General features: G+C 48.5%; 2 protein-coding genes across 9 annotated transcripts in view; one reads left to right on the top strand and one right to left on the bottom strand.

The window, feature by feature from the left end:
• Positions 1-2,098: 2,098 nt before the first annotated feature.
• Positions 2,099-76,751, top strand: mahj (LisH and WD40 domain-containing protein mahjong). Of its 8 annotated transcripts, none has more exons than XM_077640817.1 (34): positions 2,099-2,479; positions 8,530-8,718; positions 12,282-12,358; positions 17,027-17,100; positions 18,559-18,666; positions 20,347-20,535; positions 25,756-25,989; positions 27,946-28,122; positions 28,646-28,804; positions 29,195-29,235; positions 32,079-32,492; positions 33,265-33,651; positions 36,592-36,694; positions 37,667-37,786; positions 38,925-38,996; positions 40,125-40,206; positions 41,098-41,237; positions 42,444-42,525; positions 42,678-42,793; positions 47,908-48,000; positions 50,153-50,484; positions 53,043-53,180; positions 53,336-53,402; positions 54,731-54,802; positions 54,891-54,947; positions 55,607-55,689; positions 57,850-58,147; positions 59,211-59,412; positions 62,608-62,681; positions 64,978-65,073; positions 68,387-68,450; positions 68,592-68,615; positions 75,724-75,854; positions 76,646-76,751. In XM_077640817.1, the coding sequence occupies exons 2-34, from the start codon at positions 8,564-8,566 to the stop codon at positions 76,655-76,657; spliced, it is 4,473 nt and encodes a 1,490-aa protein (XP_077496943.1). In that variant the 5' UTR covers positions 2,099-2,479; positions 8,530-8,563; the 3' UTR covers positions 76,658-76,751. The 8 variants fall into 8 exon arrangements, with proteins under 8 accessions (XP_077496943.1, XP_077496947.1, XP_077496946.1 ...); XM_077640821.1 differs by lacking the exon at positions 76,646-76,751 and adding an exon at positions 72,203-72,272 and having other exon boundaries at positions 68,592-68,616; positions 75,724-75,858; XM_077640820.1 differs by lacking the exon at positions 68,592-68,615 and having other exon boundaries at positions 64,981-65,073.
• A 7,072-nt stretch (positions 76,752-83,823) lies between these two features.
• Positions 83,824-121,896, bottom strand: part of Nuak (Nuak family kinase 1) — a 65,186-nt gene continuing 27,113 nt past the window's right edge. Inside the window, 5 exon segments of the mRNA XM_077640823.1 lie at positions 83,824-86,502; positions 86,504-87,566; positions 89,046-89,364; positions 89,777-89,928; positions 100,897-101,017. Of these exon segments, the coding sequence (XP_077496949.1) occupies positions 83,967-86,502; positions 86,504-87,566; positions 89,046-89,364; positions 89,777-89,928; positions 100,897-101,017 (4,191 nt within the window). The 3' untranslated portion in view covers positions 83,824-83,966.

Below are 121,896 nucleotides of genomic sequence, written 5' to 3'. Positions count from 1 at the left end.
TATAGCGCTAGTTCTCTCTGACAGAGTATTGATGTCTGCCCTGAGTTTGGTAGGCGCTTTCGACGGCTGCGGGGTGTCGGCTTCCGAAGCCTCGGCCTTTCTTTTGGATTCCTCGCCTTCTTTTGTAGGATGCGGTCTTTTAGTTGCTATTCTGGCGTCTGTGTCCGTCGCGTTATGGGCTGAAGACTGGGACGCGTTGGAGGGAGTGTGGCAAATAGCGTCTGTTTCCATCGCATTATTGGTCGAATCCTGGGACGCGGTGGGTGGCATTCTAGCCGCAGTGGCATTCTGTACCTGATGCGCTTGTAGCAGGCGTTTAATGTCAGCCAACTCTTTTTTAAGGCTGGCAATTTCTCTGTCTCGGGATTGTAGTTGGATCTGAAACTCCTTCTCTCGAGCGTCAATAGATTGGGAGGCCTCTGCTGGCCAGCTCACCTTTTTATTGGAGCGGCTATCGCTGCGTCCGCGGCTTGAGCTTCTCTTGTCGTTCCCTGCAGGGTTCCCCAGGGGCGGGAAGGAGCTGGAGTTGTTCCGGCTGTGGCTTCCTCCTTTTCCGGTAGCACCGTGTTCCTTCTTCCTGGGCCTAGACTGGTGTCCGTGTAGTGATGAGTCGTTGTCCCCTTGCTTGGGTGTCTGGTTGCCATGGGGCGTTCCTTGTTTGTTCTTGTTGATCAGCCGGAATTTGCAGTTCCGGCTGCCTGTGTTGTGGCCCCCGTTGCAGACGATGCATACGGGTTGGCAGGTTGGCTGTTCTCCCTCAGGTGGAGGCGAGTGATTTTCTCCGCAGCGGCGGCAAAGGTTCGTTGTAGGTTTGTAGCAGACATCGGCCCGGTGTCCTACTCTCCTGCAGTTGTAGCATACCTCATGTTGCTCCCTGAAGGGGTGGACCCGAAAGACGCCGCACTGATAGATTACTTGGCTGGGTAGCTTCTTTCCAAAAAAGGTGATTTGTATTGTTCTGGATTTCCCGATCCTTCGGGCATCCACAACTTCTATTCCTTCGTTTCGGTTTCCGAAGCCTTGGCGAACCGCTTCGGGCGAGTCTCCCGCGTAGGCGTTGTAAATGACCCCTTTTACCGAGTCTTCGGGCGCCGCCACGTACGACGTTACGTTGTAGGTTTGATCTTGGATTTTCAGTTTTTCAATATTGGCGTATGCAGTCGCCCGTTGACGATCGGGCGTGCATAGCGTAAAGGTGTTGTTGGCCGTATTGACTCTGATAATGTCTTCATTCTTCACCGTATCATACGGCAGCCTGGCCACCTCGCAGGCGCAGAAGAGTAGTAGTCCGGGCGCAAAGTCCCTCAGATTCCAACCTTGTGGTCGGCAGACGATTTTGTAGTCGTCGGTCGGTAAGCGCGGGAGAAGGGCTTTCTTGCTGAGTGCAAGTAGCTTCTTCCCGTTCTTTCGCGATGGAAAATTGGAATTAGACTTGCCTTGGCCGTGCCCCTGCGCAGGCTCGTCGTCGGTTGATGCGGGCCCTTTATTCTTCAGGCCTCGTTGTCGGTCGCGGTAACGAAGAATGGTTTCCCATTTTCCGGCCTCGAGCTCCGACGGTGATATTTTCTCGCCTTCCACGGCGTACTCCATCTGTGCGGGTCCCTGGGCGCTCAGTTCCCGGCGGAGAGGTGACGACCTAGGTCGAGCTCGATGGCTAGGCCGGCAGTCAGCCGGCAATATGCCTAGGTGTCCGTAGATTGGCAAAATCCGGCTGCAGCAGGCACTGGACAATGGCCCGGATGTCGTCCAAAATATTCGAGCCCGAAGGCTGACTCTTTCTGCCGAAAAGTGGCTTCGAGGCGGGAGCCCATGCGAGACACGTCAGCACAGCTCCGTGGATTGGATTCAGGGGTCCGTGCAATTTCACGCAATTAGGATGATTTGAACATTCCCGCTTTCTCCCACAGCCTTTCACAGCGCGCCATCTTTACGATTTTAACAGAAGCTCCAAGTACTCTAACAGGTATTGTCCTAATAATCAGCTATTATGAAGCTACTGAAGCACTATTATGCAATGAAAATAAGAGATTTCTAAATAACAGAAAACAGAAAAGTGGTTCAGTGAACTGCGCTCCAAAAATACGGAGCGCGAGCATGCGCAAACCAGTCATCATGGCGGCGGCTCGTTTTTGCGACGCAAATAAGCAAAAGCAAGGAGTCCGGCGAGGACCGAAGCCGGTCGGGTGTCAGTCTCGTGTCAAGGATACGCATCAGGTGCGCGTACAGGACTACTTCGTTACGTGCGACGACACTTCGAGAAGGTTCGCTTGACGCACGGGAGACCGGCGTTTTTCCTCGGCCGTCAGGCCAAGGCACGATTGTCGCGCCTCCCTCTGGCTCGCATCTGAAGCCAAGCACGTGGCAGCCGCGGTGGTTGGTGTGCGACCGCGCTCGCGGTGCGTGCTCGTTTACCCGTCGGTTCTTCGTCGTCGACCGGCGCCGCGGAAGCAGCAGCGGATTCCATCTTCCATCAGCCCGGGTGAGTAGCCAACGTGTACTGGCCGTACAGCGCGTACTGCCAGCGCACCGTCTGCTCACAAGGCGAACGTTGCAGACGTGCATGTCCGGACAGCGTAGACTAGCAGATCATTTAGTCCCAGTCGCAAACGCCGAGCCGACAATGCGCTAGGGTTAAGCGTCGGTCCGTTAAACTTGTTTATTGCTGCCGCTTCCGCACAGTTTGGTGTCGTCTCGATGCGTTCGATAGCGTGTCGTCGCGGCGGACGTCCTCGGAAGCCATGTAAGAGAAGCAGTGCCTGTCGTTCAGAGTACTCCCAAACTCGTTCAAACTTCCCTGCCGTCAGCTGATTTGCCCCATTCATTGCTGTAAGTCCCCCTCCGCACCCTCCCAAGTTTTCGTTGATGCTTGGCCCTTGCTTCAAACTTGACCGCTTCAAAATCATCCTTGGGAAGTGCTTTGAACTGCCTCTCGGCCAGTTTCACGAAACGGGCTGTTTGTGGAATTAGTAAACAAGCTTCTATAGCATCCTCATTCCAATCCTTAAATCTGATCGAGTAATCTGTGAGCTTGTAAAGTGGTCATGTTTGCTGATTTAGGAACATTTCGTGTTGACAAACTGGTTTCGTACAGTTTCGTAAGCGTTTACCGGCTGTTCTGAAGTTTGTCGTCTGCCACCTTTTTTCATATTTTCCCACCTTCGTACCAAGAACTGGTCTAAAACTTGTCTGCACTATCGTTCTAGTGAATGTCGTCTGATCATTGATTCGACGTTTGACGGAGCGATTGCTAATTACTTGTTTACCCGTGGAAGGGACTTGGAAAAGATCTTCGGTGCCGTCAAGGACAGGCGCGAGCGGCGACGACCTGATCGTTTCGGCGGTTCGTCTGAAGTGCCCCAACAAAGCGAGAATTTATAGCTATTCGCGCTCAATCGCTTCTTACCCCAAATTCTTATTTTTCGTTTCTTTCTCGCTTGTCTTTATTTGGTGAACACTCGCAGAGCCTCGAACTTTGTTTACGTACCGGGCTTCCCGCGCTAAGGCGGGCATTCGGTGGAAGCCAAGTTCAGCTCATTTCTATGACGCAGTTTGCTACTACACATTCGAATCGAGCCTTTTGCGAACGATTTGAGACATAAATGAAGCACTTTCGTTGACCAAATGCTGAAAATGCTTTCTCTTACGTTTCTGCATTTCATAATGGACCGTGCAGGCTCTGATTTCTCACGGGCATAAAGTGATGTTCGCGGTCCATAACGTCGGTTTAAAAAAAACTCCCATTTCGTGAGTAAGGCTTGTACCTAAATGCCAGTATTTCAAGAAAACAAGCCTCTCGGAAGTATTGCAGCAAAGGGAAGAGGGTAGTGAACTACTGAGGAACTGCTATCTTATCAGTTACTTGCCATTGTTGTTTTGCAACAGCAAGGATTACAGTTTTTTGCTTCGACGAGTGCTTGATATGCTCTAAACGTGTCAGTTTCGATTCAGTTCGCGTCATTTGCTTGTGGATGTAAGGCGATCTGAGATGGAATGACATGCTGGTTTGCTAACTTGTGCCATCAAGCTGTGGGTTCAATTCATGCACCATTTCTAATGGTAGTAGGCAGTCCTGCTGCATTCTCATTGTAATCCACCATCTGAATGCACATGCGAGTATTCTTTGCTCTGTCAGGCACAATGTTTCTGTGAGGTGATCACCATTGAGTGCATGTTATAAAAAACTCATTTTGTCCAGGTTTTTTTTTCTACATTCGCTCAGCTACTTTGCGCAAGCACGCTATAGTATTTTACAGTACCGTTACAAGTATTACACTTAGTAGAGTATGTATGTATTATTAGTTTGACAGCAGTTACAACTGTTTCCCGGTGTTTTCTTTTCTCGGATTACTGTGCGAAACTTTTGGTGCGTGAGGTTTTATCACTGCATGCCACATGTTTTATGTTTGTGTGTCCTTCTGGCAACTCAGGTGGCGGTGGGGTACCACGACATTTTGACCCAAGGCTTCTGTCGATAACAAAAGAGGTCGTTCTTTGACCTGTATTTTGATAACAAGCATAGTATGTCGTCTCCTGTGTAATCACTTGTGTTTACTCAAAGGAAGTCGCGTAGCAGATAGAATAACAGCAGTTACGCAGATAAGGCTCGCTCATACACTGTGCTGAAAAATTTGCAAGGGCCAGCTTATCTCAGGGGCATAAGTGACAACAAATGAACAATGAGCTGTAATATTGCAGTTTTTTGTACGCTTCACTTGATTTGAAGTCAAGTTCTACATTGTAGCTACCTTTTCGTCTGCTGAAACCTAAACATAAGAAGTAGTAGTTCAATTAAAAAGTTCTTAGGGGTTTAACATAGTTAAACCATGTAGACGTGCGAAAGCAGGTGTTCATTCTTCAATTGGAGGGAATACTTAAGCTCCGCCTTTAGGATATGGCGCGTTATCTTTAGAGGGTTAATGCCCATACATGCAGAATTGGTCATTCTCTACTGAACATTCATAGATGGCAGAGAGTCCTCATACCACTACCAGCATAGTGGCAAAGCGGTTAAGTGATGCGCCATTGCACTGACAGATCACAGCCACCGGTAGGGATTGTGCAACCCATGTTGCTCTTGTCAAGCAACCTTTTGCACAGTTGGTGCGATCCTCCTCTGAACTTACCTGAGCTTACCCGAGTAACTTGGGTAAGCTCGGGCAGTAACTATTTGCTAGGCAATAGCACAAGATCGTATGTATGTACAGTGAAAGTACGTGCAATGACAAGGTTCTGGGTCCCTATTAATAAGAATGCATACTTTATAATATACGCGGACGACACAAGCATATTCTTCAGTGGTTACAACCACGATGACCTCATTATCCTTGCAAATAAGACGCTTTCAGCGCTTGACCACTGGGTAAACTCTAATGCTCTACAGATAAATGTTTCGAAAATGAAAGCAATGTTGTTTTGTCCGAAAGGAAAAATATTAAGTTTCTCCAGACAACTTTACTATGCTTCGAGTAGTATAGAAATTGTGAACAGCTTTAAAACATTATGAATTTGGTTTACAGAAAAACTGCTCTGGGATACACATATTGATAATATATGCCATAAGGTTGCTCGTGTAGTTGGTGTACTATCACAATATCGCCATTTTTTCTCTACCTCAATTAAACTGCCTCAGTTTTAAACTCTCTTCATGTCACATTTGCATTACTACAACCTAGTTTGGGGAACTGCTCCAAAGATCACTCTTCAAAATATTTACCTCCTTCAAAAGAAGGCCTTAAGAATAATTTTCAACCAACGATATGATTATCCTTCCGCAGCCCTTTTTTACAATAGTAACGTGCCGAGAATATTTAGTCTCTATGATATACGTCTGTCCTTGCGATACAAACAGGAAACGGGACAAAATTCCAACAATATCTCAAATCGCTAATCTTGAGCTCCTAGTGCCTACATACCCTCTGCGCCGTCCATGGCACTACACCCTTAACACTCCATGACCTAACTACGGTCTACAGAGGCTTAGATATTATCTTCCCGCATTACTCAACTGTCTATTTGATGCAGGCATTGACATTAATAAATACAGCAATGCTGACCGCCGGGCGTTCTTTCACTAAATAATTCTCTTTTTTTTATGGTTTGTGGTTGTTATGTATTTCTATACGGTCGAAATATGCAGGCTCGTTGAATGCTTAGCGTAACCCGCCAGCACGCCAATATCACGTTGTCTTCATTCATGTATGTTGAAAATTGTTCTTTTTTATGCGTTGTCAATGTGTTCACTGCAGTGAAATTAAGTGCTATAATCTCTGTATATAGAATGTTTAAATAATGCTTTCAGTGCATGCTTTGAATTTTGTATATTACTTGTCCTTTATGTTATATCGTGCACTTAGTTTGTATTTTCGCTGTTAATTCATAGATACCTTAGGTTTATGTATGCCTTTCTTGTTTGCATGTGACCATTGGCGCCACTGTTGCTGGATGTTGTGGGCCTCGGGAGCTTGTCAAGCTACGGCTTTTTTTCCCGGGGCCCACTGCTCTCTGTAGCAAGAAATAAATGAACTGAAACTGAAACTGTTGGTTAGTGTATGAGTGCTTTCACACTTATGTGCTGCGACACTGGTGGCATTGCAGCACGAAAATTCACATTTTTTGACTCCCTGAATATGCTTAGTGCGTAGGCTAGGTCATGCAAGTTTTTTTCCCCTTGATAGGTTTGCTTTTACAAGTGGTTTTCCTGAATTTACTATTCAGTGACTTAAGAAATTGCATCCAGCCTTGTACAGCGTTGCGTTATGCATATACTTTATTGTTGGTGAATCTCGTGTAGTATGCCCATCTTACAGATCTTATCTATGCAGGGTTACCCTCACAGCTAGAATATCAGGATGCGCTCATATTATGATCCAGGGCTTGAGGAATACTAGTACTTGGTGTCAGACTAATAGTGAAGTGCCATTGTTACAGGTAGCACTGAGAAAGGAAGGGCATGATATTGTTTATAATAGTCTAATTGGTAAAACAGATTGGCTCTTTGGCAGAGATTGTAAAATGTTCCTGTCTTAAAGTTATGGGGTATGAAAAGAAGCCACCTGTTGCCTAATTTAACGATAGATATTGTTATTCTGAATACTTGTCAATGCCTTAAGAAAGTTAGCAAATTGGCTGCAGAGGAAATGATTGAGGTTGTTCTGTACTGTTGAGGAGACAGGTCTGGCACACCTAGGCTGGTTTAGAAGCATTGCCTGGCACAGAGGGTTCAAAACAACCTACCTGTTACACGTATTGCACCACGCTTTGTTCACGTGAAATACAGAGCAATTTGTTATGTGAACCGTGCTCCATGTGTAGCTTTTTTTGAAGCTCTACTTCTCGGCATTTGAATTTTCCCATGCATTTGCTAGCATGTTAATTGTTCATTAAATGAGTTAATTACATCAGTACAAAGTGAGAAATGCGTATGAATACTCTATAATACAGTAACTGTACTTCTTCGGTTCAGGGCCAGATTTTAGCCCTGGTTTATGTTACATGGGATGACCTGTATATATTTGCTGTTTTTTTTTATCTTCTCTGTACAACTTTTCGAGTTGTATCGCCTACTATTGGCTACTTCATCGAACTGCATATGTGAGCGGCCTTGTGGCTACTTTCCTCTTATGCTGCGGGAGAGAATCTGTACCAGACAATAATATTGATGCGTCAGTGGTGCATCGCGGTACACAAACACTGAAGCTTGGACTGCATGTTATGACTCTAGGTTTGCGGGTGTAGTTACAAGAAATTTTTGTGTTTGTTGCAACTTTCACAAAGTTTTGGCGGCTAGCATATTTTGCAGTGCACTAGCAAATACCGAGAGGTGGTGGAAGGGAGAAGCATGGGAGGAGATGCGGACGGAAAAGAAAAGAAAGAACGGCATCAGATGCAAGAGGCAATGTGCTGAAATTTAGCTATACTCCGTTTCATACATAGCAGGCAACGCTGCGGAGGCTGCGGAAATAGTGCTTCCGCGAAACCATATTACTCCCCCGCATATCGTTTGTTCTCGAAACTTCGATGAGCGTTTAGTTTGGACGAAAGCAAAGAGCGGTGCAAAAGGTGTGCTAGCTTTGAAATTCATGGTTGGAGCTGAGAAGCGGTCGGGGTTCGGGCCCTCTGTTTATAATATCCAGTGAGTGGGAACTACATTTTCGCCGCTGATTGAGTAAGAGCAATTTGCCCTACCAACCGCGTATCATGTCGCCATGTATCATTCTTGCTTCTCGAAGCCTTAATGAGCCGCAAGACAAAATTGTGGCAAGAGGAAAAACAAATTCCAGAAGGTGCCAGCCATGGCACTTAAGGTTTATCGGAACGAATTATTCTTGTGTTTGCTTAGGTTGTATGGAGAACTACTTTTTGTGCACGGACTTGGCCTGCGCGAACAGGTGCGCTAGGTTTGGCAGCGTTGCCTGCTTTATATGAAATGGAGCATAGGCAGTTTTGCATCATGGTTTCAGGCTGCCTTTAACTCGAAAAATTTGTATCCCTAGGAAAATGTGTTTTATCCTCCTTTTTATTCGGGGGCAGTGTCCAGTGGCTTGGGTGTCGTCCCACCCTTGCCATGGAGCCGGTGCCAGCGGCGGCGGCCGGCGGAGGGGGAGCCGCCGCCACGGATCCCATCCGGACGCTGGATTCCGTGAGCGAGCTGTTCCGGTTGCTGGAGCAGTGGGAGTCCCAGAATGGGACCGGAGCTGACCCTATCCCCGTGCTCACCAGGTACCCACACTTCCCGGCCTGTGATCTTTATACTTTTCTTTGTGTCCCAGTCGTATACTGCAAAAGTGTCATCATCCATAGTGCAGCAACTTAGCTTGGTGAGTGTGCTGCATTAGCTCACTTTGGTCTCCCAGAGGCGGGTTGCCGAAACGAGGAGATGATGAATTCATTGGCAGGAGGGCTCAAAGCCTAGAAAAAGAAAGCGGAAAGTAAAAATAAGCAAAATCAGGATAAATGTAAATCTGGTTGCAAAATAACAAGGCAAATAAGTCAGGAAAGCGTAAGGAAGAAGGATCACTTGCAAACCTTTTTTTTTTTGTCTGCCATGTTCAAAGTTTAGCTAGCTATTGACATCACCAGGAATGAGCATATATCAAGGAATTGTATTTGTGGCTATATGTCATCAGAGTATGATGAAAGGAGAATGAAGCAGAAGAAGGCACTACAAATTTTTTTTTACCCACGGCGGTGACTCGTTGGGCTTTGGCGCTCGGCAGCTGATCCCAAGGTTGTGAGTTCAATCCCGGCTGCGGCAGCCACATTTTTATGGAGGGAGCATACAAAAACTTCCTTGTGCTGTGCAATGTCAGCGCACGTTAAAGAACCCCAGGTAGACTAAATTAATCCGGAACCCTTCACTGTGGCGCCTCTCATACCTAGCCCATGTGTCCACACAGGACGTTAAGCCCCATATGAAGCTTGCTACAACAAGGCTTTGTGTGAGACCCCCTGGTCTAGGGACATCAGCAGAAGGGAGGCACTATGTCAGGTGCTGCATCACATAAAGAGAACATTGTTCCTTTTGAATGAGTTACTATGCATATAGTTGATGAGCTGCTGTGAATCACATTACGTCAACCTTTTAAGCGATTCGCAAAAAAAGAGGCAGTTGGCTAAACGTGACCCAAAGCATGGCTTTCAACTTTTCCGCTACCACCAGGGCTTGCAAGTGGCCTCAGTTGCTTTGTTATTTTTTTAATACTCTGATGCCTGTGGATGTGCATTGTTTGGCGCCCATTGTGACCCGAACCAGGATGGGGAGTTCAGTCTTGTCTTGTCACCAGAGGAGCAGGGTGGGAGGGTGATGAAGGTAATGGAGAGCAGAGGAGGTTGGTATTAGAGAAATGAAAGCAAGGGGAGAGGGTTACAGCAGTGGGGGTCTCAAGGGTGGGGGGGTGGGGGGGGGGGAATGTTGGATTGAAGGAAAGGGAAGCAAGGCATAAGCAAAGAGATGAAAACTTACACTCACTGTTTCTGCTTTGCTGTTGCAGCATTTGAGGCCAGACTGTCGTGCAGTGTGCGCTCAGCAGCAGCAGAATTTGAAATGCTTTTCCCACATGGGTGTAGCTATGAGAGACCCGACAGATGGCGTCCCTCATAGCCTGAGTCGCTTTGGGACGTTAAACCCCCATAAACCAAACCAGACCCTGCAGATGCTAAAGTTCAGCATGCATATGGGTGATACCAGAGAGGCAGCCACTTTTTTTTTCTTTTCTTCGTTTTTTGCCCCCTTTTAAAATGCGGAATGTGTGGCTGTGTGTTTGTGTTGTTGCCATGTTTAAACGTGGTGAGGTGCAACCTGTGGCGCCTTTCCATCAGTTGCTAGTCCTGGGTAAACGCAGCTATGTGTTCCGCTTTATATAGGGAGCCAGAAGTATTAAATGACAACATCGCCTTTGCTTGAATAAAAGGTATGAGCATATTTATGCTCGGCCGGAAATATTTTTTTCAGTGAAAAAAGTGAGCCATTGGCCTTTCGCGTGTCGGGTTCCATGTGCTGGTAGTAACCAGTTCGAGTGAAAACATAATTGTTTCTTCACGTTCATTTTTCTTTTAATATAGTGAATGTTAATGGTGAGCAACTTCATTGATGCTTTCACGTGAGGTGACAGTCGACAAATTTTACTATCAGTGCTGGAAGCCGACTTTTCTCCTGTCTTAGCTTATACCCCTGTCACACGGGCACTTGTAAGGCCTTAGAAATTAAGGTCCTTTGCCCCAAAGGCGCGTGACGCGCATCTACACGGCAAAGCGTCGAGACCTTTGCGATAAAGTTCCGTAGCAATAAAGGCGGCCGTCAGCGGCTTTAAAGTTGCTTAAAGGAGCAACCCAGACGGCAGCGCCAGCTAGGGAGCTCAAAGAATAAAAAAATTGACGCAATTTTTAGTTTTGAAACCGTAAAAAATATCTAATTTATCTTATTCAATGGTTAATTTTGCGTTACAGTGCACTTAACCGTAGAGGAGGCTATGACTAAAGACATCCACACTGCTAAGAAAGGACTTGACGCTTTTCAGCAGCCGCATCGACACACCCGTGCTTGCGCATCTCGCTTTGCTGTTTTTTCTTCGTTTGCTCTTTGTTGAGTGCGTGTTCTGAGTTTGCTTGTGTGCACAAAGCACGCTTCTCGAACACAACGAGGAGCCGAACGGAAAAGTGCGCCTACCGTGCTCGGACCGAGAACGATGAAAAAAAAAAAGAAACTTTGTTTCAAAATATCCGTTTCTCACCGTCAGAACGCTCGTTTATTATCGTGATAGCTACTTTTTCCAACATAAACGAATGCACTCTTAGCTGAAGTGCTACCGTCTGCTTTAATTTCATAATGTTACTAGCGCCGCTTCACACACAGCGGTGACTTTTGGCATTCACGGAGGCCGCGTTCTAGCTCCTTTGGATTTGCCGTGTAGCTGCGTCGCTGCTCCTTTTCAGTTTTCCTCCTTTAGTGCAATAATACAACTTTACGGCAAAGGCCGAGAAGAAGTCCCGTGTGACAGGGGTATCACTCGAAATAGTTAAATATGAGTTCCAACACTGCTTCTGCCATGTTGCGCTCTTACCTCATTTTTTTCGGGCACTATTCTTGCTCACTGAGTCATTGAATTCACTCTGTACACTCAGTTTTGTGTGTTAGTTCAGATGGAAAGCATTTTAAAATTAATGCGGAAAGGTGGGCTTTTGTGGAAAACCCTTATTCTGGTCAGATTAAACTAGAATTAAAGCCTTAAGACGTGTCTAATTTGTGTACGTAGTCGTTTAATAAATTGTGATCCCCCTTTGGTACAGTACCCAAATTGTGAAGAAGAATTTGAAAAAGGAACATTAGAGCCCCAATAAATGAACGGAGCAAAAGCAAATTTTATTTCTGTCAACTTTAATTAATTGTGGTATTGGCAGTACTTTTTGTCTTCGAAATGGGATGATATTGCAGAACTCTTCGAGGCGGGCATTAGCTGGGGGCATTTGCTTGTTTGTACACTGAAGGATGAAACCACGTGGGGGCTTCTGCTCTATGTGCGTGCCCAGAAGCATCAAGGAGCTCAGCATTCCCGGCAGCAGCAGCTCGTTAGTCGTTTAAGGAGAGGAAGAAACGAAGTCGGTGTTCATTTGTGAACATGTGCTTGTTCAGCCGCACAAGTGGCCGCGTTGGGTCTAGCAGCTGGAAGGAGTAAGTGATGTGGGAAAATTGTCAAACGAATGACCTCGCCTCACCCCAAAACTTGATTGTGATGGCAAGCGTTTGTGCCGCTCCTTGCCACGTCTGAGATGAGTCTTGGGAACAGTATCGCAGAGCTCGTCGAGAAGGAGACGGAGGCGTACCTCAAGATGGACCCAGACCCCTTCGACGACCGGCATCCAAGTGAGTCACAGGGCTCATAGGCATTTCAGGGAACTAGTTGTTAAAAGGGGTAACTGCACTGTGCTCCCCCTCTTCAGAGTGCCCACAGGCTGCTCTGTATGGTTCTTGAAGTGTAGTCCCAGTGAGAGATCGTGTGGCTGTATTTTGTGTATTCTGGAAAATGCTTTCGTAGCCTCAGTGGCCCAAGCCACATGCCCATGTCCATAGTATTCCTAGATATTTTGTTACCGTATTTATGCGCAAAATTTGCGCACTTTTTATTCAGAAATTAGGGCTCCAAGAAGGGGGGTGCGCAAATTACGCGGGGATTTCACGAGCGCGACTTAAAAAACTCCAGTCATTACGCACAATATAGGTATAGTGTATGTTGCTGCGTATACGTTAGCACCCGGACCCGCACCCCACGCTGGCCGCCCCCTGAAAAGAAGTTCACTCCAAATAAAAGACTGCGCACCCCCCCCCCCCCCTCCCCCCCGCCCCCCTTGCGGGATGGCATGAAGGTGCATGCACGAAGCTGAATAAGACGCTAAAACAGCATCATTGCTTGCGGCCCAGCCAATTGTTCGGTAGTTCCGGATTCCGTAAGTTTGCTTTCGCAACTTCGTCCGGGATAGCAACCGCGAATCAATAAATCAATTATCACACCACACAATTCTTTAACAGTACCGCGCGAGCGTCGACCAAACTGCTTGTCAGCGCCTTATCACGGTACGGAGCTGAGAAGCCAGTGAGAACAGCCACGTGTGCACAAGTTTTCCGACACAACGATTGTCGTCTACAAGTTTTCCGACACAACGATTGTCGTCTATGAGCAAACTTGTGCGCATGCGGTTATTCTCGCTGGCTTTGCCGCTGCGCGCCGTTATAAAGCGCTGACGTGCAGTTTGAAACTTGCCGTATAGTCGTGATATCCCATCGCAAGACACGACCGAACAACCGAGCACAAGCCGTCAGAGCCATCAAGAAAAACATAGCCAGCAGTCGATTCACATGCATCAGCCAAACAAATAGCGATGTTGGCTCTTCTATCAGCTGCCAATCCTCCCCAGAAGCGCTGCTGGCCGTTCCGAGTGGCGATGCCGCTGGTGCCGCCGCGATTGTAACAGCGGCCCTGTTACCCACCGGTTTTCTAATGGGTACAAAAATTCCCCTGGCCTGGTGCTCAGCTTTTCTAGGGTGAGAAGCTTGGGAAAAAGGTCCTGGACCAAACCGTTACTATATAGACCGTTTACAGAGAGCAGTTCGCTCTGTCCATGACAGGTGGCGCCACTAGGATGGCTACCACTTCTGGCGTTAGCAGCATCGTCGCAGTGTGAAACGCTTGCGCGCAGCTTGTGTATGAACGTCAAGTGACTCTCAAACAACCCGGCTGTGATACGGATGTCATACATATTGTTGAATTAATATATAGAGCTAATATCCGTGTGGTCTAGTGTAAAAAAAATAGATGCGCTTGTTACATATGGGACACTTTGCGGCACATTGCCGCCGTTTTTCGAGGAGCTGTCTTGCGAGTTCATGCTGCTTTCAGGAGAACAGAATGTCAATTTGTTGTTCCACGAAAAAAAAATAAACATATCACTAACACCACGCGCCAGTTTATTTCAGCGCCAGCAGTAGCTGCGGGAATGCCAGAAGAGCATACAAGCCTGTAATCATTCTCACCTTCGACAAACACTGATGCAATATATCGAATAATCGGTGCATTTTTAGACCTTTGCAGTGTGTGCTTCCTGGGAATTGGCACAGTGCTCGCTAAACTTTCTTGCATACTTGGCACTAGCGCGGTGGGAGTGGTGATGCATGGGACAGCGGTGATATTTATCATGACAGGACTTTGTACATTACAGCTATTTCAGCTGGTTACATCTGCTGGTGCTGAACTCTGAGCACTCTTCAGTTTTATTAGGAAGAGAGCACAGCCATACGTTGCCGAGCTTCTGAAGGGGCCTTTGAAAAAGTATCGACATTCTTCCTTTGGAAGCCGGAATGTTAACGGATGATAAAGTAAATATCTGGGTAATCAGCCGGCGGTCAGATGCACGCATATGTTTGGTTGTGAGTCGCGTGCACAGTTCTGAGCAGTTCTTAATAGCTGTGAACACACATTACCCCATTCTGCAAAAATATGGAGCTCTTAAAAGCAAGCTTTTAGGCATTGTCCCACTTTTAATCTGTAGTTAAACAAGTTATGCGGTCCACAAATAGCGTTAGACGATCAATTGACTTAATAAATATGAACTCGCGGGTAGCTGACCGCGGTTTGTTGACACATTCGAGCCGATTCGGACAGTCTGAAGGAGAGGAGTAAATGAGCTGGTTGAGCCAAGCATTTTCCATTACCAAGGCCTTCTATGCGCGCTCACACGGAGTTTTTGCACTGTCCGATGGCTCGTTATCCACAGCAAGAGCCGGAGAAGCGTTTTGCAGCCAGGCACCAGTGTGCCGGTAGCCGTCTAAACGAGAAGGCCCAAAGGCCAGTGATGGAGGAATGGTCATGTGACCAACTATGGGGGCGGCCATGTTCCCGCACTGTAAAGTGTCTATATATAGACGAAGGCAGCAGGGCATTACACTCTAAACAGAAAAGGGTAAAAGGGGAGTAAGGTGTCCTCTAGAGCACTCCTTTTTTGAGTCCCATATAGGTGTGTTTGGGTTTAGGGTGTATTTGCCCCCTGGAAAGGGTACCCGTGCAGCTGCTGCCATAAAGACAGTGCACCAGACCTGGGAAAGGGATTGAGATGCAAACAAAAAAAAAGTGATGCCTGGGGGGTGTGATGAAATGGCTGCGCTATGAATGGAATCTTGGCCGCAACCTAGGCAAGATTTTGCGTAGCTGAATACTCGACAGCCAGGTGAAATGCACGTGCTACTTTCTTTGCTTGGAGTGCATATATTGCCGTAATTATTGTCAATTGTGAAAACACTTGCTGATGTTAACTTGTTGGCAAAGAGGCTTTTTTTTTTTAGTAGTCAAAATGACAAGTCTGCAGGCTGTTAGGTGCAAGCAAACCAACATCGGTTTTGTTGTTGTTGTTGTTGTTGTTAGCCTATCAAAAGATGGCACATACCCACACTGGGGGATCGGCCAAGAATCTGGTGGCTATTCACCTGAACGCAGTTAACAAAAAGGAAAAGCACGTGGGAGCATAACACCGGTGAATTTTTCGTCATGAACAGAAAAAGGATGAGTGTTTTGATTTTAAAATTTTAAGAATAATAATAAAGAGAGGGATTAAATATTAATGATTTAGTCAAAATGTAATAATTGATAGAAAAGAAAAGGTTGGAACACTTAGCAAGGCAGTCGGTGAGATTCTATCAGGAAATTTTGAACAGCGGTGCAAACAGATCTGTGGCTGAACCCAAATGTGGTGGCGCCAAATGATAGCAAGAGCGGGCTGCTCAAACTAAGGCCAAGATGCTGCAAGGGCTCCTCCAGCAACCTTTTTCTCAGTGAGTTGAATCGGTGACAATACAGCCAAAAATGTTCAATAGATTCTGGCTCACGGCAAAATGCACAAAGGGGAGAGAGCGCCAAACCCGACCTGTGTAAATAGAAATTTAGAGGGGGGATGCGGCAGCGTAGCCTCGTCAGTGATACTTCAAGCTGCCGAGAGCAACAAATTTTCCTGTTCCAATAATATTTAAGGTGCTCATAATCCGCTGATGTTAAAAGTGATGTGTCTTGCGTGCTTAAAAACGCACGTCGCCGAAATCTAGATGCTGTAATGTAGCAACTGAAAGAGAGAAGTGCCCCATGAACACTGGTTCAGTAGTAGCTGTGAAGAGGACAGAAACAGCCTCTGATTGGCCTCAGCTTCGCCAGCGAAAGACGAATGCTTCTGAAACAAAGTGTCTATCGTGGCCTGTCGTCACTCGCCGTCGCTGTCTGTGGATTGTGTCAAACTGTGAAGTATTTGGATAGTTTTTCCGAAACAGCTCTCAATTAAAACTTGCCATTAGCATTTTAACTTTTAGTTCATAACTGCTTCGCTTCGCGTTCTCACTAAAGTTTTGCTGCACCTGGCACCATACGCTGGATTGCGCGCTCACTACTCAATCACCAATAAAATTTGCCAGGTGGCAGCGGTGGGCTTCGATGTCCCTTGCTAATTTTTGGGTTGCCACTGACTTGGTGGGTATTGAGGTTGCCTGTGTGACTGGAATGAATTGCATCAAACGAAGCCAATGGGGGTTGTTGGCCTGCTTTCTTGCCCCTCGCTGTAATGCCTTGCGGGTGGTTTGGGCAATAAATGAATAGCATATAAATAGCTGGCATCTTCCTGTTCGTGTGCCAGTTATGGGCGTTGTGATGTGGATGTCGCACACATAGAACATCACTTCTTGGAATAATAACACCATTTATTACTTGCATAACGGATGCACTTGCTATTTTGGTTGTCAAAAGATAAATTTTTACTAATACATTGCTCTACATAATGCACCCTCCAGATTTTCACAAAAATCTGCGGGGTGAAAAGTGCCGATTATTATGAGTCTGTATGGTAATAGCTGCAGAGTAGGTCCTAATGGTACCCTAGTCATCAGCAAAGAGCTGAATGTTGTGACAGTGCTGGAGCTCGAAATATGTTTTGCTGTTTCCTGCCTCATGATTTTTTTTTTTGTGCAATGGCTGCTTTTGCATCTTGACCAATATTATTGTAGGCCGTGCCCACCCCGACTGCACCCTGGGCCACCTACTGAAGGCACTATTCAAGAATGACGAGTTTATGAACAAGGTAAGCTTGCTTGCATTTCCAAGGAAAACGAGGAACTTGAGACAGTGTAAAGGTGAATTGAAGGAAACCCTATTTTTAAGAAAGGAGTAGTGCATGTGCACGTGTTCATGAGAAAGGTTGTTTTTCACGGCATATATACTTATTGTGTACTCTGGCTTCAGTATGCTATATCAGGGTATGTGTTTCGTTTTTGTATATTTATTTTGTATTGACTGTATAATATGTGGCCACGGCAAGCACTTTTGCTTCCTGTTCTGCCATTTGAGTTATTCACAAATTGTTAATGTGTTCTGTTTGCATTGTTCGTTTTATTTTCATACCTCAACTAGCCCAAGGCATTTGGTCTGGAAAGCGCTTGTACATTTTTTTACAATAGTTCTGTGAAAAGAGTCAATCAGCCAATAAAACAATCATCCAATTAGTCAACCAACCAGTAATTAGTGGCTGTGATTGTGAATACTGTTATAAAAAAAAAATAAGCAAAAGGGAGAGGTCTCAAATCATCATTAATAGTGGTACATTCAGTCTTGACGTATGTGCTGCATTTGTTCATGAAGTGCACTGCGTCGGGCAAAAGACGCCTGCAATATAGCGAGAGCACATTTGGAGGCAGGAAGCTCTGAGCGTGGGAGAAGGGAAACGCGGCGTGGAGTAACATGATCTGTGGCGGGAAAGTCTCCGTGCCGGCGGAAACTTCCCAGACAACAGGAGCCGTAGCGGAGTGAGGCGGCATTTCCATGCGCAGCCAGTGTAGGTGTGTGCACGAGCGTGGCAGCAAGACGGGTTTTTGCACATTGCTGTATGGGCAGATGCTCTCCTCATTCATCGAAGCCATCGATTTGACGGAATAGGCAATGGCTTTTTTTGCTGATGTTTTTTACTTGCACCTGCTGCTTGTGAGCAGACGAAGGGAGGTAAGAAACATTGCACTTTTCTTGGGAAGTTTTGATTGTTCATCCGGTCTGCCTGGATTAAAAGGGTACAGTATTTGAGAAAGCTGCACTGATGTGACCTCTGTTAATTTTTGGGTGCCATAAAGTTTGTTAGATCAGTCTTAGACCACAGGCTCCTTCTGCGTGTGTTTCATGTGTGTGACGAGATTTTGTTCATGGGAAAGAACGCCCGGCAGTTGTAATCTTCGGAGTATTTCACTTCTGCAGCTTGGGCATCCCACAGTCGAGCTCTGTATTGCAAATGAATTGCTGTCAAACCGTGATTTAACAAAATCCCTTCCTCGTTACACTAAGAGAAGGGGTGGGGGGTGGGGGGGGGGGTTGGTGGCTTGATCAATCAATATCGATTTCTCTGCAATGACCTGAACAACGAACTTGACTGGATCAAATGTTTCAATTTCTCAAAATGATTACGTGCAGAGCTGAACCGTTGCTGTTGCTTTGCTGTTGCAGAACCTTCTTCGCTTTCATTTCTTCACCCTCACCTGTTTCTCCCCTGCTGCAGTTGGTGAACAACTATGTGCTGAGTCGTGAGGGTGGAAACCTGAGCACGGTTGCCTGCCGACTCCTGCTCGACATCCTGCCAGGGCTGGAGACCTCCGTTGTTTTCCAGGTGCATTCTTCTAGAACTGCCCGACTGTATTCCCATCTGGGTGGCAGGTCAACATGTGTAAAACATGGCCGTATAATTAGGGTGTGCCTTTTGGTTGCCTGTGAATTGCCCCTGCTTGCATGTAGCATGCCCAAACAAGTGTTGCATGCTAGTTAAATGTACTTCACATTTTTTCTTTGGTCTGGTCAAAGGAAAGATTGTTCGTGTAAACATCGACTGCCATAAATGTACAGTTAAACCAGGTGTAAAGAAATTGAGAGAAAGTTCAGGTCTTTCGTTGCGTGCAGGTTTTCGTTACAGGCAGTTTTCTCGTGGAGACTAGCGGATCTTGCAGAACAAAAACCAGGATGAGAAATAAATGTAGGTGAAATCATCTTGAAAATATTCGCATTATTTGAAGTCATAAATGCGGAGAAACTTTTCATGCAACTGCGGCAGCAGCCGCCACCACCTCCGCCATGGCTCACACAACGCCGCTACTAGTGTGGTGGGAGAGTGGATGAGACAGGGTGGTCGGGGGCACCGCGGCCGGCTAGATGAGAGCGCGCGTGGTCATGTCACCAACACTGCGTAGAGGCACCTGCCCCTTTCCTGTCTCGTTTTTTCCCGGCCATTGTTGCCCTAGGGAACGGACTCCACCTCCCGTCTCCAACGCCGTCTACCCCCTCTGCTCCCAATGCGCAACAGCTATCTTTGCCGAATCATGCGAGCAACTGAGTGGCGACAGTGTCTGTGCACTGCTTGTCCGATGGCTTCGTTGCTGTGTACTGTTGTGTTTCATTGCTTTTGAGCATGAATCATTGTAGTGCCATATGGTGTTGCATTGCAAAATCGAAAGCTGCATAGATTGCTGCATCTGCCTTGTAGAGGGACTGACAGCACTAAAGCACAGTGCGTTGTGTCAACTGCGGTCACTTCTTGTGATCTAGGCATTGCTTTCATGTCAGCTCATGTTTTATTGTCATAAAACATAGCTGTGGTTCAGTTAAATTTCAGGTAACGCAGTGCTAGCTAATGTATGGTCACGTAGTGAGTTTGTTATAAAAAGGTCAGCCACTGCAGCACCCTTACTACATGCAGTTCGCAAATACACGCGCTTCGATGGGGGCAGTGTTGGGGAATTGAGAAACTTCGTAATATGAAGCAACTCGCTACATGGAAGTTCATAACATCCAGGTTTAACAGTACCATACTACTTCTGGTACTCTCAAATGGTGTGCCAAATAGGATCTGTTTCAAATGTCGCACATGTTGAATTAATATTTAATGCATAAAAAGTGCGCGTGAAACTAGACACAGAGGAGAGGTAAACAGGATGAGTCTCGTCTCCTGCACAGTTTTTGTGTTTTAAATCACGTCGTGCCAAATGGCTCCTCATTATATGATCCTTGAGTTAGTGAGGTTTACCTTGAAATTTGCTAAAAAGTTAATAGGAATGGAGCAAGTAACGAAGTCGAACATTCATTTTACTGTCTTTGGTTCACCTTTATGTCTGTATGCCTGTGTCTGTTCCTGTGTCTGTGAGTCTGTGTCCGGTTTTTCCGTAATGGTGTACAAAAGGCAGTGCACCACCCAGCCCAATTCAGCGTACTTCTGGCGTTACAGTCACTCGCTAGTCAGTTGGAGCTTTGCAAAGTCCCCTTGCTTGTGCTCACCGGTGGGTTGCATTGTTCCTCGCAGGACACGGAGGGTCTGGTGGGCCGGCTGCTCCAGTGGGCCGAGTCAGAGAGCACCCCGCAACTGCTGCAAGCATACGCGACTGGCCTCCTGGCGGCGGCCATGGAGGTGCAGGACATCGCAGCCAATCACCGGGAAGCCAATGCCCGCCTGGTGCCAGCCATGCTTCGCCGCCTCTGGGACCTAGCGCAGGCAAGGGGAGATGTTGGCACCCTCAAACCTCGCCAATTTAGAACTCTGAAATAGGGAGCCAGAGAAGGAACAAGAAGATCATTGTATCCCCTACACTCTGCATGCCTTAGAGATTGATTATTTTGGTTGTTTCGATATTCAGGGTTGGTTGCAATTATTAGAAGCTCGAATCCGAGGATTTGTTCTGAACGTTTCCTTGAACGTAAGCGTACATTTGCCCAAAATGTGCGGCCACGGCAGCATGCGCACTTGCTTGAAAGAACGGCCTGTTTGTGCGGACCAAGAATGCAGCAGCAGTCCCCAGAGGCTGCCATCTCACCAACACCAAGACAGTGCAGCATTATGTAAGGTAGAGCTGGTGTCAGCTAAATTGGCAGGCTTGTTTCAAACAGCTGGCTACATATCAGGAAGGTACAGAGGGACTGTGCAAAGTAGCCAGCAGTGAGACAGACAAAATCTGAAACTGTTTCTGCGCACTTTCCTTGAAACAGGGTGTGTTGAAAACTTCCCTTGCCTTGAACTGTACTGGACTGAATTGCTGGACAGCTTAAGAGCTGTTGCTTAACCTTTTGCTAACGCAGTGCAAAAGAGAAAGTGAGATGAACTAGTGAACTCGTGCACTCGGGTTAAGATGAGCTCTGGCATTGTTGTGAGAGCATGATTCAGCAGGTTGGTGAACCAGCTGGCAAGGGCAGTGGTTAATCCTGGATGGCCTTGCATTTGCACGTGTCGTATTTACTCTATTCTGAAGCACTTTCAATTGTAACACTCCCGTTTTTTGAGGTCATAAAAAAAAAATGCAGTGACTTTTATTGTAATACGCACTAGATTTTCGTGCTTCGATAAAGAAATGAATCTTTTTACTTGGAGCAGCTGACCTTTATTTCAACCGCTGATGTCACAGTGAACGGAGTGAATGGAGTGAATCAGGCTTAGCTATTTGTTTTTCATCGTTGCGATCGAGATGGCCTACAAAGAGCGCGCGATTGTATTAACAGTACAACGGGACACCGGGACAGCTGTAGCATCCGCCGCGGCTTGGACGACGCCACCCGCTGTGCGAGGCAGCAAACGCGGTAGAGGTGGGAAGGGGAAGCGCATTCGGAGGCGCTCGCTTCTGCTCGCATCTTCCCATGGGTTACCTCTTGGTCTTCATGAGTATCGTTGCCCCATGCAAACTGACTGTTCTTGCTTTGCGTGGCGAGTGCATTCGTTCGGGGCATGACTTGCAGTCAAGTCGCACTGTCTGGTATCGTGGCATGAGAGGATACGGACATGATGAAAGCATGACTATGGCTCAGATACAGTCTAGTATTACCGCTTGTAGGTAATATTGTGATTGTGATTTTTAAAGCCTTTTTTTTTTTTTGCAGAAAAGTTTATTTTTTGAAGTTCACGGATTTTTCAGACTGTTTGATTATTCGGACCATTTTCTGGGTCTCGTCGAATCTAAAATGTCGGTCGGCGACTGTAGTTTTCATTTGGCTCATTTAGTGCGGAAAGAGTTTTCTCAAAGAGGCCGAACACTAAATTTTAAGCATCCAATTTTTTTCGGCACAACAGAAAGCTTACAGTCTAAGGTGCTCGATTCCGCAGCAGTTTGTTAGAAAGGCTGTAGAAGATTTTACCGAAGATTTTTCAATCAGTGCATGTACCTGTTTTTATGCATCCTGATGTTGTGGGACGCGATCAACAAGTGCAAAGGCGATTGCACGTCGGCAAAAGTGATGTGCCAAAAACTAACACACACACACACACACACGCACGCACGCACACATGTCAGACAGTAATAAGGTATATTTTTGTTATATAGAATGGTGTCCATTTTAGTTTCCTCACCCAAAGCTGTTACGGCATAGTGATGTACGCCTCGTTGACTGAAGTTCATTCAAAAATCAGAAAGCGCTGTGGCGCCATCTAGTGACGGAAGTTAAGCACATTGTCGATGATGTGAAGGGAGTGTTGCTTTTCATCGAAGGGTACACTGGAAAGAGCATAAACTCTAACAAAACATGGTGAAAATTCCTGAAAGAAAAAAAAAAAAAACGCTGTGGAGTTCAAACAAATCGAAAACAAATCAGCAATATTTTACCAACAGGTGGTCACGTGGTGGGATCCACCAAAATGGCAGTGTTTCACAGCAAAATGGCATTTCAATTTGTTTTATGTCATTTGCAATGGCAAATTCTATTTTTGAATCCTTGTTTCTTTGATATTGCACTACTAAATTGTTACAATACGAGGCACGATCTTTTCATTTTTGTCATAACCTCACAACACGTTTGGTCAGGGGTCGATCCCTTTAACTTATTGTAACACACAGTACCACATGGCACGCACCTAACAGTCTTTAGTGGTACAGCAGCACAGTGACAGAGTAAAGAACAGTCACCAAGAAACAACGAACTTGCCATTATGTCACTGTATTATTCACTGTGTTTGCTTCGTTTTGCTGTGGCACCTCCTTGTAGTGGCGCTACGTGTGGTCTGTTCCGTTGTAGCGGAAACATTTCATCAGTCGTTTTGGTCTCGCCATATGACCGTACTGGCTGCAGTTGTAGCACCTGCGTTCTCCTTTTTCATTTGACAGAGGGGGGCCGCCTGTCCTTGGCGCTTCCCTCGTCGACTGGCTTTCTTAGTAGAACCCCTCTCTAGTAAATTAGCTTGGACCAGAAAAATTATTTACTGTAACAGAGTCTTTACTACAGTCGCCGACCAATTTTTCGGGCTCGAAGGGACCCGAAAAATGGTCCGAATAACCGAACAGTCCGAAAAATCCGTGAAGTACAAAAAAATCACTTTATTGAGATGAAATCGTCCTAAAAATGTCACTGATTTTACCTTGCGGAAAATTTCTCTTGCTGGCGACAATTTGCACCTGCATTTGTGCCAAGGTTGTGCTTTCAACGTACACGCTAGACAGCAAGGTCACCGCATTTAGTTGGAATACTTCCCACGCTTCTTTGACGGACTCGGCGAGGCCATGTTGTCCACAATCCGAGTGTGCACCACACCACTCGTTAAACACACGCAAAGATAAGGCACTTTTCTTTAAAAGCGGCGGAACCGCCGGACGCAATCACAAAACAGTGAACAGATGTAACTTCATTAAGACTGAGCGCCACTCGGTCAACGCGGTCAGAGAAACCCAAGTGACGAAACGGCGAATTGCGAACGTACGAGACCCGCCGCGGTGGCTCAGTGGTTAGGGTGCTCAGCTACTGATCCGGAGTACCCGGGTTGGAACCCGACCGCGGTGGCCGCGTTTAAAGGCGCCCGTGTGCTGTGTGATGCCAGTGCACTTTAAAGATCCCCAGGTGGTCGAAATTATTCCGGAGCCCTCCATTACGGCACCTCTTTTTTTTCCTTTCTTCTCTCAGTCCCTCCTTTATCCTTTCGTACCGAAATGTGAGATAGCTGCTGCACAATTTCCTTCCCAACAACCAATTTTTAATGTATGGGACAAGCGATAACTGCCCGCGACAACGTCGGCGACAAAAGAAAGTTGGCGGCGATGACAATCCGGCTGCCACCTCGAAGTGTCAGAGATCGCAGAGACCTCTACTGGCAACAATGAGGTACCGAAAGTGTGTCAAGACAAGCCAACTTCAGCATAAATCCACCTCAATCCAAGATGGCCCCTTTTGCATCGGTGAAAAGCCGATAAGATGGCCGATTTTGGCCTTCCGGCGACTGAAATTAGTCCGAAAAATCGAACTTTTGGACTTTTTAAGTCCAAAATATCCATCGTGAATATATATGGGCTTCTATGGGAAGACTGACGGTGCCTCATCGAGGTCCGAAATATCCTACAAGTCCGAATTATTGGAGTCCGAATTACCCATCGGCTACTGTATATCAGTTGTTGATGGCATGGCTCTGACTATGCTCTCTGGTTACTGAGCTCAAACTGTTGGTTTATAAAACAAACAATCAGAAATATTTTACACCCTGCTCTCATCATCCCTATATGTGGTAATTATTTATTATCAGTTATCACATGTTATCTTGTTTTCGTTTACATCTTGTGGAAGTACTGCATTTGCATGAAACAACATGGCTACAGAAATAAAGAGAGTTTGATCCTGTGTCAAAAACCAAAGCTTTCCATGATCACGGCATCGTCTTCTGTGGCTTCAACATCATTTAAGAGGCAGTAAAGAATCACATGCGACATAGTCAAGTGTGGCAGAATCACCTACGCAGTTCTGCGGTGCCTCCACTTCTTGCCGCTGGTTCCCCTGGCGGTTTCCCGTGTTTCGCGCTGCCGTGCTTGAACACACTCCCTTTTCTTCCCTTTTCTACTCCTCACTGCTTTTCTGCTGGTTTTCCTTTCTTAGCGACCCGCGCCGCCTTCTTTCTACGTTCATAGCCAGCTTTACTTTTTCCATGCGTGCCGCGTGCTTTGCCTCACGGACTCAAGGTCTTTGAAAAGTTGGCTCCTCCTCGCGGCTCTAGACCTAGGCGGTGAAGCCACCTGAAAGAGCACATTCGGTATCTGTCTTGCGATCCTAGACTTCGCACTTGCGGCGATGTCATCAGTCCGCGGGAAGTACATCGCCACAGCCAGCCATTTCTTCGAAAAAAATATCTTTACTATGACCGAAAAAAAATTTACAGTCATTTATGGAAAGCGAAATGGGACTGCAGCTTCGCTTTATATATCCGAGTTTTTACGGTAACCGAGCTTACTCTAGCGGGGTTCTACAGTAATAGTAATTTGTGTCATTCTTGTCTCTTGGCCTAGTTTATCAGTGCAGTGACCTGCCGTGTGCCGTGGGGGCTCAGTGGCCTTGGCATTCGGCTGCTGATCCAAAGGTTATGGGTTCTGTCCCTGTCGCGGTGGCCGTGTTTCAGTAGAGGCAAAATACAAAGCTCATGTGCTGCGATAGGTCAATGCAGAAAAAACCCCAGGTAGTTGAAATTAATCCAGTGCCCTCCGCTATAGTGCCCCTCGTAGCCCATGTTTCGCTTAGGGACATTAAACATCGCAGTTTACAGTTTATTTGTGCAGTGGCTAATTCAAACAGCTGGTTTATCCAATTGGTGCTTTGTTTCAGTCAGTAAGTGTATTAAAAATAAAAAAGAGGCTTCCCTTATTCTGATGCTCTTCTTACATAGTTCCTGCATGCTTCCACTTTCTTGGATGGAGAAGTGAAATTGTTTTTGTCATGTTGTTCGTTTTTAATAAGCGAGGGGTTCCTCCTGCTGCATTTACAGGTGACCCCCGAAGAGGTGATGTGTCGACCACCGGAGCGCCCCTTCTGCCACCTGAATGGCGTGGCGACGGATGCGCTGGCCACATCCCAACAGCACGCGCAGCAGGCAGCGGCGGTGTCATCGTCACACCACTCTGGCGCGCCGCGCAAGAGCCCCTCAGAGACACCCTTCGTCAGTGAGTGCTCTAACAGCAGCTGGGCTGAGCTGGAGCCCCTAATGATTGGGTCGAACCAGGTGAGCATGCATGCAGCAGGGTGGCTCTGACGGGCGTTTTGCTTTTTCCGTAGCGTGCCCATTTGAACATGGGTCTCCGGCGTCCCATAGATATTGCACTCTGTTTGAATGCTACCAGTGCACTTCCAACTTGTTGCACTATCTGTTATGAAGTTTGAGAAGTCTGCGTTCAGTTTTGAAGTAACCTGTAACTCTGCTACAAAGCGGTGAATGTTGGTGCAGGACTGAAAAGCGTGGTTCGCAAATTATCTACGTGAGCATGGAAAACAACCTGATATCGGGACCATCTTGCAAACCAACTTAGTGTTGTCGTTGTCGTTTTTTTTACCTTCGCAATAATTTTTTTTAATGTTAGTATTAGCAAGAAGCCTCAGGGTGGTCCGTTTTCTTTGGTGGTGGTGCCTTTCATGGCAACGGAGAACTGGTTAGTTGTGACAGCGATGCCCACCTGTGTCTATATTAGGCCAAAAAAACGTTCTTTCGGCTGAAAGACAATTCCCACAGCATTGCTGGCGTCTCTTTATTCCGAAAAATAGAACTATTGGACTCGCAGAGTCCAAAATATCGGTTGTGGAAATGTATGTGTTCCTATGAAATCCGTGACGGTTTCTCAGTTACCATATTTACAAATTTGTAAGTCGACCTATTTTTCAAAATTTGAAAATCCGAAGGGGGGGGTCGACTTAAAATCGAAGCCAAAGCATCGCACCATAAATAAAGGCGAGACAAACGAGATATCAGGCACGCTACAGCGTGGTTGCATTTTTGCTGCTCGGCTCCATCGCATCGCTCTTGGTGCTGGCCTTGAGCAGTCGCTATGTCAATGCGCAGGAACGGCATCCCCCCCCACCGCGAAGCCACCGATGGTGGCTGTCGATAAGCAGCAAACCATCACCAGCCCACTCCCTATACATGGCCGCAGATTGCGTCTGCTGATAAGCGGCGGCAGCCTGATAACACATTCGCTTTCCACTCTTTCTTTTTACTTTCAACCATGCACTTGGCACCCAAGGGAGCGTCGGCAGTTGACAGAAGGACCGCTGTTCCAATCACGGCGGCACCCCCGCTCGGAACTGTAGTTGCGCCGGGGGGTGTCGGTAGCCGACGGAAGAGCCGACGCCGCTCAAGTGCAGTTTCTCTTTGGCTCTGACACATTTGACCACTGCCGGCTGCGTTTCACAAGCTATTAATGTAGTCGTGCTTCATCATTTGTGCGGGTCCGGTAAGAGACCGACGCTCGTTCACGGCTACATTCAAGATGGCTGTCGTTGTTTACACCGAAGAAACGAACTGCGCGCCAGGCCGCAAGTTCGACGTTCGCAACGGGTGATACAGGTGTGGCAGCTGCAGCGAGGCAAAATTTTCAACTGTTCCACTCGACGTCGTGATGTGGCTGTTTGCAAAATGTGGGATTTCGCTGCAGGGCAATGCTAGAACGACATGCTGTGAGACCCCAGCAGCGATCACGGCAGCAGTTCTAGTGACAATGGCGCAAGTGTGGACGAGTAGTCCAGTGACTAATACATTTTCATTTTGGAATGTGCCCACGGGGGCGCTCCCGCGCGCGGCAGCCGATAGCAGCTGGCGATAAGCGGAGACCGCAGAATAGTGCTATTGCACTCTATTATTAAAGGCCAAGCGTAAACAGTTTAACCTCCGTTTTTTTTTTTGTTTTTTTTTTGTTTTTTCAGAAATGTGGAGTGGGTTGACTTACAATCGAGTCGACTTACAATCGTGTAAATACGGTACGTCCGAAATATCACACAAGTCTGAATTATTGGAGTCCGAAAAGCCAGTCGGCCACTGTAATGCCGTACTGTGTTAACTTCAGGTGTCTCTCTTTCATGTGTGACTGTCTCCCGTTCTGAGGTGTCCCTCCCATGGTGGGATGTGTCCTTGCGTGTCACACTGCAATTCTATCCCGTTCCTGATCTGACTTCCTGTCTCTTCCTGCAGGTTTTTCCACTGACGGTGGAGATGCAGCAGCGGCTGATCCTGCAATACCTGACGCCACTGGGCGAGTACCAGGAGCTGCTGGGCGCCGTCCTCGAGGCCAAGACCCTGCACCTGCTCCTGCACTATTCCAACCTGCGGGAGAACCGGGACGTCCGGCTTGCCTTCGAGGCACTCAAGGTGCGATGGGGTGTTCTTCATGCTCTATGCTTGGTATGGTGCAGAAGGAAGAAAAAGAGAGGAGGAAAATGACGATGCACGTATTACGCTGCATGTTGAAAGGATTGACTCCTTGTGGTCAGAGCTCATTCAGTACTGCTGGTTGTCATAGGAGCACCACAGTTGGTGTCTCTACTGCAAATAGTACTGGTGACTGTTCAGTGCCATGGCCAACGAGATCTGGGGATTTGTGGATGCTGTGTGAGGGGTGCTTGTTGATGCTTGGGGTGTAACTGTGGAGTACTGCACAAGGGCAATGTGGACAGTGGTGCCTGAGCACACAGAAGCACACAGGCACACAAACACTACTAGAAAATCAAAAATCATGCGAGTTCTGGCAGAGCAGGCAAAGTGAGTACTGGGTCTGTGCTCTGGGGTCCACCTCAGCTCTGTGATTGGGGCATGCACGCATGTTCTTGCGAAATTGCTTGCTCCTTTCTGTTCACTCACCACCGTGTCAACCCACTTCCCCCCTTGCGCGCAGTACTTGGCTTCCCTGTTGTGCCACAAGAAGTTTGCCCTGGAGTTCATCGCCGTAGGCGGCCTGCAGCGGTTGCTGGAGGTGCACCGGCCCTCAGTGGCGGCCACGGGTGTCTCCATCTGCCTCTACTACTTGGCCTATTCGGAAGACGCCATGGAGCGGGTGAGCTTGCTATTCTCCTCACCGCTGGTGAAGGCTTTTCTCCTTATTGTGCCTTTGACATTTTGCAATGGAGGCTGGATTTAGGGTTCCACTGTAGTTGCAAAAGTCAAACCAAATGCACGTGTACCAAGGTATTCATGCTTGTTCAAGAATCCTAGAAGGTTAAAACGTGTCTGTCACCCTCCACTGTGGTGTGTGTCATAGCTCCTCCTTGGCTTTAGCCTTTAAAAAGTGCATTTATTCCATTAGACTAGATGTTCCGTGATGTGGCAGAATGAAAAAAATAATTAGAGCCGATTACTTGGGACCGAGATGTCACGGACAGGCGTACAGCACAAAAACTCTGTTCTCTTTCAGACCACACATACCATAGTTGTCTGTTTCTTGCAGGTTTGCATGCTCTCCCAGGCTGTCCTGTCCGACCTGGTGGCGTAAGTTGTTCTTTTTTGGTCTTAACCTGCGCTTTTACACGAGTTAAATCGAGAACAGTTCTAGTGTGCCTGTTGTCTTCGGTGCCTCTTGATTCTGTGGTCATACTCCTCGCAGTTTTGCCTGAGCGGCTGCTCTGGGTAGCAAAAGAGTTCGAGCACAGTTGGGCAGTGTTACTTGGGAAGGTCAGCTGCTGTTCAGTTCTCGGTCAGGGGAATGTAGTTTAACTGGGATCGGGATTGTCTGGCGAATGGGCCAGCTATTATCCTCACGGGGCTTTGGAGGCCTTCAGTGTTTGAGCCAGATGGCACTAAGGTTTCCAGCTGCATTTTTTTCTCTGCTAGAACAGAAAAATTACTGTTTTGGCTTGGGTAGGCTCAAATACGCAACTTTCACGAGGGGCCACTAACGGAATACAAAGTCAGGTTCCTTTGGTAGACATGTTCCGTGGACATTCAGCAACTAATGTCATCTATTGACCGCCAGTAGCAAACGCCACACAACGCAGTGGGGTTATTTTAAACCTGTAATCCCAAGATAACTATAGTCTCGAGAGGTTCTGTATGAACGTGATGATCGCTGCTGACTGGTCCTTATCGCTGCAAAATCTGACCTATAAAATGCATCCTGCGCTCACACCAGCTATTTCCAGCAACCATGGATCAACTGGATGTACCAAGTGTTGTAAATTCCTGCGGTTATTTTGAGTACACTGAAACCTCGTTGATACATTCTTTTTTTTTAATTCCAGAGGAAAACGTATGATCCAAACCTCCTGATTTTGCGAAACGTAACTGTTGAATGAGGTAAAAAGACATTTATTGACAATTTCACTTTATACAAATGTCGATTGGCATTTCTTTGCACAATTGGTTTATCACTTCTTACTTGGAACTATATGAACAAGCAAGTACTATTGAAATGAGATGAAAGACGAGTGACAAGAGGTGCGACAAGTGGTTGTGCCACCACGATTGTAACGGTGGCCCATCCATCAACTGTGGACACTCCCAAGAGCACCTAGTGCGCAGTTGAGAGTAAAAAAAAAGGTAAATTCTTCCAAAAGAGCACACAGAATAGCTGAATGCTTCTAGGTAGAGCCGTACAGCAAACATAAAATTGCAACCACACCCTGGCAACCCTGTTTCTCATTTGTCTCACCTTTATTGATGGTGCTATATTACTGGGGGTGTCGACTTACAATCGAAACCAAACTTTGAATTTTCAGATGTAAAAAAGCGGGTAGACTTAGAGTCTTGCAAATACGATACTTACTGCAAACGCAAGTACGTATTTACACAATTGTAAGTCGACCCCCCACATCACATTTAAGAAAAAAAAAAAAACTTTGGAGATCGTTTACGCTTAGCCTTTAATAAAAGAACGCGATAGCACTATCCTGCGGCCTTCGCTTATCGCCAGCCGCTATCAGCTGCCGCGCACGTGCGCCCGTGGGCGCATTCCAAAACGAAAATGTATTAATCACTGGACTATTCGTCCACACTTGCGCCATCATCCTCACTAGCACTGCTGTCGTGATAGCTGCTGCGGTACCACAGCTCGTCGTTTTAACATCGTCGTGGAATGCCACACTTCGCAAACAGCCACATCACTACATCGCGTGGAACAGGTGAAAATATTGCCTCGCTGCAGCTGCCACACCTGTATCACCCGTCGCGAACCAGTCACCCATTTTGGTTTCTGCTGGACAAAAAAAAAAAAGACAGTTGAAAAGAGCATTAATCTTGGCTACACAGGAAATAGGTGTTCCGTTGCTTCAGGCAACATTTGCTCATTAGTGTGTTCTAATTGAGCCATTCTTTCATCAATAAACAGTGATCATTAGGGCTTCGTTTTAGTCTTATCTGTAGGCCCAGATTTGCTTAGCAGGGATACAGTTCCCCTTGCCAGATTCTCATTGTTGTCCAAAACAAATTAATGATGATTTCTTGCAATTGCAGTTGATTTTTGATAACTTGAATTTGAAGGGGTTTAAAAATCCGTTTCAGTTACACCAGACTCTCATTAATGAAATTCAAACTTCAATGGACCAGAGATTTTTGTTTCAATTATCAATAATATGATCTAGGATCTAGGACTAACGTGATTTGCTTTATTTATATCTATGCATACAACAGTATTTTAGAACCTTTTCTCTTTGCAGACAGCTAAAGCGTTAGCACAACAGAAAAATTTGGGTGAGAGGCACTGATATAGCAGATAAAGTAGTCTCCAACTGGTTGTTTGCTTGAAAAAAGTAATCAGTACAGTAGAATCTCGCTGTTGCGTTTTTCACAGAACCGTGGAAAAATAAAATGCCAGCTGGGAAGCGTAGTGTCAGTGTACAGCCCATGAAAACAAAAATGTAGGTCGTTGCCTGCCTTTCTTTTTTTTAGAGTGCTAGACTTAGGGCCCCCGCTCACCAATTTTGCCGATGTTTATCTGAATGAAGCCTGATTGACTCTTGACAGGTGGTTTACCTGCCAACCGTGGCAGGGTGGAGCCTGCCTGAAAGCATTGAAGCAGGGCTGAAAGTTGGCATAAGTGAATTAAATGAAACCATGGTATGAATTAAGTGGCTTTAAATACACCCGGCCAACTAAGTTTTGACATTTGTTTGAATTAACTGAAATTGCGAATTATCAGTTTGGATTATTGCAAGTGTAATGTATGTGGAGTTCGAACTAGTAAGGGCCCTTTTAATACTCTTACGGAAGCAAAAGTGTCACTTTGAATAAACCGACAATTCAAATTATGCGAGTTCAGTTAATGAGAGCCCCCTGCATGGTAAGTAATTAACCAAGAGCAAACGCAGCAATGTGTGCGTGCTTACATGCAAATCCAGGTACGCCTTGTGGCTGTTGGAGCGGTCGCACGACTCCAGCCGTTGCCATGCCACCATGTTTTTCGGGCTGGCCTTTCCCTTTCGCTCGCTGCTGGAGCTGTTTGACCAGCAGGACGGCCTGCGCAAGCTGCTCAACGTCATGAGCACGCTCGACGTCTTTGTGCGCGGCAGCAGCAACGACTCGGCGACGCCCTCGGACGACCAGGTGTTTGCCAGCCGGCAGACGGCGCGCCACGTGTGCGTGGCACTCAAGCGCTACTTTGAGGCGCACCTGGCCCACCGGGCAGACCACCTGCGGCGATCACATGCCCGCAATGCCACCACGGTCAGCTGCAGTAGTATCAGCGCCAGCGGGTCGTCAACCTCCCCACCACCCTCGCAGTCAACCTCCACGACGACCCCATCTTTGTCGAGGTTAGTTCGAGCAACCTTACGTGGCTGCTGGGCAAAGCCTATTTTATTGACAAGCCGAGGCGCCTAGATGCATGAAAAATAAGACAAGAATATGTCAAGCCATTCCTAGCAGAAAAGCAGGGTTGTTGATTGGGTACAGATAGGGAGGGGTCTTTACCATGGAAACAGTTGTATGGTTTAAGCACGAAATGCTAGTTGCTCCCATTCTCAGCATTCTGGCAAACGTTGGCTTAAAATTGAAATTGAAACCAGCAGCAAACCAGTGCCAAAGGTATATTCTTTATATTTTGTTAACAAGCCTGAAGCTTTAGACTACTTGTTGAAACGGCCTGTAATTTTGTTTGTAACCGGGAAGTAGCACATGTTTCATGCGTCTCTTGACAGGAGGTGACAAGGGTGGTAATAGTGTAATAGTAATTTCTCAACAACTATACTAGCTAGCTTAAAATAAAATGCAGCTCTGAAATCAGCCTAAAAAGTTGTGTATATGTGCCATATTTGGCTGCATTTCAGTCATAAATAACGAAAACAGTACTAATTGCCATGTCTCCCTTGAATGGTTTTTCTAACGTCAAATCTTATGGGAAACCAACTAAATGTTTTCGCAATGTTCGTCTCATCCGAGTATTCACCTTAACCGAATTCATCTTAACAGGAATTTACTGTATTTGTGACCTGTCATAGAATATGCTTTGTTGGTCTGGCAAAGCAATTCATGCTGGCACTTTCCCTTGATGGCAAGAGAACTGCAATTCTTCGATGCGTGCCGCAGGAGTCACGAGCCATGGTCGTCTTCATCTGGTGCTGCGACGACCGCCATGACAATGGCAGCAGGGCCCACAACACCCATTGGATCCCGGTGCCGGGCTGCGCGCTTCACGGCCGAGGCAGTCACGGAGAACATGTGGACCTTGCTGGAGCTGCTGCCCGCGCGTGCCCGCTGGGCACCCGTTGACGAGCTGGTGCGGTTGGGCGGGGTCTCGCTGCTGCTGCAGACAGTGGCGCTCGCCTATGACTGGAACCACTCGGGCAAGGCGGACACAGTGCGCGCCGCCCTAGATGTGCTGGCCGTCTGCGCAGTGGTGCCCCGGGCCCAGGTGGCCCTCTGCCAGAATGTGGCGCTTCCCTCGGGGCAGGTCCGGTCGGCCGCTGGCATGAGGTGTGTGTGCTGGCTGTGTCTGCTTAGGTCTTGATAGCATTTATTTATTTACATTTTACATGTGAACAACTTCGTTTTACTCCAACATTGTTGCCTGGCCAGAATGTTCTAGTATAGCTTTGTTTTCATTTCTCTGTCCTTTTCCACTAATCTCAGTATTGCTGAATGAAGGAAAACTTTCACTGTGTGTGTGTGTGCACGTGCATAGTCTGCGCTTAAGGTATGGCTTGTTCAGAGGAGTAGTTTTTGATGCCTGTCTGGTCACTGGCAAAGATGGCAATAGTTTTGTTGTGTACAGTGTTCTGAACATGTATGCTGCTGTGCAGGTGAATTTGTGTTTGGTTCAGTGCATGAATTTGCTTATTCAGTCCAGTAGCTTTTTACGGGCATCAATGCTAGTGCAATGCTGAAGAAAAAGAGCTTTAAACGGCACTCCAAGCTGACACCAGCTTTGGCCTCCGTACCACTATACCAATGCCACACATGCTTTGTCAGTTCACGGACTGATTTTTGAGACTCCGAAAATTTGGACATGCTTGATTATTCGGACTGCTTCGCAGCAGCATCACCCTGCCCGTAGACCATAATGTATAACTACCGATATTTCGGACACCATGCAACTCCTTGAGCCAACTCATTCAACAGCACTTGCCCCCACCGATGCTGCCCGAAGCATGGTTCAACCTGCTGAGCGCCACTTTTGTTTTGGTCTGAGCCTCCTTGCTGCCCCACAAGGTGGCGCTTCAGCAGATGCCTGCTTCTCATCATTGTTTGTGTGTGTTCTGATAAAGTGGTGACTGCAACAGTTTCGGTCTCAGCTTAGCCTCCTAAGCCATAGTCTAGGCAATTCAGCAGCTAACGTTTCTTCCTTTCTTCGTGCACACTGCTGCGAGTAGACCATGTTTTTGGTTTGTGCGACTGGTGATGGTGTGCCATTGTGGTGGTTTGTGTTACGTACTGTGTGAAGGTTGCGGCAAGCCAATGAGGCATATGGAAACATTGTGTCAGGTGTCTAATAGTGCTGACAGTGCCCGTGCAGTGTGCACCAGGGAATGCCGGCAAGCGTGATAAATATGCCACAATGACAGTGGCAAAAAAGACTGTCATCATTCAGCAAGTGCAGAGCAGCTGGTCTTGGAACAGAGTTACTCGGCAATTTAATATTTTGAAGCAATCGGGGGTCTCTGATTATATGGAAAACAAGACCAAGAGTCTCAGCAAAGCAACCAAGTCTTACTCTATCTTGGGAAGAAAAAATTTTAAAGGCTGCAGCCACCTGAAGCTGGAAAAAGCCCTCCACATGTGTGGTTATGTGTTATGGTTGCAAAGCGGATTCCTTTGTTTGGAGACTTTCTGAAGCAGAAGGTGGAGACACTCGCACTGTGGGTGACCATCAAGGGCTTCATGTTCAGTCACGGGTGGCTCCGCAATTTCAAGAACAGATAAGCCCTCGCTTTCAAAAGGACGTGTGGCGAGAGTGGTGCCGTTGGCCGCACCCTTGTTGCAAATTGCCACTTCGACACTCCGTAGTCACGGTTGCACTAGTTTTCTCTAGATTATTTTTTTAGCTGCCGTGAAACAGCACTCTTTATAAGATGCTGCCCAAAAAGAGCCTTTCTGTGTCTGGTGATCCCTGCTGCGACAGCAAGCATAGTAAAATGCACGTCGTCTTGAGAAAGGGAAGGCAGTAAAAGAGCAGTCAAAAGCACAGGAGGGAAGAAAAGTGTGAACGGTCGCAGCACTGGGAAGCTCTAGGCACTGAGCTGCGCGGGCTAGGAGTGGAGGTGCAACAGCACTGCATTTGGGGTTTTGTCATGCCTGATTGTGTCGTGTGCGTTTCCCAACTATTGCCTTTTAAAAGGGGTCATGACAAGGTCTTCCAAGAAATCGTGCTTTTACATTGCAGCTACTAGCCATGACATTATCAGTAGGGCTCTATGCGCGCATTTGAGCTTGAAATTGCAATTTGAAGTTATCGGCTCTAAGCCTCTGCCCGTGGCAGCGACGGCCATATTGAAGCAGCCTGAGTGACTTCGTAACCAGAACGCGCCGTCATCTGCTGCAAAGCTGCCGCGCTCACGGTTAGTGCGGAGCAGAGCGTGTGCCTACTTGAGTCCGGCCATGGCACATTGTGGTGAAGTCTCCAAGATCGGGCAGAAGCTAGACAGAAAAGCTAAGGACACAGGCCTTTATCCCCCTGATGTGGGGTGTGGGCTCCTCAGCGCTTTAGCAACTCCGCATTGTATCTCCAACTTCCCCCCTTCACCCCTCCGCAACCCTAACCTGAACAACCAACAACCCTCTCCCCTATGCTCACTACTCGCAGTTTAGTCATTCAGTCACGAGCAAGCACGTGACCGTCGGCTTATGTCATCACGAAACGCTAGCGCACCAGTGTTCCCCAACTGGCAAACGGTTCAGGATAACTTTTAAAAATTCAATTACAAATTACTTGCTGCACCAAATGAGCCCATGTTTTGTCCACTTGTTCAGAGATACATAGCAAACAACATGCAATAAGCAGCTGAAGTCTGGAAAATGGTGTCATGACCCCTTTAAATGACATAGAGGCTGCGGAAGACTGACACCATGTTTTTTCAAAGCTTTCGTTCCAATGTGCACAACTCCCCCCTCGCGTTATATTTGTGGCCGGCGTATATTTGTGCGAATGGTACAGTGTTTCCTCAGGATTTGGATGAAATTAAGAACTGTATAACAAACAGTGATGACTCAAAATAAAATTGTTTGCACATAATAGGAAGCGCACCCTATTTGCAGCATGAAGGATGCTAAATTTGTCTCAAACAAATCACTGTTAGACATAGCACTTTCTCAGCAAAAGCTGCGCTCTGCAGAAAAAGCACTATGTACACGTTCGTGTATGAAGCACCGTGAAGGGTCAAGTGTAGTTTTGGGTAACAGTTGAGACTTCCTTTTCAGTGTCATTTTGGCGGCTGCTGATGGCGAGATTGTGGCCGATCCTGATGTTCAGCGGTCAGCCCTCAACGTCGTCATCAACTGTGTCTGTGGCCCCATGTCAAGGGTGAGGGAGAGATGCCAGCAGCTCCTTTCTTCAGCATCCTTGTTGTCGTTTTCTTTTTTTTTTGCTTGTTTTGCTTTTTTGTGTATGTGTGCACATGCATGTTTGGGCATGGGCAGTGCGATATACAGTAATATCTTGGTAATTCGGCCCCCATAATAGTACAGTATGCTTTACCACCGGTGTCATCAAAGTTCGCTGATGAAAGTTTGCAGAAATAATGCACAGTAGTGGTAGTTACAAAAAAAAAAAAACGAAATTTGTCAGGAAGGTGTTTACAATTTATTTTCTCTTTTATTTTCATTATTTATGTCTTTGTAACTTTTCCTCTTAAATGGCTGCTCATACGTAATTCGCTGAAACTAGGAGCGTGGAAAGGCACGTTTACATTACTGACTTAGAAATAACTGTAAGCCTACACGAACAACTGCGTATGCTGGAATTTTTTGGGGATTTTTTTTCTTTTTCACTTCAATTTGCTGAATGAAAACAAAGGAAAAACGAGCATATGTAGTTTTTCTTGTAGGCTTACATGTCTAATTCCGAGTCTCTTAACATAAATTCGCCTCTCCGTGCCCCTAATTTCAGCGCTCTGTGAACTGCCATTTCAGAGGAAAGGTTACAAAGAAAAGAATAAAAGTAAAAGAAAGTAATTATAAGCATTGTAGTGAGAAACTCCAAAGCTTTTTTTTTTAGCTACTGTTTCTGTGCATTATTTCTGCAAAATTTTGATCAGTGTAGCTTCGAACACATCATTGCTACAACATACTTATTATTGCTACTTTTAAAGTCTTCCCACCCAAAGTCGTCAGCTGTGTAGAGGATATTGGAAGAAGTGGGTTTTTCTGTTTCAAAACCGTTGCTACACCTGCAGAAGACTTGCTTGTCATGATGGCATGCTGGATGTGTTTGCTGTGTGTGTTTGTTTGTCGCATATTTTATTTTCTTTTGCCGGCATGGTACTGGTGGCGACAGCTGGGAGGCACCGTGGGCCGCGTGGTGTCGGGCAGCGTGCGGAAGCGGGCAGCCATCAAGAGCGGTGAAGACTTGCTGAGCAAGATGTGGAACTGCGTCCGGGCCAACAATGGCATCATGGTACGGAACAAGCAGTTTGCTGCCTGTTTTTGACATCCTAAAGTGCAGCCTGAACTTTGTGTTTGTGGTAGTTTAGATTGTCTATTCGTTTATTATCTCTCATCATCTCTGGTAGAGTGCATGTGGTGTCACTATATGACATCACGGTTCGGACTATTCAGCGTAGGAATTGCAGAGACATCTTGCATGGTGGGGCCGCATGCTGAACGTTCAGCGTAGTGTGGTGTTATAAAAACAGGCAATGTGCCCTTAACTGCTGTCATTCTAAAAGAAACGGTGGAAGGGCTGAAGAACACTAGGCTTAGTCAGACAACTATGCACTGCCTTCTTTCAAGAGGCAGCTGGGCTACTTGGTGTCGCATTGCTTTAGATCGCAAACCAGTGCACAGGAATAGAATAGAAAAGGAATAGAAAAATGCTGATGATGTCTTATTCTATCCCTGCCCTTGTCCGGGTGTGCTTGGCCGTAATCTAAAGCTGCTTTTCTCTTCTGTGCCCTGCATTCTTGTGCTGCATTGCATTGTTTTTTGTATTGTTTTTTGTTCGAATTTCAAGGCCACAGAGAAACCTGCCCCAATAGCCATGCTTGCACGTGGCTTCAGCTATCCAAAGGGCCTGCACTGTGCGCTTTCTCAGATGTAGTGATGAGAATGCTGATGGCTTGCATCATTGAGAGTAGGCATTAGCATGAAGAAGCTAGTAAAGAGGCAGCCTCGCTCAACCTGGCGCTGTGCGGAGAGATGCCAGTTTTTAGTGTCCTTGCTGTGCTTTGGGGCTTCAAAGTTATGAGTGTTTGTCTAGCTTGTGCTTCTCGGGCTGTTGCTTTGATGGCACCTCTTCGAGCCTTCTGTCACACTGTTTTCCGCTTTCTCGTGAAGTTCAGCACGCTTGTGTAAAAATATTCAGCCTGAAAACCCACTGCCTCTGAGCATTTGTACTGAAAATTTCTGCTCCAGTGTTTTCTCAGGTCTGTAATGTAAGCCTGGAATTTTGATTGATAACGTCAGAAATATGTCTGTGCAGTGTGTGGTTGCTGTTGAGGGGGGTAGGTGGCATCAAGCTGGAAATCGTGTGTTCATCGATGCTGTGTGACCAGCATGTTCAGCCGTGGTAAACATCTTCCTGCTTCTTGTTGCAGGTGCTGCTCAATTTGTTGACCGTGAAGAGCCCGATCACGGATGCAGATTCCATGCGTGCCCTTGCCTGCAAGGTGGGTCTGTCAATCTCTGTCATGGAGCCGTTGTCTCCTCCGAACAAAGTCTGCTTGATTGATTGTTGGTTTTTCTTTTTCTGTTGGTTTTTCTTTTTCTGCTTGTTCAGTAGTTAACAGGGAGCATTTGCCTTATGAAACTTAGCATTAGCGTATCATTATGTTCGAAATGTAAACTAAAGTCCTTTGTGCGTGAACCTAATTCCCTCAGTGCACTATCATCTAAAACTTCAACGGTTGTAATTCGAGAACATTGCCCATGCCCTCAGTAACATTGCTGGGCACACAGTGTGAAGTCCACAGATAAGAGTTAAAAGAGGTGACTGCCGTGAGGAATGGTTGTGAACTACTTTGACTAAGAGAATTTACTTAATCTGTATGATGTTGTGTCAGTGTGAGAGATGAAGCATCATAGACCTATCTTGCATATTAGGAGAGTGCTGATTGTTTCAAGGTCCAGCAAGTGCCTGAAATTTATCAGGTTTAGTTAGTCTGTCTTGGACCAGCAAAGGTTTTCATTTCCTTCTTAGGTCTCAGAATATTGTTCCATGCATTAGCTGTGCATTTCACTAGCCACTTGCTATTGAGCTCCTGTACGTATGGGATAATGGAATTTTTCTAGAATTTGTTGCATCCAAGAAAGCCCAAATGCCCTTTGTAGAGCCACTCGGCAACCCATTGACAGAAAATTTCGTGGTTGTTTCCTTGTTAATCAACAACTGATTACCGTCAGATTACAGAGAGAGAAAATTGCCTAGCGTCTTTGCAATTATGCTTTGTGTGTACGCTGATTTTTTTTTTTCCTGATGTGACGGCGCTCACACTAATTGTATTGAGAATGTGCAGCAATGCTTCGTGCACTGTCGCTGACTCTATGACAGTCAGGTGTGCTCAAACTTGCAGTGGCGAGTAACGTTAGGGAGTGGCTGCTAGCAGCGGCCATACTGATTCAGCGTCTAGCAGCAGTGTTTCTGCTGTTATCTGAATTGCTCATTTGTTTTGGCACATGTAAGTTCTCCCAAAAAGTTTGCTTTGATTGCCACCTGCACATGACTGCCCTTGTTAAAGAATGAAGGGTGCTCTGTGCATGCTCTCAGCTCTGCCTCTCCCATTTGTTCAACACTGCAGGCTCTGTGTGGCTTGGCTCGCTGCAGCACGGTGAAGCAGATCATCAGCAAGCTGCCGCTCTTCACCAACGGGCAGCTCCAAGGTGAAGAAGACACAGGGCCTCTTGTATACTTTACACGAATCGTGGATGTCGAGACTTGGGGTGCATGTCTAGCTTTGTAAAGATGTGCCTGTGCAATGCCAAGGAGGAAAAGCCTTGGGCCATATTCTTGAGCAGCTGTTTTTTTTTTTTTCTTGGATTCACTTTTGATTTCAAAACTAATCCAGTGGCTCACTGCATCAAAGGGCAGTAATGTATGTCCTTGGAAGTGCTGTGCTAGATGTGTTGCAGCAGGCTGGTGTAGCCTCTAGGCCATTGTCCTCATCCACTTCCACATCATGTTGCAGCATTAGTGGTTCACTTAGAGAGTGGGCTGTTTGTTCCACAGGTCTTTCCGGAGACTGTTCCTGTCTCTGAGTCATGCAGGTGCACTTGACGGTCATGCCTAGTCAGTGTCGACAGAAGGCATGCGTCCACTCATGCATGTCCAGCTCAGCATGTCCAGCTAAGCTGCTCCAGACAGCGGTCACGCACTGAGAATGACATCCTCAAGAGTCACTATGAGAATATGACCTTAGGCTTATTAGAATATGACCTTAGGCTGCAGTTGCATGCTAGAGATGTACAGTGAACTGGTCAGTGAGGTAGTCTTTTGCTGCCTGGTTAGCTCTAGTAGTACTGTGAGGTAATAGTAATGGTCAGTATCAATACCACCCCTTTAAAGGGGTGGTATTGAAAGTAAGCTTCACTGAAAGTATTGAAAGTAAGCTTCACTGAAAGTTAGCTTCAGTTGAGAAACCTCATTGGTATGAGTGCATGAATTTAATGATTGGAAGCTGCACATGTAGTGGCTTCTACCAACTGCTGCACCATTCTGGCAATGTTGTTTGCAAGCTTAGAACACCTTTGGGCGTTGCTTCCCTGTGGTCGCAGTGCTCATGCGGGAGCCCATCCTTCAGGACAAGCGTCAGGAGCACGCCAAGTTCTGCAACTCGTGCATCGAACTGGTGGAGAGGGTGACCGGCGCCCCCTTGAGTCCCGGGATGGAGTCGTCGCTTGCCAAGATCAACAAGGTATGCGTGCTGCTTTCCTTGTGTGCAACATCATGTGTGTGCATGCGGCCATATGCATATGCACATGCACACCTGTGTCTGTCCTTTTGGTTGGGGGCATACACACTGACCTAGCAGTTGCACAGTAGTGAGTTTAGAGTAAGTGACCCTATCCTTTTGCTTCAGATGGCATGTCAACACAGATGGGTCCAGTCGGTGCGGATTAGTTTTTGTTGGATTCATCATTTTTATGCAACTCTTTATGTAGTTCTTTTCTTCAGAAGTGGTTCAAGGTGTGACTTTTTTTCTTTCTCCTGAATGATACAAACTGAGTGCTGAAGTGGTGAACACCACTTTACAGTGTGCAGAATTTGAGGTGACAGGTGGACTGTGTCTTGACGAGTGAAGTACAGTAAAACCTCGTTGATACGTTCCCGGTTCATACGATTTCCCGGTTCGCATGCTGAAAATCGCGGGCATTAAAAATTTCCCATAGGGTTTCAATATATTTTTCCCGGCTACTACGTGTAAAATTTCGACGAATTGTGGTCGTATAACACGTTTATTGAGCAACCGCACATGTGCAAACATACAAGTGGTCCGAACAAGAGGGCATGCGACGTTTTTTCCGGCAGTCACCCGTCGTGGTGGCTTCTCTGCTGTTCCTTGACGCAACGAGACGAAGCACCACCACGACAACCAAGAACAAAAAAATAAAAACGAAGCGCTAGCATTCGTGATGGCCTTTTCTGTGGGGATGCCATGTGAAGAGGAGAAATGCTGGGGTTACTTCGCGGTGCATAAGGGAAAGGAGGCGAAGCTTCTGCGAACTACAGCGGTGTGCTTGTATACGAATGGGCCGGGTCTGTGAAACTCAGCTTAAAAAGCAAAAATGCTGCTACAATCAGCCGCCGCGATGGCTTTCCCACAGTACTTGGGAGCAAAGGCGCGAAGCATCCGAAAATGACAAGGAAAAGATTTTGGTTACTTTCGTCATTGCCGTCGACGGACCGGATACGTTAACGAATTCCCTTCCGCGCTGAAGATAGCGCGAATGCGGACTGAATTCAGCGAGCACTGGAATAGGATCTGTTCAGCTCTTGTGCCAAGAAATGCCAATCAACATTTTTCCATCTTGACAACACTGTTCATCTTGACTCTGGCTGAGAACACCTCTGTGCCATGCACTGAATTCATGCATCCCCTTTCTGTCTCGCGTGCTTTCAGTCTGAGGTGGTGGCACAGACCAAGATCAGCTACCGCGAGAAGGACCTTCTCCAGCTGATATACCAACACCTGCTAGCCAAAGGTAGGTAACCGTTTTCTTTTGTCTCCCGCGGTCGGCTGTTCTTATTTCTACCGCCATGTTCGCCCATATTTGAGCTGCCCCTCACTGTGCTGTTGTGAGGGCCTATTTGTGGACAAGTTGTCAGGAACTCCTTTCCCCCGCCTTCCTGGCAGGTCTGACGGACACGGCCACCCTGTTGCAAAAGGAGGCAGGACTTCCCTCAAGGCCCACCTGCGGGAGCTCGGCGCAGCCGCAATGGTCTGCGAACGCAATTTGCACGCCCCGAACGGTAAGCCGTTCTTTTTTGATTTTTCCTTGTGCGCTGTTTTGTACGGCTGGTAAAATAGGCCCTGACCTAAGGCAGGATGCTGCAGTTTGATTAGCCACCACTACCCCAAAGCTTGTGGGAAAGCTTCTGTAATTTTGGGCATGTTGTGGCCATAACTACTTGACGCTGAAGCAACACAGCCCTGCATTTATACGCTGTTTGAACAAAATCAAGAATATCAAAATGCATATTGGTTAAGGTTTCATATTATATATGGCCCGTAATTTAATGTCTCATGTGGTACCCTTGAGGTTCAGATAAACAAAAAAAATAAATGGTACCGTAAAATCCGGAATATAGGTCAAATTTTCTTTCAAAAATCATGGTGAAAAGTCGACTCCCGTCTTATATACCTGTCATTGGCGGAAAAACTATGGAAGTCTTCCAACAATGGGCGGCTGTAGTCAGCAGCCATTTTGCATTTTCGTTGTTGCAAAGCTGTTTTGTTAAAAGGCTGCTTTTTCACATTTCGTTTCAAAATGAGTGGAAGCCGACGGCAGTTCACCGTCGCCTTCAAGAAAAACGCGATTGAGTACGCGGAAGCTCACAGCAACCTGGCTGCAAGGCGCGAATTTGGAGTATCCGAAAAGAGCGTTCAGTACGGGTGGAGGCAGAAGCTACGTACTACAATTTGCAGCACCCAGAAGGAAACATCATTTCGTAGGCAGATCGCAGCGTATCCAGAATTGGAAGGAAAGGTTGCGCTGCGTGCAAGATCGCTGCCTGTGACTGCCGAATGCATCCGCGTGAATGCTGTAGAGATAGCGCTTGCCTCTAGACTCACGAGGGCGCAATTAAGGGCTCGCCATTCTGGGTGCGGCGATTCATGAAGAGGAAGGGCTTTGCTCTATGGCCCCATACTTCTGTGCGCCAGAAACAAACACGCGGGTGGATGGCCGCGCAATGCTGCTAAAAAATTGGCTGGGTGTACATACAAGCAGCATTTAAATGAAAATAAATACCATTGTATCAAATACCAAATAAAGTCTCCGGCGTGGTTTGCGAAGCAGACAACAGCGATCCGCTGTGGTTGCCAGCTTGCCCGCTGCCGCAGCAGCAACCAATGGGGAGGCACCTTTCAGACCGGCAGCCAATTGGAGGCCCGCTTTCATCTTAGGGCCCGTGTGACCACCCCTGGCATACCCGCGCCTCTTTTGTGTTTGTACAACTGTTAAAGATGGTGACGACTGAAGAATTCAGAAACTGAGCGGCGGAACTTTGAGCTTTCAAACGATACCAAAATGGCGGCGCTCGGTGGTGGGAAAGACTAGATATGGCACCGCGATCTACTGTGATTTGACGCGATTTAAAACTGTTTTCTCGCCCTGCGCATTGAAAAATTAATTTTTTCGGTCACTTTCAGTGCGTTTTCAACGAAACCATTTTGATACAAATTAGGCGTTGCAGATACCGAAACACATGGTTTTCAGGGATCGATTTTTTCCGCGATTTTCCGATTTTCGCGATCTAATCCCCATGTCCTCCCTTAAGTTTCTAACAGGGAAGTAATTACTCGTAAGTGTCCACCCAAGCTCAGCCGTACGGCTACAAAGGAAAGCTATACAGCTTCCACAGAAGCTTTGCAGTTGTAGAAAAATTCATCCTTGTCTAGGATTTGATCCAGAACACCAGACGGTTGAAATTTTCGGAGCCCTTCACTGCGGCGTCTCTCATAGCCGGAGTCACTTTGGGACGTTAAGCCTCCATAAACCATAAACCAAACCAGTACTAACAAGCTAACCAGGATGTCTAGCACGTACAGTCATCCGCAGACTTGTCTTGAGTGTTCTAATGACACGGGGGGAGTGTACCAGCGTCATTTACGAGTAGCCTAGGGCTCAAAACAAGACTGTATCACGCATGCGCTTATTTATTTCCTCATGTCCTTAAAGCCTATATCAGGTCCACCAGGGTGTGGCAACTTTCATAAATGCACAGCAGAGCGTGCTGCTTGAGTACTCTAGGCAGGCATGTATGGTAGGCTATATATGGTAGGGCGGGACCAAAATGATTGACAGTTTGAACTGAGAATGGTGATACAGTTAAAACTCGATTTAACGAAGTTGAGGGGAGCCGTGAATTATTTCGTTAAATTGAATGAGGCATTTCTTGGGCACATAATTCAGTACATTCGATTACAGTAAAACCTCGTTAAAACGTACCCGCTTAAACAGTACTTTCGTTTTAAAAGTAGTAAAGTCAAGTCCCCGACTGAGCACCCATTGAACATAATGCATTTTGCATCCGCATAAACCGTACCAGCTTATCGCGGTCGTATCGGTTAGCACGTACCATTTTCACTTTTCATTGCACTCGCGCGTGACGAATTCACGCCGGTAGCACCGACCCAAAGGACGGTTCGGCTAGCGGCGCAACAATCTTCCCTAAATACCGCCAACGGGACGGCAAGCCACACAGCTAATGACAAATTGGCGCCAAAGTTGGTAATCATACAACTAGCGCAATCTTTGGGGGTCCGTATGGTCATCGTCATGACCCCCCGCGCTACTTTCGAGTGGGTAGCGCCAACACCACGACCGGCGCCGCTAGCGCGTATGAAAAGAAACAACAAAAATTCTTACTCGACAAGAAAGGCCCTAGGGGACTACAAATTTATTTTCCGCCAAAGAAGTCGGTGATCTTTGCCTGCGTGCGCTTTGTGAGCAACGGCCGCACCGATTTCTCGTAGGTCTGAAGTGCGTCCAGCGCGTCTTCCGTCCCCTCGTGTGCGCCGGCAAAATGTCGCAGCAGATCGAGAGCATCCATCACCTGACCTGGTGTCGGCACGGGAGCTTCGGCACCTGCAGGGTCGTCGGCAGCGTCTTCAGCCGTCACTCCCTCCACGCTTCCTACAAGCCGCAACATATCGGCATCAGTCAAAACTTCCGTTGTGACTGCGTTTGCGTCGGCGTTCACGTAGTCTGAGAAACTTATGCCTGTGGGCACTTCATCCACTGAGCGAAGGTGTTCCCAGGCATCTTCATCCTCGTGCACGGCGCTCGCGCAGTCCGGACCAGCTTCGGCAGTTTCAGGGCCTAGTGTACCGAAACCGGCAGTCCTGAAGCAGTTGACAATTATCGACGGCCTCAATGCTCTCCAAGCCGCCGCCACCATCTCAACCGCCGTAAAAATATCTATTTTCGTCTCGCGCTTCAGCTCCAGGTTGAGGAGAACTCTGTCGACGACTCGACGCTTGTATGCGCACTTCACGCTATTAATTATCCCTTGATCCAAGGGCTGAACCACGGACGTTGCGTTTGGGGGGAAGTAGCGGAGCTCCACGCTGGTCAGCTCGATGCCGTGCAGTTATCCAGCAACAGGCACACTTTCCTTTTCTGGCGACACATGTTGCTGTCAAATTCCTTCAGCCATGTAGCGAAAATGGCACGCGACATCCACGCCTTTGAATTGGCAACGTACTTCACAGGAAGCTTTTTGGTGCCTTTAAAACAGCGCGGCCTCGCACTCTTTCCGATGACAAGCGGGTCTTGTTTGTCGGTGCCGTCCATGTTGACGCTCAGCAAAAGAGTCAGCCTTTGTTTGCTGTGTTTGCCGCCGTGGCACGCCTGCCCCTTCAGGGCGAGTGTTTTTTTAGGCAGCATTTGGTAGAATAGACTGCTCTCGTCGGCGTTGTAGACGTCGCTGGGGGCATATTTTCCCAGAATGTCGGGCACGTTTTCAGACTGCCAGTCGCCGACTACAGCCATGCTTACACTGCTCGCTTCACCGCTAAGCACTTTCCCGACGATGCCGTGTCGTTCTTTGAAGCGCGACAGCCAGCCGGGACTTGCCTTGAACTCGTTGTCGCGCAGCAAGCACGCGAAAGAGCGAGCTTTTTGTTGGAGCAGGTCTCCACTCACGGGAATACTATTCTTCGCCCGCAAATCCATAAACCAGGCGAAGAGGGCCTCTTCCATTTTGCTTTGAGGAGTGGTCTTCAGCGTTTTTTTGCGCGAGAGATTCCCCGACGAAGTGGCGCGGAGGATGTCATCTTTCCCTTTCAATATTGTGGAGAGAGTACTCGCTGGAATGCCATGTGATGCAGCCACGTCACATTTCTTCTGTCCACTTGTCACAGCACGAATTATGTCCGCTTTCTCGTCCAGGGTAAGCCTTTTTCGTTTCTTGCAGGGCTCCATCTGCTAGTCAGGAGGGTTAGCGGCGCGCTTGCTCGCACACACCACATCCGCGTTCACGATAGCAAGGCTAGACTGATGGAGGCCTAACAAGCTGAGCTTGACAAAGACGTGCGTTCAAAGGCACGGGGAAATCCGCACAAGAGCGAACACAGGGCACAACACACAAACACACACAAAAAAAAACACGCGAACTGCAACAGCGCCATCTATGAAAAGTGGCACGAAACTTTTTTACTGCTGGCGCCATCTCGTGAGCTCGACTCAAAATTAAAACTCGTTTTGCGCCGCGCAGTTTGAAAAAAGCGACGGGATGAAGATGCTCCGCGCTGTTACCGCTGACTCGCAATCAATAAATTTTGGGGTGCTGTCTACAAAATAGACCAAAAATTAACACTTTTTCACCTTTATTTCTCGAAAAAAGGTTCGTTAAATCGGGACAGATCACGGAATCGGTTTCGTTATTTTGGGTTAGTCAAAGCATTGAACCCTATGGGCGTCTGAGGGGGAATTAGGATACCTTCGTTAAATCGAGATTTTCGTTAAATCGGGTTTCATTAAATCGAGTTTTGACTGTAGTTCGCAGGTTCTCCGTTCTCGACAGTATGAGAGCACCTGTCCTGTCACTCCTTCCCCATGTCCTGTCCCTTTCCTAGTGCTATTCTATGAGCTTTAAACGATGGTTGTGCAAATCCACTGCTTGTGTTTTCATTTATCTGCCAGGTGGATGAACCTCGGTTCCGTTACTGTTGCCTCCCAACGGCCCTTCTGAGTTCTCAGATTCTGTGGCAGACGACATCTGCAGTAATGTGGTTGTCTATAGATGCAGTTGAACCAAGGTTATAGCAAGGATGTCCTGGCAGGCACTGAAACTTTGTGAAGGGATTTGGCTGTGTGTACACACCTTTCTCTATTTTTCAACTGCTTGAACCTTTCCAGGTGAGGCCATTGCGGTCGGGGTCGCTGGGGTCTGCCTCCCTGACGCCCAACTCGTCTGCGGAGAAGATTCCGTCCGTGGCCTGTCTAAACAGGGTGAGCAGCAGTGTGCGCATCGCACTAGGCGGCACGACTATAGAGATTTGCATTTGTTATACAAGCAGATTGCACTGTGTCGGCAAGTACGGGATGAAGGTTCTTAACAGGAATTCAGGGCTACAATAGAATTCAAGGAAAACCAGTGTAAGACAGGCAGTGGCACAAAATATGCAGATATTTCTCCTTTCTTTAGATGTGCATATGTGTCCTCCTCATTTTGCTACTACTACCTCATCTTTTTTACTTGGAACTAGTAAAAGTGCTCAGCATCCAGCAGCTTCACTCTTTGTTATCAGGTGTGCAAGATACCATTCAGACAGCAAAGATATATCAAGCTAAATGTTCATTTCACCAGCCTGTGTTCGTCTAAAAAGAAAGGAAGATTGCTGGAAAGATGGCTAAAAAGAACGAAAGATTGTAATTTTTAAATGTTACGATGAGAACTAAAGATAGTGGTGGTAATGGTGGTGGTGATGATGATAGTGCTGGTGACACAGCCTTGAAATATCAAAACTAAATGTGGCTGCCTAAAGTTTGTCCTCTTTTTGCATGGCATTGTACGTTCTAGTGAATGCGGCTGGCATCACAGTGGTTTGAGGGAGTGCTTGAACGTGTTTTTTTTCTGCAGTCTTGGTGACATAAGTGTTTTGTTGTACCGACCCATTTTCAGCATTTTCATGTTCAACCTTTCCTCTTGAGGGGATGCAGTTATGCGAAAGAAAACTTCATGTTTAACTTTGACATTAAGGTGACTTAAATTTAAAGGGACATTCAGGGCAATTCGAAATTTGCCAGTATCGATAGATTACTGCATTCTAATGACTGAGACAGTACCTTCACTGAGAACAGAACTTTTGGTAAAAAGGAATAAAAAAATAAATACAGGTGTCCCTACTGTTGAGCCAAGATATATCGAACCCAGGTGTTCCAAATTGTTTATATCGAACAGTTGGAACACTTCTTGAAAATTCCATCTAAAAGTCTAGTGCTGTTCGCATTTATCGAGCTCTTGTAGGGCACTCGTCAGTCACTTCGCGTGCAGAGATGAGTTGGCTACGCGGCCTTGAATATCTACTGGCAGCGCTTGCACTGTGGAAGCGTGTGACAGGGTGAGCATGGGGTGTGCTTGAAGGTGGCCTTTGGTCTCTTTGGTCTCATTTTCCATGCCACATAGCTGTCATGAGGTGAAGCCTACCTAACAAAGCCTAGCAGCGGCCTATCAATCGCTTCGCTGCCAGAGACATTGCGGAAATCAACTTTACTTCGATTTTAATCAGCAGTTATTCTGTGTATAGTGTGTTGGTAACAGGATTATTATATTCTGATAGGCAGTGGCTCGTTCTTAAGTAGCGACTGCTGCGGCTTCGATGCGAAACAGGTAGGCCTAGCAATGCCTAGCAAGTGGTGCGGTGCCAGCATGCTGACGGGTGGCACGTCGTTGCTAAAGGCATGTCATTAACATGAGCGCAATGTATTCTTGCTTCTAGGTTACAGATAAGGTTACCTACTGGCATTTTTTGTACATTCGAGCCCCCAGCTGCAGTTATAATGAACACTCGATTTTTACGAACGAGGGTGGCGCTGCCATCAAAATACCGTATTTACTCGCGTATAACCTGCACCGAAATTTGAAAAGCGCGTTTAAAAAGCGGAGGCTCGGGTTGTCTGTGAATTTTTTTCTTTGGTGGTGGGGGTCTGCTTTATGGCAATGCGCGGCGGCCTCCGCCGTGTAGTCCGCCATCCCCATCGTCATCGACACTTGTCAGGCCGATGAGGGGCCAACGAAAGGCGTAGCCAGATCCACATTCATAGTCTGTTTATTTTTCCCCACGCCATTGGCCACGTTTTCTTCAGCCAGCGTTGTTGAGCCTAGTGTCAGGCGCTGTTTCGTGTACTACATCCCAGTTTGCACTTTTTGCCTGCTACCCACAATTATAGGCTACCCACAATTATAGGTCCTTGTACTGAAACACTAGTCAGCCCCTTGCAGGGCACATCCTTTCAGTTTAGCCGTCCCCTGTATTGTTTACCTTACCTTCGATTTGCTTGTAGTCTTGTAGTCAGCACTAAACGTGTTGAAAGAAACCCTCTGTGGTGCCACCTACAACATCCTCAGCCAAGCCGTCCCTTCCTCTCTGCCTGCCCACAGAATGGAGCCGTGACACCCATGCGTGGCGGGGATGCGGGCATCGGCCCGCGCCAGCTGCTGGTGAACCACTCGGCGACAACTACCACCACGACCACAGCCGTAGCCAGCGCGAACGCCTCCCCCTCCATGCCGACGTTGCAGAAGCGCGGCGGCACGTACCAGGCATCGCCAGTGCTCAAGCGGCTGTCATACACCTCAACGGGCTCTGCGATGCCCGCCTCGCACCCACCTCACTCCCTGTCGCTGGACACCATCGTCAAGGAGTACCTGCGCAACCAGCACGCCCTCTGCAAGAACCCAGTTGTGGCGTGCCCACCCTTCGAGCTGTTCGTGTGAGTGCAGGCTTCTCTCTTTCCTGGGCTATTGCCTGGCTTGCTTGCTTGCTTGCTTGCTTGCTTGCTTGCTTGCTTGCTTGCTTGCTTGCTTGCTTGCTTGCATGCTTGCTAAGTGTGAGGATCTGTGTGGTTGGATAAATTGAGTGGACAACCCTTGTTAGGGCATTCCTTTTTCGTGAAAGAGGTGTTCTTTTTACCACTGTTTAAGAAAGGCTGGCGGCCTCTGTAACCTCGAAAAGTTTAAGTGTGTAAGCTGCTGAGCACCTTTCAGGTGGGGAAACACTAGAATTAATCTGCATCTGGAGAGGAATGGATTGTATTTAAGAAAATGTTGCCCATGAAGACATGAACGGCAAGAACCCATAGTTGACATATTGAAATATTATTTGGGGGTGGTGTTGAGGCTGGTCTAAAACCACTCATTAGTCTGAAAAACCTTGCCATTCTCATTTTTTTTTGCATTGATTTTTATTTCATGTCAGTAGTTATTGGTTAGTGTGTAAGTTCGTTCAGTTAAAACAGCCTTTCCTTGTTGTGCAAACAGTAGAAAGCTGCTGAACAAAAATGCCCGTGTGCCTGTGGAGAATTGCAGTGCTGAAGGTACTTCCCCCTTTTTTTTTTCTTAGGCAGATCTTAGATTCAAGCCTAATAAGTGATCCCAAGCATAATGTGCCACTTGTTCACAGTGCCTTGGAAGTCTTTAGCTAGTGCACTGGGAATAATGCAGTGGCTGTCTCATAACACTAACCTTCATGATGGGTGTTATGTGACCCCCTATGAGCCCATGACCTTCACCAATCTAGTCTGCTCAAAACCAGCATGGTGTTCTCTTGCGACAGAGGGTTGTCCGAAGCTGGCATGAGCATGGGGTACAAGGCAGTGTGCCTTAATAGAAATGGAATGACAGTGAAAAAGCACAACCCGCTGCTTATGTTGAAGAAAATTAGGGCACAAGATGGCTCTAACATGCACAGGCTCAAGGGCAATGCAGTGCCTAGCAAGCGGATGAACAGTTGAGTGCTCCACGAGCAACAAATTGCACTGCCTGCCGTTGATGCGTGAACATTCAATCACAGTAGCATTGAAAAACATGGTCTGAGTGTTATAGGCGACACATACACGCACAGTAATACACAGTGATAAACACACCTGAAAATATGTTAACCCTGCAGTTGCCAGTGCAAGCATTCGCAGGTATGGTGAGGAATCCTCGTACATCTTTTTATGTGAGATGCTGCATCGCTGTTCAGCACAGTAAAGTTCTGGCACAGATTGGCATGTTTTCTGTCGCTGATTGGGTCTGCCTCGGATTTTAGATCAGCTGGCTGGTTGACATCTTGAGGTGTGCATATCGAACTGTCCATCATACACGCATAGTCCATGTCTTACTTTGAGACATTAAACTCCACTTTCTACAACCTGTTTTTCCAAACCGTTGAAAAGGTCCGGCTACCATTGTATGATGCCTAGTGCCAGGCTCGTCTTGCGCAGTTGCTTCTGCAGGTGGAAAATGTCAGCTATACTCGCGGACAGCTTTTCGTGGCTATGCAGCGGGAAGCTACGAGGCCGAGGCGCAAGGCGCTGTTATCACTCTCCCACGAAAAAGAAAGAGAGGCGTTTAAGCTGATGAGTGCGCCCGTAGCTTCTGCAGCGTAGCCACTAAAAGGTGTACGCGAGTATAGCTGCGTAGTTTTTGTATGTAGAAGTGGTTACCTTGGTGCATGCAACATTTGGTTTTGTTGAGGCACCATGCCTGCTTGGCTGTATCCTTAGACACTGTGCGAAATTAAAAGTGATTGTTTGCCCAAAGTAACCAGAAGGCTTGCAGTGACAGTGTGCTGTAACAGCCTTAGTCATTGACTATGGCAGCATCAAACTGTGCAACCTGCCTTCAGCAGAAAACAAATTGCAACCGTTGAGAAGTAGCTGCAGCTATGCTGTTGTTCTGCTCTATGTGACACAGTACAGTAGGATCTCGGTGCTACGAACCCGGTTGATACGAATTCACGAAATTCGCCGCGATCGCACCTTCGAGCACTAAGCGCTGCTCGCACATCGCCGACGTCGCGGTCTCTAATCGCGCGGTACACACACCGCGCAGTGAGCGGCGGTGCGCGGCTCGCACATCGCCGAAGTCGCTATTACTAATCGCGCGGTACACACCGCAAGTAGCGAGCTGTGGCTGCACAGAAGTGAATAAATCCGATCAGCCGTTAACAGATCTGTGAATGCATTTTTCATGCTTCTGCATACGAATTTTGTTCGTTTGGATGATACAAAATTTCGGATGGTACGAATTTTATCGCAAGCCAGTAAGATTCATATCACCGAGATTCTACTGTACTTTGGTTCTTTGCCCATATTTGGGATGGGAAGCTAAATTCAGTAATATTGCGAAGCTGAGAGATGAAGACCAACGAGGGGAAAGATGCTTTCACTCAGTTTGGCCTCAAACAGACACTTGGGCTGCCCATAGCACTTTTCGCTGGCCATTAACGAAAAAGGAAAAAAAAAAGAACTTGTTTTGTGCGAACCACTACTGTGGCCCATCACAGACCGCACCGCTGCCCGGAGCCCCAGTACCGCAATGCAGCGCCCGCGAGCATGGCAGCAAGGCTGGAGCGCAGCCAAGTGTTTCCTCCAGCTGGTGGCTTCGATGGAGCCAAACTCCACCGGAAGTTTGTCTACAGCCGGTATGCCATTGCTCTTCACCATCATATCCTGCTGAGCGTTCAGATTTCAACCTGAGCAGCTCAAACCGAGGGCAGGGTCCTTCACAGGGACTGAAAGGCACATTTACTGAGCAAATTTATCAGTCCTGGCAAGGTGATATGTTTGTTCCTCGCAGGTTTCGTCCGGTGCGGACTTTCCGGGACCCTGATGGAACAAGTAGCTATTCGTGCTGTGCGTTCTCGGTGAGTTGTTGCTCTTGTTGGCCTGCTGTCCTCTCCTGAGCTGTCTGTGTGTGACAAACTGCAATCTATAGCCACTGGCTGTTGCAGTACTGGGATCAGAAAAAAATAAGGAATGGTAACCGCTTCAGAACACAAATGCAATAGAACCCTATTTATTCAGTGAAACATTTTTTTTTTACGGTTTTTGCGTGTTTCAGCTGTCCTAACTAGCTTTGGCTATTGGCCCCGCAGTTTTTCATGATGTAGTATCTATATTTGCAGGCAAATAAAACACTGGAAATTAATGGAATCATCTTGTGCACTGATGTTTAGTACGGTGTTTGTGGTGTGTGGTCTCGGAAAAACAAACTTTTTTTTTACTCTAACGGCTTTGTGTGCAGGCCGCCTTTTGTCATCTCGAGCATCGTGATTAGCAAATTGCAGTCCGCATATAAAAAGCATTCCGCATTGGGACATGCAGAAAGGGAAACATAATTTTGTCATATAATATGCTGGACAAAAAGCAAAACATTTTAGTATATGGGACTAAACTGGTCACCTAGAAACTGTTCTGCCAGTTGTCTCGTATTCGAGCTTGCCCTGGCATATGCTTGGTGCATTCAGATGCAAGTTTTTGGCACCTGGTGAAGGCGAGGTTTATTGCTTGCAGTCTGAACTTGAAAACATTCTTCAAATGCAGCTTTTCTTTTCTTTCTTTTTTGAAGCGAAAGCTTCACTGCACCAGGTTTTCAAGAGGATAGTGTAGTTCCGTTTATATGACCTTGAAAAGCTTTAGAGGTCAAACCGTGGAGCAAAGTCGCGTAGGCCATGGTGGCGCATATATGACAAACCAAGATGGTGGGCCACCCCCCCAAATTTTTCGAAGGTCAAGGTCAGAGGTTGAATAGTTGGGACAACTTGCGATGCTGTATGATGGTGGTGTCATATGAATGGAATTTGAGTAAACAAGCGCATCAGTCATGGAGATAGATACTCTGCTTGACAACGGGGCCGGAGCCACCGTCTGTGATGTCAGTGGAGAGCTGTGTACCGTATAAACACGTGTAACGGCCACACTTTTTTTCCAGATTTGTGGGTCAATATGCGGCCCATACACGCGATTTTAGGGAAAAAAAATTTTAAGTAAAAACACACCAATCAGGAAATTAGCGGCATTAATTCTACGTTCAAGCAGAAAGTACTTGAGGCGGTACATCTAACCAGCGACACAGAGTCGGAGGTTTATTTTGCTTCTCTCAAGGTTTAACCAAAGCTAAACCACAGCTAATTTTTTCACTCATTCGCACTCAACTTCTCATTTGTACTCAATGCAATCCATGCCATTGCAGGCTGGTTCCCAGTACCTTTTCCTTGGCACCCTGGTTGGGGAGCTGCATGTCTACAACCTCTTCACGGGCCTGGTGAGTTCACAGACCTCACTGTTGCCAGGTGCTTGCCATGTGCCTTGATGTGTATGGGTAGTGACGAATTCTTGTTTGCGGCCTGCAGGAAGAAGCAACCTACACTTGCCACGAGTCGGAGCTCACGCACTGCCAACCGTCAAAGGTGAGTTAGTTGAAGGCCATCCTGGGAGTTAAGCTTTCATTGTTATAACGGGGCCAGTGGTGATGTCATTTCATCTGGTCTTCTTGCTAATCTCTGATGAAGACAGTGCTGTTGGCTTAGTGAAGTGCATAAAGTAGAAGGGTGCGAGAACATGTAATCGTCTACCAACTGTCTGTGGTGACAGAGTTAATGAAAAAACCATGGGTAAATGTGCTTGCAGGATACTAGTGGGTGCATGCCTTGGCACTCAGTGGAACTGGAACATGTAGTGGTTGCGACATATGAAATTAGTGCTATCTTATTGAGAGCACGAAGCCTGTCTGAACATGAGCACTGCGCATGGAAATATGTCTCATCAGATTTCGTGTCGGAAGGTGTGCCACTGCCCTTCGTACGGCTTGCAGCTGAAGCTGATAGCATTGGCACACGTTTTATCGAATCAGCAATATGCCATTTAGTTCAGCCAAAGCCTTGGCAGGGCTTGACAGTTTCAGAAGGGACCATGCATAACTTCCGTGTAACGCAAATGTCAAATTGTTTTGTCATGTTATGCTCCACACAGCTTGTGGGCAACGTTTTATGCTCTGCACGTGACATCAAGATTTCTTGTAGGAGGCAGTGCTTTCCGCAGCTCTTAAACAACCTCTGTTCTTGTGCAGGATGGGAAGTTTCTGCTAACCTCGTCAGCGTGGCGAAGGCCGCTGTCGTCATTGTGGAGCTTCACGGATGTCTTCGACCAGAAGTGAGTTATTGAAGGCAGCAGCTTATTAGAAAGGGACACTGAAGAGAGAGACTAAGTTGCACTAGGCCGGTACATTACCCTTCAGGAACATGGCTAATGTACTTTCTGCACACGGAAATGACTAGGAAATGAGCTGCTGGGGTGTCAGCATGCCGTATTTACTCCCGTAATAGACCTACTTGCAAATGAACCCACCCACATTTCTGTCAGTGAAAATTTACTGTTTTTTATAGAAAACGCACATCTGTCTATCAGGGCCGGGGTCCAGCATACAGTCGAGCCCACATATAACGGCCCCACTTAAGACTTTCGCTTATAACGAGTGAGGCCTGCGCGACCGTCAAAATATACATTGCTTCAATGGCACAAACTCACACGTATAACGAATGTCATTAAGCCCTGCTCATCGGTTACAGCGAACACACGGCGTAAACCCGGTGCGGCGATGCGAGATAACCTGCCTCCTACCCCTTTGTGCGCCCGGCGCACGGTATGTTTTTCCCGAGCCTCATCACAGGCGAGCTGTCGGCCCCGATTTGTGCCGCTGTCAAGCGAGCTACCCTTCCCCACCGACGCACCTACCAAGATGGCCCTCCCGCCCTTCCCTGCAGCTGCGCTCCCATCTCCTCACTCTTTCGCAAATCCGTGCGTGGCGTCCGTGATCAACCGCGCCGCCGCCGGTGCCGATCGCGGAGGCCACGCTCCGTGATGCAGGCCTTCCATGGCAGCCAAGAGGTGGCTGCACTGACGCTCACGGACGCCCCTTATTGGTCTCTCCACTGGCGCTGTGCGTCTACCTTTAGCTTCATTGGCTTGATTGCCGCTTGTGCACATTGCACGTCCACCCCATCGCGTGCTTTTTTCACTCTTGTTGTGGTGCGGACGGTTTGTTGGCTTCGTTTAAATCTCGGGCCTTGGTTGTAATTCGGGATGGCGGACGGAAACACCGTGCCCATTTCCATTGTATTCAGCGGTAGAGATGATGAAAGTAGCCAGGGCAGTGGTGACGGCCACTGGCGTGCGGAACTGCTTCCGCAAGGCCGGCTTTGTCAACACAGTGTCTGATGCCGAGCCTGATGCTTTGGAAAATGACCAGCCCGGAGGCTATTTGTGGCAGCGTGTCATTGACTCCGACATGCGGGGTAATGGCATTGGTTGTAATGATTTTATTTCTGTCGATGCCGACACCGCGGAACCGTGCACGGACGAGCACATTGTTTCTGAAGTATGGGACGAGAGTGACGCGGTGGAATCAGATTAGGATGAAACTTCGAAGCCAGCACCCATAAGCGCACCTCTAGCAATGGGCTACGTAGAGAGCCTCAGACAACTTGTCTATGCTAAGGGCCTCAGCGAAGAGCACGCTTCTGCTTTAAATAAACTGGAAACCTCCCGCATCGGATCTGCGCTGCAAAAACAGTCCATCACAGACTTTTTCGCAAAGAAAAAATTTTGTGTTTTGCCAAGCAACTGTCTTTGAAGCTGTGGTCCACTTACTACGAACTTCGAGATATAACAAACAGACACCGCGTGATGCTCATGTTCGCTATAAGTGGGCTCGACTGTATTCGCTTTTTCTTGCCACAATTGGCCACCGGTGCTGATTATGTATTGCAAAAACTTTGGACCACGCTGTGATACAGTGGACACTTTTTAAGCTTCACAGCCTACATTATTAGCATGCAAAATGGTGACAGTGCACCAGACAAAGCGGGGCTCTAGGCTCCTTATTGGTGCTTGGCCAGCACCATGTTCAGTGGCTTCCAGCGTGTTGCACCCAAACTGCACTGAACACGCTTGTGGACAGCGTGAAACTCATTGTGGCTGTTGGTGTAGTTCCGTTGCCGTTACAGTGAGAGCATGTGTCACTGAAAGCATGAACACAAAACTGTGCTGTTGCAAACGCCGGGTGGCCAGCGCTGTGCGAGATACAGTTAGGTGGGTTAGCTCCGAGTCATGTGTCAGTCATCTGCATTTTCCTTCCCTTGCCACCTGCAGCTTAAAAACATTATATCTAGGTTCCAGTACACCAGGACTATTGAAATGAGCTGCTTCCTCCGTAGAAACTTTGACAAGCTATTTGACCTTCTCTTTTTGAGGCTCGCTGTATATCATACCTGTGCCTCTCTCATATCTTCCATGTGCCTGCTTTTGGTGCAGGCTGACTTTTGATGACGACTACTACGTGGAGTTTGGCAAGCAGTCCCTGGACCGGGTGCTGGGCACGCGGCATGAAACGGCGCACGTCTACGACACAACCACAGGGGCGCTCCTGTCAACGCTGCGTGATGCCGACCTGTCGAACCACTACACGCGCAATCGGGCTACGTTCAACCCAACGGACGAGCTGGTGTTGTCGGACGGCGTGCTGTGGGACGTGCGCTCCGTCTCGGCCCTGCACAAGTTCGACAAGTTCAACCCACACGTCAATGGCGTCTTCCACCCCAACGGCCTCGAGGTTAGCTCTGCACTCAGGTGGTGCCTTTGCGATTGTAGGAGCCTTGTGGTCTGTGGACACAGTGACGTGTGGTTGTATTGAAGTGAAATGGCCCAGAGCTTGCATCGAAATCGAGAGAGGATGTGGTCAGGGTACTTTTTAGCAACTCGAGAGTTGTTATTGGGAAGCAAAAGTATATTTCTCGTTTCATTGAGGAAGCATGACTGAGCTGAAGCAAGGAGATGGTTTTCGTCGGAGTAGGTGCCATCCTAAATGCACCCTTGGGGGGTTCTTGCACTGATATGTAGGGTACTGTCACCTCTCTACCTTAGAGTGCAGGATACAGCAAAAGCCTGCTTCAAATGCCATGCTTCAAATCACATGAATGTTCTCAAGAGGCCCAAATACAAATATTGGATTACTTATGCAGTAACCAGTTGAATGATGAAATAAAAACATATGTCCTTTGTCCTGTCCTGGAGCCCTGCTTCCACTCTCTGACTAGCAAGAAATAGTTAAAAAATGGAGCACATTTCGACAGTAGCACACGTTGCTTATCAATTACAGTTCATTGTTTTTCTGAGTTGGCTCTTCAGAAATGGTAAAGAGCTTTTTTTCCCTTTTTCTGAAGTGAGAGCTTCAAAACCTTTGACTGAGCTTCTGCGGTTGGCAGGATTATTTTGCCCTTGTTGCATTCCTTGATATTGGAAGAAACCATTTGCATGTATTTGAGAAAGTTCCCTGTGGCAGAAGTTCTTTAAAGCTCACGATGGTAACCTTACATAATGTGTAACTGAAGTGCACAAGGACTTGTTTTACTTTAAATTAAAGGGCATATTTGGAATCTGTATACAAAAATACATATTTCATAACCGTGACTTAATAATAAAAATTGTTGTTCTGCTGTTTAGTTTTTTTTATAGATTGATTCAATTATAACCATAATTTTCTTTTTAATTTTTGTTGTTGACGCTGTCAAGTACTGTGGAAGCAGTGTTTCACTGTCACTATTACTCTCGTGATTGGCATTGGATGTGCTGAGGCCTCTTCCAAAGCAGCATTTCTTTTTTGCCCCATTCCTCAGGTGATCTCCAACTCGGAGGTGTGGGACCTGCGGACTTTCCGGCTCCTGCACACGGTCCCAGCACTGGACCAGTGCCAGGTCACCTTCAATGGGGCCGGGGATGTGCTCTATGGTGCTGTGCTCACTGAGGACGACGACGACTCGGCGCGCCTCTTCAGCTCTTCCTTCCGCACCTTCCACGCATCGGACTACTCCTCCATCGGTGAGCCCCTGCTTTTCCTGTCTTGTACAAGTGGCAGGTCTCCTTAGGGTCAATTCATACCCCCGCAACACAGCTGTTCAACTAAACGACAGTGTAGCTTTTGTGGGCAAAACAGGCTTTTGGTATTCAATGTTCTGTTTTCTTTTTTTTATTCAACTGAATTTACATTTACCATATTTGCCTGAATGTAACATGGGGTTCACTTTTGCCGACGTGGAACAGGAAATTGCAACTCAATTGTTCAGTAATATTGGTAATTTACAGCAGGGGTTCACGAACTGGCTTCCGCAGTACCCGTGGGTTCCTTGAAGTTTATCTTGGGTTTCTTGAGCCCCTAAATCCATGCATGCCTCAACACCACCCTCCGCCCCCTCTGCTCTGCACAATTTATTCTGGGGCTAATTGCACGTTAGTTCTCATAGCCAGGGCAGGCTGGCTTCCTCAGCATTTCTTGAAAATTGTTGGCTGGAAACATTGAGGACCCCTGGTTCACAGCATGAAGGACGCAGTTTCTTTTATTATCAGTAAAAAAAAGAAAACTCCCTTTACATTCCAGTGAATACACTTTTCAACATCCACACGTACCTGTTCTAAATCTACAAATGTTTTGCAAACCTGCTCAGCTTTCTTTTAAAGTTGTGTGGCTCCGTTCTGGTGCATTTCAGGTTGTAGCAAATTCTTTTCGTGAAAAGTGAGTTCTAGCATGGAAGTGAGTCTGATCTCGCAATGAGGAGCTAAGCCCTGTAAGGCAATTTACTGGAACACACATGTTGCAAGGGTCATTGGAGTTCCAGTTTTGGACTTGCTACAAGTTTGAAAGGGAACTGATTACTGGTGCTCGCATTTTTTTTTTTTCGCGGCCTTGGTGAGCGACCCAAGTCATTTGCTCTAAGAAAATAAAAATAATCATGCGTGGCGCAAGTTAACGTTCCTTAATAAGGGTTACAAATGGGAATGTGGCATTGAATGGGAATGTGTGCTGAAGGTGAGCATAATTCTCTTTGTCATCCTGTTGTTCATGCGAAAAGGGCATCAAAACGCACCCACACTCGCAACATACCGTAAAAACCGGAATATAGGTCGAACTTTTTTTTTCAAAAAACCATGGTGAAAAGTCAACCCCCGTCTTATATACCGGTCATTGGCGGAAAAAATACGGAAGTCTTGCAACAATGGGTGGCTGAAGTCAACAGCCTCCATCACCATCAGCAGCAGTGCCGCCATTTTGCGTTTCAGTAGATGCAAAGCGGAAGCTAGCGGCAATTTACCGTCGCCTTCAAGAAAAACATGATTGAGTACGAGGAAGCTCACGGGAACCTGGCGGCACAGCGCGAATTTGGAGTATCCGAAAAGAGCATTCAGTACTGGCGGAGGCAGAAGCTGCGTAGTGTACCGAGAATAGGAAGGAAATGTTGTGCTGCGAGCAAGATCGCTGCCTGTGACTGCCGAATGCATCCGCGTGAAAGCGGCAGAGATCGTGCGTGCCTCTAGACTCACGAGGGCGCAATTCAAAGGCTCGCCATCCTGGTTGCGGCGATTCATGAAGAGGAGGGCTTTGCTCTACGGCGCCGTACTTGCCTGTGCCAGAAACAAACACGCGGGCCGATTGGTGCGCGATATTGTTAAAAAATTTGCCGGGTGTACATACCAGCAGCATTTAAATGAAATTAAATTCTGTCACCATTGTGCAACCTCTCGAGTCGCATTTGTTTCAAAGTAAGGATGTCTTTCGGTACTTTTCCCATTGAAAAAAGATCTTTTTCATTTTTAGAATTGGTTAGTTAGGGGGTCGACCTATATTCCGGTCCGACCTATAGTCCAGTTTTTACGGTAGGTACTATTTATTGACAACAGCAAACGCGGGAGAAGTATGTTGGTCGAAGAAACGAGTGGAAACAGAGGGGCAGTGAATAATCTGCCATTTCTTTTTGTGCCATTTCCTGTGCCGCCTTGTTCAGGAGGCATTGCTGCTTTTGGTTGGAATCATACCAGCGCTTGCCTGTTACTTACCTTAGTTCATCTTTGGAGCTGTGGAGCAACTTGAGATGGCACACCGCAGGCGGTGGTCAAGTGGCTTGAGCATCCGCCTCGCTTGCGGAAGGTGCGGGGTTCGATCCCCAGTGTTGCCAGGTACCCACCGGTGATACAGTGGCTACAAGCTTCCCCCTGCCCTGGTGTTCGGCTTATCTGGGGTGAAATGCTTGGGAAATGGGTCTTTGACCCGACCTTGAGTAGACTAAAACACCTTGTGCCATGGCGCTATTTGGCCACAGATGCCCTTGCGCCATAAAAATCCATCATGATCATCATCATCAACTTGAGATGGTGGCTTATGTCACCATGCGGCAAACGTAAACTGCCATGGGCAGTTAGCATATCACGCAGCCTCAAACTGGCTATTGCCTGTTGTAGCTGCATCTGCCTACTCTGTTTAGTTTACTTAGGTTACTCAATGTGCATAACAGCCTTTGTCAGGATTATGCAGGCCAGTTTGAATGCGGCAATCAAGGTCACAAAGGTATTGCATGCTTTCGTTGCTGGGCAGTTTTAAAAAGTGAAGACCCATTTGCACTGCTTATATATTCTGGCGAGTGGTCTGGTTAAGCAAGGGTTGTACTCTGTGGCGTGGTACTTGAGAGCGCGCGGACTCTATTTTGAGAGCAACACGGCAAGGTGGCATTCATTTGTGGCTTATTTCACGGTCACTGGAGACTGTTTCATTAGTTGGACCTGTGCAAGCTTCTATGGTGCAAAAACACTTTGTTTCAGAATGATTGGTAGTTGTGAGACACTGCTGCCCCTTAGGCTGCAGCAACAGCAGCAGTGCTGCTCACGCAATTTTATTATTTGTAAGGTTTTCGCATGTTCCGCTCTTAAAGGTATTTTTGTTCTGTAACTGCAAAGGTATTTAGCACGAGGTTGCGAGTTGTAGAGCGGCAAAAGAAAATGGTGCCAGCTTGAGAGAAACCAGCAGTCAGCCGTCACTGCTGCCTGCGAGCTTGAGGAGGCTTTCACATGCTGGTGAATCATCGAATTGAGACGTAAAGTGTGTTCAGGTACGGCTCCTGAGAAAGCAGACCAGCTAAGCACGACTGCTGAGCTCTTTCATTCCCACTGTTTTCTTCAGTTGCCAGGTTCATTTGTGAGCGCAGCTTCCCACTAGATGTGACTGCAGCACTGCTTGCTCTTTTCCAGCTACGATCGACATCAAGCGCAACATCTACGACCTCAAGCCGGACGAGTCTGACTACTTCCTAGCCGTTGTGGAGGTGAGCAGCTTTCCTGCACTTTGTTCCCTGTTCTGCAGTGGTTTTAAGTGTGCTCTTTGAGCATGCTCCTGTTGACAGCACTGGTGTTTCCATGTCTTTAGCCTTGCAGTCTCATGTATACCATGTTCATGTACATATACTCGTGTAAAGGCCGCACCCCCCCCCCGCCTTGGCAGCCTATAATTCGAGAAAAAAAAAAGTGTCTGCCAAAAGAGCTGTTTTATTTGTGCATAATTTTGCCCTTGCGCTATGTTTAACTGAGAGCTAATAGACGATAACTCCCTGCGGCACTCAGTATGAGCACGGATGCATTGTCCCACGCGCTGCACTCCTCCTGGAACTGCAAACACATGGTGCCTCAGCGCTGCTAACTTGTCTTATGCGCTTGTCATCCACACGAGGAAGAACAAATAGTTATCGGAACATCTGCTGTGCAAGAAACAGAACGGGGCGCACCCACCCTTGCTGAAACATGCTGCCTGTCTGGCCTGCGCACCGCTGGAATATGCGCCGTAGTAGTGCGTTGTTTGCCCTGATGTCGCTAGGCCTAGCGTGCTTCGCATCGAAGCAGCTGTGAAGTTACTTTGAATCTGGTCACAGTTTATCATAAAAGGTCTAACCTTGTTACCAGTTTACCATCACAATATAACCTTGCATTAAAAATGCTATACGATGTCAGTGCACGTTAAAGAACCCCAGGTGGTCACAATTTCCGGAGCCCTTCAACGACATCCCTCATAGCCCGGGACGTCGCTCGAGTTGCTTTGGGAAAACCGTAAAACTTAAATTTATGGTTTTGTGCGGTTTAACGACCCAAACAAACTCAGGCTATGATGGACGCCATAGTGAAAAGCTCTGGAAATCTTGTCCACCTTTGAAAAGAACGGTTGATTGATTTCCACAAGGCCTTCAGTGGCTAAGGATGCGGAAAATTGGACCAGCAAAGGCCGCTTCAGACAGACTCCTATGGGTTGTATGCGTGGAACACTGCTTCGAAACAACCAACGAAGCCGTCATTACTGTCAGTTGTGCGCCGGATCTTCAGAGGATCTTAACTTCAAGTGGTCAAGTGACGTCTGCTAGCAATGAGATCTAGCCACCCGTTTTACTCAAGGCAGGCAATTCTTGCTGGCATGCCAGTCGTATCGCTCATATTTTCAGTGCATCATGTATTGTGAATTCGCCAGGGCTGTGCTGATTCGTCATATAGATGAGGTCGCCACATGAAAGGGAGGCACGCAGTTGGGGCTGCGCTGTAAGGGTAAAAATTTTATGGAAAAATGACAGTTTCATGTAATAGCTGCACCCCATGAAAAGCTCGAAAAGAGTACACAGGTATATGTGGTAGCTATTTTTTGCATTTTTTCTTTTCCTCCATTCCTTTACTACCAATGCATTTAGTGCCTGCCTTCTTCAATCAGAGCTTGCGTGGTGCAGCAGTGAGCTATGGTGTAATTAGCTAGTTTGCTTTTACGGCCTTTTGAACGAAAGCTATCTCTTGAATGGGGGTTCCAGAATGCAAAAGGCCTATGTGCCCTCGTGCTTTGGTGCTATCAAAAGCACACTGCACATTGCCAGCTGCGCTTGATCTGTTCAGTTTTGGTCTCTGTTGCAATTTGCTTCGGAACGCCTTATTGGCTCAGCGGTGCATCATCTCTAACTTTTTTGATTGCCAGAGCTGAATAACGAAACTCTTCTTTTCATTTGCTTCTGCCGTAATATGCCATGAGGGCAGTACCAGCAAGAGGGGAGTATTGTTATTTTTGTGCTTGTGGAATTGTGGAAATGTTGTGCCCAAGTATGACTGCAGTGAAAAACAGGAACTGCAGTTAATGCTAGCTGGTTGGAGTCACTGCCTGACGAGAACGTTGTGGCTCGTGCATTTATTCTATGCATATTGTGGAGCGATATGGAGTGCACGCATTTTACTCCTAATCTTCAGCTGTGTGGTTCTTGTCAGAGCTAACATTGTCCGATAGGAACCTAGCCAACCAAAGCAAAAAAAAAAAAATGTATACAGAGCTGTTAAGAGACTCATTCTAAAGGGACATAGCTTACCAGCTGCCCTATTCTCACTGCCACATAGGCTGATCGCAGTCGGCCTTAGGAGCATGCTGGATTCCCACAAAGTGTGACAAAGACAGGGCGCATTTGACCTGTGTAGGCTTTGGCCATTGTACCATGAGTCTCGTTGTTGTTATTGTAACGTAAACTGTAACGCTTTGGATTTTGGGTAAAATGCATTACTGCCGGGCCATTGCTCTCAAACTCACCGTCACTGGCGCCATTTGCCCAGCAGAACCAGGGCGCCAGGGACGCCACCATGAGCAGCTCGGAGAGTGTCTGTCGTCTCTACGAAGTCGGTCGACAACGAGAGGAGGACGACGACGAGGTAAGGAAAGCCACACCGCATAGCTTTGAGACTCAGAACAGTGGCAGCAGTGCCAGCAGAACCATCGAAAGGGAAAAAAACAAGCCTCGCTTGCAGTGGGAGGAAGTCTCAGTGGCCTCCCAAAGCTTGGACTCATCTGTCACTCCCTTCTCCTCTTTCCCCTCTCGCTTCCAAATGCACTTCGAACAGGCAACCAGCCTTCTCCGATTCTGCGGTACTCAGTTAGGTATTCAGTCTGGACTTGTTTATGTGAACATCTGTCATTCCCTCTGTATCCCTCAGCGTGCCGTGGGCCGCGAAAGCTTGCAGAATGCGGCAGGTATCTAAACACAGGAATGGCAGGTTGTGTGGCCAGAGCCATAAAGAATTCAATTGAATTTCGTTCACTGCTGATGTTCTATGAGTTTTTGGGGTCTTCAGGTGTACTTGGTGTGAGACAATGACCGCGCTGGTTCGTCGTGGCAGGCATACGCCTACTTTCTTGGGTAGGCACACATTCTTGAACATTATTCTCTCGCTTATGTCGCTTATACAGTTGGAGCTCGGTCACACTAATCTCACGGGGTCGCGAAATGCCGTAAACACCGGAATATAGGTCGAACTCTTTTTTAAAAAACCGTGGCGAAAAGTCAACCCCCGTCTTATATGCCAGTCATTGGCGGAAAAACTACGGAAGTCTTGTAACAGTGGGCGGCTGAAGTCAAGAGCCTCCATCACCATTGCCATCAGCAGCAGCGCGGCGTGGCGCCGCTGTCGCACCGCCTTTTTCCGTTTCCGTTGTTGCAAAGCTGTTTTGTTAAAAGGCTGCTTTTTCACATTTTGTTTCAAATTGAGGGGAAGCCGACGGCAATTCACTGTCGCGTTCAAGAAAAACGCGGAAGCTCACAGCAACCTGGCAGCAAGGCACTCCAAAAAGAGCATTCAGTACTGGCGGAGGCAGAAGCTGCATACTACAACTTGCAGCAACCCGAAGAAAACATATTTTCGTGGGCAGAGCACAGCGTATCTGGAATTGAAAGGAAAGGTTGCGCTGCGTGCAAGATCGCTGCCTGTGACTGCCGAATGCATCCGCGTGAATGCGGTAGAGATCGCGCGTGCCTCTAGACTCAGGAGGGCGCAATTCAAAGGCTCGCCATCCTGGGTGCGGCGATTCATGAAGAGGAAGGGCTTTGCTCTACAGCGCCGTACTTGCGTGTGCCAGAAACAAACACTTGAATCGATGGGCGCACGATACTGTTAAAAATTGGCCAGGTGTACATACGAGCAGCATTTAAATGAAAATAAATACTGTCACCATTGTGCAACCTGTCGAGTCACATTTGTTTCATGGTAAGGGTGTCTTTCGGTACTTTTTTCATTGAAAGAGATTTTTTCATTTTTAGAATTGGTTAGTTGGGGGGGGTCGACCTATATTCTAGTCTGACCTATAGTCCGGTTTTTACGGTATATTCGTATCAGCCGAAATTTGTGTTATCCAAAACGAGCAAAATTCATATGCGGAATTTGCACAAATCTGTTTCTGGCTGACAGGGTTTACCTACAGCCGCACCCCACTGCTCGCTTCTCGGGGTGCGCACCGCTCAACTAGCAATTGCAGCGCCGGTGATGTACAGGCAGCAAGTACTTGGTGCTTGAGGATGCGGTCGCAGCCCGTTCGTATCAGGCGCAGTGAGGCGGGGGGTTGTTCATAGCATCCGGATTTCTGCCGGTTGCACACAATGCACTCTGGCGGAGGTATTTTACAAATTTGCACCAACCGAGATAGTATCATCAAGATTGTACTGTATTTGGTCTCAGTGTAGCCTGTAGGTGATCGGTCTGTACCTGGCACAGTGATGGTGCATTTCAGGTCTACCTCAGCAGGTGTCTTGGCCAAGAGCAAGAGTGCCACGTTTCTGTTTGCGTTAACTGCAACTTGGCGAGCGCATTAGGTCTGTGTGGAGAATCGGGCACGGTATGCATTCGCGTGTGCCTGAAGTTGTCAGGCAGGCAAGCTGCAGAATAAAAAAAGACAAGACTACCCCGTTTTGAAACATGTTGAAAGAACGCAAAAAATAATTCTTTATTTGTCGTGAAAGAACTCGTTTCTTCTTCGTCATCTGCACTCCCTGTTGCACCGCGGCCACTGCTGCTGCTGCTGCCGCTGCTGCTGCCATCGCATCTGCCGCAACTCCCTGCCGGCACCACTGGCTTTAGGAAAACCTGATGTTCATCACTATTTCGTTACTCCCTGCGCATGAAAAGAGAGAAGGGTGTTTACTGTCTCATTGAACAGACTGTCGTGCAGAACAGGGTACTCTCATTTTTTTCCCCCCCAACATTTCTCTCTCTCAGACGTGCTATGCACTTCCAATGGGTAGACATTCTGCATTTGTGACTTCTTATCTGGTTTTAGCCACTGCCATGCGGTTAGTGCAGTCAACAGAATGTGCTCCTAGGCTGTGGCAGAAGCAGTAGTGTCAGCAGTAGCAGCAGCAGCAGTAGTAGCACCACTGATGAATGTATTGTGGAGCACGACCATGCAAGCTTTTGTACGTTGGATATTAGCCACCAACAACTCATCTATTTGGCGTGGCATGAAAGCCGTCTGAGAGGAGCTGCGTTCGTTAGAACTACTAGGCAGCCCCACCCAGGTTCTAGGCGGTTGGTGTCCAAATGGTTGATGCGAATTATTAATACTTAGACTAAGTCTGCATGCTTGATCCCTGCCACAGCGGCCGGCCACATTCTAGCTGCGATGAAGTCTGCAGAAATACATTTAGTATCAATAGTTTGAACAAATACTGAGCTATTGCAGTAGCAAGTACTGGTTGTTTTCTTGTTGAGTTGGTTGCTGCTAGTGCCAACTTGAAGAACAAGAGCCTTGCCTCTCTAGGCAGCAAGAGAAACCCTTAGCACCAGCTTGCTGAACAATTATAGGGTGTTCCGGAATGTCCTTTATATCAGTCTGGACCATCACAGTTTGTTGTTGATGTTTGAGATGATTTAGTTGCATGGAAAAGCAGCTTGGAAAACCTTTAATTGGCAGTAAGTGTAACACCTGCTGTCTTTTTACTCTTGTAGCGATGCATCGTTTTCCTGAGGGTTTGGTTTCTGGGGTAGGCTGTTAGATATTTGGATAAACCCAAATTCTTTGCTGCTGTGACCGAGTTGTCTCACACTGAGCTGTTTTAAATTGTCGGTGCTGAACAGTAGTAATATGACTTCATAGAAGCACCAGAAACGTTGCTTCTTGACTGCACGAACAGTTTCTCTAGACTCGGCTCGTGTGTTTGCATTGTTTAAAGCTTGCTGCCCCGTTAACGACTTGCAGGATGCGGATGACGATGAGTCGGAGAACATGGGTGAGGAGGATACCGATGAAGACGACGATGACGGTAAGCCAGTGCTGCCAGAACCGGCAGCAACTCACACAGCCTCGTTTTGTTGTAGCCAGGGGAAAACAGTGCTTAATTGCATTGCATTGAGTGGAATTGAGTACATATGTGTGTCTGTTTCACTGCTTTGTAAATTGGCAGAGGACACGAGTGACGATGACGACGGTAAGTCAACGTTTAGTGGATTGCCCAGGATGATTCCTTCATCCATTTTGTTTCGGTCGAAATGGGGAAGAGGTGTTGTTCCCACGCAGTCGAAGCCCTGGGTTTGAGCTGCCAGGTGTCATTGCAGGACATTAAGCCTGCGCTCCTCGTAAACATTGCAGTAGTGGATTTGAGTGTCCCAACAACCATGGTATGGTGCTTCTAGGCGTGAGGTCACGTATTCAATGTCTGGCTGTGAAACCATGTTTCTTTGTCGGTTGAATTCAGAGACGCCAATGAACCAAGAATCTGTGCCCTTTAAGGGGGGACACTGGTCTTAAAGCTATTTTCATTATTTCTATGCCAATAATAATGAAATTTAACTATATTGCCCAGTTTTTTGTGCTGATTTCAAATATGCCTTTCTTTTTTTTCTAAGCTAGTTATTACCCAAGTCACATCACATTAATTAGTCATTAATTAGAACCTCACTACAATGAAAATGGCTTGGCAAAAATTAATTTTTTAAACATGGCTACATAGCCTAATGAATAGAGAATGCAATGTTCAAGGCAGTTTTTCCATTTTATCCATGTGTGTAATTTAATGAAACTTTGAACATCAACATTCAAAATGTGCTTGTCAAGCATTCAAAAGTTTGCAAAATCATTAATTTTTGAAGCCTGATAGGGGAATTCTGTCTTGAACATTGCAACCCCTGCACCTTAAGCTTCCTTTAGCAAAAAAAATTACATCTCTATCTGCTCTAGATGCAGAGATATCATTGTCCCAAAACAGCCGGGTGGCAAGAATTTGCAAATTGAGAAAAATGAGAAAAACCCAAATGGGCCACAATTTATTGAATATTCATGATGATATCTGCATATTTATATTTCCTGGGGGCTAATAAGCACCAGGCATGTAGTCTGACTGCTGCTTGTGGGTAGAGTGCCGCTTTTGCAGTGCCCGTTGCACACTTGCAGAAGAGGCCCGTTTGCGCATAGACTCGGTTGTTCGTCGCCTATCCTTCTCAGCCATCCTCTTCCTGTTACTTAGGCCAAGGTTAATGTCCAGCTCGCTGAGTATTTGGGAAGATGCTTGAAGACTGCCTGCATTGAAACGGACAACAGCCTCTGCAACAGCGGCTTGAACCGCAAATAATGATGCATGGCGCTCCTTTGGTGCCAGTGACCATATTAGCGAGTGCAAACTCTCGTTGCTGTTTTGAGTTTTTCCTCGCTGGCAACGCTCCAGCAGCTTTCGGTCTGCCAAGCGCTGATATATTGGCAATAGTGCCTTGCACACATGCAGTGGCAAGCTATATCTGTGCTTCGGAGTGGGCTCTCCCTTTGCTGCGGCAGCATTTTGGCGGCACCATGAGCTTGGGCCCATTGGGCACAGGCTGTGATTTGACACATTATCATTTGATGTAACGTGGTGATACGTGGCCATCACTGCCTGCTGCATTGCTTCGACATCTCCGGTGTGAGACTTGAGAGCCCAGCTGTAGTATGCAGTCAACTTGTTCACAAGGTCGCCCGTGAGCTTGCCTTTGCCACTGAGGCTCTCTGTTCCCTCGCCTTTGTGCTTAGCAATCACATTGCGCAGGGCCGTGCCCATGCGCTTTTGCACATGGTTTGTGCAGTCCTCTTTCTGCACTTTTATAAAACCATACACATCAGCCTCCTGCAGTGCCAGAAATGTGCGGCTATCTCCATCACACAAAACTGTCGTGTATCGAAGGCCATGTTTCTCTAATGACCTTTGAAACATGACAAGTGCAGCCTGCACTTCCATCTCGCCAGATTTTTTTTCCGTGTTTTTCTGACACCTGTGGCTGCTCTTCCATGCCTCATACGATGGGTCACTTTCCGTAGGCCCGCGCTTGCACCCCGCACAGAAGTTGCTGAACACAACATAGTCTAGTACAAGTCCAGTGAACAGCTCAATCACTGCGGCCACACCGATGTGCGATGAATGACCCCGGGTCATACACGAACCGTCGAACGAGACAGCGATATTTCCAGGGTTGTCCAAGTGCAACTCTGTGTAGAGCTCGCGAACGGAACGGGCGCTGTCCATCATCACTTTTTCGGCTGCGCGTGTTGTCGCGGGCGTCAGCTTGTTTTTCATGTAACCTTGCCAGGTTTTACTGTGAAGCCCTCTATGGGAGATATTCATTACTGCAAAGACATCGTTCAGTGCGGTTTGCCGATTTCCCGTACTTTGCATTGCCCGTGCAGCAAGAATATTAACAGTAAATGGACTTATTTTTTGGCTTCCTTGAGCGCGCGGCGAACTCCACGCAGATGAAATCTCGCCGCAGTTCACGCACAAGAGAGCGAGCCTCACGGCTAAACCGTATTCACGATCACCTTTAGAAACGTCCACGTTTCCACCACACACCTTGCACTTGACGGCACTCAGCAGTTCGGTGAAAGATTCCAGATTCACAACAGTGAACGCAGTATCGTGTACACTGCCGTTGGCGTCTCGAAGCGGGCGATCGTCGCAGTTGCCGATGAAATCCTGTTTCCTTTGCGTTGCTGAAGTCGAATCGAGAGCTTGTAGCTTTTCTTTAGCTTTCGCTTCAATTTCGAGCAATTCCGAACGCTGTAGCATCCTGGTGTCGCAGCGTATGCGGCCGCTGTGCGTAGCTGTCGCCGAGCTCGTTAGGCTTACTTCGTCGTCCGCTAACGCCGCTTCACCGGCCGCTGGCTCTTGCGCATTATCGGTGCTTTCCGATGATGCAGGACGTGAAGGAAGGTTGTTGACTCGCTTATTTCTTTTCCTCTGACCGAACTTGTGCCGCGAGTGGAATTTAATCGGCGACATCGTTGTGCGTCGGTCTCGCTTCTTTCAACAAAATGGCGCCGGGGACGCGTCTGCCAGCGACCAGCAGCAAGCCTAGCAGACGAAGCATGCGAGAATCCGCCAATGGGAGGGCTCGTTTCAGTCACGTGCTTATATCAGCGAATCGGACCTCGCGCATTTTTTGTTGTTTGTGCTTCTTTTTCTCCGCGGCCATTCAGGGCATGCAAGCACAAGCGGCGGGAAATTGAAGCGCAGAAAGTCTTCTTTCAAACGAGACCAAGATGGCTGCGATCGGCGCGCTGAGACGAGCGTTCCGCGGAGTAGAAAATGCACCGTTTTTATCGTCTGCTCATGCACAAAATCGGGTGACGCGGTGATTTACATTTCGTAATACGGCAAAAATATTGATTTCTGGGAGACAAAAATTTGTGAAACTGGAGATTAATAGTTGTAGATTCCGAAAATGCCAATTTCGAAAATTCGACCTTTTGGTCATTTTTTGGTCCCAAAGACCCGTGTCCCCCCTTAAACAGCCACTAATGATCAAAAGTAAGCCAGAGCCCTCATGTTCTTTAGTGTTCATTCAGGACACAGATAAACAGTTTTCCTTCGTGTGATTTAACGCATTTCGGTTTTAACTTCCTGTCCCCAAACTTGCATGACTTGTTCTCGTTATATCGCAGCCGCAGTGCCTGCTTCTCAGAGTTAACGACGACACGCTCCAGATGAAACTGATGGTTAGAACGGCTTTATTTCTCGTTTCACTTTTGCATGCTGGCGAACACCGCGACAAGAGACAGCTCACTGATTGAGCTGGTCGCGGAGGTGGCTTTGCTTTGAGTCAAGACACGGCATGCGTGGAAGGTGCGACTTCATTTTTTTCTTTCTTCTCTCGTCAAGCCTCCTTGGCTCACAATCATTGGGCTTCTCTGTCATTAGCAGTGGCAGAAGCAAGCATGTGTGCCAGCAGTTCACAACTTGAGATGGCAGATCTGCCAGTTCAACTTTTTCGTGTGCGCCATTGTTCCTTTAAGTTGCGACACGGTGATGTGCCAGAATCATTGAAACTGTGCAGGTCAAACTGATAACGGGACTTGGCATATGATATCATGATGAGGTGTCATCGTGAGGAGGGCCGTCATGCATTACTGCTGAATGTCATAGTTGCGCCATGTCTTTTATGCCCATCGAGAAGTGACGCTGTTTTTGGTTTAGCTGCATGTTTGCGCAATGGCATACCGGAAGGTTGTGCTTCTCAATTCAGTTTCTTAATGTGCTCATTTCGAAAGACACTTTTTTAATCATCTTGAGGAGCTAAATAAAATTAGAAGAAACAGGCAAGTTGTGACAATGTATGATGAGCTCTCAGATAAAATGATGTTAGGCAATAGTCTGGACCAATTCTATGGCATGCATTGATGACCACGTTTTTCATATATTGTTGCATCAAGAAAAACTGTTGCACTTTATTCAGGATACAGAACTGCCTGATGAGGTAATACAGTTCGGGGTGTGATTGTTTGATGTGTGTTATAAGTTTGGTCAGCATATCGTAACATGCAACTGAGGTAAGTAGAAAATCCTGGTCTTTTTTTTTTTCTTTTTCTTTGGTTGACGCAAGAGTTGGTAGGGACGCAGAGTAGGTAGGTTGCTAGGTATTTTCCTTTTGAGCCCATGAATCGCATCTCTGAAATGCTTTGCATTGCTTCCTGTTGCACATTGGAGAAAGCTTCGGCATGGCCTCGGTTCCGCTTTTTTTTTTTTTGCCGCTGAAATGCTTAAGAAATAAGAAGTCTGCTCAGCAGGCAGGCGCTGCACCAGCAATTGAAAGCTGTTATGTCTGGAAAGAAAATTTTAGCGTACAGGCTGTTGTGGGTAAATTTTTTACTCGTAAATGTGGATCGCTTAAAAGTTCCTGGAAAACTTGGAACTTCAATTTGGAACATTGCTTCAACTCTGAGGTAATGATGATACAAAAAATGAACAAATTTCAGTGCCTTCTCATCACATTTTTTTTACAATTTCACGCGAGGGGCCAAGCGTGCAAATTTAAATTCCGCCTCATTCGGTCTCCACAAGTTTTCTTTACAAGTGCAAGAGACTTTTCGTTGACACAGTGCTTTCGTAGTGAGAGGAGTTCATTGGCCTTCTTTTTGTTTGGATGAGGAAAAAAGAAAAGCAGAGTTGGAAGTTCCTGTGCATTGAAGATCTCTTGGTTTGTGTGTGGGTTTTATTTGCCAACTTGCTGCTTGCTCTGGCAGCAGCTCAAGTATATGTTTGGTCAAAAAGGTGGAGGACAGCACTCGCTCATCCTTGAGGCAGAACATGACGAAGCCAGGGTTCCCCTCTGTTCCCTGTCTTGAACGGCATATCCGGGCCCAATGCGCATGCAAACGAAAATGAAGGCTAGAGCAACTGGCTGTAGGGGAGGTGTTGAACTCTACCATCGTTACAGTAATTTTATTGTTAGAGCTGCAAGTAGCCGCAGATTTGAGTGAAAACAGGAATGTCCTGATGTAGGTGCTCATCGAAATAAGCAGCTAGACTGACATAGAGATGCCAGAATGTTGCAGAAACCCCCAGGCAGCAGCTTGGAATAGTTTTGTCCTTTAGACATGTGAAGGAAATCAATGCCACTGCCCATCTCCATGCGGTTAGTGCATCTCACCACGCAGCAACCTGACAAAGTTGAGAACAGCTCTGCAAACTGTCACACTGTAAGACCTAGCCTACTGCACCGCACTGCCGACGGCCCAGTGTTCTGCCCCACCAAGATGGGCCATTCTGATCACGTGTGCATGGATGCGTGGCATAGGCCAGAAGAGGTTTATGGTGGCTGTAGGTGGCGCATCGTGTGGGGGTGAATCAGTGGTCACACAGACGTTTTTGTCCTGCATGGGATGAGTACCGCAGCTGTGTGTCTCCGACCCTGTTTTTGTTTTTCGCAGGTTGACACTCTTGCACGGGATTATATTGAGTGTCTCGTTTGCGCCACTACCAAGCTGCTGCATCTGTTTTTGCTATTCGGGCCACACGTCGGTGTAACCTTGTAGCGCTTTAGATTTGCAAGTTCAAATTCTCGACGAATTTTTGTCAAATTAGCAGCTTAGAAGAGAGGAGTAGGCTTTGCAAGAAAAAAAAAAGGAATGAAGTTGATTGTTGGGTTGATTTCAGGTGATTGAGAAGCCTTTTGAAGCATTCTCAAAGTGTGTTGATCTTTGACGGGTAACAGTATAGGAGATGCAGTTGGCAGGCTGCTGTTGCAGAGAACAAACCCTTCGTTCAGGTGCATCGTAGGGACACAAGTAAGCTTGTTAGGAAATGCAATAGATCACGTGCCCCTGCCTGTCTTGTCGCACGAGCTGTCCTCTACATGCAGACGCTGCATATAATCATGCAGCATTGGGAACTAACCGGGTGCTGGTTTTGGTAGTGCTTCTTTCATTTCCGATGCCCATGGAGCCCCCGTTAAGAGTATAGAGGGGCATGAAATTGGTTAGCACTACAATAAACAAATTTAAGTAAACAATAATTGAGGCAGTTAATATGTTGCTAACAGTGCAGTTTCCCCCCTCCTCCCCCAACTTCTCCATTGCAGCACATGCCAATTGGAATTCAAAAGGGGGCTTAGACTTCTGACATAATGTTCAGAGCTAGCATGCAGTTATACTTCTGTAGTGCAGTAGCAAAACTAATACAAGTGACTTCAGGACTTGAAACAAGTTCCTTTTGTGATGTATGTTGGTTCTACAAGCATTGTTCATGTTCAGAAAAGCTATGTAAATCAGATTCAACGTGCTCCGAAGCATACTGCTCATGTACTCTAGGAAATATGTGGAGGACTCTTAGCAGGCTCTATGAGGGAGTTTGCACATCTGTTGTGCGGAGCAGGTGAACATCAATTGGCACGGCCCATATTCTCGGTGAAGCTAAAAAAAATGGTTTCTCAGCTGTGCTGTGGGGTGATAAAGCAGTCTATGTCATGTCTCTCGTTTAATGGAAACAAGGTATCCACCTTCTCATGGCTTTTCAATGACTGTAGCAACTTCACTTGCTTGAAAATTAGTACGATTAGTAAGGGCGCATGCACACCTGTGAGTCATGGATGTTGCGTGGCCAATTTTGATCGAATAGGTAGTCCTGAAATAGTGGGAAAGCACGGAAAAGGGCCACAATGAATTGGCCAGAACCAACTAATTGCGCGACATCTGTAACCCTCAGCTGTGAGTGCACCTTTGGACATGCACAGACTCCAGTAGCTTATTAATCTCATGCATGCTCATGTTTGTCCTCTCTTTTTGGTTGGCCACTGAAGTGGAAGACATGGAGGGTGAGGATCACGACAACGAAGACGATGAAGACGACGACGGTGACGATGTGGCATTCAGCCTCTCCGACGTGAGCGACGATGGGTCGGACGATTCGGACGATTCAGACGAGGATCAGGTACTTTTTGCACTGAACGAAATCTGAGCCGGAGAGTGCTGCCGACCCGTGGCCCTGTCCGGAGCAAACCGGTGTTGCGTGGAGTGTGAAGAGGAGGAACCCTGTTTCCTTAAAATTTGTTTTTTTTTAACTTATACACTGTAAGATATGGCCAGGTGGTGAGGAAGACGATGACCGACAGAGAGGACAGTCTCCTGTGCGCGTTTTCTCTTTTCACTTTTTGTAAAGAACGAGCTGCGGTGAAGGACCGTCAAGTGTGCGGAGCGCGCTCGGTTTGTCTCGACGACATGTCGACGGGACTCGTCGAAACCTATGCCGCAGCGAAGGTTGCGCAAGTACTGAAGACAAGATTCTGCGTTTCGTCCCCCTCCCCACCCCCACCTTCGCTGTTATATTTGGGGCCTCCTCTCCTCCCGCCTATTGTTTTATGCGCTTCCCCCTTCCTTATTGGTGGCGCGCACCATTTTCTGTGCTGCACTTAGACTCTAGCAGCATGAAAACCAAAAATTACCTCAAGGCCCCCCTGTTTGTACCCCTCCGCTGGCCTGCATGTTGTTTCGTTATTACATATCCGTTTTCAAATTAAGGCCAGCGTGCTTGACGATGGAATCCTCCCACTCCAGCCAGCCTGAACAAAGGCTGTGCAAGTGGTGGGTTGACAGGATTGTAGGTTGTTTTTTTTTTTGCCTTTATACTTTTGGTTCCTTTCCGTTTTGCTGTTTTTGTTCTGTTCTTGCCTTGGCCGTGCCCCTTTTTTTTATGTTGAGAAACAAAATCTTCCCCGACTGCAGCTGGCGAGGTGACGAAGCAAGTGAAGATGTGTGCCGGGGCTTGCCATGGATGGGTGGAGCAGTGGCGTCGTAGCGAATAAAATTTGCCCGGCATGTTTTTTTTTTTTTTCATGTCTTTTTTCATGTCAGGTGCCAGAGGAACTGATGAAATGTTGTCTGTGTTTTCTTCTCTGCAAAACGCAACGCACGGTGTCCAGAGTGCATTGTCAGACTTCACAAAGGCTTGCATTCATTGTGAAGTCTTCATGCAGACATTCATTCCACAAATGGCGTTGAACGCAGTTGAGTAGTAAAGAGCTGACAAACACTTGTGCTTTTATGGATGCTTAATCTGCTTTTGATTGTGGTATCTTGTACCTGTGGTAGATGGATGGGCTCTTCTTTTGCAAGGTTTCTCAAAAGTACCACTGAGCAAAAAATGGCACCACCATCTACGAGAGTCTCTCAAAGGGTCCTTCATCCTGCCCGGGAATGCTCGTCAGTGTGAACTCTATATTTTGGCTTTGGCCTTTGTTTGGCTGAAAATGGATTCAGTCGCAAAATCGCAGCTGCACCCGAGCTTAACGCATTGTATAGCCTAGGCACTGTTAAAATGCAAGGAAGCAGTATTCCAACAATCACAGAGCCACTGAAAAGCTCGTGTAGGCTGCAGAGTTTGGTAGAAGGGCAGAAAAATTCGGCAGAGACTTATGACTGCTTATGTGTGGGAATGCGAAAGCATTACTGTCCATGGGTGCACTGACACCCACCCACACACATGTGCACACGTGACACCACCCAGAACACTGTAGGACAATCACAATTTTGGTATGAAAATTGGTTTTTGAGGAAAAGAAATGGTGCAGTGTAGTAACCCCATGGACACCTCAATTGCGCTTAAAGGGAAGAGGTAGAGAGTCTGCGAAGGCATACAACTGAAGGGGTACATGTCATCTGCTAGAATCCCTATGGCAAGCTAGCCTCGAACTTGACCATTACGTGTAGCTATAAGCAATGACAAATCATGCGACTTTACCCAAACGCTGTACGACAAACTGCTGTGTAACAGTTTTCGTACGAATGTATTCGGGAAAACTCGTGCCATGTGGAGGTCAGCCATTGGGGAGTATATGCAGACGAACGAAATGTATATTATTGTCTGAAATGGTGGCGCTCGACTTGCTGTGTGCGTCCTACAGCCGCTTGATGACGTTGCCCTATTTTTCTTTCCATCGCTGGGATTTTCTGTACCATCGGCGAGTACACACACTAACACACAACCAGCTTTTCTCGTAATGGGAGTTGTAACGCTTTCGCATTAAAAGCTTTGCTCTCCCTCTGTGCAAGGCATACAGTTTTTCTGTCTTCAATGTGTTTTGTGCAACTAAACGAATTTTTTCGATGTTCCATGTTGGTTTTCCATGTTTTTGGTCAACTACAAGCCAAGCCAGATACAAAGTTTATACCTCCTGGCGTTATCGTGACGGGAAAAAAATCGCGGCACCAGTTTTCTTTCATTTGAATACTGCTTTCTTCCTTTCATTTCCAGTTTCATTTTTTTGGCCTCAGAGTGACCGCAGCAATGGCACAGTGGCTTGAGCATCCGCCTCACATTGTAGAGGCGCGGGATTTGATTTCCAGTGCCGCCAGGTGCCCACCAGTGGTACAGTGGGCACAAGCTTTCCCCTGGCCTGGTGCTCGACTTATCTGGGGCTAAATGCTTGGGAAATGGGTCTTTGGCCCCCCCCTTGTGCAAAGAAACATACTTAGTGCCATGGCACTCTTTTGCTAACGCTGCCTTTGTGCCATAAAAATTTATCATCGTGTACCACACAAATTGGTTGGTTTTTAGCACAAAATTGGTTGGTTTTTAGGGAAATGAAATGGGGCTGTATCTGTCTCACATATCCGGGGACTCCTGAACTAGGCTGTAGGGGAAGGGATAAAGGAAGGACTTAGAGAAGAAAGGAAGAAGGAGGTGCCGTAGTGGAGGGCTCTGGAATAATTCCAGTGATGCATGTTCGGTATGAACATTATGTGTATGTACATTATGTGTGTAGCCACATTTATACACATATTCTTTTAAGTGCCAAATTCCGATGAGAAAACGGGACTGGCTAGAGCTTGGAAATATATAGCTTTTTATGAGCTACCAGTTGTGTGCACACTACATGCAGGGAGCCACCCGAATGTTCAGTCTGCATGTGTTCAGGTGGTTTGGTATTACCAGAGTCCTTCAATATTTCACTCCCAACATTGCGGATATTTGCGATATACTGTACAGTGACAGAACAGCTTCTAAATACTACCCAGGAACAGATTTTGATGAGAAGCATACTTTGCATCCGAAACAGCAAATTAGTTCACGCACAACACCTGCTTGTCCTACCTCAGTGCCACGCCAAGGCACAGCTGCTCGTTGCAGGAGCAACATTGTAAACATCCCTGCAAGCTGCACGAGTTTTGGCCACCCGCTAAGCATTGACAAAAACGAAAACTGCACACTTCTGGCTCAGTGAAATTGCACCACAGTAGCAGGAGGGAATTTTCTGCAGCAGATGTGGTGTTGTACAACGTGGGTCTGAAAAGGACAAGTTTTCCTGGCAGTTCAGGCAGAAAGGCAGGCTAGTTCGTTTTCCAGAGCTTGCGAACAGGTTTCCAGCACACAAAAAAGTATAGACAAAATGTTCCTCCCAACTGTTGTTTTTGTCCTGGGAATGTCTATAAGCCTTTCTTGGGTGCGCTGGCTCTAACCACTGGCATTAAAGCACTAGCTTGCTACTTGCATAATAATGCGACAGCTTGTACATGGAATTCTCAGCAATAAGAATGCACAAAGTGTAGTGCGATCGATTCTCAACTTCGCTCCTTTCATGCGTGCAACTGCTCACAGGACACACTGCTGCAGAAATCTCATCGTGCATGCTACAACCGCCATTAGGAATTGGTTTTCGCTGACGTTGCCTGCGTAACTGCTGCAGCATTGCTGGGGTGTCATGTGCTCAAGCAAACAGGCAGAGAGCCTATCTTTTAGTTATTGCTAAGAAAGGGATGTTGTGTATTCCAAAAAGCTCAACACAACCTAAACATCACAACTGCAAAATGGCCTTCCCACACAAAGATTCCTACGGGATGTATTGCCTAAACAGGACATCCAGTCGGCCACCACGGTGGCTAAGTAGTTACGGCGCTCGGCTGCTGACCCGAAAAACGCGGGTTTGATCCCGGCCGCGGCAGTTGAATTTCGATGGAGGCTAAATTCTAGAGGCCCGTGTACTGTGCGATGTCGGTGCACGTTAAAAGGACCCAGGCAGTCGAAATTTTCAGAGCCCTCCACTACAGCGTCCCTCATAGCCTGTGTCGCTTTGGGACGTTAAACCCGCATAAACCAAACCAGGACATCCAGTCGTAATACCATCTGCCAGTGTGTATAGTTTTCGTACCTTGCACGTCGCACCATTAAAGAAGCCCAATGCAGTGCCTACAACTGCATCTTACCTGCAGCAGTATAAGTAAAAATGCCGGCTGGGTCACACACAATTCACCATTTTAAATGTCTGGCTGCTTCATAAGTCTGTTACGGAAGGGTACTCGGTGTGCATTTTTAGCAGCATGCAAAAACACCGCAAGCGATGTAGTGTGTCTTGCACACATATTTAGTGAAGCAGTCGCACGCATGCATGCCTGCTTTGTTAGGCATTCACTCCCAGTGATCAAGAACAGGTGCAAAAAAACTTCTACAATCTTTTTTATTTTCATGGGGAAACAACACTGCACCAACACCGCGTTCAGCAAGTGGCTGCACATTTGCGCGCTCACAAATAACTCCACCTCACCGCCAGTTCATGTAGCAGCCTTGGATTCAGCAACTGTCGTGAAACTTTCACCCACCCTTGCTTTCATACAAATTCTAAGCTTAACTTCGTCAGAAAAAAAAACATAAGCAACTCATAGCTTCAAGTAATGTGCTGCAGTAACTCACGCACTTAACAAGTTGCTCTTTGCATTGCAGCTCTGACTAGAACTATCGGTGTAGGAAGACTAAAACAGAGCGAAAACAACCGTAGATTGCTGAAACAAGGAGAGCGCGGACATTATTTCGGTCAGCAATTCATTTAGCAATGCGCGCTTTTCATGTCGCAACTCTGGCTTCCTAAAAGCAAAATCTTGGCGAGCAGTCAATGGAACAGTTTCTTAAGAAACTAGGGACACAAGCAACTTCCTTTACACAAAATAAATTAAACGCAAAAGTAAAACATGCAAAAAATGTGCTTAGCTTCTCAAAAGCCACTTGCCGCTGTCTGTATTCCAAGATATGGGAAGGGGACGGACATTGAAATGATTGCTTAAAAGGAGACTGCTATGATGCAAAAAGGCACCACAAATTCAGGCAATGTCATACTTACGCATGGTTTTTCACTCTCAAAATGAAAATATTGGCATGGACTGCAAGGCTCTATTGACGTTTTAGCAATTTGACAAGAACCTTATTCACAAATGCAGTCTTCTTTTATGAACCATTTCAGTATTACCCATTGACAGCACAGCAAGGCAGCGGAAACCACACAAGGACACACAGGACGGCACGTGTACGCAAAATGCCCTGTTTTAAACGGCTCATTCCAGTAACAACACTCTTTGCGTGCACAAATCTGAAGCAGTACAGCGCATTGCTCTCACATTGCACTTGGTGGACGGGTCTCGAGAATAGACATCACGTTCGAAGCTGGCTGTAACACATTTATGCTTCATATGTGAGCTGCCAAAACTTGGGCACAGATCTGCATTTGCAGTAACAATACGATTGTCGTGGGCCCACTAATGGCTCAGAATTTCGCATTTGGACGTCTAGGATAAACAACTTTAACCTTTGTAAATATTCGATATGTACATATCAGCCACGGATTATCTCATGCTGCAATTAGATAAATACTTCATTGCTGAGGTCTCCTATTGCATGAGCTTGTATTACTGCTAATCTTAGAGTTCTCACAATATTCATTATCAGTATAGGAGGAACAAAAATTAGTCATATATTTGCCTGCATATAATTACATTCATTATAAATTTGCTTACGTGCAGCAGGCAGAACTTCCTCTAGCGTTTAACACTTCAATCCAGCTGCAAGGAAGTTAATGTCAAATACTTTTTCATTGTAACACATCAATGTAGCCAATGCTACACAAAAGAGAACGTCATTTACAAACATACAGCACGCATTCACAAATAAGTGACAAATTCTCATGCACTTCTACTGCATTAGTCGTGCAGGCAGCTCATTTCTGATGAAAAATATTTGCACTGAGGGGGCGTCTGACGCTTGTTCCCAGGCTGTTGTAATTGTGCAGCTGCCTCTGTTGGATACCGCACAACTACTGCTGGTCGGTGCTTTGCTTGGCAAAAAATGACAACTTCACTAGGCTCTTACTATAGGTCTGCCAGTCACATGCACAAGTCTTCATGAAAGGTTAAGTTGGACAAGTACTTGCAACAAGTGCTTGAGTTCATGCTAATGAATGGGCAATGGACACTGCATGCTTACATGAAAAGTATTGTCTTCAACAGTTCAGGCTCACTCACGAGTCGTGATTACCTCAGTGATTCGAAATTAGCATGTATGACATCTTTACTTAGAAGCATGAACAGGTAACCTTAAATTTTGAACACTTGACAAATGGTGAATGTACCAGTACAATTTGCGCAGGTGCTCTGAATAACAGGTGAGCTGATGGCTATTGCATTCATAAAGGACAGACAATCTTAAGCACCCCTGTTTTCATCTTTTGTAGGCCATAACAATGCTCAATATGATAATTTGTTGTCTGTAGGCTGTTTCATAAAAGTGCAGCTCATGCTGGGAAAAACTAATGGCTGAGAGCGACTACAAGGTGGCAGAGGTCAGGAAATGATAACACAGCAGTTGCAGGAACACATTTCTTATGAAACAATGCAATAATTACCTACCAGATAAGCTGACATTATATATTGATGGCTGGGCTGTTTTATGCACTTAAACCTTTTCGAGGCAAAGTATATCAACAGAGGAGATATGTTCTGCCACGTTATACAGGCCACCTTTCAGTATATATGCCATGCTGCAGTTGAAAATCGTTTCTTTACATCAGAATAAGGTGCAAATGCTAATAAATAATAGCAAATGCTATTTAACAAAAGACAAACCATTTGACAGGCTAAATTATGTGCACCTATGAGTGATCAGGTATTCAGGGTACACTGTTGACAGCAAAGTTTTACTGGGGAATGGTCAGTTCCTCTAATTTCGCAGGCGAGTTTCAGCTAGTGTAAAACTCAACTTCTCATTCAGCCAAGAGCAGTGCGCTCAGTTATAAAAATGCTGTATGCAAAGACCTTCACATTATTTGATTACGCATTCTAGTTGTTTGTCTAATACAAAATCATATTTTTTTTCATAATGTATAACTATAAAACACTACACGCATTAATGATTTGGGTAGTGCTCACAAGTGAGCATGAGGATGACACACATTTGTAAAATTGTGCCAGAAAGAAAAAAAACAGGATTGCACAACAGGATTACAACTGTAAATTATCGGCATTAAAATAACTGGTTTTGCATACACGGGGAACAACAAAACATTTTTTAAATTTACACAACCATTTCAGTAGCTGTAAATCTGACAAAAGTGCATAACCGAGAAAAAAAGCTAGCAGGCATTAAGACAGCATTGCAGCCATGCATATCATCAGCAAAGAGCTCCATGATAGTTGTGCTTCCCAATGGCATAACTCGGTGGTAGTAAAAATGAATTTTGTACCAAAGTAGAAAAAAATATAAAGCTCCTCTGCTGTGCTGGGAGCCAGTGCAGAATGCCTTTTGAATTAAATATGTTTGATAAATGACCAGCATGCCTCAGACTGTAAAACAATGCCAACATACTGGCATGACGCACCACGTCGGCAAAGACGCAGCAGCCAAAGGCATGGCGTCACCCTGCAGAAAGAATTCAATGCAATAAGTTTGTAGTGCAAGCCTCCAATGCACTACCTTACACACACTCACATTCCTTTGGTACAAAAAGACGGCCATTTTGTTCTTCGTTCTCACTAAGAGCTAGGGGCTCTTCCTTTGGACTTTGTGCCTTGAGCTCTAGTCGCAGCAGCTAGTGGCCATTCAATGGTCCAACATTGGTTCTCAACCACAGCGTGCAGCAACTGTGTGCACTGACTCAATGAGTGCCCAAGAGGAAAAGCGAGGAGGAAAAAGACTAGCACTTCTCTGAGCAGCTGGCGTTGCCATATGGGCTGCACAACAGCACGCAGCATACCACACACCAGACGGCAACACACTGTGCTGAGGTCCCTAAGAAGGAGGCCCATCACTTTCAAGGCTATCATAGTCCTTGGACTCCGTCCTGTTGCAGCGGTGGTTGCTGCTACCAGACCCCGGAATGCCCGGGGAGGCATCAAAGCTGAGGTCCCACAGCTGGCCGTGCCGGATGGTGGGTTGAGGTGCCATGGACATGGCCGCCCCCATGGTTCTGGCGACGGACCGGCTCCTGGGCTCCCGGACATGGTTGTCCCAAAGGCTTCGGGACTTCCTCAGGAGAGCTGCATCGTCCCTGTCTCTCTGCTCCTGGCTCCAGAGCCCCGAGTACTCAGTGTCCCACAGCGCGGAGCGGCGCCTGGCGGCCGCCCTCGGGTCATCGTTGAAGCGCTGGTAGAAGCTCTTCCGGTGGATCCGCTCCTGCACGCTCTCTTCGCCCGGGCTGTGGACACTGCCGTCGCTGGTACGCCGCTCCTCGCTGATGGGGATGGTCTTGGGCCTTTGCGGCGGCGGCATCAGCGTCGCATAGTTGAGTTGCGGCGGCGCGACGGCCTCCTTAGGAGCGTTAGTGTCGTCCATGCAGCATGCAGTTGTCGCGGGCGGGGCAAGGCTCGATCCAGCGGCAGGCTTACCTCGCTCGGACTGCGGCGGGCGGTCCGGGGGTTCGCCGCCACTGCCCCGCCTTGGGCTGACTTCGCGGGCCAGGGAGCCGCTCCGCTGCGACAGCAGGCTTCGCAGGCCACGCGTCTGCAGAGCTTCCAGCAGCGAGGAGTCGTTGGTGCCCGGAGAGTCACCATCGTCCCGGCGCGCCGAGTCTTCCTGCGGCCAGAGCCCGCACTCGGTGCGCGCCGTGGACGGCGGTGTCGTGATGACGATGTGCGCATTCGGGTTGCTGTTGCCTCGGTTGTTGATGGACACTTGCATGCGGACCAGGGGTCGCCGGCCACCGCCGCGCTCGTTGACACTCAGGGAGCGGCTGCACGGCGCACCCGGAGGCGCCGTCCGGTTGCTCTCAACACTGATCTCACTCTGGTAGACAGGTCGGCTGTTCTCGCCCAGGTTAAACTTGTCGCTCTGCGAACGGTTGTACTTCTGCTGGCACCGCTGCGGACCTTCGTCACCTCGCGTCTCCTGGGGGTTGGTGGCGTCGTTGGACAGGTGCAGCCACTTCTCGACGCGGTGCCGCGTCCCTTCAGGGTCCTGGTGGACGCCCCAGAAGTCGGTGTTGCCAGCGCCGCGGTCCAGCGAGGTCCCGCGGTCGGCGTGGTGACGACCGGGCAAGTCCTGCAGCCTGTTGCGGCGCAGCGTACCGAAGAGGGACGCTCTGTCGATAGGGTCCCAGACACCCGAAGACCGCTTGGAAAACGGGTCTCCTCCGCCCATGGCGCGAGTGTGCGGTGTCCCCGGCTCGCTTCCGGTCGTCTTTGACGGCTTGTCGACCACGAACCGCAACAGCGTCTCCCTCTGGGGTCGGGAGGACGACGAGGGCGGCTCCTTGCTAGACCTCGAGAAGGGAGACGTCGAGGGCAGGAAACTCTTCCAGTGGTTGCGGAAGTCCCGGCTCATGTTGCGCATAAATTGGAACAACGCCTGTGGGTGCGAGCTGTCAAAGTGCAGGTCGAAGTCGTCTTCGTCCGAAGAGTCCCTGTCTGTGGATGCCGACACTTGACCGGCGCCGCGACGTCCCCACTCGCGAGCGCGCCTCTCGGGCGTTCGCTCCCGCCGGAACGTGTCCACACCGGCGAATGGGTCCGCGTTTCGGAACAGAGAACCTTTGTTGAGCTTCTTGATCGAACTCTTCATCCGCATGAGGTTGCCGAATGGACTCGATGTACGCCAGTCTGGGAACATGTCGTTGAAGATATCGTTAGACTCGGACGAACTGCCGCTGGCGGAGCGCGGAACGGTCAGCTCATCCTTGGGTGGTAAGCCTGGAGACCGGACGATCTCTTCGTCCACGCTGGTCGCGTTGCTCGGCCTCCGGGTGACCTTGGTCTTCTTCTCAACAGTCGTCCACGAGCCATCCGATTTTGGCTGGGCATAGACGCGGCCGCTCTCTGTAATGCACGTGCCGTCCTTGCCGAACGTGAACTTCTTGTAGCTGCGAACAGGCGAGTCCGTAGCCACTCTTGAGTGTTCATCCGCAGAACCTTCGGGAGATGGCCTGCGCAGCGGGGCCTCGGGTTCCGGAATCTCTTCCTCTGGCGTTCCAGGAACCGCGTTGTCCCAAAGTGTCGACGACTGCTGTTCTTCCTCGGCCTTCTTGCGGTTGCTGAGCGTAATCTCTGCCGTGCTCTGCAGCACGTTCTCCACTTCTGGTTCCTTGCCGCTTTCCTCTACAGACAACTCCCGCAGGGGTTTGGACGTACTTCGCAAGATGCCCTTGGAGGCCGTGTCTCGCCTCCTTTCCAAGGACGGCGACTTGTCGGACGGAGGGTGCACAGGACTAGCAGGGAACACGGTGTCTTCCCTCTCCCTGGGACTGGCGCTGAGCGGGCTTTTGCTCTTGGCCCGCTTGGGCACCGGAATGACTTTCTTGGGCTCGACCTTCTCCGGCGCGGCTGATTCCGCGGGGGGCGGACGGGGACTTGGTTGTCGCATCTTCCAGGACCAGATTTGGAGGTTCGACAGTGGCTGCCTTGGGTGTCTGTGGAAGCGGCGGCTTCTTGGTGTCCTTGAACTTGGGCGACGCTGAACTCGTCGCTGCCGACGCCTGCGAGTTGAGGCACTTTGGAATGACTATCTTTCCGGGACACCGCACTCCCGAACCACGTCGTGCCAGCATCGGCGCCGCCGACTTCTCTTCGCCGCCGGCGCTCTCTGTTGCCACTGTGGCGCCTTCCTTGTTTGCTTCCGGAGACGTCGGCTCTTTCGGCTTCTCGGCTTGGGCGGTGGGCTTCTCCGTCGCCTCAGGCTTAGGCGGCGTCTGCTGTTCCTCGGGCTTCCGAGCTTCCTCACTGTCAGCGACTGGTTCTCCCTGTTCCATCGGCTTCTCTGCAGTCACAGATGCCTCTGCGTCTTCCCGGACCTTGGTGACTTCGCCGTCGTCTTGGCGCGCCGGCGCTTCGCTTTCCTGTTCCACCGTGTCCCGAGCTTCGTTCTCGGACGGCTTCTTCTCCGGTCTGTCGTCGTCGTCGTCAAATTCCTGGTCGTGCACGAACGGCCCTCCCAGGAGACCCACGCTGGACCGCCTCGAAGAATTGGACGTGCGGACTTTCTTGTTCTTGTGCGAGACGCTCGACATCTTCATAAGGCTGCCGTCGTTGGAGCACTGGCGCTTGATGTTCTGGCTCTCCAGCTCGGCCGCCAGCGCCGCCGGGATGAAGTCGGCCGAGTCGCTGGCGTCGTTGATGGCCTTGTCCTGTTCGGCCGGCTGGAAGTCGAAGCTCTCGCTCTTCTCGGCGCCGTCGGGCGGGTTGGCGGCCTTGTCGAATGCTTCTTCGGGCGTGGGCGAGGCCGGCGCCAGGGCCAGCAGGAGGTCCAGGCGCACGGGCGTCAGGTTGGACATGTCTTCGGCCAGCTGCAGCAGCGAGTGGTCGAAGCCCTGGTTCACCCACCGGTCCTGGCATATGTCGATGACTGTTGCACGCTTGGCAGGGTCCACGGTCAGCAGGCGACGGATCAACGCCGACGCATCTGCGGAAAGAAAGGTCGAGAACCGTGAGTACGGCGACGACTGCTTGTGAGCGATAAAAACTCTTGTTTCAAAATTTTTTTGCAGTAAGACTTCTAGTCAGACCACTAAGCAAAGCGGGCGCGAGACGTTGTTGCCTGAAAAAATCAGTAAATAAGACCGAAGATGATACAAACAAAGCGCTGCACTTTTCTGTAAAAATTGATTAGTCCGTTGGAGTTGTTTCAGTGCAAGGCCACATCCCTGTTCACGTTGTTTTGTACCAGGCCTCGCATTTTATTGCGAAAGCTGTACCAGAGCCACAGCGCGAAAATGCCAGCGTCTGTAGCCTCGGAGAAGACCGTTGTTCCTCTGGAGGTGTGGTTCCGGCAATTTTCTTAATTAGTTCTTCCCGCCCATTCTACTATTTGCAGCCTGCACTCCCTAACCAGAGGGCTGCACACTCACCCACCGCCACTCGCCCACCTGCACCCTTCAGAAGAATTCTTTGTTGTGTGCGAAGCTTCGGCTAGAGTAAAATCACGAAACTAATCATCCAGTGCAAATGCAACTGCTTTCTCAGAACTGCCGCATCAGATGTCTGATGGTCCCCTACTTTTTCTCTCATCAATCACACCTTCTTTCCGGACCGCGAGCTTGCGGTGAACAGCACTAGGCTCGGCTTTTGCAATACTGCACAAGGTCAGGTCCACACCTCCGGCCTTTCGCGGAAGTGCAAGGCAGGCTGGGGAATTATCAGTTATGGGCTCTCTCTTTTACCGTTACTTCCGCTCTGCCTACAAAGATACAGGGCGACTGAGATTCAGCGCACAGATTTAAGAACAGGCCCCCAACGATGTCCTCTCTCGTGCCCGATCACAGCGCGCGTATATTATTTAGCCTCCATCCGCGAAGGTGCTCGTACTTTTTTTCTCTTCTCTCTCCGCGTTCACGTTGTCTCTTATGTTTTTCCGCTATCTCTCTTCGCGTTTATATACTGACCTACTCTCGATGTCCAGACGGAACGGCACTCGCGTGCTATTTTTTTTATCCCTTCAATAACTTTTTTTTTTTCCAACAGCGAGACCGTATAAGACAAAGCCCGTCACGTGTATCCGCGAACCGCCGCTCACGAATGACCGCTACCGAAGACCACGTTTATCCGCTCGTGCTCCCCGCCTTTACAAAGCGATCAACGGGCACCGGCGTGGCCAACGTGCTGCCCCGGCGATCAAGGCGGTGCTATAGCGTGCATATACCGCATTTAAGCGAGCTCCCTTCCAGACGGCAAGCGGCCGCCGACACCTCACGTGCGCGCCGCGACGGAAACAATAGCGTGAAAGTTACCCCTCCCCGGCCACCGCTCCCCTTTCTATTTTCTATTTTCTCGGTTGTCGGAAGCCCATCTAGACGGCGTCGCAAGAGGAACGAGGAGCTCGATCGAAAGTGCGGGAAGATCGCTTCCGCGGACAAACCGTGTAACAACCGGGTTCGCCACTCACCGGACTTCCTCTTGGGCTCGTAGTAGTCGGCCTCGGAGATCTGGCGCACGAGGCGCTTGAAGTTGCTGCCGTCGAAGGGCATGGCACCGTAGACGAGCGTGTAGAGGAGCACCCCGAGGCTCCAGCAGTCCACCTCGGGCCCGTAGTAGGGCGTGCCCTTGACGATCTCGGGCGAGGCGTACAGCGGCGAGCCGCAGAAGGTGCTCAGGAAGTGGCGCTCGTCGTAGACGTTGGACAGGCCGAAGTCGGCGATCTTGGCGTTGCCCTTCTCGTCCAGCAGGATGTTCTCCAGCTTCAGGTCCCGGTGGCAGATCTTGTTCTGCGCACGCCAAAGGAAATTAACCGGGGGGTGAACACGGGTAGCCTGGGGTTAGACTGCTCGGATAACCTCGTGGGCGGGAACCTTTAAAGAAAACAACCTATAGCTTGTTTTCGTTAAAGCTGTCACTGCGCACTGCGTGGTTCATATCTCTATATGCTATCAAACGCCTCGATTGGGTACATCCTGGTTCTTTGCATTGAAATCGCCAGAAGATAAGCCCCTTCCGACAGCCACGCACGCGCTGTATAGTCGTGCCATTCGTTTTCTTTCGCTGAAGAGCAGACCTTTCAGCTCAACGTAAAAAAGGGGACTCTGTTCAAAACAGACCCTCACTAACGGAGCTTAGTACAAGACCTCGGCACGAAAGAGCTCCCGGATGGCGAAGCAGCGCCCGCGGGGCGTCTCGTACCTTGTGGCAGTAGTAGACGGCCGAGGCCACCTGGCGGAAGATGCGCCGGGCCTCCTCGGAGCTGAGCTCCTTGCGCTCGCTGACGTAGTCGTACAGCTCGCCCCCGCTGGCGTACTGCATCACCAGCACGATCTTGTCCTTGTTCTCGAATACTGCGAGGGAGAGCAGGTCATCGGGTGAGCACAAGCACATATCCAATGTTCATGTCATTTTCGATTCTTTTTTGGTCCTGCCACCATATAGCATTCAGTGCGCGTTGATATCATCCATGACGCAAGTAAGAGGTATGCGCCGACGTCACAGTGGCGGCCATTTTTCGGTGCATGTAGCACGGCGAAAGGATGCAAGCATGTCTAATCAGCTTACTGCCACCTGCTCTGGTTTGTACTGCTGAAGCTGCGCGTTGCACCACAGAATGACACCCGTGACGTCACATGAATACCTCTGATAGGCTTAGCGGCACTGGCTACAGGCGCGTTCCTTGTACACTTCGCGGTGTTTTCAGTGACATGTAAAAGCTCAATTATTAATAATAATAATAATAATTGGTTTTGGGGGGAAAGGAAATGGCGCAGTATCTGTCTCATATATCGTTGGACACCTGAACCGCGCCGTAAGGGAAGAGATAAAGGAGGGAGTGAAAGGAAGAAAGAGGTGCCGTAGTGGAGGGCTCCGGAACAATTTCGACCACCTGGGAATGTTTAACGTGCACTGACATCGCACAGCACACGGGCGCCTTAGCGTTTTGCGTCCATAAAAACGCAGCCGCCGCGGTCGGGTTGGAACCCGGGTACTCCGGATCAGTAGCCGAGCGCCCTAACCGTTGAGGCACCGCGGCGGGTAAGTGCAATTATTATTAACCATTTCAATCAGCAATACCGTTACGAATACCGTCGAACTTCGCTATAACGAAACGGTTTATAACAAAATAATGGATATAACGTAGGAATGACGGCTCCCCTCGGAAGCTCGATCAACAAGGGCCATAACGAAGCTACGCCTATAACGAATTAATCGCCAGGCCCCTTCAACTTCGCTATAACGTGCTTCAACTGTATGTTCTGCCCTCAAACTGCATTGCTCTTACCACGTGACTGAGACCCTCCGGTTACAAAACACAAATGAAGTAGAAGGCACGAGGCAGCCGCGTAGAGACGCTCTTGGAACTACCTCCGCGGTGAGAGGGAGAAAGGAGGTGAGAAAAGTCTGTTTCGGTTCAGCGGGTGTGAAGAATTCGCAACAAAGGCGCGCGCCCTTGCCCTTGAAACACGCCTCGTGGTAAACTTCGGCGCGTTTCCCCCGGTTTCTTTGACGCCGCGCCCACCTCCACTCTCCCCCCATTGACGGAGCCCAGGTTGCCGACGAGAAGATGAACAGCTGGGGCAAGAAGAATAAAAGCATGCTGCCCCCCTCCGGCCAAGAATAACGGCCGCCCCTTTTCGCTGCCCCGGTGGGCAAAACAAAAAAGGGTTCGATCGACCCTTTCTGTTTCCTCGCTACCACGTTACGCCTTCGTCACACATGATAGTGCACGGTTGCTTTCCCCGCCGTTTCTAAACAAACGCACACCACGCCCTCCTCGTGCAGCCTAAGTCTGGCGGGAAACTGCTGAGTGCTCGCCGCGTGCTTGTCCACCTAGTTGCTCCCCCCCCCCCCCTCCTCCCCTGAAGAACTTAAAGGCGCTCAGAGATGACTTTTCAAGGATAGCTGCTTTGCCTGGGTGTGCCATGGGCTGTCAAGAAAGCGCAAATTTTTTTATACAGTCCAACCTCGTTATAACGAAACTGTTTATAACGAAATAATGGATATAACGGAGCAATGACGATTCCCCTAGGAAGCTCGGTCAACAACACGGGCTATAACGAACCTACGGCTGTAATGAATCAATTGCCGGGCGCCTTCAACTCCGCTATAACCAGGTTCGATTGTACTTTAATGCGAGGTCATTCAGTTTTTTTTTATTTAGGCATGTATTTCGCCCCGTATCTAAATTGAAAAAGCATACACCGCAGAAGATACCATATATATATATATATATATATATATATATATATATATATATATATATATATATATATATATATATATATATATATATATATATATATATATATATATATATATATATATATAATTTAAAGGTGCACTAAAGAGGATTCCGGGCCCTCCTTTTTACCGCGGGAACTCTATCTACACGTTCCAAGTGTTCTTATTGTCCTGTGCGGCCGATTTCCCTACTAAATCCGGTTCAACGTCCCAGCTCCCGCCTTTCCTTTCTTTTTTCTTTTTTTGAACTGACCTTCGAGAGTAGGAGGAGTCAACCAACGCGTGGAGGGCTTCTCAGCCAGTCGCGTGGCGGCTTGCCGGTCTACAATCGGCGGAGTTATACGTAGTAATACGCGGAGCGGTCTGCGAAAGCAAAGAGGCCACGGTTATTTTTGTGTCCGTGTGCCTGATTTGCTGCTATGTTGCCTGCGACTGAAACTACTCATTTGCGGAAACTTAAAAAAAAAAAGAGAGACGCCACGTGTAACGAAGGAATCTCGACCACCTGCTGTTACTGAGGGCACTCTGACATCGCACAGCACGCGGGAATGTTTTGAATTTCACCTCCATCGAAACGGGGCGGCCGCTGAGATTCGATCCCGCGACCTTGGTCTCCGCAGCCGAATGACGCAGCAACTGAACGACCGCACCGAGCTTCTCTCCGTGATCTATTCCGATCAGCACAGATTAGCGAAGAATTGTGGGGGAAAAAAAGTGACTGCATACGGCGCTTACCCCAGTGGTATAATGCGAATTCCATCGACAGCTGATGCCAATTGCTAGTGTTTAGGGATTCTGCGTAGGTGCGTGCGTGCGTGCGTGCGTGCGTGCGTGTGTGCGTGTGTGTGTGTGTGTGTGTGTGTGTGTGTGTGTGTGTGTGTGTGTGTGTGTGTGTGTGTGTGTGTGTGTGTGTGTGTGTGTGTGTGTGTGTGTGTGGTTGGAAGGGGGGGGGGTAGGGCCATGATGCTCAACGAGAGCTTGGCGGCCGCCTATTTTAATCGAGATATCGCGATACGCGCTGGCCTGAACGGGCGTTGAGCAGCCACAGCCCTGTTGCTACTTTGAGAACCCAGTTGAAACGAAAAAAAAAACAAAACAAAGAAATGCCGCACACTTAACAATGCCCAGCAAGGGCGCTCTCCCCGCAAACAACGCTGAGAAACGCCGTGCCTGAGAAGGGGGCGCTGCTGGGAGAAGATCTGATCGCACAGTGCATCGCGCTTATCTACAGTAGAGGCCCCCCCCCCCCCCCCCCCAAAAAAAAAAAATGGTGAGCGCACGCTGCTCGAAGATATCACGTGTTATTACACGGCGCGGACGCCGCACCGTGCACACGAGCTGTTATTTACAGGCGCCCGTATGTATATAGAATACGCAAGCACTGCAATGCGAGTATTAAGGAGAGGGCACTTCGGAGTGCACATACATATACACTCCCTGTGCCGCAGTCGTGACGGCATCCAAAGCCCACGATTCGAGACTGTTCCCCCAACGCTCCGAAGCGTTGCGGGAGAGGGGAGATTGGCCGCTCATCCAAGCAAGCCGACGTGCATACGCGAAGCGCAATCACGGCTGAAGCACCTGCGATCTTTAGATAGCAGGTGCTTTAGATGCGCTTATCTTTAGATCGTAGACGCTGCATAGCGGCGGCCTTGTGTAGGGCGTGGCTCCCGTCGAGACGGTGTCGTCGTTATCGCCGCGATCATTCCAATTCTCCGAAACTAAAGCACACCGCGGCGTTTGGAGGGACCAGCCACAATAACGACGTGTTCGAAACCGAAACAATGACACCAGATTCAAGGAAACGATATAGCCACACTGAGGGAACCAGTTTACATTCTTCGTATACTGTCTGGCCCTATCCTGTTCAGCGGCTGGCAAAAACGCATTTGTTACTCGGAAAATTGAATTTGAAATTACACCATTTTTTTTCCCCAAACGAACGCCCTCGTGAGCAGATTAAAGGCGAGTGCGGCCTAGCCTCCGAGATCAGCGCTGAGCAAAAAGAAAAAAGAAACCAGCAGTGCCATCACTAGCGTGTGGCGGCACTGAATAAATAACAACGAACTTATTAATCTACCAAGAATGGATACTATCTAAGCTAGGTGGCCTACTAGGGACGCCTTCGAGGTTATTTTAAAGTGGTATAACCTTCGACGACAACGCCGCGCGCGCGTCGCGTGCCATCCGGCTTTACACGGGGAGGCTTTCCCTCCCGCTCTATACATGCACCCACTCGCGCGGTATTCCACGCAACAACACCAAGGCCGTCCACGAACGTGAAAAGGGCCTCGATCTGCATTATTGTTCTTACACTTTTCTCGCCCCTTCCTCTTCTTTCCCCCCTCTCCTGGTGCTGTTCACGTGCTCTGACCTATGGTGACTTCCAATCGCAGAGTTCGAGCACTTCTGGAGCAACGATTTCTGCTCTTTTCGGAGCAACTGTATTCCAAACGCAGATCTGAGGCATGGATCGCGTCTTCCAATCGTAGACAAGGAGCGGTTGCCGAGCCGAGATTGCTCCGTGGCGCAGTCGGGACTGCTCCGCCGAAATCGGCGCATCCGACCGGAAGTTTGCGTGACGTTCTTTTTCAGCGGTGATAGCGGCGCCCTACATGCTCTGGCCAAAGCAAGTGTACTCCAATCGCAATTTCAGGTCGCGCGCTCTGCGCCGGATTCAGGCGCTCTGTCACAGAGCGTGCAGACCGCTCCGGGCCTGCGATTGGAATTCACCACTAGTGAGACCACAGGCAGAGCGATTCCCGTCAAAAGAACGTCCCCCGCCTACGAGAAGGCAGGGCGCTGGACATACTATACCAGACTCCCCCAAGACGCAATTGTGGCCGCAGGGCAGTGCGCGCACCCGTAAGCGAACCTTGGTGTGCCTCTGTGCATGCATTCCTCGAACAGGCGGACTTGGCGACCCGTCTGTTCTCCGTCAGGTAGTTACACGCAGTGACCGAACGCTCCGCGACTTCTGCCTTGGACGATTAACAACTGGACACCCCACTCCAGTTGTAACCGACACAGTGCTGTGCGCGTGTGTGATTTAATTCCTCTAAAATGAACTAATCACGAGCACAAACTGGACACATTTCTTCTTATGTAAATAGTTTGTACATATTACTTCTCCCCCTATCCTCTCTTCCTGTCCCCTCACCTCATTCATTTCATTTCTCCATTCTGCCTGCTATCCTTTATTTCCGCTGCCCCAGCTCAGGTGCTCCAGTATCGACGGCAGATGCCGGGGCTAGCAAAAACCTTTTGCTTCCTTTTTACTATTATTTTAATAAGGCCACTTCCTGCTACTACTACGAGAAGGCGTCTCCACCGGTGCAAGGGACATAACAGCATGCGTTCAAGATGAAAATCGGGGGGCTAGCTTATATGCCAACGGATCCTACAACATCCCTGTTCAGCAAGTATGCTGTATAGCTCTGTTGCTTACAATCTCTCGGCGTAATACATGTGCACACTTCGGCGTGACTGAAAATAAGGCGAAACTCCACTTCCGCATTTTTCCCCGCGAAATAGGGGGCGACAGCACGTTCCTGAGCGTATCGCCGGAGTATGATAATTATAGCAATAAATGAACTAATAAAGTTTTTTTTTTTAAGTGCCGAAGTCATGTGTATACCGTGGGCTATCACTGCAGGGACGCCGTATCGGAAGGCTCTGGAGTGATTTAGACCCCCTGGGGTGCTATAGAGTAAAGCCCGTGTAATGGCGGCTGCTTTCCACTTCGCGAACGCAGAGGAGGGGGGGGGGGGGGGGGGAGAGAGAGAGCAAGTACAGCAGGCGGGATCGAATTCAGTTGCGCTCTACGAGTCTGGTCTGCCCCTAGGAGGAGCTACAGGAAGCGCGCCGCGCGCGCCGACGAAGGGCGTCGCAGGATCCCCTAACTGTATCCGCAACTTGCTCAACCACTTTCAAATTAGCGACTAATTTCTCCTCCGCCAGAACCCCCTGTCCGCGTCAGAAGACTCCAGGCGCTTTCTCAGACATGAAGCGGAGCACTTTATGGCACCCCCTCGAACTTTAAACACTTCCACAACGGGAGACCAACTATATACGTAATCGCCATCTTTCAGGACCTTTTCCCACTACAAAAGGAAACGCAAACAACGCGGCCTCACGACTTTAGACCAAGGCTGTACAAAACAGCCAGTCCGAAAGCTGGGCAAAACGTTGTGAAACCATGAACGCTTATCATCTGGTTCCCGCATTTATTTATTTGTTTGTTTATTTATTTCGTTTTGCAAACAGGGCACACCGCGTACACATTCGTGGCTACTAAATTTTAGCACATTTTTTGCCCTCTTTCTCTTTATACGCTGGTCTGGAAGGGCATCGATCGCCTGAGCCGTCCTCCAAAAGGGCGACTGCTGACAATTCTTAGCTCAGAAGTTTCGCGAAAGCCGTTCATTTTCGATACGGCGCGAAAATCATTTGATGGGCTCGGAAATGTGAACAGCACTATGGGCACATTTCACGTTTCTCAAGCCGCCGCGGTTATGGTACCCGGCTGCTGACCCGAAGGACGCGGGTTCGATCCTCGCCGAGGTCGCATTTCGATGCCGGCGAAATGCGAGAGCACTGCGTACTGTGCGATGTCACTGCACGTTAACGAACCCTCCACCTAACGGAGCCCTCCACTACGGCGCCCCCCGTAGCCTGAGTCGCTTTGGGGCCTGAAACTCGACAAGCCTAAACCAAACCGATAAACTTCACGTTTCTAATCGAGGCATCTCCATTGCATCGAGTCGCTCCTTGCTTATGGTTGCAATTACAACTGCCTCTTCTACAGAAAGCTAAAGGGCAATGCAAGCTGACCACACCGTGCCAAAGTGTTACAAGTTTCATAACACCGTGCGTACCTAGCCACATTTCCAGGTTGGCCGTCAACAAGACAGCGAGTTCCGGCCTATGGACGCTATATTCTCCTCGCCGTTATTTTTCCGAGCGTCCCCGCAGAGTCGTAACAGCGTGCAGGAAGCTGCACACTGCCTCATTAAGCGCGAAGCTAATGTGAACGCGTGGCCGTTGTTTCCCCCGCCGCAGAGCCAGCCAGCGGCCCGACCGACCCTTGAAACTCAGCCAAGGCGCCGCGGACGCAACGGGGACGCGCTCCCTCAGGGCCAGGCGCATGTCGTAACCCGAACCGCGACACCACGCATGCGGGGAGGCCGCGAAGCGCATTCCATCACAGCAGCTAGCATGCAGTGTGCGACAAGTAAAAGGTCCGCGTGGCGCCCATCCGCTTTGTATCCGCCGAGGTGGCCCATGATCATGGGAACGAGCTCGGCGGTTCGAATCGCCGCTGCTGCGTCTTTTCGACGGGGGGGACAAAAAAAAACGAGAAAAGAATGTACAGCTACACACGCCAATCGTTCGGTATAGATGCTGGACAAATACACATTGCTAATGATTGTTCGTATAAGGCCTCCTGTATTCTATCGAGCCAGTCTTTCTCTTCTCGAAGTACCACTTCGTGACCTTCCAAGCTCAACATATAGGTAACATTGACTTTCCTCCACACCCGAGCGCCCGCTGAGATGTGCGAAGCTGAGTGAGCTGCTATACATTCATCAAAAGATATAAGAGCGCCAAATACGGGCCCGCGTACGAGAAAATAGGAACATGCGTATACAGTATATAGCGCATCGAGTCACGTGCGACCGTTAACCGTGATTAGAGAGCGCGTGTGATACGACAACGACATGTGCTTTGTACAACTCCTCGTCCGTGACGCCGACTGATTGACATCTAATTCGCTTATCTTTTCGATTACGAACGAGGCAGATATGCAGTGTATATAAGAATCTCATTTTGTTGCGCGTGCCCTGTATTTTTTTTTTTTTCCTCCGGTTGCTGCCATCCTGCGGAAGCGGTTTCGCGCTATTCGCCTTCGCTCTATAGAGAGAGCGCTTCAGGTCCTCTTTGTATTTATTGAGCGGCTTTATTTCTAGCGCCTTCCCAAATCGTCCCTCTACGAAACCATGCACCTCTGTGGCGTTGATACACGGGCGACACACGGCAGTAATGAGCGAGCCCGCTTATTAAGCTTTCTTCATTTGTCCGCCTCTCGCTCAACGTGCGTACCGCCTTTGCCAAAAATAACCAGGCTGCCAGGTTTGGTTTGGTTTGGTTTATGGGGGTTTAACGTCCCAAAGCGACTCAGGCTATGAGAGACGCCGTAGTGAAGGGCTTCGGAAATTTCGACCACCTGGGGTTCTTTAACGTGCACTGACATCGCACGGCACACGGGCCTCTAGAATTTCGCCTCCATCGAAATTCGACTGCCGCGGCCGGGATCGAACCCGCGTCTTTCGGGCCGGCAGCCGAGCGCCATAACCACTCGGCCACCGCGGCGACTGGCCAGGTTTGCTTCCTAGTTCTATAGCGAAATCGTTATCGCACCCATCAAGCTATAAATCACTGTGAGGTAAGCGGAACCCTTTTCCTCACCTTCAATTACCGTTTGGTGTTTAGGGAAGCCGCAAGGTCTCCACTATATGAGGCAGAAGCAAACGATGCAGCCTGGTTACTTGTGGCAAAGACCTGATCGGTATACCGACTCAGCGGATTATATAGTTACGACCACCTGGGGTTCTTGACGTTGCAAATTTTGGCTGCATTGAGGCAAAATACGTGCACTTTCGAGAAGCTTGCAGGCAAAGCAACCTCTCCAGCGCACGTAACTCTTCAGCCAAAATTTGTTGGGCCACAGCTAGCGTCGAGGGTTACCACGTTTTCGGAATTCTAAAAACTGATGTGAATATTACTTGCGGTGGGCCTCTCATTAAGTAAAGAGCCTAAGAGTAATAGTTAAAAAGGTAACTATTCAATATTAGTAAACCAGCCTGCATGCTAATTGGCATGTGTTATCTTGTTTCTGATGTACTACACCGCTGACAATGCTATGCCGGAAAAAAGCGCTTTTCTAACTCTATTTTTAAAAAGCCGTGTAAAGTCTTATAGGTGAAACACCCTGTATAGTTGCACACACAGTGTATAACTAATCTCCTTCTTTCTCCCACCGCCCTCTCTTGTCTCTCTTTCCTCCTTGCTTATCCATCCATCTTCGCTGGCCTTTTTATATATTCATCATGGTACCCCAGGGACGTATGTGGCTATATCCACCCATCCATCTTTGTTTCTCGTTTCTTTATTTTTAATAAAATCACACCATCATAATCTGACATCGCAAAGTACAGGGGCGTTTTCGCGTTTTGCCTCCATCTAAATGCGGCTGCCGCGGCCGTGATTCGAACCCGCAACTTCAGCCTTAACAGCCGGAACCGAATTATGGGCTATGAGCCAACAGCCTCCCTATCTCGATATGCCGTATCGACGAGGCAGGAGTGAAATTGTCGGGGCTTAATATATACGCCGAGAAAACAATAAGCGATATATGCACGGTATTTTATACGTACATCCAAGTGCTGCGGCATATATATTGCGCATATGGCCTCATCTCCATGTTTAGAAGCATTGCAGGCGTCACTATCCCCAACGATATCAAAACGAAGCCCGTAGGCTAGGCGGAGAGCTTCGATTCATTGTAATAACGCGAAACTGAGCACCCCCCTCTCCCCACTACCTTGTTTCCCAAGCGGCAAGCCTTTTAATGAAGGGCGGTGGTGAAACTCGAAACGGGCTTAGATTAGTACATTACAATATAATGATTTGTATGCTTGTTCGTTTGTTTGTGTTCTGAGAGACGACCGTAAGACGAAGCGGATGCTTAAACGCTGAAACCCGCGTCAATGCGGCAATTCAGCCCAGAGCTTTGCTTCCAATCCAATATACAAGCATGTGTCAAGACACGAAGCCAAAAATATTACACACGAGCACTATGGCTGATGCTCGTTTCATGCAATTCCAGTAAAATGCGTGAGCTCCGAAATGCGCAGTAATGTTCAATGCGATAACCGAAAATTCCCCCCAGTTAGACCCGAATAAAAAAATGGCAGTGGCTTAGCTTGGCTATGCCAGGATATACGTAGCGAAAGCTAAGGCGGCATGGCTTGGCTAGCCTTGATTAATCTTGACTGCAAGTCCAGGTTAGTCTGGTTGTCTGGCTAGTTGTTGCCACTTGGTTCGTCACGCGGTTGGTCACGTGGTTGATCACGTGGTGCGGTGGGAATGCGAGCACCGCGAAGCTGCGAGTCCGTGGCCAATGTATATAGCCTTCGCTACAAAACCTTCGCGCCGCGCTCAGTATCTGACACCGCTGGCGTCACAGACTCTGTTGATATGCGTGTATATATCACTCTAAACATGAATACGCCTATATGGGTGTAAAAAGGGAATAGGTGTCTTCTAGCACAGAGAGCTAGAGGTCAGCTTGCTCTTTTTTTAATATACTCATCAATTGCTTGCGCCTGCGACGTGCACACAAAACCGGCGCATTATACGGCAGTGGTGTTCCATTCGAGGAATTTTCCCATTTTTCAGGAAATTTGGCAAGTGAAATTTGGCGCAAAGGGCTTGTTGTATGCATTTTCGGGGAATCGCTATAAGAACCGAAATTCACTCTTTATTTTTTCGAATTGCCGGGGTTTTCAAGTTGCTGAAAAAAAAAAACAGTTCCTGAAATATTAATATTTGGATCTAATCGAGGTAATTTCCAGTCTGTCTTTCCCGCTCTACTCAGAGAGGAAATCGGGATTTTCTGGTCACGCGGACACTACCGGAAATCTGGCCTTCCCATATAGGCGCGACGAAGCACCACTGATGACTGCGGTCTACGCGATTTGCGTTCGTTGCTTGCATGCACTCTAAACACCAAGACACCTATGTGGGAGTAAATGGAGTGTAAGGTGTCCTGTAACTCATTCCCTCTGATAAAAGGTGTTAAGAGTATGGCTGACTCCATTTTTACTCATCTCGTGTTTAGACTGTGGAGACCCCGTGTTTCAGTTTATTATGTCGCCAACTGCACACATATTTCTTCACCAGTGTCCACACCCGCAGCACTGCTGACACGTCTGGCTTCGCCACTTCCGCCAATGCGACGGCAGTGAACAGTGTCCTGCCTGTGGCGCATGCGCAGAACCCACGGCGCTCACCTTCGTAGATGTGGATGATGTAGGGGTGTTGAATGGAGGACATGATCTGGATTTCCCTCCGGATGCGCAACGAATCTTGCTCCGTCTCGATTTTGGACTTTTTGATCGTCTTGATCGCCACCTGCAACGAGACGAGACGGAATTGCACGCCGCGTCAGCCACGTGTCTGTGCACGGCGGACACCTATAGCCATAACTGCACGCCACTGCCAAGCACCGCGCAGCTGCTGGACTGCTGTGCACACGCATGGCACGGCGCAAGCGTCCTGCACGTGTTCGCAGCGGTACAAATGACACGTGTTCCGAATCCCGAGTAAACGCATACCATACTATATGCCATACCATACCATCTCTGGAACGATCTTCCGGACTACACCGCCCTGCAGGGTAATCATGACACCTTTCGCAAACATCTACTCAAGCACTTCGTTGATGACGCTTAGCACGTCATTTATATAGTCACGGTGCACATAACTTCGTTTTCAGCTGCTTGAGACTATTCCCTCTTTCGTTCTGTTGATGCGCAGCTTTCCTCACGTATGCCCGATATACTCTTTTGCTTTTGTATAAGTTTTTGTGCATTTCCCCCTTTCTTGTTACATGACGCATAGTTGTTTTTTTTACTTTTATATCTTTTTGTGAATTGCGATATCGTATCTGAACTCACCTGTTTTTTTTTTGTCTTTTGCTGTTCTTTAATGTGTTTTTTTTATTTCTAACCTATTTTGCGCAAACTTCTGTATTTGACCCCCCTTACACAATGCCTCTCCGGAGGCCTGTAAGGTATCTGTAAATAAATAAATAAACAAGTAAATACCGTACTGTACCTTACCCCACCGCACCGTACGCTATACCGTAACGTACCGCACCGTACCAGACCAGATAATACCGTGCCGTTCCATACCATACCATACCGTATACCATGGACCATATACTTCCAAAAGCGAAACAGGGCTATGAGGAACACCGTAGGGGTATGCTCCGGATCAATTTAGGCCAACTGGGGATTTGTCAGGAAAAATTTCTCGCTGGAAAACCGAGCTGGGCCCAGTTTTTTTATATATCCGCTTCTGACGAGGAAAGTTTTATAAAATTGCAGGACGTACGCCCCCCCCCCCCCCCCCTTCCAAGAGTAGCCCACAAACTCGCCACTTCAGCGATCTACACTTTCAACAAAATTAAAAATTACACTACATTATTTTCCACCGATGAAGCAGCTATATAGGACTGAGGAGCGGCCAGTTTGCGCAAACGGAACACAAAACGTAGACACAGAGTTTCAACAAAACGCTCGCTATGTCTGCGGTCGTCATTTCGTCACGTACATATATTTCCACGTGGCATCACAAACCTGCCGCGCTCCATTTGGCTGGAACTTCTTTTCCTGGGCCATACCACGGCAAGACTGGCTCAACCAACACGACACAGAGAAACGTCACGACTCCGAAACTATAGCTTTATTCTTACAGATGGACGTCGCACGGGCACTGCAAACAGTGCACGTGCCGAGCCACGCCTGAAGCGACGACGCTCTTCTACACTGCATTCCTGGCTGTGTGACCGGACATATGTCCGTCCTGCGATTCGCTCGTCGCACGTCAAGTGAGCGTACAGTTTTACGGCACACGTGTGACAAGTTTTGTTTTCACAGCGCTCGATTAAAAGCAACCAAAAAGAGGCAGAGCGCCGACATTCCTGCATCGAACGACGCGTGCATGCCGCGTCTACTAAATCATAAGCAATCCCGCGGCATGCAGTCTGTACACGTGATGCGAACAAAGCTGGGCACTCGCGCGGGCAGCTGCGGATTGTTCGCACAATGACGTCACCGCGCTCAAAACGCGCGTTGGGTCCACGCAGCAGAGAACAAAGGACACCTGTGAGTTACTCAGGCACAACGGGGACTAACATTTCAAGAGCTTGGCGTCCAAGGGGACAACCTTTCACACCTTCGTGATGAATGGCCGCTGCCCGGCGAAGAATCAACAGGAGGCGTCCACAGAAAAAGCGATCACTTCCCAGGGGGGAATCGATCAAGAGTTGGAACAAGCAGCGATTGACCGCAGTAACATATCGGTATTGCGACTGGACTGTCCATACTGTTTTCTACACTGCGGTCCGTCCAGCTGCCTTCTTTCCAACTGTCCACCCAATGCCCGCCGCAGAGAGAGACACGGCCCGGTCGCGAAAGAAAAACAGCGCTTCCTTCCCTCGAGGAGCTGTTCGAGAAGCGCACGGCTAGCGCCAGTTGTTCGGGCCCAGCTTCAGAGAGAAACGGGCCCGCGCTCAAACCCGGTTTCCCGAAACCGGTTCGCGGCGGTTTGCCGGGGCGTCTCACCGTGTTGACTGAAAACGAGAAAGACACGCACACATATAACAAAAAAAAAAGCGACAGGCGCTCCCCACGGCGCGGCTCGTCGCAACCCGGCCGCAATTTGAACGACAGGCGCGGTTACGTCAGGCTGCCTCGCGAGTTGCCCGTGACGGGCCACAGGTTGCAACTGCCCCCCCCCCCCTCTCTCTCCCTTTATACTTCGCCTTCACCCTTGATTATCCTCCTTTCCACTCTGCCCTCTTACTTTCCGGGCACCCAACGCATTTAAAGAAGGCGTTTATTTTCAAGAGCAGGCGCCGCGTGTCAGTCTGGGTGCGCGCGTTTTTAGGAGAGGAGGAAAAGATGGTACCAGCGCGCGAGTAGCTCCCGGCCACGGAAAAGGAAAAAGAAAAGGCAAAAAGCGAAGCAAGCCGCGGCTCGACCTCTATCCGGGGCCGTAGGCACGCACGCTGGCTGTCTCTCCGGGAGCTCGTCGGCCCGTGCGTACCCCCCCCCGAAGAAGAGAAGGGGAGGACTGGCTGGCCAGCCAGAGGGAGAGGGGCTCGAAAATAGAACCCGGGCGCGACCCCCAGAATGCGCCGGCGACAGCTTTCCGCCGGGGCCGGCGCTGCAGACTGCGGCCGCCGCCATGCGAGGAGGCGCACACACAGACACACGTATACTTACACGCGCGCAGATGACGCTTTTTATGCAAGCGGCCCACGGGAGCAGAGGCCCCGACAAGCTGGCTGGCCGGCCCCATGTACACGCCACCCCACCCAAAACCAAAACCCAGCACAAGCACCTCTCCTTCCCTCTTCCGCTATATACACCCTCGCGACTAGATGCTGTTCTTGCAACTTTCGACTGCATTGTCGACCATCTCCCCATGTTATACATCACAGCAGTACGTCCCGCAGTTCCCATTCGACCGTCTCCGTCTTAAACCCTTTCCACCTCCATGCCTACTTGGCTGGACTGGACGCGACGGTGTCGCAAAGCTACGTCCGGACTGGACTTGGCCGCCGTCGCGTCTAGTCCGGTCGTGACGCATATTCCTCAGGCAGGTTAAGAGATAAACCGACTCGCCAGGATGCCATATGTTGCGGCAGCGATCCGTGCGGCATGTGTATGGGGGTCCAATTCTGTCCACCTTCGAGCCAATGTATTCCTCGCCAACACGCTGTCTCAGTGAGGCCTCTGCCTCCCCTACCGCGTCCTCATCTAATTCGCGCGCGCCTTTCGTAAAAACCCCTCCTCGCAGCCCGGACGCTTCTTTCCCCGCGACGTGTCGAAAGCGCGCTCTTCGCTTCCTGAGCCAGCAGGGAGGCATAAGGCCTCTGTCGCAACGGCGTCTGTCTCGCGCGTGCCCCATCATCCCCTTCCCCGCTGGCGTCGGCGATATCTCACGTGCCGCCCCTAGAACCGGGTCTCGCCCCGCTGTTGCCTAACTGGATCACGCCGTCCAACGGCTTCGCAGTGGCTCGCCTACGAGACTGATGCCTCTCCGCCCGTCCGCGGATAACTGGCCGAACTTGTGAAGTGCTCGAGGCGGTAACGCCACCCGCGCATTTTCGCCTGTTCGCTCGGGTAGCTGGCTCTGCGCGCAACTAAGGTCACCTGTCACGTAAAAACTGGAGGGGACATTCGAGATCCGCCTTAAGGTCACGTGACCTAGATGGACCGTCTTCTTCCTGGGTTGCTAAGACGTGCTAACTTGTAGGCTGGTTATAACTAAGATTGCGTCGTCAGGTTTTTAACTATTACTGTTAGTCTCCTAATTTACTGAGAGGCGCGTAGCCCACCGTAAGTAATATCAAAGCATTGAAGGGCTCTGGTAATATCCACATCAGTTTATAGAATTTCGAAAACGCAGTTACCGTCAGCGCTGTGGCCCAACAAATTCTGGCTATTTCGATTAGCTACGTGCCACTGGAGAGATTGTTTTGCCTGCAAGCTTCTCGAAAGCGCATGTATTTTGGCGCGATGTAGCCAAACTTTGTTTGGCCGCAGCGTCGAGAATAACTGCGTTTTCGAAATTCTAGAAACTGATATCGATATTACTTGCGGCCCCGCCGCGGTGGCTGCCTGAGTGGTTAGCGCGTTCGGCTGTACTGAGCGCTCCCTGGATAGAAGACGGCCGCGGCGGCCGCCATTTGCTGAAAAACCAACAATTTTCATTTTTACTTACGATGTGCTACGCGCCTCCCATTGAATAAGAGGACTAACAGTATCATTTAGTTAAAAAGTTACTCAGTATTAGTTAACCAGCCAACAAGCCAGCACTTCTTAGCTGTGTTCTGCGACGCTCGCTGCACAATGGCGGAAAAAAAAGCGCTCTTCTGACTGAAAGCCTATTTTTAAAAATTGCAGAACATCTCACGTTCACGCTGGAGAAGCACGGAGAGCTTCTCGTCTTAAAAGCTTCTGTTTCAGCACTTCCCTCGTGACGCAGGCTTCTCGCTGGCTGGCTGAAGTTTTCGAGACCACCCCATGGAGGCGTGCCAGCAAAGCGAACCATTCGCATCATAACGTCGAGACCGCAAAGAAAGAAAAGGAAAAAGAAACGAGGAAATAAAAGCGGAAGAGCCGCTGTACACGTCACGAAAGAACGTTAGGTCACGTTGCCACTCGTCCGAATGAAAAAGAAAAAAAAGCGAAGCAAAGCAAGAGGCATACGCAGCAGGAGACGCGTATAGAGAAACAGGGCGCACAGCACCGCGTACAACAGCCATCGAGTTCGCGTGCTTGGACCGGGAAAGCAAGCAAGGGAAGACGATTTTCGGACGTTCTCGGGAGGTCCCTTCGGTCCGGCCGGGTCAGCGTTCTCACGCGTTCGGCCACCCGTCGACGCGCTATTACAGCCAGGGGCAACGACTCTGACGTGCGTTCGGCGTTTTTTTCAGGCCGTCACGGCCGCGCAAGAAGACGTGCTTCGCCCGGCAGAACGCGAGTCATTTGTCCGCGCCGACGATCACGCGCCTGACCTTGGGAGTACTACATAGTTCAGAGTTTGGAAACACTGTGCAGCGCATGCGGACAGATGCGTGACGCCATTTCGCATATACGTCATTCATTTCCTTCCAAACGGACACAAAGCGGACAAGTCCACGCGATTACTGCTCTCAGTATAAAAATTGATTCTTCGTATCTTGAACAGGTTCGAACCCGACCGCGGCGGCTGCATTTTCACGGAGGCAAAACGCTAAGGCGCCCGTGTGCTGTGCGATGTCAGTGCACGTTAAAGATCCCCAGGTGGTCGAAATTATTCCGGAGCCCTCCACTACGGACCTATTTGTTCCTCTCTTCTTTCACTCCCTCCTTTATCCCTTCCCTTACGGCGCGGTTCAGGTGTCCAACGATATACGAGACAGATACTGCGCCATTTCCTTTCCACCAAAAACCAATTATTATTATTATTACTGTTATTATGTTGAACACGTTTGTCCGACAGCAAAATTTAAGCATTTATCGCAGAGAAAATTGCATTTAAATATCTTAGAAGCCGGTCGATTCAGACTCGTGACGTGATTACTGAAAAGGACGGGTTCCCACCGGTTTGAAGACAATGACGAACAGTGTAGCGTAGCCTCTGGGATCTGCACTCAAGAATTGGGGTGGATGCACACATATTAAACCTGCGAAATCGGCCGCTGGTGGCGACACCTGTATTTCTTTTTTTGCTCTTTTCTAGCTTATAAAAGCTCCGTTTGCGGCGAGAATTGCTTTTCTGTGATCAGATCGAGGTGCCCTCTCGATACAGGCCCACTTAAATTTGTCCTCAGTGTCCCTTCAAGTTCCAGGTCTCTAAGGGCCAACGTCAGACTCTCTTATCTGTTTTTTTTCTTTCCACGAGACAGGACCAATGGCCTCATTTGTGACGTAATGTGTGCTCCGATCGAAACCGCCTTCTTCTCTCGGCTTTTTCGCGTTGGTTCAGTTCACATCGCGCTCCATAGCTCTAGCTAGCTAGCTGAGCTTAAGCCAAACACAAAATGGTATGGCTGCTAATATAACATCGCACACAGTATATTTACGTATATTAAGTTGGGGCAACCTAAAAAGATTGAAAATAATAAGCCCCTGCCTGCACCACCTGCGTACAACAGGCTTAATCCAATTTGAACATAAGTGAAAATGTATATTTACAGCGGAATCGCAGATGAAGACCATGCGTGGTTTCTTTATTTTTTCCCATTTTATACAATACATTAATGAAAGCTTTGGTGAACCCGCCGCTGTGGTTTATGCAGTGGCACTGCCGTTCAGCTGTTGATCTGAAGGTCGCGGTGATCGAATTCCTGCAGCACCGGCTGCATTTCGATGGAGGCGAAACGTACACGTACCCGTATACTGTCGATCAGTCCAAAGCCCTCCACTACGACGTCCCTTCACAGTACACGTGTCGCATCGGGACGTTAAACCGCCGGTGCTAAAACGCCGCATTCGTGTCTGGTCACAGTGTGCTGCCGACAAGCATCGTGCAGACCTTATACTCGCCCGAAGCCCGACATAAACCCGTGGCACTCCCCAGGCGTAAATATACAGGAGGGGGTCTCGTCTGTCCCGGACGCAAGACGGCTATATACCACCGCAACAACGCTCGCTTGCATCTGGGGTAGTCATGTGAGCGGTCGCACGCATCGCATGCAGACCGCCCGCTGGCACGGCTTCCATGCCAGTTCAAAACCCGCGGCGCCGTGCGTTGGCAAAGACGTCGCACTTCTGATAAGACGGCGCAAATTACGACAGCGAAAAATGGGTAACAGACGGAGGGGGACTTAATCGGACAACTAGGTGTCCGAAAAAAAAAAAGAAGAGAACAAAACAGGCGAGACGGTACAGTAAACAAGGCTGAAGGGCGTATACGCAAATAGAAAAGCGAAACTATGCTGATATAACTGCTCGAGGCAGGGAATTACCTTTATCATTTTTTTTTTCTATTTTTCTCTCCACAGAGGACGAAACCAGCACTGCTCCTTCCGAACAAAGAGTCGGATGCACCTCGCAAAGGTCGCGTAACCGTGACGCATATTCCAAACAGCGAACACGCGAAGGCGCCTCCTCCCGTGCCGGCCAAGTGCAAGCGCAGGCCAGCCGGAGCCCTTAAATGGCGCAGCCAGGCATGACGCGGGCAGCGCCGTGCGAGCATTGTGCGCCAGGACAAGTCAGCTAGCGACGCCGGGGGACAACAGGATGATGGCGAGTCGCCGGCCCACATTACGGCCCCCGGTATAATAATGGACGCACTCTTTTAAGGGGAAGGGGGGGGGGGGGGGGGCCGCAAACTTCGCAGCGAGCGTGGGATAGTGAACCGCGGAGGTCTCGGAGGTCACGTGGCGCCAGGGAGCTGATTCGGTTGTCTCCGGTGTCCTTCCCGAGGTAGGTGAAGACTCACTGCGACAGCCTAATCTCAGCTTGCGATGAAGTAAATCCCTTACGCATACTGTACAGTGGCGGACAACTTAATCTGAAACAGCGGAGCGGCGTCCAAAAATTGCTGATGATTCCATGAAGTCGAAAACACGCTTGTATGCTTGCACCCCCTTGCCGGTATTTATCTTCCGAGGCCATCAACTAGATACATATGGGTGCTCCTCTTGTTGTCGACGTGACCTTGGACCTATATCGGTGCGGTGGGTTCCGGCTAGGTGCTCCGGACGTTGACCTGCTCCACGGCGTTCGGCGTCCGCGCACGGGTGCAGAGCAGGGGCAGATCGAGGGCGCACTGGTGCGCCCCAGTGGATGGACGGACAAGAACGGGTAGACACCGGGGGACCGGACAGGAGAATTAAAAAAATAATAATAAGCAGGGACATTTAAGACTACTCCCGTGTGGGAATGCGAGAGCATTAGCGTCCCTGAGTAACGCACGCACGCACACACGCACGCACACACGCACGCACGCACGCACGCACGCACGCACGCACACACACACACACACACACACACACACACACACACACACACACACACACACACACACACACACACACACACACACACACACACACACACACACACACACACACACACACACACACACACACACACACACACACACACACACAGGCGCGGTGGCTGAGTGGTTACGGCGCTCGTCTGCTGGCCCGAAAGACGCGGGTTCGATCCCGGCCGCGGCGGTCGAATTTCGATGGAGGCGAAATTCTATAGAGGCCCGTGTACTCTCCTATGTCAGTGCATGTTAAAGAACCCCAGGTGGTCGAAATTTCCGGAGTCGTTCACTACGGCGTCCCTCATAGCCTGAGTCGCTTTGGGACGTTAAACCCTCCATAAACACACACACACACACACACACACACACACACACACACACACACACACACACACACACACACACACACACACACACACACACACACACACACACACACACACACAAAGTAGTGAATTCGCATTAAAAACTCCAGGGTCACAACTCTGCAGCGTATACAAGGCAGATGGGCGTACTCGACCTTGGCCGCTGCCCTCGACGACTTACCTGCCACTGCCCCTGACATCCAATTACGGACGGCAGACACACAGCGAGCTGGGCAGTTTAATCAACGTCGATGAAATATTTATACACGGCCACCGACCCATTTCGCGACATCCAGACTGGGCGCCTTCCCCGCTATAGAAGCCACCGCCTTCTTCACGAGAGCCCCGCTAAGCGGCACTACTTTACCTGCGGGGCAAAGAGTAGGTGGCATATAAACCGCGAAGCCAATCAGCAGTCTATCTAGTTTGCTGGGATATTTTCAGAACGTTTCACGAATCTCGATTGGCCAGCCGCTTTATAAGGTGTCGTCCGGCCTGGCCTGGCTGTCGTAGATTCGGGATAGATGGACGGCGAAGCGATGCTCTGATAGTAAGCCGTGCTCTCATCTATACGTGTAGTGGCTTCTTTATTGACACAGTCACTGTCTCTCCTATCGATTCCACAATCCCGCACGTTATTGACGGGACAGAACGCACTATAGGCGAGGCTTCAAAATTAAAAAAAAAAAGCAAACGGCGCATCCAGCCTGACCGGCCGATGGCATAACGCGAACGACAGTACTGCGGGTGTCGCGAGGTCAGTGAATGGGTCTTAGGAAAAAAAAAAAAAACTGAGCTATATTTTTTCTTTGAAATAGTAATCATCATCACCAGCAGCTCGGATGCGCCCATTGGAAGCCACCAAATAAGTCTATTCCACAGCTGCCCACTTATCCCAACCCTGTGCCAGCTGCGAACCTCCCATCCCAGTAAATAGCCTAATCTCGCCTCCTCACCCGACCCACGGACGCTTCCACCGTCATCACAACAATCTCTTATTATGAAGCAGCCAGCCATCGTAATGACTGACATGGAACGAGAGATAACGTCCAGGCACGAACGATAAAGGAACGGACCTTGCAATAAAAACAGCTCGTTGCTAGCTGCGACCTCTATGTGCACGAGGATGTCCGCGGTATACCACGCCCCCGGCATTAGTGTAACTTCCACACGAGATTCCCACGCGGGCGAGGGGAAATACGTGCGTGGCTTCGTGTAACACCGGTTGCCTATTGTCGTGCGTGCTCGGGCGCCCAAACCTCGGTTTCGCCGCTGTTTCGATGTAGCCGCGAACACAGGTAGACCTTGACGCGAGTTTGGGAAGGAACAAAATAACAATAACACACACAAAAAAACCGCACGAGGCGTTCTTGTTTACAGAACGTGCCAAGTTTCCGCGCCCTGAGACTCCTCACTGCGGTTTAACAGCGACACGCAAAACCCGCCGTTTTCTTCAGGGGAAAGGGAGACTGAGACACTCTTTAGCTTTGCCGGAGATATGCCCGGCTATGCATGGGCACACTAGCAAAGTGCAAACTCCAGACTCCAAAGTCCAGACTAGCAAAGTGCAAGATAACATGCACACACGCAAAAACTCGTGTCTACATGTCCACGAGTCGAGTGTCGCCTGCGATGCATTTGTTTTTACTTTGACATTACCTTCATTTCTTCTTTTTTTTTCCGCCCGCCCTTATTGGGGGTACCAAAAGCACGTATAGGATCCTCTTTCCTTCTCTATTTGGCATTTTGTTTTTGTTTTCCTTGCTCCGCTTCGATCCCGCTCCCTTGTAAGTGCGGATCGGTCCCCACCCCGTTCCCATGCGCCCACTGAGCCGTGTCCTGTGAAGAAGAAAAAAGGACGCCCTGGCCTACATCCATCCAGTTCTAATTACAGTGCCTGCCCGGTGGACATCCCGGTGCACACACTCACGTACATACATACGCGCGCGCCGTCCCGTACCCGATACGCGCACAACAGGCAAGGTCGCACCGACGCTACGACACACAGTAGCACGGGCGAGCGAGAGCTCGGGGGGTCAGTGCCTCTTGGGACGCCCGCCGATCTAAGCACGGCGCGCAGGACCCGTTATCGGCGGACGGCGCCGTGCAAGAATGCGAGAGCGTACACTGTGTACGCGCGATAAAACGGAAGACAAGCACTCCCCCCCCCCCCCCCCCCCCCCTCGCTTTCTTAGGCCAGAGGAGAGCTAGAACTTCGACCCGCCCCGCGCGAACAAACGCAGCCGGGAACGTAAGCGACCGACGCACACAAACATCGCGGGCATGTCGGCCACTGGAGACGGTTTATCGTCCACCCGGAACCATGCAGGGCGAATCTTTCCTCAACTGGGAAGTTGTTGGCTTTGAAGTTGTTTTGAAAGCTGTTTTCTTTCGAAGCCGCACGGTTCCGCTTGGGTGGATGAGACGACTTCGAGCCTATATTATGAGACGTGGTTACCTTTTCCCACCTGTCAGCGCTGGTGGACTTGGTTTAGTCCATCTTTACGAGCGGCACGTTGTTTCTGTAGCTTCATGTTTTTCGCGGGGCAAGTCCAAACGCGATAGTTAGTTTACTCTTGCAGGCCAGTTTAGTTCATGCTTTGCCCAGCCTGATTGTTTTCTTTTGGTTTTGCGACAGTCCTTTTTTTTTAAGAGGATTTATGCATGAGGTGTATATCGCCGTATACGCATTCTATAGTCGGATACAGCTCAAGAAGGAAGCGGAAGACGCCCCAGGAACTTCGTTAAGAGAAGGCTTCATGGCCCAGCTCTCTCCATCCTGGCAAGAGCCAAACTATCCAAAGGACGGTTCCTGCTCATATGGGTGCCAACACACACCTCCCACCCGGGGAACACGGCAGCTCACGAATGGGCCTGAGGGTTCGTCAACCGGACACAGAGCGACCAGTGCTCCCGGTTCGGGAGGGAGCGCCTGGTGATCACCTACCGTGAAACCGCCCTCCACTATCGAAACGATCGACTCAAATACCTCTGTAGTCATTCTAAAGCAAACCTAAATCACAGCATATAGATCAGTGCCGACCGACCACCTCTGAGCATCCAAATCTCATTTCAAAGTCAGTGGGAGACTGCCTTGCTCAAGTGGGTTGGGACCTGGAGGTCGCAATGATGCGTGGACTTCAAGCCACCTAGCGCCGTCGAGAAGGCCCACACGCTGTCTAAACCTTATCCCTAACCCCTGCCATCTATGTCATATGACAAATAAAGGTTTGTTCCTCCTCCTCAAAGGAGCCCCTTCAGCCAATGGCGCCGACCGATTTGCGTGACGCCGCAGTTGATCCGATTAAACCGTATACAGTTAATCCCCTCTCATCTGCCACCCGTTGCAATGTTACGCTAGCAGGTCACAGAATCGGAAACTTTTGGGCCAGACTGTACAGCTGCCCGCATGGTGTCACACACAAGCAGCGACACCTTTTCGGTCCGTAGCCATGACCAAAGGTGTACACCCAGCGATGCGCAACGTCATACAGCACCTCCCTCCATCGACGATTTCGTAACACGGGGGAGCGTACGAGTTAACAGACACGGGCGTTGCTGTTTCGCGCGCCCCCTATATTCGTTTATTCTGTGATCAGCCCGTTGCAGCTCAGCTGGTGCAAGCTCATCTCAGGCCGCGTTTTCGTTCTTTATTTTGTTCTCCAGTGCAGAGGGGCGGGCGTACGTGCGTGAGCAGGGACGCGTACTCGGAAAAGCGTACACGGCCGGAGGAGGGGCGTACAGCGGCATCCGTCTACAAAATGGCCCTCGACGGAGGGCCCAGATGATCGCGCACGCAATGTGCTTTGCCTGCGTGCCGAGTGTTATACACGCACCGTTCAAGCTCGCGCCGCCGGAGTTCCCCGAAGTCGCGAGAACAAAGGAGACATTACCAGCCGCGTAACGGCCAGCGTATGTACAAGGTCGATGGGCGTCGGCAAACGTGTACGCGCGATCGGCGGAAGGGCGGAGAGAGAGAAAGTGTGACGTCAAAAAAAAAGTACGTCAGGGCGTACACAATGCGCTTGTTTTTTTTTTCTTTTGTTAATTTCACTCTCTGTTAGTTGTCGGTTCGCCCGGCACGCTCTAATGCTTCCCAATAGTTAACGAGCACCAGTAACGAATGAACGCGTACTCGGATCAGCCGCTTCGCTTCGTCGCTTCCGCAAGCCTCTGCAGGTGTACGGGACGGTGTACACGCGTGGGCGATCGAGACGCAGCCGCGTCGGCGACGCGCTCACCAGCGACCGAAATCGCCTCGCTGAAAGCGACCCGAGTGAAAGGGACTCGCAGACGCTGTCCCCCTCCTCCTCCACTTTCCATCATAGCTTTCTCCCCCTTGGCTGTGCCGCTAATTCGGCTGCTCAGAATGAGTTCGCACGCGCGTTCTCCTCGCGGGCGCTCCCACAGAATCCCACGCATCATTCTGTCAAGGGTTATCTTGTTCTACCGCCCATTCTTCATCTACTCTTTATTAACGCTTACAGTGATCGGTGGGTTAATTATTAACCAGAACGCATCGTCCCCTTGAGCGAGATTCACAAGACGAAGAATTCCCACCCCTCTCGAGCGGGGACTTGCGACCACGTGACTGAAACGTGAGGCTCTTGCGTGCCACGGGGCGGGTCTACAGCGTGGGAGCGGCAACCTCCCCGGGGGCTGAGGGAGCTTTTGCTTGGCCGGCACAACCGCTCCCTGCCTCCGCCGGCAAAGGCGATCAAAGCGATACCATTTACCAAGTAATGAATAATAATAATAATAATAATAATAATAATTGGTTTTCTGGGGAAAGGAAATGGCGCAGTATCTGTCATGTATCATTGGACACCTGAACGGCGCCCTAAGGGAAGGGATAAAGGAGGGAGTGAAAGAAGAAAGGAAGGAAGAGGTGCCGTAGTGGAGGGCTCCGGTATAATTTCGACCACCTGGGGATCTGTAACGTGCACTGACATCGCACAGCACACGGGCGCCTTAGCGTTTTGCCTTCATAAAAACGCATCCGCCGCAGTCGGGTTCGAACCCGGGAACTCGGGAGAGAGAGAGAGTAAACTTTATTGTTCCAACTGAGAGGTTTGGTTGCGTGACCGGAGACTGCCGATGTCTTCCAGGCTGAGCGTGGTTGGCGCCCCTAGTCCAAGGCACCACTGTCCCTGGCCATCCGGCATGCGTGGCTCACTAGGTCCCTTTGGACCTTAAGCTCGCTGCTGGTTAGCCGGTCCTCCCACTGCTCCGCATTTGGGTCTTTATTATTTCGGAACGCTACATTGTGTGTACATTCCCATGTGATATGATATAACGTGGGGGTTGCCCCGCACCAATGTATCCCTATACTGCTCTGGATACATCTTATGTAGGACATGAAGGTTGTAGAAGGTCCCTGTTTGGAGTCTTCTCCAGCATGTCGCCTCGTATTGTGTTAGCTGAGGGTGTGGCTGGGGGTATTTGCGCCTTCTGCCTTTAATGAGGTTGAGGATAGCTGCGTACGTGAGCTCCACCGTCATCCCCGGGCCGTCCGAGGCATTTGACGCACCAGCTCGGGTAGTGAGCTCGCGAGCTAGCTTGTCTACCTTCAGATTGCCTTTGATTCCGGCGTGTCCTGGTAGCCAGTAGATCCTATGTTGGATATTTGCGTTGGTTCGCTTCGTTTTCAAGAGTATCTTTAGTGCTTTCTTATTGATTCTTCCTGCCATGTAGCGTCTGCACGCTTCCTGGGAGTCAGTTAAGATTGTGAGAGATTTGTTGGTGCGATAGCCCTCGGCTGCCGCTAGGGCTACGGCTATCTCCTCTGCCTCAGCTATCGTTCCATCTCTCGTGGATGCACCGCTGATGAGGTCACCTTCCTTCGTTGTTACAACCGAAACTGTTTTCTTGATGCTTTGGCTGCGATTCCATGGATACAGTGTGACGTCAGTGTACACTACTCGATCTTGTGTGGCTATCTTCGTTTCTACATATTTAGCCCTTGCCTGTCTTCTTGCTGCGTGGAGGTTTGGATCCATATTCCTGGGTATGGGACTAACATGGAAGGTTCGACGTATTTCATCTGGGATGTTTTCCGACCTGTCCTCGATGTCCAAGGCTTCTTTATAGTTCAGCCTTCTTAACAGGGCCCTTCCTGTTGTCGAGTTCCTTAGCCTTTGTATTTGCGACATGAATTGTGCCTTACTAAGCTCATCAAAAGTGTTGTGCAGCCCCAGTTCTGCCAGCTTGTCGTTTGACGTGTTTCTTGGTAAGTTCAGAGCTGTTTTGTAGGCTGCTTTGATTAGAACCTCCGTCTGATTTTCCTCGCTTTTGAGCATGTTGTGGTATGGTAGTGAGTAGATTATTCTGCTGATGACTAGGCTGTTCACTAGTTTCAGCGTGTCGCACTCCTTCATGCCGTATCTTCTGGATGATACTCTGGTTATCATGCGGCAAACTTGTTCCGTTGATTTTTAAGGAGGTTTATCGTGTGGTTGCATTTGCCGTTGCTCTGTAGCCACATGCCGAATAGTCTCCTTTTCCGGGATGGTGTTGTCCTCGAGCTTTATTTCTAGTCTTGCATCCGTTGGTTTCTTTCCTGTCCTAAGGATTTCCGATTTTTCTGTTGAGCAGGTTAAACCCCTCGTTTTGGTGTATTGCTCGATGCAGGTTGCTGCCTCTTGCAGTTGCTGTTCCTTCTGCCCCAGTGATCCCTGGTTCGACCATATAGTTATATCGCCCGCATATATGGCGTGTCCTATGCCCGGGATGTTTTCAAGTATCCTTGCCAGACCGATCATGCTTAGGTTAAAAAGGATTGGCGATATAACCGATCCCTGCGGTGTGCCTTTATTTGGTGTGTCTATGGTACCGCTTCTTATATCTCCTAATCCTACTGTGGCCGTTCTTTCTGTCAGGAAAGATCTTACACAGTCGTGGATTCTCCTTCCGCACTTGGTATTGTTGATGCCTTCCATTATAGCCGCGTGGCTAACGTTGTCGAAGGCCCCTTTGATGTCAATTGCCATAATTATGTTTTCTCCTTGCTGCGGGGAATTGGCAATTACCTCATGTTTGAGTTGTAGCAGGATGTCTTGCGTTGACAGGTTTGCCCTGAACCCAAACATGCTACGGGGATACAACTCATTGTCCTCTAGGTAGTTTTAAATTCTTTTGGTTACAATTCTTTCATAGAGCTTGCCGAGGCAAGATGTGAGTGAAATGGGCCTCAGGTTTTCTATGTGTAGTTTCTTTCCGGGTTTGGGGATCATTACAACCATAGAGTGCTTCCATTCCTTGGGCACCAGTCCTGCCTCCCATTGTTTGTTTACGTAGGTAGTGAGCTGTTCGACTGCCTCGTCACCCAGGTTGCGGATTAGGGAATTCCTGATTTTGTCTTCTCCAGCTGCTGTGTTTCTTTTGATGGACCTAATTGCAGCGTAGACCTCATCTCTGGAGATCGGTTTGTCTAGCTCCGGGTTTTCTCTGCCTTTGTAGTTTTCTTGATAGGCCGTGGGTGTGTCCTGGCCGTAGCATTTGATGCTGACTGCTTTAAGTAGCCCCTCATCGGTTCCTTCATGCTGGTGGACAAGGCGGTGGATGGCCTTGTTGCATTCCGTCTTTGTTTTGGTAGGATCCATTAGACTCTTTAAAATCCTCCATGTTTTAGTCGTGCTCAGCGTGCCGTTAAGTGAGTTGCTGAACTGTTCCCAGTTTTGCCTTGCTAACTGCATCGCGTATTCCTCCGCCGTTGCCGTAATTTCGGCGATTCTTTTCTTTAACTTTCTGTTCCACTTTTGCTTTTTCCATCTTTTCACGGGGCCTCGTCTTGCCTCCCACATCCTGATTAGTCTCGAGTCTATCTCTGGTGTAGTCTCAGTTCTATCTATTTCCTTTGTATACAGCTCTTGTGCTTGACTTAGCTGCTGGGTCCACTCCTCGATTGAGATCTCCCCTTTTATCTGTTTACATTTCCTGCGGAAGTTATCCCAATCCGTAATTTTGGCCGCACCTATTTTTCTTTTGACGTATTTGGTCTCTATCGTGGTTCTGATTATGTAGTGGTCGCTTCCTAGGTTCTCTAATAGATTTGTCCACTCTGCCTGTGCTCCTTTTACGAAGGTTAGGTCTGGGCATGTATCTACGCTGACGCTATTGCCAATGCGGGTGGGTTGATTTTCATCTGTGAGGAGGGTGCATCCTGTGAGTTCCGCCGCTTCGTTTACTCTTGCGCCCTTCTTTTCCCCATTATGGTACCCCCATTTTGGGTCTCTCGCATTGAAATCTCCGGCTATAACGAGGATGTTGTCCTTAGCTTTCTTGCTTATTTTTTTAAAGAGTTTGTTGAAATCTCCGTCCTTCTGTCTTGGGGGGCTGTATAGGTTGACAATGAAGATGCTTTTTGCTTTCAGCTTACGTTTCGGTATGACTTCTGTTATTGTGTGTTCGATTTTTGTGTCCGGAATCTCTCCATGATCTATCGTATTTAGCCTTTTGTTGATGATCAGTAGCCGAGCGCTCCCACTACGGCAACTCTTTCTTCCTTTCTTCTTTCACTCTCTCCTTTATCCCTTCCCTTACGGCGCAGTCCATGTGTCCAACGATATATGAGACAGATACTGCGCCATTTCCTTTCCCGAAAAAACCATTATTATTATTATTATTATTATTATTATTATTATTATTATTATTATTATTATTATTATTATTATTAGCCGAACGCATAACCAGTAAGCCACCGCGGCGGGTAACCAGTAATGAATGAATTAACTTTCGTGCAAGCTAAGCTGGATAACACCAATTCTGTCATGCCCCAGGTCCCTTTTTCGACCTAGAAACTTTATTTGCGCTCTGGCAGAAAACCGCGGAACTGTCCGGAACCTATAGTCCAGCGAATTTAGACGTAAAGTGCGTTCCTGCATTAAAAAATAAAATAAAAAAAAAACGAAAGCGTGGACCGTCTTTTATTCAGCACGCCACTTTGTGGAGCTTTGCTATTTGCCACCCTTCGAAAAGCCCGCAGTGAAGGGGCAAAGGCGAACCACTGAATCCCCCCCCCCCCTCGGTGTATTTTATCGCCCAATGAGCAAAATTACCGCATGTATTATTTTCCTATGCTAGCCTGCAGGTGCTGCCCAGGCCTTTAGTTTCGCCAGCCATACCGACGAAGCATCCTAGAAAGCACAAAAAAAAATGCGGGGTATACCTACCTATATTATACGTTATTTTACTCACGGCTACTTTACGCAATATTAGTGTGGGGCACTACGACTAAAGGAAATTACGACAGGCTGCTCGTACTGCAAAAACGCGTTCTACGTCTATTTGAGAATTATAGAGGTGGAATACGTGACCTACCAACCCAGCCACTCTTAAGACATGATATATTACCGGCCAACAAAGCGTATTACTCTAAACTGATGCAATTAATCCATAAAAAAAACACCTTTACACTAGATTTACAGATATATCGCCACACTATAGCTTTCGAACCCATACACATAAAACAAGAAAAGTGAGAACAAATTATGGGAGACAGGATGTTGATTATCAAATTACAAAGTTATTTAAACATCATGAGTCCTACATTGATATTACGCTACCATTTAAGCCCTTCAAATTACAGTACAAAGCATTACTTATGATCACTGATGATATCTTATGTATATAGCTGCACTCATATGCCCATGCAAATCACCACTCCTGCGAAAAAGTTTTTTTTTTCCATGTTTCTGTCAAAATGTTATCCAGCGGTTTCTTTTTCTCGCGTGTGTTGTCGCGGATCCTCTGATGTGCTTTCGAACGTTGCGTTAATCGACAGCCAGCATTATATGTTCATATGAACATTATATTTTATGTCTATGTGTACACCGTTTCATCAGGAGAAATCCCTGCACATGTAATGAAGTTTTGCCTGCTCCGAACTAAAGATGGGAGTCGAGGCCTTGTCAGGCTCCATGCCTTTTGCCTCGTCTTCCGCTTTCAACTGAAAGGAAATAAAACGGTCTGAAAAAATCTGAATACATGCTCCAAAATCCGTCAGATGAGAGCGAATAACAAGCGGTTCCAAAACGTGGCCACATTCACCTCGACACGACTCCCGAAATGTTCAGCCACGCTGATATCAATACAAACGAACACATTCACAGTCCGATTCGTTTCAAAAGCGAGTTCAATGCCTTTGCAGAACGCGTTCGATCCCGTAACACGGCGACCGGATCTGCAAGCTTGCACGCGAAATGCAAGAAACGCGCTGTTTCGCTTCTTGCACATATTCGTCCATATCGCGGTGGACGATCAAACGGCGTGAACATCAAGGTAACCCCGTGACTGGCGGTTCGTGACCAGGGCGGCCGACCGGACGAACAGTCAGGCCATCGCATAATCGCCAATCGATGTTACGTGCACGCGCGCATACGTGCAGGAAGCAGTGTGCAAGGGAGCAGTTCAAACAGTTCACAGCCACCATGTCATCTTACCAGCACAATCTTTACGGTTGCAATTTCTTTTTTTTTTTCAGGCAGTTTTTCCGCGTGCGTGCCTGCGTGCGTGTGTGACTGCTTTTATATGCAGGTAATCGTAATACCCGAAGGCGTCACGCAGTTGGGACGAACGCGGCCGAAAAACCAGGGCAAAGCACGCAGCTGTTGTTTTCCTCAAGCGCAGGAGAAAAGCGCTTGAAGCGCCAAGTTTGTTTTCGCAGCCGGCCGCGTGAGGCATGCTCGATGCGCCAGCTCCTCGCAGCGAGAGAGCCGCATATATGCATGGACGGCGATAACCCGCAGCGCGCTGGACTCTTCCATAAAAAAAAAAGCTAGAAGTCACGAGGACTAGGTCACGTGAAGCGCCGACCAACACTACAAGCAGCATGACTTGCTGCAGCACCCTCTTTTTTGTGTGTGTGTGTCTGTCTCAAAAGGCTACAGCTAAGCGTAAACAACGCACCTGTCGGTCTATCTGCCTATATAACGTCGCCATCTGCGTATCTGTTCGACGCGCAGTCATGACTCGTTACAACGAAGCGGCATACAACGGCATAACGCACATAACGAAGTAAACAACGGATACCACAACAATGAAGGGCATCGTAAAGTGACTCGACACGGACGTAATGAAACAAGGCTCATGGCGAAGCGGAGTGATGAAAATTCTCACCTTAACCTGGTAGTAAACATGGGCTGTTAGTCACGTGGGGCCAGGCAAGGGCGCTCTCGGCCGGAATCGCGCTGCACGTTAATAATAATAATAATAATAATAATAATAATAATAATAATAATAATAATAATAATAATAATAATAATAATAATAATAATAAGAAGAAGAAGAAGAAGAAGAAGAAGAAGAAGAATTGGTTTCTGGGGAAAGGAAATGGCGCAGTTATTATTAAGCGCAGCGCGATTCCGACCGAGAGCGCCCTTGCCTGGCCCCACGTGACTAACAGCCCACGTTTACTACCAGGTTAAGGTGAGAATTTTCACCGCTTCGCCATGAGCCTTGTCGCCAATTGTGTTTCCACGCCGCCCTGACCAGCGCCTCCTTGATATCAGTGCCGTCCACATGAGCTGGCTAAGACAAATCAAGCCACGGAGGGAGAAATCACCCCACAACTAGCGACGTACTACAGAAAGTGGACGAAGTTCTGCGTTTCTCTATTTTTTTCTCTCTATTTTTTTTCGTGAGGCTGCCAGCAGTGCAGCACAATGCACCAAGAGCTCGCGCTGTGACGTCAGCCGTGCCGCGCTCCCCTTAAGTGGCGCCACATCACGACGAGTGAACGAACAGAGAGGAATGTATGGCGGTCATATATACTTCGATGCATACGATGCGACAGGCATCAAAGGTGGAAGCGCTGCCCTCAGCCATGCCGGCTCAGCTGCGGTGGGCCCCGGTGAGGGGGAGGGTGCGATACACCGTCCTTCAGGCTGACAGCCTCGGAGATTTAGATTTTGCGGCTAGCTAGAAATTCGCAAACTTTATTCGCAGCTACTGCAATTCTTTTCCACCCAAGCAGACAGAGACTAAATGCGACACCGCGTAAACCAACGTAGCGACGCAATCTCTTCCCAGTTTCTCTCGTTTCTGCCGCAGTGTGCCGCTGGAAGCAGTCTTGCAACCGTGCCTGCTGCTTGTTAGGTAATTAACCCAAATATGCTTGAACAAGGTATCCACACGGTCACAAACGCAGCCTGAAAGGCGGTGCTACATGTTTACACACACACACACACACACACACACACACACACACACACACGCACACACACGCACGCACACACACACACTCCACCGAATAAAATTTGGAGGACGCTTAAGCTTCGTCTTCAAGAGTGAAACACGACAGCGTGTTGCAGCGTGCCAAGGAGCACACGGAACACCATCTCCCGTTAGGCGCGACGCGTGACCCGTTAG

The sequence above is a fragment of the Amblyomma americanum genome, chromosome 10 (assembly GCF_052857255.1).
Source record: "Amblyomma americanum isolate KBUSLIRL-KWMA chromosome 10, ASM5285725v1, whole genome shotgun sequence".
Taxonomy (NCBI): Eukaryota; Metazoa; Arthropoda; class Arachnida; order Ixodida; family Ixodidae; genus Amblyomma; species Amblyomma americanum.
Note: the sequence above shows the minus strand (reverse complement) of the source record. Positions and strands in the feature narration are given on the sequence as shown.

Coding starts and splice junctions, on each gene's coding strand:
- mahj (XM_077640815.1), top strand. CDS start 8,564: ATGGAGCCGGTGCCAGCGGCGGCGGCCGGCGGAGGGGGAGCCGCCGCC. Junction 25,990..27,945: donor TAATGATTGGGTCGAACCAG/GTGAGCATGCAT, acceptor CTCTTCCTGCAG/GTTTTTCCACTGACGGTGGA. Junction 40,207..41,097: donor CACCAACGGGCAGCTCCAAG/GTGAAGAAGACA, acceptor CTGTGGTCGCAG/TGCTCATGCGGGAGCCCATC.